Source organism: Ixodes scapularis, unplaced genomic scaffold (assembly GCF_016920785.2).
Source record: "Ixodes scapularis isolate PalLabHiFi unplaced genomic scaffold, ASM1692078v2 PGA_scaffold9__187_contigs__length_104089568, whole genome shotgun sequence".
NCBI lineage: Eukaryota > Metazoa > Arthropoda > Arachnida > Ixodida > Ixodidae > Ixodes > Ixodes scapularis.
Window position 1 is genome coordinate 76,319,189 of NW_024609884.1, and position 122,218 is coordinate 76,441,406.

Sequence of the window (122,218 nt, forward strand, 5' to 3'; positions counted from 1 at the left end):
TTTTTGGGGGCTGCAGCTGGCAACTGCAAGGGGAACTGAGACACTTGTGAAGAGGGACAACGCGTCGAAAGACACCATGGTGTCACCGTCGCTGAGTTGTATATGCGACGCGCGCCCTAGAAAGTGGCCGGTATTTTCTACATGGGTCGACGTGTTTCCAAAAAGGAGAGCCAAAGTCCGGTGAAGGTAACTGGGTAGCGGCTGAAGCGACGAGGTTCTGAAGTCACAATAGGTCGTAGATGGACGTTAGGTTTGTGAATCTAAGGAAGGCAGTAAAATCCTGCAGCGGAGCCGTTCCTGCAGATGAGCTGCAGAAGAAAAGGAAGGAGGAACAGGAGATCCTAATTGTAGACCTAAAGAAAAATGACTACTCTAGTAGCTTCATTGAACGCATCGCCCGACGCCAAGGTCTCGCCAGACAAAACCAGAAGCCACTGGAAGACAGCCCCATCGAGTCGCGCGCATCAGCGTCCCCTACGTAAAGGGGACCAGAGAAGCGCTGGCACGTATACTGTGAAAAGAAGGAATTTTGGTGGTCCACAAGGCCGCTTCCACACTGAAAAAGTTTCATGCTAAAACCCAAAGACCGTCTACCAAAAGAAAGTTCAGAAGGCGCGGTTTACACCATTCCATGCTCAGAGTGCTCCGCAACGTATACATCGGCGAGACGAAGAACTTTCCCGAGCGAATCCGCCAACACAAGAACGACGTGCGGAAGTTCGACAGTGGGCGCAGCGCTATCGCGGAACATTGCGATACCCTAGAGGAGGGGTCTCAAACACGTGGCCCGCGGCCCGTGACTCGCTGGGGCGCGGCCCGCAGGTAACCGGCTACGAGTCAAGGTTCCCATGTCTCGAGCGCAATAGAAACGCCATGCGCCATAGTGATCTCACCTCGTTGATTACTCCTCACTCGAAAAGTGGCCCTGCTCATTTCACGAATTCACGTAGTTTATACTTATCTCTGTTCATTTGCCCTTCCTTTCGCTTTATATCTTCACAGCTTTTTGTAATGTACAACAATTCCGCTACTAGCCTCCAAGCGCAAGCTATTCGTTGAAAGTTGCCTTTCGGCTGCGCGAACTCTCGATCAGCAGGAGCAACCTACAGTGGCGTCACTAAGGGCAGCGGCACCCGGGGCGGTGGCCAGCGGCTACACCCCCCCTGCAGTCGGCCTTAGATTTCTGGGTATATGAGGATTCGTGGAAGCAAAGAAAGTAAGTTTGAAACGTCTATCTTTCTGTGTCTTTTCCTTCGACTAAAAGTTCCCTGTACCGCAGTCTCGGGCACTCAAACAAAAATCAATTAATGTCCACAAGCTCTCCTGCGCTTGACTGTTACCAAGCGAGCAACCCACAAAATAAACCCTAAGATAAATAACCAAAAAGTTAACGAGGTCCTGCTCTTCGTAAAGATACTTTTTATACTTTTAGAATTTTCCTCATAGAAATAAATTAAAAATTACTCCACTGTACGAAAAAAAGGAACGCCGTTCCTTTTTCCGTTCCACAAAAAATGTAACGTGTTCCCGTTTCACTTCCACTGATTTAAAATGGAACGGCGGCGTTCCCTCGTTCCTCTTAAAAGGAACGCGTTCCAGGAACGCCGTTCCTTGGAACGCCGTTCCGTACAACACTGCCCCAGAGAACTTCTCAACCTCCCCCCCCCCCCCCCTCCCCGGGGAAAATGGAAAGTCTACGACGTTGCCCGTGGGAGTTTGCCAACTGAGTTGATCCAGAGACGTTGGGAGGAACTGCCAAAGATAAACCTACGAGCTCGGGATTCTCGCCTTCAAAAAAGATATCACCATTAAAAGACTAGTATTTGCTCGAGTGTCGTAGTAAAAATCGTCAGGAAAGCAACAACTGTCATATCAGGGAGTTTGAGAATAGCGCACGCTAAAGTTTTGTGTACACAAAGAATAGCGTCGTCCCAAATGCGCATGCGCCGAACCCTAACCACGTTTTGCGCTTTGCGTGTGCTATTTTAGCGTACGCTATTTTTTGGAAATTTCGTGCGTACGCAGAGTCTTTGCGCTCCTCCAAGGAGGATTTGTGATGAGAAGTTGGCTAAAGCCAAGACGAACACAGTTAAAAAATAGCGGCTACCAGGACCGTGGCTGCAACCGCTTTGGCGGCGTCGTGAGTGCGACGGCGGCTGCGATTTTCAATACGGGACGACACTGCACCCGGCCCGAAAAACCCAGGAAGGTGGGCAACGATCACCGGCAACTTGATTCTTGCGACGCGCGAACATTTCTCGGCGAAGGTACGATGTGCGAAGGTCAGTATACACGAGACACGTCTTGCCGAGGCGACGCAAGCGGACACGACCAAACGACCACTCGAGTCGCAATCTCATGTTCAAACAAATCTACAATGTGAACTCTGGTCTGGACCAAAAAAAAATTCTCAAGTTACAGCATTTCGTATGTGAAATAAAAATGGTGACTGTATATTGGTGGCGTAGCAAGCGTGAGATGCTTGGGCCTTTGCGTCGCGGCGGAGAAACGCTATATATTCTAATACTAGGGAGTTTTAGAATAACGTACGCAATTTTAGCGCACGCTAGCGCTAAATTTAGCGCTTGTATTAGCGCACGCGACGCAGGGGAGTTTTAGAATAGCGTTTCTCCGCCGCGACGCAAAAGCCCAAGCATCTCGCGCTTGCGACGCCACCAAGATACAGTCAAATTCTTATTTCACACACGAAATGATGTAACTTTAAAAGAAAACGAGTTTTTTGGTCCAGAGTAGCATTTTAATTTGTTTAAACATGAGAACACGACGCGAGCGGTTGACCGGTCGTGTCCGCTTGCGTCGCCTCGGCAAGGGAGGTCTCGTGTACTGACCTTCGCACATCGTTCCTTCGCCGTGAAATGTTCGCGCGTCGCAAGCATCAAGTTGCCGGTGATCACTGCCAAACCGAGTACAATGTCGTCCTGTATTGAAAATTGCAGTCGCGAGGATGCCGCCGACGTCGCACTCACGACGCCGCCAAAGCAGCCGCCGACATAATCCTGGAAGCCGCCATTTTTTTTAACTGTGCTCGTCTTGGCTTTAGCCAACTTCTCATCACGAATCCTCCTTGGAGAAGCGCAATGACTCTTTGCGTACGCACGCTATTTTCGAGAAATAGCGCGCGCTAAAATTGCGCACGCAAAGCGCAAAACCTGGTTTGCGTTCGGAGCATGCGCAGTGGCGACGACGCTATTCTTTGCGTACGCAAAGCTTTAGCGTGCGCTATTCTAAAACTCCCTACTCTCTTGGGTAGCGTGCACTAACGCAAGCGCTAAATTTAGCGCTAACGTCCGCTAAAATTCCGTACGTTATTCTAAAACTCCCTATTACCTCGTTGTTTTTAAGATACATGTTGAGCTTGGTTAATTCCTGGGTGAATTGAGCAACGAGAACGACAGTGTACTTGTTTTATTAAAAATGCCAGCACGTGGGCGGGAAGGTGTTATTTTAATTCTTAGCACATCAGGTCAGGGCCAAAAGTAGTCTTAAAAACAAATAAAATCTGAAGGTGTCACTGGCAAGACCGTGAGTCTATTAGCGGCGAGATGTTTCGGTGGCGCCCTCGTTTGGTTACCTTTCGTGACGTCATTACCTTGTGAACAACAAGTTCGATGGGGTTTGTAATGGGCATGGTGGAAGCCTGAAATCATAGCGCTCTCAAAGCAACACTGCCAACACCGTCATAATTGAAGTTCTTATATTTCTCTTATTTCCGTCGATGAGAAATCCTTTGCTGACGTCATAGGCAGCACTCGGCCAATTGTGGTGGGCCGGCCCCAGCGACGCTTTGGGTCGCTCACGTCGCCAGCAGTAGTATTTGGCTGTCACGACGCAAGCTAATATAGAGGAAACGGCTCGTCTGCTAACGCGAGTAAACAGCGGATATCTGTCCTCTATGAACCTTTTGGCGAATATGTGCTGCCACCTAGAAAAGCGACTGGGTTCGAGACTAAGTGGCTAGCAAACAACGCGCGTGCAAGGCCTCCCCCACCCGTTCCACACCCAAAACGTCACCCACATCGTGTTCGCTCGTTGAGCCGCTGTGACCTAGATACGGCTCCCCCAAACTTGCCTTTGTCCCCATCGTGGGTTATCTTCTGTCCCGAAGTCGACACAAAGAAACCATCTTCCCTCTCTGCTCGGCCAGAAGGAAGAGCGAGAGGGTACTAAAACCCTCTCGACGACTCTCGAACCGATGTTTCGAGTGGTGAGAACTTTTCACCTGCACACGAAAGATGACAGAGTATCGCGGACTCTGATGCGCCGCGTACTGCTCCCAAGTGTTTCTTATCTCCCGGTTGATCTCAGCTTCTGTACGGCAGCAAAAACCTGATATTTGCTAAGAAAGGAATGGTTGTTGATCGCTTCGAACTTAAAATTGTCGATTATATACAATTCCGGCTTGCGTCCGTGTTCCTATACTTTCGGCATTATTGAATTGCAACCGATGTACTCACCATCAACTTCGTCACACAGACTAAAGCATAAAGGTTCGAGTAAGCTTGATTTGAACGTAAATATTTTGTAACCATCTGCCGTGGACATGCTCGGTTCCATTTCACTGTAAGATATATTCGCAGGGTGTTTCTGCGAATACTTTCATAAGTCCCTACAAAAAGTGATTGAGAAAAAAAAAACTATTTTTGGGAACAGGCTGTCAGTCACGAAAAACGTCAGGGATTGCAACACGCACACACACACCAATGAGTAAAATAATTACCTAAAATATACTAATGAACTTACAAGGAGTGAAAATAAACATGGTTCCAATGATAAACTTGCTCCGCGTCATCAAAAAACCACTAAATCAGTAGATTGTAGCAACATTTGGGGCGCGTGGGATGCGTGGTGGTGCGCTGGCGGTGCGAGAAGTCGAGTGATAGAGACGGAACAACCGCGCGGGCCGCGATTTCGCACCACTTGCCTTGCGCCTGTTGCACAGCTCAAATCTTTCCAATACCCACTTATGTAGTGGTTTTCACTGACGCTGAGCAAGCTTTTGACTGGGAGCGAATGTTCATTTCCAATAATAAAAAAAATCTAGTTAATTAGCCGACTCATGCTCATTGTGACGACTATCTACGCTACTGCAGTGTGTCACAACGACAGCAGCTATACGAAAATGGTCTGTGGACGTATATGGAAAATACTATGGTGAGCTATCACCGTAGATGGCTCTCTATGGTGTGGGAACCACGGTTCCCCTCATCCCTATCTAGGCCTAGCTCAGGCAGGCCGTGGGACGTCGCCACGTGGGGGCGCGTCCCGGATGCGAGGGCGAAGCCGTATTCCCTGGTGGGCGGCTTTCCCTCGTCCTTCTCGGGTGATTTGCCTAAGGCACACCCCTCGGGATCATGACTTGGACGCGTCCGCCCCTCCGGGGAGCCACCTACATCCGACCCACCCTGGGCGCGTCCATTCCCGCAGGCTATATAAGAAGGCCCTAATCCAACGGGCGTGACTCTCGCTGGGGGAGGCTCTGCTCAACGGAGCCTTCATATCCTTATCTGATCCTCCCCCTCCGTGATACTAGGGAGTTTTCGTAGATCGCGCTGCCCCCTCCGCTAAGCGTTCCGCAACGAAGAAGTTTCTACTGCGCCTGCGCGCCGATAGCCTTGACTGTGGAGTTCCCGCTATCGTAGCGGGTTGCGGAGGGCCTTGCGCGGGACGGCGAAAACGATCTACGAAAACTCCCTACTGTCAATAGCGGCAGCGCGGACTCCGACTGGCGATCCTGTCAAAAGAGACAGCGCCGTCATCTCCACCATTGTTGGCCTTCGGGCAAGCGTGTTGGCATTGCAGTCAATAAACACGTCTTTATCCGGACCCAAGGAACCTTCTGTGTTTCTAAGTGGTACCCTCACAAAAGGGGAATCCCACAATGGTCAGCCGTAAGAAACCATAAAATACGCTATAGCCACCTACAGAATAACCTATAGAAGTCTTCAAACCTATAAATTCTCGACCATTCAGATTTCTATAGCCGGCTATAAAATGATATGTGTCTAGGATGCTGCAGACTCGCGACAATTCCATTTCCTTTGGCGAGCTATAGAAAAATGTATGTCCATAATGTTATAGATTGCTATTATTATTATTATTATTATTATTATTTATTTGCAAGAGAAAAACGTGATCCTGGGTGGCGTGCAAGGCTGTGCAGAAAGGTTAGAACCCGTATCCATGTGCGCCAGCCAGCGGTAGTTGTTGACAACCGGGTGTAACAGGAGTTGGTGTAACGCCTAATCCTGTCTCTTTTTTTTAGCGGTGCAGCGGCCGTGGTAGTACCAGTAGAACTATTCGTGTTTTGGTAGACAAGCCGGAGCATAACAAATCTCGGACATTTGAACGGTGCTTGCATGACAGTGTGGCAGAAAGACCCTCGAGGGTAGGTTCGTCCGTTTCTCAAAGTTATCGCAACGTCGACAGCGCCTCTTTGAGTACCACCGTTGGAGAACGTGACGATGCCGAAAGTATTGAAAGGGATTGGTATAAGGAACGCGATTACGAAGAGCAGCTATCGAGCACTGTCGAAGCATCCTGTGGCGGGACGGTAAGTCCAGATAGGTTCAGCGGCGACTCGCATTCTTGGCCTCCTTGTCCCGTTCGAGACTTGGATGCATGTGACAGCAGGGAGTTCACAGGCAACCTCGACTCTCCGCGTCGACGGAGGCACAAAGCTACAAGAGCAAGGGGCTTGCTCTTGTAGCTTTGGCTGCAGTAAATCTTAACTAGGGGGGGGGGGGGGGGGGGATGTCGAGCTGTGTTGGAGTTGTGAGAGGTTAGTGCACCCTCGAGGGGACAGCGCTTTTTCTTGTGTTATGCGTATCAATGGTTAATCAGGGCTACTGAATATTGTTTGGTGTCCTGCATAATATTTCATTGAGAAGGTCGGGAACCAGCAGCGCTTTAACAAACATGGCATTATGATCTCACTAATATTATCCTCTATTGCAGAAGAGGGGATGGGAGAAAATTAACGTTGGGAGCATCTATCTATATGACGCAGTCTTAGGGTCCTTGAGAAGTTGATATTGGATGAAGTGGCTCCGCAGTCCTTCAAAAAGACAAGGGGAAACTGAAGTTTGGCAGCCTTCGTGGTTGGACAATTCTGCTAGGCGTGTATCTTGTTGACTTCTAACCGATTGACTAATGGCAGTCATGACGTAACTAAAGGGCTAGCTAGTTTGGGCGCTGGTTGCAATCACGGTTTGGAAGGTAGTACTAAAGGCAAAAACCAACTGAATAGCAGGGCTGGGCGTCGATTAAAAGTTTTAACCCGATTAATCGCCCTTTTCGAAATTCAGTGCCATCTGGTGACTCACATGGCAGTTTAACTTTTACCGTACTAATGGCGGCAATGAACCTGTGGTCTGCAGTATTCTGTGGGGCACCGTCACTTTCGCAAGTCAACGGTAAACGAGAACGCGCGCTTCACTGTACAGTTCTTTTGCAATATCTTCCAGTGTCAACGGCGAAAAAGGTGTAACCAGTCAGAACGAAGCGCCTGCCCACATAGACGCCTCGATAACATCCTATGCATCAAGGGGGTTTGAAGCCGAGCGTGTGCTACTAGCAGATGGACTGGGCCCGAGTTAGAAATGAACGCTTACGCAGCTCTTGCATCCAATTCCTGCTTCACGCCGCGCTAACGTCTATCTGCTTAGGAGTATCTTCAACTTCTTCCTTTATCACTCAACTGAAGGCCGCCATTAGTATAGCACATTTGCCGTTTTTCACATGATGATAGTGATCAAAGTTGCCAGACTGAATTCCGGAAAGGGTCTATTAGTCGATTAATCAGTCATGTTTTTTTTTATGCATAATATTTTAAAAAGTCATATTAATATGTGTTTTCTGTTTTTGCATGTTCTGAATATGAGATAAAGGACGGAATTTGCAATTTTTAATATGAATCAACCTTGATGTGTGGTTAAGAACAGTTCAAAGGCACTTACACTCACATAGTATTACTTCAGCTGCATGAGGTAAAGAGGTTCGTTGATATTATCCGGCAAGAGCGGCCTCCTTTAATTGTTCAAACCATAGTCGCTGTTGCGCTGAACTACACGTGTAACCTTCTGCACTTCTCAGGAGTTACAAATCTTGCCCCTAGAGCGTACTTTAGACTATATTTTGACATAGAGTTTGCCCTTCATACAGGTGTTCTCGTCCACGCCTGCGTGGTGAAACCGTTTACTTTTTTATTTTATTTTGATTCGTGAAAACACTAATTACCGATTAACCGGTTAAAAAGATTAATCGCGATTAAAGCCTTAATCGATAAATCGGTAGGTTAATCGATCAATTGCCCAGCCCTACTGAATAGTAAATTTTTACTCTTGCTTTTAAAGCGCCTTCACACTTGCGACTCGTAGTGGTCGGACAACAGCTGGCGACTAGCAACCACCGGCATTTCCATCTGAGAGTGTGATCCAAGCGAGTCGCTACCCAAAAGCGCTCGGGAGCCGTCGTCGGTCTCGCCAGGATTCCGTCAAAAACCTCCCGTTCTCCTGCTGTCATAATTTTGCAACCGTGCAGCTACACTTTCGTCACATTCGCGGCCAAGGGAAGCTCGTTACGGCCTGAATCCTCGGAACTGTACAAGTACTATCGCAGTATTGTAAATACTGCGACACACTTAAAATCTTCACACTTACGCAATACACTCAAATCTTCACACTTACGCAATACACTCAAATCTTCTCAACGTAAGCACGGCACCGGTGCATACATTGAGAAGATTTTAAGTGTCACTTTATTTAAATGGCACTTGAAATTATTTTTTTTTCGAACATTTAATGTGATTTGCTTTTTTTTTCGTGTGCATAAGTTTTTAAGCACATTAAAAAATTAAATGATCTCTTCTCCATTGCCTGCGTGAGAGCAATGTTGTTGGTGCAATTGACTTCACGATGGAAAAAGCCGCGAAGTCGTGGCTTGTTCATGCCAAACAGACTCGAGAGAAAACAAAAAAACGTGACCAAGAGCCTTCAAGACACCCGATGCGTCACCTGCAAGATGCTTGAGCCACTGAGGCTCTAGAGACTTTCCCCTACGACAGCCAATGGTGAAAGTGTATTTTTTATGACAGTATGTCATATTACTGATGACAAGAACCAAGTCAAATTTTAGTGATTTAAATGTTTTGTAGTGCGTTTTCACGACTTTCTTTTTACCAACGGCTACAAGATGCTAGTAACATTTTATATTTACTTTATACTTTATGGTTTATATTTTGTTATGGTCTTTTCACGAATGGCCAGATTTTAGGTTTACTCAACATTTTAAAGTGTGTTAAGATGGTATTTAGGAAGGACTAGTAAGATTTTATAACTACCTAATGTGCACCCTTTCAGTATATTTTATTTAAAGTTATTAAGGCAATAATTTTAATGTTCTGAAAATAAAAAAAAGTGTTTGTTACTCATGTTTGTGTTTCCATGTTGGCCACGTCTTTACCACAAAAGTTTGATCACGCAGTTTGAACTGATTTCAGGAGCTCCTAAGGACAAGAACTGAACCTTTATTTCATACCCCATTCGCCTCCCACAAAGCCTTGGCACTTCCACCACTACCTCGGCTTCTATAAACTTGAACGCCATAGCTGATTCCCCGTGAGGGACAAACGCGACTTTTGAGATACCTGAAGTGGCTTGTGTTTGCATTGGGGATGATCTTTTATACTGAGCTTCGTACAATACAACTTTTTCCAGCTCAAGGCGTAGGTTCGTTACGCATTATGGGTAACACTTGTGGGTTTGTCAACTTTACCCCAAAGTCCTCATTGAGGTAAATACCCACCCTTTGCGCGGCTACGGCCGGGTCCGTCCATTGACTGCCTTCTTTGGGCACCGGTGGACGAGAGACAACACCAACACAGTGAGTCCGTTTTCGACGCGTTTATTGACTCAAATGCCAACACGCTTTGCTCTTAGACAGGAAAAGTCTGGGCGCTGGTCAATTACCACTACCACCCGGTCGGTTTCCTGTGCTGCCGTAATAGACAGATTCACGGAAAGTCGGAAACCCACAAAAAAAATAAAAAAAAAAGAATTTTATAGAGCCAGGGCCTGCACCGACGAGAGGCCCCGCCCTAAAAATAAAAAAATTGGTTTGCTTTGTATGTTTATACAGCCTTGATAGTGATACGCCACGACGGGTAATCGGTCTCTTATTAGCTGTAGATTTAGCCAGTGCAGAGAAATTTAGCCAGTGCAGTACAACCGCTAACCTGGGATTTTTAACGTGCATCACGCAGTAGTGATTACACGAACGCGTGCCGGTACGAAACTCATCCAGATCGAAACGGGCGGGGGCGGTGGGGAATCGAACCCAGGAGGTTTCCAGCGCAAGCTTTCGCTCCATGCTCCGAGCTGAGACGCGTTAGCCCACTCAACCACTTCCTCCCCCTTTTTTTTTTTCCAGAACAAAAACAAGTTTATTTACATCATATTTACAGGTTCACTCGCAAGAGGTCAGACCATAGTCCTATGACGTTGCATTACAAACCGTGTGGTCAGTAGAAAGACAGAGCAAAGTGACTCGTGCTAGGACGCAGTAATATAGACGATATCCCAAATGTACGGGTGATTACGTAAAATAAAAAAAGTTAGGGTTTCGGGAAGGGGAGGAGGGACGGAGGGGGGGGGGGGGGTTACATCGATATCCCTATTATGCTCAGCAGTTTCAAAAGCAGAGAAGAAGGTACAGTGCTAATCACACTTGTCTATAACGCGCGAGCGTGCGGCTTTCTCCAGGGAGCGCTAGACTGGTGGCATTCGCGGAAACTAAGCTAGTCACGTGGCGAAACATGGAATGCCCCGCTCGAGGGGTGTCCTGCCCACTCTATCAGCTGGCGGCCAACGCGGAAGGCTGCTCGCACGCTTTTTACAAACATCATTGCTCGTACAATAAACAAACTAAAGCATGAAGGCGTATCAATGATGTCGTCATCAAAAACAAAAATATATCATAAAGCACTTCACTTTTATCGCTTATCAAGCTGATAGAGTCGGCAGGACACCCCTCGAGCGGGCCGTTCCATGTTGCGCCACGTGACTAGCTTAGTTTCCGCGAATGCCAACAGTCTGGCGCTTCCCGGAGAAAGCCGCACGCTCGCGCGTTATAGACAAGTGTGATTAGCACTGTACGTACATCTCTAGACAAGATGAAGCAGAAGCCGAGACAAAAAGGAAAAAAAAAGGAAAAAAGAAAAGCGCCCCATTGAATGTATAACGCGCACAGTGAGCGCAAACATTGCAAGGCGCCTCCTCCGAGACATATGGAGAAGAGCTCTGTGGCTGACACTGACACATCGCGAGAGGAAGAAAGTACAGATCTTCCATAACGAGCCAGAAAGTGTACGACTCTCCCCCTTTTCCCTCAAACTCCCTGTGCGTCTCGCGCGCACAGTCATAAAAATGGACCCCAAAAAGCACGCGCGCGCGACCGACAGCAATGGCTATCTCCCCGTCGCATACCGCGCAGCTCAGCCCACGCCCACGCGCCTGTCGTTCACAGGCCGCCGCCAGTGCCCCGCACCCGTTGACGTACGCCGTTTTTCACAGCGGCGGCGTCCCTCCTCAAGCTGCCTTTCGACGTTCTGCCATTTTTCGGCGTCCGCTTCTTTGGAGACCACCGTAAAGACCCACTTAAGCTTTGCCAGAAAATGGCTCCAGGTTGGGCGCGCGTCCACGTGACACTCGACCATGTCTGTCCTCGACTGCCATATGGCGTGGAGGCCGAGGAGCAGCATCACGGTGGTGACCCCTGTCTCATCGTTTCGCCCGGAGTCAAGAAACCTCAGTGCGGACCATTCCACCACAAATGCGTCTCTCAGGTTGAAGGTCGTCCTCATCTCGTCCCAGAAGAGGTACGCATTGCTGCATTCCACCAGGACGTGGGAGAGGGTCTCGGTGTTGCCGCAGAGGTCGCAGTTGAGTGACCAGGGGGCGAGTATTCCTTTTTGGTAGAGCCATGTTTTCACGGGGAGCACCTCCATATGCGCGCTCACGAAGAAGTCCTTCGTATTCACAGGGACGGGGAGACGCCACACGAGCTTGAAGAGCCCGGCTGCTCCGTCTGGAATCGGTGGTTGTCCGTATAGATGAGGCGGAAAGGCCGCCGAAATTGCGTACCAGTACAGCGACGTTTTGCCGATGGTGGCCAGGTAGTTCCACGAGAAAAGGCTCTCGAAAAACCTGATAGAGTCGGCTATTTCTTTGTCAAATAGAAGTGCGGCTCCCCTGTATATGCGGCCAGTTGTGCTGACCATCCAGTTCCCCAGGTGAGAAAAGCCGAGGTAGTGCAGCGCTGCCAGGAGTGTGGGGTCCCCTGCGTCTCGAAAGAGGAGGAAGCGTTGCACTTGGAGCTCGAGGACGATGTTAACCAGGCCGAGGCCGCCGCTTTCTTGGTGCAGGAAAAAGTAGTCCCGGCGGGTCCGCTCCATGGAGGATTTCCAGAGGAAGATCGCCCAACTCCGGTGGATTCTTTTCGCCTCGGCACCTGGGCAGCAGATGGCCTGCGCTTTGTAGAGGACGGCCGGGTAACTGACGGCGTTGCAGACGTGGGCCCGACTGAAGATGGACAGGTGTCTGCTCTTCCACGGAGACAGCTTTGGCGCGATTGAGTTGGTAGCCCTCCTCCACACTGCCGTCATGCTCTCCTGAGGGTCGATCGGCACTCCGAGATAGCTCCCGAGGGAGGTGGTGCACTTGATGCCTCCAAATTTTTCCGGTGTCGTTGCCCATCCTCCTAGCCACACGCCCACCGATTTCTGTGGGTTTATTTCGGCTCCCGACGCGGCGCAGAAGCGTCCCTTGCAGAGGCGTCCCGCCACTTGCGGCTTCGAAGAGCAAACGAAACTCACGTCATCAGCGAAAGCAAGAAATCGCACATTGTCCTCGCCCAGTTGTAGTCCCGAGATGCGGCTGTCCTCATTCACTGCTCGGCATAGCAGCTCGAGCTGCAGCGCGAACAATATCGGCGACAGGGGGCAGCCCTGCCGCACCGATCTCCCGACGGGGATGGGCGCTCCTCTCTCCCCGTTGACCAGCAGACGCGTGGTGATGTCTCTGTAGCATATAGCCACCCATTCTCCGAGCTCCTCTCCCACTCCGCATCGGTCCAGCGCCGCAAGCAGGAAATCATGCGACACTCGGTCGAAAGCCTGCTTCAGGTCCAGCTGCAGCACAGCTAGGGGCTGCCGTCCCTCCGCTGTCGCCTCGCCGATGGCGCGCATCGTGTGGAGGTTGCGGGAAATTTTCCGCCCCCGAAGTCCGTAGCTCCGGTGCGGCCCAATGACTGTCTTCAAACCGATATCCAGTCTCCTGGCAAGAATTTTTGCCAGGATCTTGTAATCTGCGCAAAGCAGGCTGATTGGATGGGAGTCGCCGACCTCGGGGACGGAGCCTCCCCTCGACTTCTTGGGTATCAGGACGGTGTGGCTCTGCCTCATCGTCGGGGGAAGGAGACCTCGTTTCTTGATGTCGGCGCAGACCTGCGTCAGCATCGGGCAGAGCGCGTAGGAGAACGCCTTATAAAACTCTGCTCCGATACCGTCTGGGCTAGGGGCTTTGTTACGGGACAGGTTCCCTATGGAGTGCCGAACCTCTGACTCGCGGATCGGGCAGCTGATGACGTCGATCGCCTCCTCGGGGACGGATGGTGATCCTCGAAGGAGAGGCTCGAAAGCATCCGTGTCCAGCACGTCTTTTCGGAAAAGTCATGCGAAAGAGGCCTCGAACACGCCGGCGATGTCTAGCCCCGTCGTCGCAATTCGATTTCCGTCCCGCAGCTCCCTTAGGGTGTTCTGCGCTCTTCGTCGCTCGTGCGTGCGGAAGATCTTTGAAGGTTGGATCTCACCCTCGAGCACGTCGGTCCTACTTCGGACCTGTGCGCCCCTATATCGCTCCTCTAGGATGGTGAGGAGCTGCTCCTTGCAATATTTAATGTTGTCCCCGAAGGCACCAGGGCTGCGCTCTTCCTCTTCCAGCAGCGTCCGGAGCGTGCCCGTGAGGTGATCCCGAGCCCGTCACTCCTCGGCGGTTTTTCGGCGGCCTTGCGTGCAGGCCGACTCGCGGAGCGCGGACTTGAAGTTCCCCCAGGAGACGGCGTCTGCACCGCCCTCCGACAGCCTCTCGAGAGCACGCCTCGTCTCCTCAATAAAATCTTCGCTTTCGAGGATGCTGGACTTCATCTTCCAAGGCGTGCGGCCCGCCTTGTCCGCACACCTGCCCCGGCCCTCCTTCGGGGCCGGCTTATGTAGCCCCGGAGATATGGACGCGTCCGGGGAGGCCGGTAATAGTCGCGTGCAATATCACTCTCGAGGGTGCACCGGCGGCACATTCACCCTACGAGGACGAGGGAGAGCCGTCCCCTTCGGGGAATACAGCATCGGTTCCTCATATCCGGGTAGCCGCCGCCATTGGTGACGACAACTCCAACGACCTGCTTGAAAGCTACACCTAGATAGGGATATAGGGAACCCCATGGCTCCCACACACTCCACCAGCTAGGTTTGCAAGAGAAAACAAAACCCAACGGTTTTAAGCCCTCAGAAAGAAATTATGCATCGCAGAGTGCTCACACTCGGCCGGATTGGGACGCCAATCTTGGTGATTAAAGGGGTCATGAAACGCGTTTCCAACTTTTTCCTGTTTCGCTTTCCTCCTCAACTCATAAATCGCGCATTCCACCAAACAGTTCAAGAAGACGAAAAGAAGGGAGGCCCCTCTCGCTCGGAGCCTGGTTTGCGTACCCGGAGAGAGCCATTGTCCCCCTAGAAGATTAGCCCGTCGCTCAAAACTCAGACAAAAGTTTCTTTCCCTAGCCCGTTCACCCCTAAGCTGACACTGCTGTGGAAGCTACGTGCTCCTTGGGCTAGCCACACTTTTCCCACGTAAGCGTGGCAAATGTGGCTGCAGAGAATGAAGTCAGGTGATGAAACGGAGCTGGCTGATTGGTCCGGCAAGCGCGTAGCTTCCACCACAATGTCAGCGTAGGGGTGAAGGGACTAAATGAGGTCCGGTTTTGTGTGACGTCAGTTTGGACCCGATGACACGCTTTTGGGACGGCGGATGTATCCCAGTGAAAAGGCAGAGCGGTTACGAAGGGGAGGAGGAACGAAATAGTCCGCTGTGTTTTCAAATTTTCGCACTGATTGTCAGGCTTTTGACTTTCTACCTTTTTGCTTTTGGCCCACTGAACGATGTTCTATTAGTAAAATCCCAATCTAAAATGATTTATCCCAACCCAAAAATCGTTTCATGGGCCCTTTAAAGTTGTAAGATTGAGAACATGGCATTTCGAGAAACAAAAGTTTAAAAAAAAAATGTGTCTATGAAACGTACTTTATTTTAGCCTGATGTTTGGGAAAACAAATAAATTACATTGCGGGTTCCTGTGGCTATCATTTCAGAGGTAAAAACTTCCGAGAAAACAAAATTGCCCTTTATTTCTCGCAAGCTATTTCAGCAAAATAAATGACACAATGAGCTCGCAATGCCCTTTCTTTGCTTTTCCAATATTAGGCTGAAGTGAGTCAGTATATGAACATGTTTTTTTTTTTTTTTCTTAACTTTTGATCCAGACAACGTTATGTTCTCAACCTTATGCAATCGGTCACTACTCCTGGCGTCACACTCGCGCTGAGTTTCAGCACTGCGAAGCGTCGTTTTTTTATGCGGACCAAATAAAAAACGCCTTTGCTTTCTCTCTGGAACAGTATTGCGATCTGGTAAGTTTACCGCGTAAATAGATATATCAGATACTGACAAGAAACCATGGGATCTGCTGGGAATACCCCGGAAATGAACGCAGGAGATACTGACGACAACCCGACGGTTTCTGATGGGTATTTTGGGGTATTTCCCAGGGTGGGTATCGAAGTGGACCAAAAAGTATATTCCAGGTACATCCTAGTGAAATATCTTACACTCCTGATATCCCAGGTATGTCCAGATATCCCAGTACAATATTCTGCGGGGTTTTTCGGTATATCCATGTTCTGTCTGGGTAATTTTTGCACTCATCCCATATGCGTTCAAAAGTTTTCCTTTCTTTTCTCGACGTAAAATGTTCCACTTTAGCAAAACCCCAAAGCCCATGCCCTTTGTTACAATGTCGCAAAACGCTGTCGCCAAAAAACGCTGTTGCCGTCAATTTATAAATAAAATGTAACGCAAAAGTAACGTGCGTTCATTTTTATCGGTAACGGTAACGCGTTCCTTTCATATGGATGTAACGTAGGTCGATAACGTGTCTTTATTTTGCAAATAACGAGTAACGTATTTCGTTACTTTTTTTTCGGTAACGCCTACAACACTGCTTCCACCACACTAATAATTTTAGGTGACAGTTATATCAGTGGGGAGGGAAAAGCCGCCTTTTACTCATTTTTGCTAACAGTGTCGAGCTCTCTAAATTTATTACGCGATTGGCTGTGCAGTTTTATGTAATTAATGCAGTTAGAGAAACAATAGGTCTCAGTGAAACGACTCTGAGAGAGACACAATACATCCACCCGTTGGGACAGCTTCATATCGCATGAATTGCCTGACCTTCACAAGGTGCATTTTAATTTAGTTCTTACCCTTACACTGTAATCTTTTACTAGAAAAAAAAAGAGATAAATGTCATAGTGCATAAACTATTATTCACGTTCAATATATTTATTACGCTTCAGAACTTAACGACAACGTGAAATTCAAGTTGCAATCTCGAACGTACCCAACACGGTGGGATAGGCACCTACAAATTTCAGAAAAAGAGACACTATACTCGTAGACAACTTTCTGTAGCATTTCAGAAGTGAAGAGTGCGCGTGCACAGCTTTGATCGGCACCCATCGGCGACAAAATGTTTGGGTGGCACCACCTCGCTGGCTCTCTCCTGTGACGTAGCTGGTGTGATTCGAGTAGACGACGCGCCAAGTAATCGCACTGCGTGTTCATGTTAGTTCTTATGTATGTCGAATAAACCTGCTAATTTTTTTTTTATTTCAATGACGTTTTAAGAGTTGTTCTTTTTTATTCTCTCTACTGAATTGTGCAGCATCTCCAAGCAGTTTTTATTCAATACATACTTTAAAATGATTAAAAAATGATTAAAAACAAGCAGGGAGCTTGACATCTTGCGCAGCGGGCGTTTCAGCATCTATGATTGTTCCTCTGTTGGATCTGCGGAGGCTCCTGTAGAAAACTTTAATTTGCAGTCACCAGATTGAAGGAGGTGCTGTCATCTTGACTGGGGACCCACACTCGTCGTCTTTTTTTTTTTCTGATCCCAGACGACAACAAATTCCCTAACTGGCTAGAAGAATTAAGGTGCCATGTATCGTGTGTGATTGGACTGCTAACATTAGAGCCGCCCAACCGATTACGCGCAGGTCCATGGCGTTTCTGACACAGTGTGGATAAGAACATTCACACCACCACTTCCCGCTACTATGCCGAACCAGGTAATGAGCACCCATCCCTTTCCAGCCCACACTGATGGGCTCTACTGCTTAGAAATGCGGCGCTAGTGTTGTCACTGGTCATGTGCCATGACCAATTTCTGGAATGGCTAAACAACTGTGCAAGCATGGCGCCCACACTCGGGGTGCTTGTGTGCAAGCTGCACTCTGGGTTTACCCCCTTTTCCCGTATTTCAAAGTGCAAAATTATTTGTTTCAGCAAGAACGCACGCATTTGACGGTCTTTATAAAGCTCCATACTCGCGCCTCCCACCACACTTTATCGAATTCTGGAGATGGAATAATAATCCACTTCAACTAAAAAAAAACAAAAAAAAACATAATTGCGATGGGTCGCCAAAACGTTTCAAACATAACGCGCCGTGTTCATGCTTGCAGAGAACGATTTCTTTTTGATTCCTCGATTTGTTTTTGATCGAAACGCAGATTATTTTATTGCTCTACTTCTTATAGCAGTGTAATGACGCGCGCAAGTATAGACCTTTTCACCCTCCGCCGCATGGGCGCTGCCATCTTGGAATCACGTGATGCGGCCGCCATTAGGTTGCTTCAACTTGTTGCTCCGCTCTCCCGTCCGCGCCATGGCGGATGCGCTGAATTCGTGTTTTTCGTCGCGCTTCACCGCGTCTCTTGCCTTACTCCGTAAAGTGTCGTCCGATACTTAAACTTACCATGCAATTGCATTACATCATTGTGCGCACAACTTCTGTAGTTAATTTTGTAACACGTTTTGAATACTTTTTTTACCGTCGGCGTGCCGGATACGTGTGAAAAGGCTTTATAGGAACAGGATTCAGCATTAACACTTGCGCAGATTGACTACATATGACTTGAAAAGAGCCTCGAGTTTTCAAATACCAATAACTTACGAGAACTGAGGTTTGGTTACTAATAAGGGCGGAACATTTGCAATAGGAAGCCCAATGTTATTATATATATGAGTGCGCGTTGGTGTCAAGGGAGGACACAAAAACACTTAGCGTAATTAGCCACGTGTTGTTCTTGAAAGCATGGTGTTTTGTAGTTACAACAAATCGAAAACAGTTTTTTTTTAAATTTCACTAGGAAAGTTGTGAACAAGACGCGGGAACAAACGTTTCGTTTGAATTACTTTTATGCTATAAATAATGCTACCTTAACATTGGGCAACTTGTTTGTTCGCAATATCACACCAATATCTGTTTTACGTTCTTAATCGCGTGTGTGATATAAGCATTCGCTTTATCGGTATACTATGAATTCCACGGAATAGTATATTGTGCTTTAGTCCCATGTCCATAGTATTTCAGTTGCTTAAGTCATTTTTCAATATAACCATGCAGTTTGAATTAATTTATTTGAACACAAATATTTGGACTCCCCACGTAAGAAACTGTCACAGACAACTTGATAGTGCCTATGAGTCACAAAATGTGACGCTGAAAAGAATCTTTCTGCATAAAAATCACCTGAGTGCAGCCGGTTGTCGACGGCAAATAGGAGTTACTTTCAGTAGAAGGACGACGTCCAAATGTGCAAAGCGCATCGTTTCAAATCAGTGAACAGCTTTCTACACAGGTCCATTGGGCGGCGCCTGGCGTTCGACTTCAGCCAAACTTATCGGAGATCATTTCTTTCGCGCTCTTCAATTCATTCGGCAAATTTTATGGAAGATAAATATCAGACTTTATTTTAAGTCTGACATTCACTTCTCTCACCATTCTAATACCTTGAGAACGTCATAAGCAAACAAATAATTTATTTCATAAGGCCAATATTTTGAAATGCTATTAATGAGTACTTTAGTTAAAGAAATTTTCTAGTCAGCCTACGCTGGTCTATCAAAATATTTCTCGAGCGCTTAATTCCTTTAAATAAAACAGGCCGAGACAATATTACTTTCTTTATATTATCTACGTGATTATATGAAACTTTTCTAGTCATTATAAGACGTTTCCAGTCTCGAAGTTGGAAAAGGTTGGTGTACGGAAACCAAACATCGAGCAGTAAACTCGTTAGTTCATCTGTTTTTGGTGATTCAGCAGACTGTTAATCATGTTGTCGACCTGATTTTTCACTAAGCACTGATGCAATATAGTCTGTTGCAATATAAGATGATGAGTTCAATATCTGACTTGAGCGCGAGCTATCTACCTTCCGTGCCGCTCGGTGCACGCACAGCCAAGGCACGGCTGCAGGCAAAAAGCGCACGCTGCAGGCGGAGCTTATCCTGCTCTTTATTTTTTTTTTCTTCTGAAGATTAGTGTCCACGGGTACGGCCGTGGACAATGGTGCTCCTCCCTGTGCATCAGCGCAGACGTTTCATCGCCGAACCTGGCCGAAGTTAACGATGGACGGAATCAGACGCACATAGTGTTCGTAAAAAAAGATCGCAATTTAGGCTCGAAACCTCTTCGTGGCTTGCCGAGTGGCTCAACAATATTGTTTCATTCGCTCTGTGCTACTGGAAAGGAATTCATATCGCAAAATTAATCGAAAGGAACATGAAACAGCATCACAATCGCGTGCACGTTGAAACCGAAACCGACCAAATTGAAGCAACCTAATGGCGGCGAGTGCGCCAGCGCCCTCTACCCGCCGGTCAGGCAACTACTGAAATGAAAAGGTCTATAGACGCAGATATGCTACACTATATGCGGTATCCTTTCTCCTGTACAGAAAGAAGCTCGAGCTTGCGCGCAGTTTTAAAGAGCACGTGTCTATGTTGCCCTCTTCACCGTATCGACTTCCCTGTTTGTTAAGAGTTTAACATTTAACCGCCTCCCTATTTAACATTCCCCTCCGCAGAAGACAGCGCGTGTGCGAGGTCATCCGCTGTTCTCCGCAAAATATTTTAGATGAACGAGCTCAGCTTTTCTGCGAGCTTTCGCTTTCATTTCTCAGACAAGGAAAACGACCGAGCGCTTTAGGCAATAAAACATCTATTGATAGATCTCTGGTCGCAAGGACGAGCAGGGGCGTACCCATATAATTAAAGAACCGAGTTTCCGCCAATCCGATAATGGTGCCCGGCATGTCGAAGAAAGCCTCTCGTTGCGCACATACCATAGCGATGCTATTCACTTGTGCGCAAGTCAAAAATAATACAACCCAAACGATGTCTTCGGCACTTCTTTGCGCCCACTTTCCTGCAGGGCACTAGGAGAGCCGATCACTACAATCGGCGGAGGCAGCTCGGACAATGACGAGGCCGAAATGTGTTCAGACATAAAAATGAAAGTATGCGACGCTGAGCGCCGAGCGCCGACGACGGGGCTGACGGGGGCGCGCTACTAGGGCCGCACTACAAATCAAATAATCTCCCTCAAAACACGCGAACATTCCAAGTGAGGGAGAGCACACACGCTAGAGGTTAGTCGAAAGGAAGACCTACAATGTTTAACATTAGCAACTGTTCTGCGTCGCGAAAAGCTCCCGTCGAACGGTAGTACATGCCAAGCAGCGCCGACGACGAGGCTGACGGTGGCAATGGCGCGTTCTTAGGGCCCAGCACAGCAGCGCCACGGTGTCGTCTACGCGCAAAATCTTCACGGGGCGGCCGCGGCTCTTGCCACTAGAACTCTCTAAGAACACTGTAGCCGTATCCTTTCAGTGGTTCACGCACAATACCGTGCTCGAACGGATCAAGCTTCTGCGCGGACAGCATTAACAGTTTTCTCCAGTGTAAACCCCAGCTGCTTTGTTGCTGGTTGCCAGCTGGTTGCGGAACTTTACGCCGTCTGTAAATATCTCTACGACAACCAAGTTGCTTGAAGTCATCGCAAATAAAAACTACAGGGTGTCACAAAAGAAAATTTACACGGTCGTTTTTACCGCAAAAATAAACTAGGCATCGCCGAACGCTCATTCTCCGCCCAAAGGTCATTCGCTGCTGCCTCCGTAAGTTCCGGTGATTGGCTTTCCGAGTGTTGTGCGGGAAAGTACACGCACGGGCTTTTTTTAGAGTGTGTTAACGCGAACACGACGTCGGCGCTTTTCAGCATGAGGGATAGATATACGTGCCAAACGAACGAAGTACATTTGGAAATTTAGGGGGACGGCGAGAACTACGCAGTAACACTGGATCAGTAACTACCCGTGCATGTACGATAAAAATAAATTGAAGGCCACGTAATCTATTTCGATTTTAAATAAGTAATAAAACGCTTTATTCTTTCTGCTCTGAGCGAAGCTGCTTGTTCTACGTTCAAAATATCACCCGCACGCTCGAAATCTTTGAGAACAAGTGCCCGATAAAAGCTGCCCGGCAGAGAAAACAATAGAAAGAGGCACCTTTCATAGCCCACGGACTTTATTCTCTACGTTTTGAATGTTTTTATCTGCTCATGCACGACGGGGTCATTTTCATATAGTGACAGGACTGGCATATTATCAATATATAAGCGTCACCGGAATGCTGGCGAGCCTTGAACACACTCTATATTCCTTTCGATTGTAATTTTGCTTTGAATCGCCGCTTGTTTTTACACAACTGCTGCGGAACACAGGTTTGGGACTGAAATTTAGCAAAGTTAAACTCCGTTCACTTATGAAGAAAAATGCGCTAACTAAAGCAATTACACTCTTACAGTGTTAATCAAGGTACATACTATTCGGTGCGACCGAAATAACCAAAGTGTTCCGTGTTATTTTCCGGCGAAGAGACAAAATGCACGCGCGTTTTCCCATAGGAATGCACATGAGCACCGCAAAAGTAGACTGGTTGCTGTCTGCTTCAATTTGCGTCACGGAAGTTGCATAGACACTAGCGCCAGTTGAACCTCTAGCGTACATTATAATAACTCTCTGTGTGCCGCAAGCAATTCGAGAAGCGGGACCTGGTTTACCCGGTGTACAAGACGCTGGGTTAGACCGATACCGACGTGTTTCCGTACCTTTTATAAGCGTGCTTGTCTCTTTTACCTTTATAATTGGTTTACAAATCCCGAAAGCTATCGGCGGAGGCAATTCCGCCGACGAACCTCGGAGAAGCGGCGGCGTAAATGTTTCAGACGCTGGAGTTCTGCCCCTTGCATGTTCATGATTTAAGAGAATTTTGCATCCCGCTTTGCAGACATGTTTTATTTTTTAGACGATGCACAATTACTGGAAATTAGTTTGAATGGTAGCAGGAAAAACGGCCGAATCGTCCCCAGTTGCCTGTATGAGAATTGAACTGCCAAAAATATGCACAGCAATACTACCGTAATTTGGGGTGTTTATACTTTTTCCTTGCATTCTTTCTTTAATTCAGCCTGGTGTTTTCGGGAAATACACCGTTTAGTTTGAATTCTCATTTCCAATTAAAAGAGACACTACTGCAGGTCCCCAAAAGCTTCCTCAGCCTCCAAACTCCCTACAGCTGGACTCTCTGACAACAGAGGAAAACAGGAGGAACAGCAAGCATTCAAACGGCTGTCGAGTGGTAGATGCTGCACTAGTAGCAGAAAATGTGGAACCTGTGAAGGGTGACAGTTTGCGTAAGAAACGCTTCAGGTGTTTTAGCTTCAGTACAATTTGATTTAAATAAAATCTAAATTTTAGAACACAGGGGACTAATAACGGGCTAGACACCTCCGCTTACGTTTGTTGTAAATTACTGGAGGGATGATATAAACAAGTCCAAAGACACTACCAGTGTCCATTGAAATATTATCAGAATCCAGCAAAGGTCAAATGCAAGCAATGTATATAAATAAATGTTCATTCTTTCTTTATTTTGCTCCTGTACTTGGGCTGTCTCACTTTTGATTCTCTCTTTATAGCCCAGACTATATTTAACATGTTGCTCGAGCAGCATGCAGCTTTTCTGCTTCGGCGTTTTGTTTAAAAAGAGATTAAAAAAGAAAAGAAATAGTATACATAACTTGCCAATTCATTCACACCATCAGCAGCATTGATTGTGTAACATGTAAGTATATGGTGATGGTCCAACTATGGCCATATTTCTTCATTTTCAAATACTAGCTGCGATTCATGCGCTGCCTCCCCTGTCAACCATTCCTGAAATGTTAGTTGAAGTTTCGGCTGCAGCTACAGGCCATCTCAATAAAGCCACATAAAAAAATTTACATTTCCTACAAAAAACGCGCACAAAAAAAATTAAATAGAAACGAGCGCGCCGACAGCTAACGTCGTCACAGCCTCCACAGGGCGAACGGGGCGCGTCGGGGACAAATTCTGTCCTCGCCGTGACGTCACCCCAGTTCGCCGTAAGGGTGCGCCACGCAAACTTCTCAGGGCTAGCAGATAAAAATTGGTAGCGACTGCACTCTCGCATTCCCACTCATCACGTCGAACAAGGCGCTACTTTGGGTTTGAGGTCGGTACTCTTTCTACAACATAGATGGCGGTAACATTAGTCTTCGGCACTCAGTTCATTTGACAATTTTGTTCGGTGCGACCCATGTGAAATCTGAAGTTCAATTGATAAGGACAGTGGGGCGATCTTCGGCAGGTGGCCGGCGGAGTGCGCGTGGCATTGCGCTATGTCAGGGGGAAGAGAGACGCCACACGTGCGGAAGGCGCGCGCGTGCGGCGTTGGCTATACACTCCGTGCGACGCGACTGGCGCGCCGCCGCGCGGCCGGTACCGAAGGTAGGCAGTGAGAACCCCAGAGAAAACGAAACCGAAACCGCGCCGCGTACGTTGGTACGCATTGAAGTCGGAGCGGTGCAGTTGCTCTGGGTTCACAGCATGAAGTGCTGCCTGTGCTGCGTCATTGAGTGCTTCAATAGTTATGCGTCTTATCTCGTGGGGACAAATTTTCACAGTTTTTCACCTCTCGGATGTTTTGTGGGAGAGCGGCAACGATGGACCCGTGCCGTACGAGGCGAGAAATTTGGTCTCCCGATCATGACTCCCATTGTGTCGGCACGCCTGAGATATTCTAGACTGCCGCTTTGTGCTCTGCGTTTGTTTTCGTGCCAGTGACGCCTACATGTGTGAGCGCCGATGGGACGAACTGAAATGCCATCCCACACTCGCGGGTATGCATTGCCAATTTCGTTGGAGGAATGCCCTCCAAAAAAGTTTTGTTCCTATTGTACGTGTCGATGATATTTCTGGACAAGTATGGCACGCAATCTGTACTTCATGTAGAAAGGTTAGAACGGTAAAAAAAAGTGACAAATATAAATCTAAAGAAACAACAGTGAAGCTCGGAATCATGGAGAATCGACGTTTGAGTATTGAGGTTTATGTGGTGTGCTCTCTTTCTTGATCAGCCTCCTTTTGGATGTGGAAACGCTGACACCCCGAGTTCTGTAGACAACATTTTTTTTTTCTCTGCTTTAGAGCCACCTACCGCGAAGTGGTTCGAACTGGAAGTACTGTTCACTGGTCCCTCCCCACCTGTAAAGTGTGCAGCTCCCACGATGAGTGGTATTATCTTGATAGCCTTTGACTGTCAAAACCAGTTCCCACTTAGTTACGCCGCCAAACTAAATTTCCAACTGGTTTCGCTATGCCAACTCTTTTGGGTATAATAAGTGTTGTGTCAAGTTACGGTCATGTCAAAGTACCTGTGCGCCGAAAATCAGCACCTCAGCTGACCGCAAAGCCCTTGACGGCCAGACCGTGTGTTGGCCGGAAACTTTTTTTTCTCGGCTTCGGAACCACCTTTCGTAAATTTGTTTCAATTGGAAGTACAGTCCACTATTCCCTTCCTACCTAAAAAGTCTCCACCTCCCACGACCAGTGGTATTCTGTTGACAGCCCTTTCATGGTCAAAACCGGTTCCCATTGAGTTACGCCGCCCAAACCAAATTTCGACCTGGTTTTCCTATGCCACCTCTTTTTGGCATATTAAGTGCTGTGTCATGTTACTGTCAAGTTCAAGCACCTGTGTGCCCAAATCTTCCATTTACACAGCCCGCTATAACACAACATTTTGTGTCCAATATTGGATATCCAGTACAGCTTTCTTCGTTAGAAACATAACTTTCACACCTGCTGTCTTAATGAAACTTGGCACACCTCGTGCAGAAACTTTGTGAACATCTCACTCGCCTCCAAATATCATCGTTCCAACGGTCCTACGTTTACAGCGACGAGCGAAATAAATTTCCCACACAGAGCAATTATGGTGGCGGCCGTCTTGTTTTTCGGAAAATTGCTCCAACTCCTTTTTCGGCCGCAACTAGAAAAATTACCCCTAATAACGACTCAAACTCAATATATAAGAAGTGGAGAACAGCTAAATGCCCTTCTGCCCCAGCACTCATGCAACGTCACCCTCAACGTATCGGCTCAAAAAGCAAAAGTTTCGTCCGTGCGCGCTTCCGCCGCCACAGATTGGCATGCGAAAAGGCGCCGCAGGCTGCTGAACGCGCCTCACTGTCGAACGCCAGCTCCTCCGCTAGCGGCGCTGCGCGCGTTTTTCAAAGCGCCCCCTATAGTTCCCGCACGGAGCGTATAGTTCTTCGATATGCTCCCCCGTAAGTATAGCTACGTATATACAGGAACTCTAGCGCCGGCGTCTGCAGCATTAATTGTATGAAATTGTTGTTCAACGCTTGGTCTGACCCCAGAGACAAACTGCCAGAACCTAACCATATGCAAACTCACTGTCAAAAAATAAATAAAAAAAATTACGAGGTCATTTAAGCACTTTTGATTTGTGAATGCGAAAGCATTTTCGGCGCCGAGAGGAGCAGAAGCGGCCGTAGCACCGGCGGGGTGTGCGGCGGTGCGCCGCGTAATAGGGTGCTTACAAGTCTGCCTCAGGGTGAAGACATTCATTGTTGCCCTGAATGTGCCAGCGCGTGACGCTCTCGCGCACTCGGTGCGTGACTTGGGCGGTAAAATGGCGTCTATGCGTTAGCCAAAGCTACGCGCTCGAGCTGGGTGACACCGGATTGCGCGCACTTCAAAATGCAAAAAAGACGATTGGGCGGAAAAATGGCTGAGATGTCACCACTCGAGCAAAAGCGCACGTGTGTATGAAGGCACTCTACCGCGCAGACCGCCCCGTTGTGCATTCCGAGACATGACAACGATGGTGGATTTCGCTCACACGCTGCGCGCCACGTCTTCCTACCCCACACGGCACCCCGGCGGTGACATCACGTTCCCCGACTGCGCAGGTGCGGTGATACCCGCCGGCTTCCGTGACGAAGTATATGCGTTGCTGTTTTTTTGTTTTTTTTATTTATTTATTTCTGAGGCGCGTCCGCTTTTACCTCGAGCGGTCGCAGCGGCTTTCGTGACAAAGCATCTTATGATTGAGGCGTCCCGGTACTTACCGGGTGTCTCAAGTAGCCGCCAGGCCACAAAATCCAGTTTCTTAACCTATCGCGCTACGATTTTGTGCAATGTTGCCCACAGATGGCGTTATTTTTTTATTTTTTTTTGTAAAATTTTTAAAGAGCTAACTTCCTTGAGGAAAAAGTAAAGAAAGAAAAAGGCTTAGCTACTATGTAAATGCAGCGAAGCCACCGGTCTTCAAACAATACGGCGCTGTTTCGCACGGGAGACAAGAGATGGCGCGAGCGGTTGCGACGCCAACTGCCGCCAACGAACAAGCATACGGCCCCGAGAGCCGGCGTCTTCAGCAGATGATCTTTTCGACTCAAAAGCGACGCGAGCTTATTTCATGTCAGTTGCCAATGCATATTTTATCATCATTACTAATAAAACACATTGAATGGACACATAATCAATTAAAATATAGTTTGTCGGGTTATTTTAGCTGTTCTTTTCGTGGTAATTATGTCGTCTGCCTTGCAGTCCCTTTTTACCGCGCCTGTTTTAAGGGGCACTGACACCTCAAAAGGTGGTATTATTTTTTATTGCCTAAAACGATGCAAGTTATAATCATAAACACGCAAAAAAAAAAAAAAAAAAACATCGCGAAAAAAAATTTCTTCGCGCGCGCGCGGCTTTTTATTTTTGGCGTTTATATTTCCCGCGCTCACCTCCTTGCTTCTTTTGATCGGTGACGTCAAAAATCAGGAAATTTAGAACTTTGTAGGAGACATTTCTATAACATTTAATAACGGCAATCGGAAAACATGTTTTTTAACGTAATTGCGAACGCACTACGGCCCCTCTTTTTGAAAGACCAAAAATCAGATTTCGGTGTGATGTCGCTTCCTGGATTTGTATCCTCCCTCGGAAAACTTGGCGGCGCTCAAGCAGAGGCTCATCGGCGAGTCGGGGAAGAAACCGGTTTTTTCCCGTGCCGGCGCCCTTCTATCCCGCCTGGTCACCTCCTCCTCGCGTCGGGTCGCGGTAGCAACGGCGCTTTGCTTCACAGCGTGGTGCGGAGGTCCGAAAGAAAGTCGAGTCGCAGGAGACCGCAGCAAAATTTGACTCACTGCACTGGCGCGGATCGCGCGGAAACTTCAAATTCAGCATTTGGAATTTTTTTTTTTTTAATTCAGAAATACTGAATTCCCAAGTTTTTAATTTTGAGGGTATGTCCCGGCATCGTTTTCAATCGTTTCGGATAATAAAAATATATATATATATGATTTTTATGTGTCAGTGCCCCTTTTAGTCCCTGCGACTGTCGCCGCCTGCGGAACGCGCGCCGCTTTTGAGTCGAAATGATTGTATGCTAAAGACGCCGGCTCTCGGTGCCGTATGCTCGTTCGTTGGCAGCAGTGGGCGTGGCAACCGCTTGCGCCATCTCTTGTCTTCCGTGCGAAACGGCGCCGTATTGTTTTAAGACCGGTGGCTTCGCTGAGTTTCCATAGGAGCTAAGCCTTTTTCTTTTTTTACTTTTTCCTCAGTAAGTTCGCTCTTTGCAAATTTTACAAAAAAAAAAAAAAAGATGCATCACTTGTGGGCAACGCTGCACAAAATGGTAGCGCGATAGGTTAAGAAACCGAATTTTGCGGACGATTTAGAGCCTGGCCGCTACTTGGGACACCCGGTAGAATATAAACCCAGCGTGCTTTCTCTGGGTGAAGGCCTGGTTGCCTGCTATATCAAAAAAAGAATAAAACAAAAGTTAAAGAGGGCTAACAAAGGCTACATGCGATATCCTTTCCTGTTGGTTCCTTGCAGATAGGTTGCCAAGGTGTGGACAGGTTAGGCTCCGTTGTCCAATCTCTCTCTTCCCCACCCTGGATCATTCAGGCACTTAAAATGACCAGTTTTGATGCACCTTCACGTTTCAAAGTCTGGGTCCAACCGTCGTTGAGGACATGGCTGCCCAGTCATAAGACTGGGAAGACACGAGGAGACAGACTTCTTAGAAACACAAATACACAACTGGAAATAATAATTTTATAAAAGAAACGCGAAGCAAACGGCATTCGTTTCGAGCAAACTTCCTCTGTCAAGCATATCAAGCAGTCGCCGGCCTCCTCCAGTACCTATGTGGTTTGCTGGAGGTGACACTCGAGGTAAAGTGAGAGGTGTTAACTGACACAAGAACACAAGCACTATTCTGCATTCACCACCAACTTCATTCTCCTCAGCTACCACCGTTCAGGAGAAATGCATTTCTTCTCCCGAACGGTGGTATACAGGGACACCCTGTATCTTAACTGAAACAAAAATGATCAAGAACGCGTATTTGTACCACTCCTGCCCTGGCCTCACTCACGGCTGTGGTACCACCAAAAATAAACATATCCCAAAATGATCTTAACTGTGCATCGAGTTTGCCTGTTAAGAAATGTTTTGAAAGTCTCGACCGTGACAAACGACAAAAATTTGTACCAAATGGGAAATGAAATTGTTTACTTCAAAAGTTGATTTCAAATCGAACTCAGCAAACGTTTCCAAGGTGTCATTGCTACAATCTTCCAAGCATAGCAGCACCATGGCACCGCACTTGAAGGAGCTGAAGTACACCCGTGAGCGATATGAAGGTGAACAGCCCTCTTCTTGTTTTTGACGCTCCTGCAAGTTTTAGAACAAGCTCTGTTCCAGGAGAGGACTAGAACGGAAAGTGTAGATCCCCAAGCCACTACCATTTGAGACGTTGAGAGTTAATATAGCTTCAGGGAGCCGTAAAACAAGCAAGAAACCAGGTAAGGTGCTCACCTTCATATTGCCGGCGGGTGTACCTTACAGTGACGTGATTTGCCTAAGCCGTTTTGGAGCACCTTTAGGAGTAGCCAAAACAATGTTTTGGAGCAGCAAAAGTGGCCTTTGGAGCAGCCAAAACAATGTTTTGGAGCAACAAAAGTGGCTTTTGGAGCAGCTAAAACAGTGTTTAGGACCAGCAAAAGTGACTTTTGGAGCAGATATTCTCAGAACAATAAAAATATTAATTTCAAGTGCTGGACAAACGAAGGACACTTTGCTCGCCGCAATAATAAAATTTTAGTTAAGTTAGACCACCTGGGAGTCTTTCAACATGTAACTGAAATGCCTATGACAGGACGCATTTTGCAATTCTTCAGTTATATGATACATACAGGGATGGGCAGTATTTCAAATACAAGTATTTGAAATACGGATTTCAAATACTTTGTGTATTTTGCATTTGTATTTAATTACAAATTGGGTAATGTATGTGACGTGTGTAATTAAGTACTAAAACGTGGGTATTTCAAATACACCTGTAATTAAATACAATTTTGTGGGCGAAAATACATCCCTCAAATTTATTGTCACTGTCCAGAGCAGGAAGAAAACTACGTTCCGCACCGAATGCAGTGTCTCTCAATCAAGCACAAGCGTTTAGTGACTGTGATTACGGTGCTAGTCCAGGGCAAGAATTGTGACGAAATCGACGTTCACAGGCAGACTGGCTAAATAAGTGCCTGTGACCACTTGTGATGCTTTCCGGCCTGATTTGCATCCATATTTTTGCCTGGAACATTCTAAATGGGCGGGTCGTCCAGATTTGTGTAACTGGAGCGAGTTGCAACAATAAAAAATTCTCTAGCTAGTGCTGCGCGTCTTGGTCGTCTCGGTTCTTTGGTGTTCTATACCAAAATGTAATCGACAAAAAAAGCTGCTTGAAGCTCTGTACTTTTTTCACCTATTACGTCCAAGCTGATTGCATTTTTTGTGATTATATTTCTATTACGTTCCTAGAGCCTCGCACACTAACTCCCGAGCGTGCAATGCAAAATTAAAATGAGATACCCAGAAACCCGTAGCAGGTGCCCTCAAGTCGCTGACGCAAATTTTGAGGAATGTATTTGGAAAAGTATTTGGAGGAGACCAAATACATTTGGTTGTATTTGTATCTTTTGGAAATGTAATTAGATTTGTAATTAAATACATTTTTGACAAAGTATTTTGTATTTGTATTTCGATACCTATTTGCATGTATTTTGCCCATCCCTGGATACATATATATGTACCCGCTATACACTCTGTGCGACGCGACTGGCGCGCCGCCGCGCGGCCGGTACCGAAGGTAGGCAGCGAGAACCCCAGAGAAAACGAAACCGAAACCACGCGGTGTACGTTGGTACGCATTGAAGTCGGAGTGGTGCGGTTGCACTGGGTTTACAGCATGAAGTGCTGCCTGTGCTGCGTCATTAAGTGCTTCAATAGTTCTCTGTCGTATCTCGTGGAGACAAAGTTTCACAGTTTTTCACTTCGCCGATGTTTTGTGGGACAGCGACAACGATGGAGCCGTGCCGTACGACATGAGAAATTTGGTCTCCCGATCATGTCTGCCACTGTGTCGGCACGGCTGACATATTCTACACTGCCGCTTTGCGCTCTGCGTTTGTTTTCGTACCAGTAACGCCTACATGTGTCAGCGCCGATGGGACGAACCCACACTCGCAGGTATGCAGTGCCAATTTCGTTGGAAGAATGCCCTCCAAAGAAGTTTCGTCCCCATCGTACGTGTCGATGACATTTCCGGACAAGTATGGCACGCAATCTGTACTTCAAGAAGAAAGATTCGAAAGGTAAAGAAGTGACAAATATAAATCTAAAGAAAACAACAATGAAACTCGGAATCACCGGAGAATCGACGTTTGAGTATGGAAGTTTATCTGGTGTGCTTTCTTTCTTGACCAGCCTCCTTTTGGATGTGGAAACGCTGACACCCCGAGTTCTGTAGACAACTTTTTTTTTCTCGGCTTTAGAGCCACCCACTGATCTCTATGACAATTGCTGGATCGCGCTTCCCCGCTTGTTCGCTGCAGCGCAAGTGAAGCCACCGGACTTCACTCGCTTGGGATACGATTTGCCGTTTTTGCTAGCCTTTGCTGCGGTTTTCCAGCGTGCTGTAGACACGTTTTCTACTCTTTCGTCGTAATTCGCCGAAGAAGGTTTTTGAAGACTCTATGTATTGTTGAGACTTGCCGTTGTGAACACGTGGAAAATTTTACGAAAGTGCAGTGTCGCAGGAAAAAGGCACAACGCGTCGAAAGGAAGGCCTGGCGGCGTGTTCAAAGCTTCCTTGACACGCCGAAGTGCCGTGTCTCTGTGCCTTCGCACGCTTGGATACCGACCAAGAACCGACGCCGTGTGTATGTGTTTAGCGAGTGCAATGTGCGTGAAGCTGTTAGTGCCTCTGGATCAGCGTCTTTTCCCCTCGCGGTTTAGGAACAAGCTTAATCCAGCGTCCATTAGCGACGGAAGATGGGGGGAAGGTACGTCTTTTTTTCGTCCTTAGACGATTTACACAATACCGTGCACAACAGCTCCTCATCACTGATCAGTGCTGGCTTATTATCAACCTACTTAATTGCACTTGACGTTTGAGCGCGGCTCGCCTAATTGTATAATTGGTCAACAGATTGCACACGACCATATCGGCCGCGCTTTAAAGATTTTCATTCTCGTGGTCTTTTACTTTTGCTTTCGAAAACCCCCCTGGCTCCACAACGTTGCCCTATTCGTGCTCCCACGGAATCTATTAGAGTTAGATTTGGGACATAGCCATGGTTAATATAGTACATAAGAACACGTAGAGATCTCCCCCTTTTATTGATAGCAACTCACCGGAACAGCTGGACGATCCAGAACTCCGTGGGCGATATATATAAATGATCTAAAGGCATCTACGCGCGACACACGTTCAGAACTTTGGCGCGGCGTCAATTCTTGACCGGTATCCAAGCGTGCGAAGGCACAAAGATGCATCACTCAGCGTGCCAAGGAAGCTTTGATCACGCCGCGACTCCGGCGACACGTTTTCGACGAGTTGTACCTTTTGATACGGCTTCACGCACATTGCACTCGCTAAACACATTCACACGGCGTCGATTCTTGGTCGGTATCCAAGCGCGCGAAGGCACAGAGACACGGCACTTCGGCGTGCCAAGGAAGCTTTGAACACGCCGCCAGCCCTTCCTTTCGACGCGTTGTGCCTTTTTCCTGCGACACTGCACTTTTGTAGAATTTTCCACGTGTTCACAACGGCAAGTCTCAACAATACACAGAGTCTCAAAAAACTTCCTCGGCGAATGTCGACGAACGAGTAGAAAACGTGTCTACAGCACGCTGGAAAACCGCAGCAAAAGGCTAGCAAAACGGGAAATCGTATCCCAGCGGGGTTGCGTCCGGTGGCTTCACTTGCGGGAGCGGCAAGCGCGATCCAGCAATTGTCATTGAGATCAGTGGAGCCACCTATCGCAAAGTGGTTCGAACTGGAAGTACCGTCCACTGGTCCCTTCCTACCTGTAAAGTGTGCACCTCCCACGATGAGTGGTATTATCTGACAGCCTTTGACGGTCAAAGCCAGTTCCCATTTAGTTACGCCGCGCAAACTAAATTTCCACCTGGTTTCGCTATGCCAACTCTTTTTGTTATAATAAGTGTTGTGCCAAGTGACGGTCATGTCAAAGTACCTGTGCGCCGAAAATCAGCACCTCGCACAACAGGTTATTACACAACAGCTGACCGCACAAGCCCTTGGCGGCCAAACCGTGTGTTGGACGACAACTTTGTTTTCTCGGCTTTGGAACCACCTTTCGTAAAGTTGTTTCAATTGGAAGTACAGTCCACTAGTCCCTTCCTACCTCTAAAGTCTCCGCCTCCCCCGACCAGTGGTATTCTCTTGACAGCCTTTTCATGATCAAAACCGGTTCCCATTGAATTACGCCGCCCAAACCAAATTTTCGCCTGGTTTCCCTATGCCACCTTTTTTTTTTTTTTTGTATAATAAGTGCTCTGTAATGTTACTGTCAAGTCCAAGCACCTGTGTGCCCAAATCTGCAGTTTGCACAGCCCGCTATAACACAACATTTTGGGTCCAATATTGGATATCCCGTACAGCTTTATTTCTTTATTCGTTAGAAACATAACTTTCACACCTGCTGTCAAAGAAACTTGGCTCTCTTCGTGCACAAACTTAGTGAACCTCTCACTCGCCTCCAAATATCATCGTTCCAGCAGTCCTAGGTTTAAAGCGACGAGCGAAATAAATTTCCCACTCAGAGCAATTAAGGTGGCGGCCGTCTTGTTTTTCGGAAAATTACTCCAACTTCTTTTTCGGCCGCAAACAGAGAAATTACCCCTAATTACGACTCAAACTCAATATATAAGAAAAGGAGAACAGCTAAATGCCCTTCTGCCCCAGCACTCATGCAACGTCACCCTCAACTTATCGGCTCAAAAAGCAAAAGTTTCGTCCGTGCGCGCTTCCGCCGCCACAGCTTGGCATGCGAAAAGGCGCCGCAGGCTGCTGAACGCTCCTCACAGTCGAACGCCAGCTCCTCCGCTAGCGGCGCTGCGCGCGTATTTCAAAGCGCCCCCTATAGTTCCCGCACGGAGTGTATAGGTATATAAGAACCAAACTGCACTGCACATATTAAAATCTATTTGAAAAGGACCAGCTTAGTAATAAATAGCACAGCATTAGGTGTACTAGCTAGTTCTATAATGGAAGCAGTCTCCAATTGATGAAACACGTAACTACTGCAGTGCAGTGCGAAATTGTTGCGCGAGCGGAGATGGCTGTTTGATCTAAACCATGCGACTCCACTCCATCGCCAGCTGGTTCCCCAAATTGTATGCAAAATGTAACTGTCCAGCATGCGACAAAAAACAGTCCAGCGGCACGTGCTTGCCAGGCCGGCAGGCAAGGTACAAGCTAAACACACAGAAGAAAAAAACCTGAGCACATCGATGCAAGACATCGCGAGCCGGCGTCACAAAGTTCTTGGAGCGCTTTGTGCAACGACTGAACTCGAGACAAACAAGCGCGCTGTGCGGGTTCAGCGTGCAGACTTTGCCTTCTTTGCTTCAGCTCACTTCTCTTCACAAACTTTCTTTCACGGTAGATTTTTCACGTACTGGGGTCCCTCTTGAAAGAAAACCCACCGAGAGAAACCTAGGTGATCAACACTTCGCCATTGCAGTCTTTGAGCTAGAAGAATTTGTGTAGTAGCGTATTAAACAAGGACAGGAATGTTATGAACATACGGCGGTCTTTGCGTTTCAGTCTAGGAAGCGCCATATCTGCAGCGACGTGGGGACGGCAACACCCGACGTCGCACGACCACGGTGACTGGCAGGCATGGACCCAATATAATTTTTCCACGGCCGTTGCTTTCAGGAGCGAGTGCTTCTGCTCACAAAGTAACTCCCGCCGCGCAATAACGGGGTTTTATTTCACAGAACGTTGACATGGCTGGTACCCAGAACAGTAGCGTCGGAGCGTCCGCACACGCCCGCGTCTATCGTTGAATTTTCTTTTTTAAAGACGCGAGCCAACGAGAGCGCGAAACGAGGGACGGCGGGAAAAACCATGCAAGACCGGACGAACGATTGATGCCGGGTATTTTGTAAAAGGGCGGCCGCTTGCGCCAGCTAGCTTACGCGGTACTCAGTTTAGTTTCGGTTTTGAAAGGCGACCAAAATTGGTCCTTTGGCGCAGGCTTGGTGCAGATTATCCATATTTTGGCAAAATGTAGCAGGATGTAGCAGGGTTAGCCCCTTGGCGCAGTTTGGCGCAATTGGCGCAGCAATTACATCACTGACCTTAACAGCACCTTTTACAAGTGACAACCAACATGTACACGACATTATTCACAGTTAGCACGAGTTCCCTCAATCCACATGGGAAGGAGGTGGCAGAGTTCACTTGAAAGACATGGCGCTGCTGAGGGGGGAAGCTCATAACCAGGTCCGTGTCTGCCGTACATGCTCACGTTAAGATTCTCTCAGAATATTTTATCACTGCGATGACTGATCCTCCAACACTTGCCAGGGTCACGCATTTAAAACGAGACATACATTAAATTACACTTTCTAAATTTTCATTCCAGCATATATAAACATTCCCCAGAAACATTTAATGATGCCAGAGGTTGCAAACTGTTTTTTCACATGCAATACATCTCTATTTCCTTCCAACGAGCGGGAAACTAGAGATAAATGGCGAAGGGGCCATCTGAATAACATTTCTCAAAAAGACCCGGTTCGAAACTGGGTGGATGTCAACTCTACGTGTCATTTAACGACTGCTTTGCCCACAGAGATAAATCATGAAACGAAAATCCAGTTGAAATGAATCAACTTCATTTGCTGCTTCCATTCTGCTTCTATAGTCGGTTGCAAGCTAAGAAAAAACCGGAAATGCCTCTCAGAGGAAAATGTAATCCTACGCCGAGAAACGCCAGCCAATCGTTTCCATGACATCACGATTCCGTGGACCAATCGCGATCCTTTTGAAAAAAAAAAAAAAAAAAAAGCTCAACATGGCTGCAGGCCTTAGCAACGCGACGCTAGATTCTCGTGACTATTATTCTGCTTTTTTGCACCGTGTTTTACGTGCCCGAGGTTACGCCACGAAATCTTAATGGTATCGGCTTGCGTTTGCAGCAGTTTTTGCGCGACAACGTGAGAATCCAGCGACGCTATCGCCAACGAAAATTTCGAAGCGGGCGCGAGGCTTAGCACTGCTGAGAGGTATGTTAGACGGTATGTTAGACAGTATCTTGGACAGAAAATGAATTGGGAAGACGGTACATTGGACATGAATTTCTTTCTTTCTTTACTAAACAGCTATTTCGTTGACAAAAACGTATTCTAACTTATTTAAATGTCCTGAATGAATTAAATAAATATTGTAGTAGTTTAAGACACGTTTCCTGGAGGAAGAAAAAGCAACGTTGCTAGCGAACTACTTTCTCGACGGCGGAGGCACTTCAAATGGGCGCAATGCGCTTGTGGGTGGAGCTAAAAGATTGTTCTCAGGTTGCATCCGACTATAGTAATATAAATTGAAAGCCACTGGTGAACAGTAAAAAGCGCAGGTTAAGGAGGTTTAAGCACACTGACAGAAAGTACTGCACCAGCATCTTTGGATTTTAAGTCCAATGGAGTAACCAATTTATGAGTAGCAGACATTGTGCACAACTAGAAAAAAATAGCAGCACAGATTATCAATTGGTGTGCTGGTTTATTACAAAGGTAATACAAGATTCATCTGATATGCTAAGAAAACAGACCATAGTAAATAACTTTAGAAATAAATAGAACACAAACAAAGATGAAATGAGCCCATCAATTTTGTACGAAGGTAAAGTCAGACAGCAACCTTACAGGTATGAGGACAACTGAAAACAGTCGCAGCACGCAGAGTTTTGCTGCAGTGAAATAAGGCACACAAATCAGCTTTCACGAAATATGCGGAGAGTTCGATTCCATTCAGCTATTGCATCAGGTTCAAAGCCACCGCCGAACATATGGAAGAGGAATGCCACATGTGGGAGTACCTATCTTTGCATAGCAAGATGCAAAAACACACCACACAAGAGAAAAGGCTCGTCCACACAGTTGCATTTGGCAGCGTTGAAGGGGCACTAAAGTGCTTTTTGAGATCCTTGTTTTATGGTCATAATTCAATCTACGAGTTCTAAGCATCCCCAAAAAACCAAAATTACATTCATGCGTGGCCGATTTGCATATTAAAAAAGTGATCAAAGTTCACGACACTTACCGTCGGCGCAAAACGGCAGATGGCGCTACCTTGCTGACTATGGCCAAACTACAGACGGCGCCCATCAGCCACTGGAGAGCGATGGGTTCTCATGTGGAAGTGCGGCCAATCAGTCCCACTCGTCCACGCGGGAACCCATCGCTCTCGAGTGGCTGACAGGCGCCGTCCGTCGTTCAACCATATTCAGCAAAGTTCGGTAGCACCATCTGTCATTCTGCGCCGACGGTAAGCATCGGGAACTTTGATAACCTTTTGTAGCGTGAGCTACACTGGCCGAGGTTGAGCAGTTTCGCGTGGCTAGTATAATGAGCCGTGCTCCGTGCTGCGCAAGCGCGAGGAGCAGTGACGTCACACGGCGCACAGCTGGCGCGCCAGAGACGCCGCCACCGCCGCGCGCGCCTCGCCGGTCTGTGCATGCGCGAGGAGCAGTGACGTCACACGGCACACAGCTGGCGCGCTGGAGCCGCCGCCGCCGCCCGCTCCACCACCACCACCGTGCGCGCCTCGCCGGTCTGCACATTCCAGAGGAGCGACATCATAGCCGCGGCAGACGCACTGGTGCCGCCGCGTGCCCAGCTGTCCGCCTTCGTTGCGCAGTAGCCAAGCCCGACGCTGCACCGGAGCCGCTTGATAGCGCCTCTCATTTTGTGAGCATAAGCTCACGCTACGTATATCCTGACACAGCCGAGCTAAGCCACCGCATTTTTTTAATACGCAAATCAGCCGTGCATGAATGTAATTTTGGTTTTTTATAGGATGATTAGAGCTCGCAGATTGAAGTACGAAAATAAAACGAGTATCTCAAAAAAGCACTTTAGTGCCCCTTTAAGACTGCTTGCATCGAGCTGTTGCTATCGCAACCCTTATGATGAGCTAATAGGGAGGCTCTGTACTGCACGACGCAACACAACTGTGTGAACGAGCATTAACACTTGCACTGCAGTTGTTTTGCTTGCCAAGCCCTAAAAGGGTGGTGACTTTTGAGTGGCAGTAAAATAAATCCCAAACACACACGACAGTTCCACTTGCATTCACATGCAGACTCATCCACAGCCCTGCAGGAATCCACTGAACAACTTTCAGAAGCTGCAATAAAGTGGGATCATCTCCAGACACAAACCATGAGACCAGACTACAAAGTCATAAACTAACCATTTGTTATGCCACTCTTTATACACTCGCAACATTTGGCTCTAGGCAATACAAAAACCATAGGTTTCTATCACAGCTTATCGGAGCAAACGCCTCTTCACCGCGTGACTTTGCTCTTGTTGAGATACGCTTCAGAAGTGCCACTCTAAACCAGGTCATGGCTCGCTAGGCCTTGCAAGGGAGTTCAGAAGACACCTGCACAGCGTGCAACTTCCCAGGCTACTATGCGCAGGCCTGTCTCATTCTCCTTTGCAACACAGGAGAGAAAAATGCACAGTGCAAACGTTTAAAAGATTAACAAAGAACATGTGTTTAAAATGCAAAATCTCCTACAGACCCAACAGGCTCTTAAAAGAGAAACAGCTGTTCAAATCAGAGAATGCCAAAAAGAACATTGCAACAGATTCGAAAGAAGATGAGTAAAACAATAAAATGAGAGGTCGCTGGTGAGACAACCAAGTCTGAGCACCTCACACAAGGAAATGGACAGGCCACGCTTGGTATTCCATTCGTACATCATCTATGAGGGACTGCGGCACACCTTTAGTCATCAAACCGCACCCCCTAGCAACAGGTAAAAACTGACAACTTGACACCACCAGTAATAACAACTTGAAACCACCAGAGAGCGCCAGAGCCCACACAGTCTCACAAACAAGGGGCACCAAGGTAGCCGGCACCATAAATGAAGATAAAGCTTCAGAGAGCATGCTTAGGCATCGGACAGACCTCACATTGGTCGCCCCACCCGCCCCAAAGTGGAAATGCAAGGAAAGTCTCCTCCAGGTGAGATCTCTCGGAGCTGGGAGTGGGGTTTCTGCAGACGGCCACACCGTGTGCAAGTACCCAGAGTAGTCTCAAAGAACTTCCGCCGTACATTCGGGTCACTCTATGCCATGGGCGAAGATCATGACTAGCCCTGGCTCAAGCACCATGTCCTCATTCATGTGCTGGTTCTCGCAGGCTACAACGACCACCGCCTGCTTGCCCGGGATACGCTTGCAGACGTAGCTCTCGTAGTGGCGCCGGTTCATCTGGCGCGTCTCCAGAGTGCTCAGGCCCGGAGGCCAGCGTCGTTCGTGCGCATTCTCAATCAGTGCCTGCAGGATGTGCTGCGGGCAGCCACTGTCTGTCAGCGCACGTTTTACCATGGCCTGGAGAACCGCATCGGGTGTCGAGATCATGCCGCCCCAGCGTGTGACGCGTGCTCGCTGCAGTTTGGCTGCCCACCTGCAGTGCAATGGGAAGAATGGCTAGTTATAAAACACCACTATTTGCACACAAATTGTTACATTTATACACTCGCACTGGGTACTGTGCGTTGTGCACCAAACTTGTACGGAACATGTAAACTGTGCCTTTTCCTGCGGGAGCACTATCCTGGTGGCAGCCGAAGAATGGCTTTGCGACAAAGCAGCCAGTGCAACAGCCAGAGCAGAGGAGGTCACTCCCTCACGCTCACTCAAAGTCGAAATCGCCGCAGGATTGTAGAGACTGTAGCAGTTTTGCCGGTCGGTCGATTTATTCACCAGACTCTGGCACAAGGGTTTATATAGGCGACTGCTGAAACCATCAGTAACTAGATGGCCCAATCAATTTGCATTTCATGTTTCTACTGAATGGGCCAGCCAATAACTGACAATTTCAGCAAATACCTATGCACTGACAAGCGAAAGGGTGGCAATGAGTGTAGATCGCCCAGCCGCAAAACTGCAGTGTTCCAGGTCCAACTGCGTTTTTGACCTTGAGCGAGTGGCCACCCCTGCTGGATAGATGATTCATGCACTTTAAAAGCATGTGACAAAACTTCCTAGGAAACTTAATTGTGAAAAATATTTCCTTGCATGCAAAAGATCTGTTAAACATCTATGTGCTCCCACAATCCGGGATCCCTTGCATCGTTTCCAAGACATAGAAGGCAAGGGTTATTTTAAAAATTCAGGGATGTTGCAAGTTGCTTGTGTGTTTAAATTATTGATCACAAAATATAGTTTTTTCGACCTTTACTTTATGACCGCTGACTTCAAAATGTAAGAGCTCAGAGCACGGAAGTGTTAACGACGAGGCATCGGCTGTCTCCTGGTTTTTTCTCTTCTTACTCTCAGTATGGCGGCGCCCGGTGGCTGTGCCGAGGGCGTGGAGAGGGATGAGGTGGATTGGGAAGTCGGCTACGGCTCGGACGAGTTTTCTTGAGTGCTGGAAAACCTCTCCGATTTCAAGAGAGCAATTGTCAAGTGATCAAGAATTTTGGGCTGCCCTCGCGTCGCACGGCAAGGTCTGCAATACATCATTATCTTCCTTGCCTATTTGAAAAATGTTTAAAACCCACTAAATTGAAAACTGCTAAAAAAAGAAAATCAAATTCAAATGTGATGCATCCCCTGCAGACAGAGAAAGGACACATGCAAATGCACAGCAAAATAAGCGTGCAATTGGCTGGTTGGCAGACGTGAGCGCCCATGATTGCAATGGTCGATTGGAGGGAGAAAGGAAGTTAAATGACCCTCAAGATTTGAAGTCATCAAAAAAGGCCAGGAGTGCACAATTTCACTATCTACAACAGTGACTTGAGCAGGTGTTTGAAATCTCAAACGACGCTGTTCCCAATCTTACAATTTTTTTAGGACGACCTCTAGAGATCATTTTCAAACGCTTCCGATGCCCCAAAAAATATAGATGCCGGGGTTTAAACCAGGGGTCTTAAACCTGCGGCCCTCAAGCGTCAAGCGGCTGCAAACCCCTGTTCCCATGTCTCAAGTGCTATTTGCGTCATAAAATAATGGTGTCCCGTCTTCCTTTAAGTTTGAAATGCGGCTTTTCTTTTATACACCTTTCCAGGAATGGGCTACTTGCAAAAATATATACAAACACAAATACAAAATACTTTGACAAAAATGTATATAAATGAATATCTAATTACGCTTTTCAAGAAAGTATTTAAACACAAGATACAAATACAACGAGGGTATTTGATCATTTTCAAAGACATTTTCTTCTCGTAGTGTGACACCTTAGGTTTAAATTTAACTCCGGATACCTGTAAAAAGGCCATTTTAAAATAAAAAGTGGTTTGTATGTACCGAGAATGAAGTGCTTGGAAAGAAAGTTGCAGCTTTAAAAATAAACTTATTTGGCATAGGACAGGCAGGTACAACATCAGGAAAAACAATGTATTTAATCGAAGCAACAAAGCCTTTTCAAACATGATGTTATTAAAGCATGACATCTTTATAGGTGGTATTCACTGGACGCCACATTTGAGGTAACTGCAGACAGCGCATGCTCGGGAGGAGTTTCTCATCAGCTCTCGGGCAGTCACAAGAGAAGGAGAAACTTTCTTCTCACCGGGACTTTCCTTTGTATGCCCCAGGCTTCCCCAAACGTCGCTATTCTTCTTCTAAAAAGATTTCCTTTCACTCAAAATTCATACAAAAGCAGCTTTCCCCTATCTCTCTTCCCCGGTGGTTCGAAAGCAGCAGCGAGTTCACCTATGACCACCAGTGAATACAACCTATAGAAATGAAGACACCCAACCAAAAAGTTCATACTTCTACCCCTAACCCATCCATTCCTTATTCTCCTCTTCCTTCTCTTTTTGCTAAGTTTAGGCACGCAAAGACCAGCAAGTTTTATGGTTTTTGCTAACACACTCATTGCAAAGAGTGCCCAAAATCATATTTGATTGCAAACAATGCACAGAATTGTATTTAGGCAGCATTTGAAATACTAAACTTTTTGTAGTAGAACCTAATTAATACATTTTTCAGGGGACCGGGGAAATAAACAGTACAATCTGGGAAACCGTAAGGAACAGGAATGCTATTCGGGAGGCACTGTAGATGAGACAGATAGCAACTTTATGCAAACATTCGTAGGTGTGAACTCAAATTGGCCCAGAAAAAGCTTGTAAACATTCGTCGGTGTCAACTCAAATACAATTACAAAAAAAGTTTGTAATTTTCACCTGGAGCTTACGGTGACTGAAATGCGGGTGAATGATAGAGTCCTGGGCTTGTAGAAGGGTGTTTGCCCATGCCCTCCTTGGTTCGTCCCCGCGCAATCGTGCACAACACTTCGGTACACCAAAGCCGCAAAAAGGTCTCGCTGGATGACAGGCTATAGTGCACATGCAGGAGAGATTGCGGCGTAGCTTCTTTACACGTAACCGGAGGAGTACCAGAACCTTCAGCACATCAGCCAGGCAAAGCTCTTGCAGCTTTGCTCATGTGTGGAACCAAGAACCGCGCGACAACACAAACCAACAAATGAACAAACACGAAACATAATAATGCACCGTAAAAAAAAATCTGCGAGTGAAAAGGCACTTGGCATTTTTGGTTTGAGCTTTTTACAAATTTTTGGCGGGGATTGAGTCGAAAAAGGTTTTGTCTGACAACACACTTTTTTCTTTTCTTTTTTTTCTTTTGACGAGCAAAACAAAAATGGCACATTATTTCGTTTTGTTGCACGATTTTTGGTTCCACGTGTGAAGAAAGCTGCAGGAAGCTTCTATCAACACTCACCTAGCACACCGTGTTCTGTCCTGCTCATCCATCCAGCCTTTCAACCGGCAAAACCAAGACCCACAAGGATGGGCAAGACCTTTTTCTTCCGGTGGTATATTGAGGTGTTGTGTGTGAGTGCATGGGGGCGAGGACACCCTTCGCAAGCCCAGGACTTTGTCGCTTCTACTCCGACTCTCCTCGAGCAGGACCACACTTGTGTTAAGCTTTGGGTCAGTAAAGGCAGTGGCACTTTGCACTAACCCTCTCAAGGTGTTCTGTCTCGCGCAGCACCCAACAGAAGCAACACAATTATTTTTTGTATTAATGTGATGGTGCCGCAACTGTAGCAACAAATGTTGTATTAGCTCTTGGACGACGGTATTACTGCGCATGGTTTGGTCAAATCTCGCTGTCCCTCGTCTCCCCTTCAGTGAGAACGTGCTTGGGAGGCGGACGATCCGCGAACGTGTCGTCACGCAATGAATCCGTCCGCAAATCGGTCTGTCGTGTGAATCGGCTGGTGCCGTTGGCGCTATGTTTGTGTTTTTTTTTAGACACAAGAACCGAGAAGTTAAACGCACTAAGCAGGAAATTAAAGCTTGGCGGGACCGGCGCTTCCAAACGTAAAAGCCGGGAAAATGCAAAAACCGGGAGCGTATCAACGAGGTTCCACTGTATTTAATTATATGATCAACAAATACATTTCCTAGTATGTAATTAAATATGAAATATAATTTACTTACAGTATTTTAAATACAGATTTAAAATACTGCCCATCCTTGCACTGTTCCAATGTTTACAAAATTACAGCCCAGCGTGCAATTTCCACAGACCAGCACACATATGTTCACTACTTTGGAAAGTGGGCAAAACACACGCCATGTGCACGAACAGTGAAAATGGCAGTGGCCAGAAACCCGTTTCTGGAATGGTCTATAACTCTATTCCACTTTCTTTTGGACTATAAGTATTGTTGACTAATTCTTTTTTTTCTTTTCATCTCTTTCTCGTGTTACTTACCTGTACGACAATCCCCACTACTATATTCTAAGCACAGACTGCACAAACTCTTGCTCAGCAGGAACAACTTCCAAAAATAAAGCTATGGGCTCAGGCTTCTAGCAGTAAAAAGAACCCTTTAAAACACAAGAACTGTCTTATAATGCTTATATAAAAATTGTCCGACAAGCAAATACTGTTGTATAAAGAGTTTTCTTTTTACTCCTGAGAAACTTTGCAACGGCAGCATGCCTGCACCCTTGTTCTATTGAAAATGCCAGCACGTTGATGGTGTGGTCTTTTTAAATCTTATTATCACATCAGGAATAGGTCCAAAGTAGTCATATAAAGAAATCAAAGCTAGGGATGTCCCTTCTAAAATTGCGAGTTTACGAAAAGCAGAGAGCATGAGGTACCTTCTCTAGGGAAATCTCAAGTGTGCCGCGAAAAGACTCGACTAGGGTGACCACCTTCCTTCTAGAGAAATGCGGGACACGGCGGTGGGAGGGAAGGGGGCGGAATTTATGAACAAGCACACCATGAACCGAGGCTCTGTTAACACATTTAATATGTGTTGTTATACACCTGCAAATTGTATTGCAGCTGATAGGCTAAAGTAATTTTCACTCCCAGTGATATATATTTTTTATGCCAGACATATGATTATATGTGTCGAAGTTGAAAGCATTAAAATCAACTGCAGCATTCCTCAATGCATCAAATAAAATTAAGAAACAATACATCTTTTTCGTGGTATTGTTTCCTGTCAACGCTTACTTTTATCAACATGGCCGTACACAAATTTTTAACATCATGTTCTTTTTCGACCGTTGTGAGTTGCAGGATTTTGGCCTCGTGTAACTGTCTTCACAAAAAAAAAAATATCCACAGCAATCTTTTAGCATTGACAAAGCGACTTGAAAATAATTACAATATTTTATATTTAAACTTTTGGCGATCATTTTTTTTTACAATATTTTGCCACTAAGGGGAGAGGCACAACGGCGCATGCGCGTTGGGGCTCCTGCAAGAGCGACGGTCGCTTCCCGCAATGCTTGGATAGAAAATGGCGTACGATTGCGATTCACACGATTGCCACCGACCTCCGCGCTTCCCCGTGCCCCGTAGTTCGGCAGCACCATGAGTTGAAGAGTGAATTTTACAACAGTATGAAATGCGGGGCATTTTGAAGATCTGGGACTTTCTTGCGGGACGCGGGACATCAGCCCTCAATGCGGGACAGTCCCGCAAGTCGCGGGACGGGTGGTCACCCTAGACTAGACTGCTATGCGTAAAGAAACACTGCCGTTTTTTTTTTTTTTTTTTTTTTTTTTCTTTTTGTCCTACAACATAATTCCAGTGATGTGTTTGGCCCGAGCCATTTTGGAGCGCCTCTTGGAGCAGCAAAAAGAACTTTTGGAGCATAAGCACACACTTCATTTTCATTCTTACCACTGCAAATATTATGTTAAGATCCACGTGTTATTCTATCCAACTAAAAGACAAATCTACTTTGCCTTCCCACTTCTATGCAACTGTTATAGCATCAATTGCACGACAGGTTTGGTTCCCTCAAACACAAAACAATCTGTTTAGTTTTGTGTTTGAGGTGCTGACTGATGAAGGACAATATGAACTGCCGTGAATTATTATTTGAAGTATGGAATCCACAGCACCGGTAAATAAAATAGATTCCACTGAAATGTTACAATAAAATAATTTTAAGCCCAAAAATTTATGTTTTATTCCAGTTGTAAAGGTCGATCCACAATAAAACTATTATCCTTAATTCTGATAAAAAAACTTAGAGGACACTTAAGCTTTGCCTTTAAGAGTGGAACGTGATAATGAAATATATAAACTCTCGCTCGGTCCCAAGCCGTGAAAGTGTGCCTCGCGTGGCCAAGTCAGTAGTGCGTCTGGCTCGCAGCTGAAGGATCGTGCGTTCGAATCCCGCTTAAAATTCTTCAATTTTTCATTAAGGCAAATGAATTACTTCACAGAGTAAAATTATTTGTGACAGGCGGTGACCTTTAATTCACATTACATGTCAATTTTTAATCACTTTCATTCTACGTGTGATGTCACGTTTCACACGAGTGATGTGGGTTGTTTGAAATTCCCGTGCGAGGTCATGTGGCTATGACGTCATGACTTTATCAACCAATAAGGATTTTTGTGGCACGCCACCGATGCCGGTTTTTCTCGTCACGCGAATGACACCAGCTTTTCTCGTCACGCCACACGTAAGCTATCGCGTTATAAAACAAATCTTTTGTCATTATATTATAAAAATTAATGATATTATATATATAAAACTTTATGATAACAAAACTTGGCATGTGAACAATAAATATGCCTTCTTAGAGACAATCCAGCCGAACGTGTCGAGGCTTTTCCAAGCTTCCATCCACTGCTCCAACTATCAATCCGGGAACAAGAAACATGCCGTCATTATCTTCGACTGGCTTCGCACTCGCATGCCCGACCCTTGTGCCAAAAGATACTTCGACGGACGGAGTCTAACCTTCACCAACTTCTCATCGCACTACCTGTCGCAGCACCCCACCATGCGCATTGGCTTCCAAGTCTAATCAATCCTCCATGGTGGACAATTCCGCCACTGGAGATAGACCGAAACTCCTGGTCTTGGATCAAAATCTTCGGTGGCCCCCATGGAGGCAAAGACAATATCCCTCTCCCATTTAGAGGCACGCTACAAAGACGACATTCATTTTTACACAGACGGGTCAACATCTAACAAGGGGTCAACATCTGCTTACTCAATCCCAATGTTAGACACATTTAAATGTTTTCGATTGTCACATCATACATGCCCGGCGTCAGCGGAGTTACATGCAGTACTTTCAGCATCATCATTCACTGAAACATTCGCTACACCATCAAACTGGGTTATTCTAACGGACTCAAAATCATCCCTAGAGTTATTACAGGGCATGCACCTTTGTACCTCCCAGGCGACCATTCTATATCGGGTGCAACTCACGTTAGCACAAGCTCAACTCCATGGACATAACGTCAGACTACAAAAGATACCGAGCCACTGCCAAATCGCTGAAAATGAAGAGGCTGATCACCTGGCAGCTCAAGTTCACGATGGTGACGCAATGGAGGCGACATCCTTTACGTCTGGAGATGCAAAATTCATCCTTCGTCACTTACGCCATCTACGTTGTCGGCAGTGCTGGCTAAAGGACACTTCGACAGAGCCTCTCCAACCATATATCGACCCGGATTTTGAGCTTCCGCCGCACACCGAGATGAAAAGGAAATACGACGAATTAATCCATCGACTCAGACTTGAAGTGGCCTTTACTAACAGGCTTTTATTTCGAATTAAACGCCGAGATTCGCTAAGATGTGACTGTGGAGAACCATATCAGGATGTACAACATATCCTACTTGACTGTGAACGCTTTTGACATGAAAGGCGCCCCAGATGGAGGTTCGCCTTCAAATATTAGATGATAGACCCCTGTCTCTGACCAAGTTGTTGGGGCCCTGGCCGACACATAAAAAACAAGACAGAGCAATGAATATCATTCACGACTTTCTAAAGGACACTAGAATTGTGTATGATTATTAAGCGCGAACGTGCATCAATTTCAACGGGAATGACTATGTATGTAATTTAGCAAATCGGTGCACGACTCCCAAACGGTCGTCTTATTCGCAATTGTAATTAGATTTGTTGTTGTTTTTTTTTGTTTTTTTTACGGTTATACTTTATGTATTTTATCTTTATTATTTTCCTTTTATGTTCTTCCTTTCATTCATATATGTTTTCTCTCTCTTTCTCGTTATGGAGTAGCCGGTGTCATTTAAAGAATACCAACATCTCCATAATAAAGGACTTATCTCTCTCTAGTTTTAATTTAATCTATGTTGTCACAAACAGATGGAACCTAAACAGGGCTTTCGGCATAACCTTAGCCAAGGTATAAAATTATTTTGGCGTATATTAGGAGGATGAAACCAAAGGAATAAGTTTGTTCCACTGTTTGGAGCAAGTCAGGCTATTTTTGTATTTTGTCAACTTAAATTAATTAAGTTTAATTAATAAATTTTTGAAATACTCAATTTAGAGCAAAAATTTCGATGACAAAGTTGTAGAGCGTCCTCAGAAACATCCAATTCAGTGTTTTTTTTATAAAGAAACCTCTAACACCGCTTGTTTTTCCTACCAATTGTGTGTCCCTCACCTACCAATTGTGTGTGTCCCGTGACGTCAAGATCGCGCTAGCGCTTTCATCAGTTGCCCGTTGGACTCACAATGGGTCGGCTGCGTGCTGCTCATTCGGAGGAAGAAGAGCGGGAGCGCAAGGAGCGGCAACGTGCGCAGCAGCGCAAATGGCTGTGCAAACGCCGCGAAGTCGCAATCGCCTCGGGTTCCACTGCATCAAGTGCTTCCAAAACCCTTGCGAAAGAAGAGCAGATCGCTCGCTAGGAACGCCGCCGAGAACAAGAGCGGTGATGTGACTGGCGCCGGCGGGCCAATGCCATGGACGACAATCATGCCACGGAAGCAAAGCGCAAGCGCGAGGCTCGGCGACGGCAGGACGCCACGCCGGCTGAACAGTTTTTAGAAATACTTTAATCCCACCATAGTACAGTTTTGCTGGTCTTCATCTTCACCAGAGTGGAAAGACTGAAAGTTTTTATTCCTTTCTTTTAGATGAAGTACTTTTATTTTACCTCATTTATTTTATAGCAATTTTTCATTCCAGATTCGCAGCTCCTTAGTTTTCTTTCTCGTTTGCTTCTTTATATATCTCCCACTTACAATTTTCTTTCTCTTTTTTATTCTTGTGTAGTGAAGCGTCACTTGCTAGTCAGCGTCCCTCCTGTCCACTTCTTCAACTAGTCCTTGTCCTTAGCACTGTTTTGTGTCCACAACGATGATATATTAGCCGTGACATACAAACAAGCTTTAATTTTAAAGATCAACCAGTCTGGACTGATTGTCCTTTCTTGAAAGAAGTGCAGCTTGATATGTTGTCGTCATCGTCATCGATGAAAATTGTGATAATTGGGAAAGCGTCCATGACCTAGGAGGTGTCCACCAGAGTTTGTAGTTCTGCACAATGTTGTCTTCACAATTTGAGGAATCACAATCGTGAATGCTTTTAATTAGTTAAATTTTCTTCTTTCAAGGCAATAGAGCAAGCCATGGTTTTAATGGCGAAACTAAAATCAATGGACATCAGTGTTAGCGAGAATATTTCGTTTGCAACTCGTTTGGCGCGAAGGAAGCTGACTGAATTCGGAAAATTGAGCGGTACTACTTTCAAACTTAACTATAATAAATTATTTTTAAATCAGAAATGCCATGTATATGACCATGAGGCAGAGCAGGTCACAGAATTATTTTGACCGCATAAGGCCTCATTCACACAGCCGTTTTTTCCCCCGACCCGGCAAAAGCGCCGGCCATCCTTTCCGCCGGGGGAGAGGGTGTTGGGACCGGTTTCCGAATGAAATCGGGCCGCCGGACTCGAAGTGGGCTGAACGAGGATGTTCAACGTCCCCAGCACCGGCGGGAGACCGGGAACGCCGGCGCCCCGCCCCATCGAGGGACGGCCAATCACAAAATAGGAAACTTTCGCTGAATCTGGCGGATTCTCAAAAGTTGGGTGACCATGGGCACGGCCGCGGCAGGGGGAATTGACCGTACTGTGCCCTAACGACGAAGCCAACAAAGCTCGTTTCGGGAAGGAGGGAGGCCAGCGAGACGACGGGCGCTTTGTGATATGTTTACGGCTTTTGAACAACGGGCATACAGAGATTTGGATTTACCACTGAGCTGCTGCTCGCAATGGTAAGACCACATCCGTTCCTTTGCGATAGACGTAAATGTGATTTTAAGGAAGAACAGCCGAAGAAAGAAAATACGGTCATCGATCATCGGAGACGAAATGCGGCGTAAGGAGTGATTGATGTGAAACGTGCTCGGGGAGGGTCTTGTCGCTTTTGTTTTGAAACGTGGAGATAAATAAAATGTTTTGAAACATGCAAGATCGTTATCGGCGACCCAAACGCAAACCTTAAGGAACAAAACAGTTGTGGCTGCGCCCATCGACGCCAATAGTCCGTAACATTTGGTGGTTAACGCCGCCACAAAGCAGCCACAAATACGAGATTACAAGATTGGTAGAAGAGATCGAGGGAAGTGTGAAATTGTGCACGAAATAATAGGTTATACCGGCTATACAGTTTTACGGAATACAAACGCTCAAAGCGGAATTTGAAAGGTGCAGAAAGATTTCTAAGCTAGGTGGTGCAAGCTACCGCCCAATATAAGGGGACACAGCCGGCAGCATCCATCTATTGCTATAGCCACCGCCGCCAGCTCCGTCGCCGCTGGTTCGAACACTCCTCCGTCCCCGTATCGTCCCGTTTTCTGCACGGCGCCCACGGCACTTTCGCCGGGACGGGGCGAAACGCCGGCTGTGTGAATGAGGCCCAACTCCACCAGTATTACATGCTGCGACGCAACCTTTTCTGCCCCGGAGGGTGCTCTTGTTTCTGTTTAGCTATTGCAGAGAGGTAGTGACAGTCTTGATTCACTGTCAAACTTATCTATCCTTTTTACGAATATACACAAACTCAACTCTGTGACGTCAAGGGGCGGTGGTGGCGCATCGGTCGCACTTCCGGTCTGGAACTGGGGGCAGAAGTCCCCATGCCAGACGTGTAGTCCTGCGTTGTTTTGAAAGTAACCAGACAAAAACCTGCCTTCTCGTCAAAACGCCGCAACTGGGGCTGCACCAAAAGAGTCGGGAAAGGTTTGAAAGCCAGTTTTCACGTGCTTGGTTCGTCCGAGAATCTGATTAATCTGGATATGTGCGGTGAAAAGGGAAAAGCAGACGCCGTTGGACAACGATTGCCTGGCCGGGAAGCACTTTGGGTTGAATTCACGGATACTTGTGGTCATCAGATTTATTTGTTTTGTTCCAACATGAACGCCAGAAAACCGTCAAGTTGCGTAGACCACCTGCGAGTGTGTCTTCAAGTTCGAACGTCCGCCTGATCGTTCGAACTGTCGTCTGCTCTTTCAAACGTTTCTGCTTGTCGTTTGCTCTCTTAGACGACGCTGGCCCGTAGACCAAATGTTGGCCCGGTACTTGCAATAAGAAGTAACTGCAGGCCTCAAAAGACATAAATTTGAAGGTTGGTAAGCAGGCTCGATGTAAACAGGAGATACAAAAAGATGTTGATCATTGTTACCAGTTACCATCACCGACTTGTTATCCCTAATTCACTTGGTCCGATTCTGCTTGTGATTTTCAGTATCGATGTCGACTATCTCAGCTACGGTTCACGCTTTTGCAGCCCGAGCGGTGTCGCGACTGAAAATTGCGAGCGAAATCGCATCATGCGAATCAGGCTTTAGCGTACATACAGCTGCGTCCACGCAGAATGAATCGCCACATATCACATTATTCACGCGAAGTTTTGAGGTGGAACGAGCCTCAGTAATTTCGCTGACGCCGCTCAAGTAGTCAGACATCGCCAGGAAGACATAGAATCAACAATTCGAACGCGTAAAGGGGCAGGGGGACTGACACCGACACCGACAACATCGCGTTCCAATGGTTTGTTTATGGGCGACGGTGAGCTTCTTGCCCACACCCCCATTGCGCACAGGGGCACTCCGGTTTATTACAAAGCTTACTGAATAAACTTGAGGATTTAAGCTCTGTCATAGACACTTGCGATGCTAGCATTATATTTATTGTATTCACCAAAACATGGCTCTCGGCGAAATTTAGAGATACGGCGTTGATCCTTGGACAGAAACAATTCACTACTTATCAGCAGGACAGGGAGTTCCGAACCGGCAGAGGTGTTCTAATTGGAGTTATTAAAAGTATATAGTCATTTGTGGTAATATTAACAGTCCTATAGAGGTAATTTGGGTGTGTATGATCATTCAACATCAAAAGTTTGTATTGGGATGCTGTTACTGCACACCTTCCTTCCAATGTTACTGATTTGACAGATAAACTACATGATGCATTGAATACAATTACAACGCGTTTTCCAAATATGCCCTTCTTTTAATGGGCGATTTTAATTATCCTAACATAATTTGGGGACCGAGTGATCCCCGCTCAAACCTGTTTTCAACAGACTGTCCGAAGTTCTTAGGTGTGCTCTCTCATTTCCATTTCATTCAACTAGTTCACAGCCCAACGAGAGTAACGGCTACAATGCCAAACATTTTGGATCTGGTTTTGACAACTATGCCCAACCTAATTGGTCCAATTACTTAACTTCCTGGCCTTAGTAACCACCTGTTGTTACATTTTACCTTGTGTATTCCTTCAAGTAAGTGTCAGAAATCAAAAGAAAGTTCTGAGAGCGCTCTGTCGAAACTAACTGGAAGCTTTTCAAGGTAATGGTGATTTCGCTCACTAAAAGTATATATATATACCCCTGAAAACCATAACTGTAAATTCCACTTCACCATGGTTCAACAGAGTGCTCCTGAGGTTATCGAACCAAAAGAAATTTTTATTTAGAGCTACCAGGCTCACATCCTGCCCAGTTCGCTGGCAGAATTATTTCAGTACAGCTCAGGGTTACAAGAGCGCAGTTCAGAGAGCTAGGCTCAATTTCCTCTACAATTTACTACCAGCTATGTTAAAAAATAACCCGCGTCAATTCTGGTACGTATTGTCCCACCGGGATAGGCCCTCATGTATTTCATTGAAAACACTAGACGAAACTCTGATCGAGGAATCTTTATGTGCTACAATGTTCAAGGAAGTGATTATTAGGTCTTTTTCTAGAACACCCATCAGCGCAAACACAAGCTATCACATTAATTCCTTACCGTTAATGGATCCTATCATCATTTCTCCGATTGTGTTCTGATCATCATCAATGTTCTTAAAGGAACACTGACAACCCCCAAACTTTTTTTTTTTCATTTTTTGCCAGGCGATTTATTATGGTGTTGGAAGACTACCCAGTTAATATTTTGCAACAGAGTCACATATATTTTTAATAAAGCCAAAAAACACAACTGCTCGAAACCAAAACCAAAACCTGCGCACGGAGGTCAAAGAAGTGGCGAGGAGAGAGCGAATGGCGGAAGTCACGTGGCTACACCCGACCGTGTGCTTTTTTTTCCCCCTCCGTGCGTTCTTTTTTTTTCTTTTTGCGCAACAGACGACATGAGTGGCGGGGAACAGTTTGCCGTGCGATTCCTTTGCAGTTATGTTCGTTCCACTCGCTGTTCTGCACTTCAAGATGAGTTGTTTTGTACATTGAAGAGTTGAAAATGAGTAGCGAGTGCCCATGGTGAATTTCCGTGATCGGCTCCAAAAAGAATACCCTAAAGATGCTGCGTGAAAAGCTGCCTCACATGTCCTGCGTCCCAAAAAAGTGGCATTGTGCGGCAGAGTCTGCACATGCTTCCGAAAGATCAACGGGATCGGGACCAATGGCTGGCTGCAATTCCTGCAGATCAGTTACAGGCACCTCGGAAAGCGGACACTACCCGATTTATATGCTCCTTGCATTCTGTGGAAAGGAATTACAAGTTCGCAAGTATCAAAAAGGATATCCCATACCATTTAGTTCAACAACGTTTCATACACATTTGTTTTTTTCAGTGATAATTGTTAAAAAAAAAATGTAAACACTGCAAAATGTAAAAAAAAAAAAAAATGTATGCACACGCGGGATTGAACTTGGTTCCGTTGCGTGTGAAGCGGACGTCTTTCCACAGAGCTAATGGGGAAACTCTTTCGTTACTAATAATGCACCCGGTCAACTGTAGGTTGGAAAGTTTGCTGCCGATTTTCCTTCAGCAAAAGCACTCCCGGGTCGAAGTCGGGCAGCACAACGCATTGGCCACATTCGCACCTAGTAAAAAAATCGTATGCATGCATATTCAACTCGAAGTACGCACTTCGTGCTTGACGTTTGTGCGAGCGATGTCTTCAGCCATGAGAAGGGGGCGACGGCTCAGCGACGTCTTCGTGCAAATCGGCTTGTTTGTCGGGCGTGTCAAACGGGATGAATACCAATTTCTTTGATCGGTCCAAAATTTCTCTTTCAAAAAAAGATAGAATTCACCAGTACCGCTAACGACGGTTCTGAAGTAGAGGTTCCATGCCCGTTGTCCGCTGTCATCGCCGTCCCCGCGAAACGACGCCATGTTGAGGATTACGCAGTGAATGCACAGAATGCTTCCAATTCTCTGTGCAACTTTTTTTTTTTTCAATCAACGTATTTGCAGCTTTTTAGAAGCCACAAAAAATGGGTTTCATATTTTTTTTTATATTTTTAGTATTGAGTGTATGCCTTCAATGACCCACGACTTGGATTAAATTTAGTGGTTGTGTCTAAAGCTTAAAAAACGGGCCCGTGACCACGCAAAAGAGAGTGAGCGCGACTCAAACCGGTCAGTTCTTGATCGGTGGTTTTCAGGCGGAAAGAAACCAAATTCCGAGCCGCAAATTCCGTTCTGGATAGTTGGACTCTCATATGTCCCGTACAACTAAAAACCTCGGCAAGCATAAACACACTGTCAGTGTCCCTTTAAGCTGTCCTCAGCAACTGGAATAATGAAATTAACTCAAAATTTCTTAAAGCTACAAATCAATATTTTTCTGTAATCCTCACACTCACATCAATTATAGACTATACACTTTTCTGTACATCGACTGCCAATTTCATGTTCCCTGTTCTTTAAGTATTGTATATATAGTTCCATATTTATTATTATTACTATTGTTCCCAGTCCCCTCTGTAATACCTTGTGCCCTGAGAGTAAAATAAAAAAACAACCGCATCTCCACGTGGTGAATGATGTTGATTGGGGCGAAGCTCTTGTGGTGCTTGTCTGCGTAGACGGTGAGCCGCAGCATGCCGAGCCTTTCGTTCGTTTTCATCCATGTCACGCTGCGGTCAAATGCTCAAATGCGTATATAACCACGTTCCATACCACACATTCTCTTTCCGACACGGATGAAAACGAACGAAAGGCTCGGCATGCTGCAGCTCACCGTCTACGCAGACGAGCACAACCAGAGCTTCGCCCCAATCAACATCATTCACCACGTAAAGAAGCGGCCGTTTTTTTTTTTTTTTTTTTTTTTCCCTACACGAGAACGTGAGCTCACGAGCAGGACCACGAGCCACCTACGCCAGATATCGGACAGACATATGGACACGGCTAGCCCCTAAGGAGCTTCGCCCCTAATACGGTAAATAAATTTGTTCGTCTTTCATCTTTTCATGAACAATCACGTCTTGGTTGGGATCAATGCCGACAAATATGTTCCAAAATTGAGAGCCCCAATGTCCGCCTTCCTTTTTACTCACTAGCTGCCTTGGCAATTATACGAGTTTTCTCTTCCACGAGAAATAAAGCTTTCTTACGCAGCGGTGCCATGCTGTCATGTTTGTCAGCATTTGCTGAGGAGAATGATCTGTTCCCGTATTAAACAGCGCCAAATCACCATGAAAGATCACATGCCAACTGGTACCGAATGAAAACCATGTGCTGTCAACACGCCATGGATTTGACTTGGTTTGGCTGGGCTTGGGAAGACACCTGACGCAAACCAGCCTTCGTGGGGAGTTTGTGGAGGCTGTGGAGCTCTCAACGAATGCTCCTCTACATCGTCACCATCATCAAACCATGTTTATATTTACTGCTCAACCATTCCAAAGGGAACTGCTCACCCATTCTGAAGGGAATAGCAATCCAACGTTTCCAGCCTCCGAGCAGCAGTTTGCATGCCACCTGTGCTTTCGTTGATCATTTGGCGACATTGCCAGTCGCGATGTAAAATGAAAAAATTATTTCATCTTTCTCTTAAATTATGGCACCGAGTTTTAGTTTTTCTTCATAAAAACTTTGCTGAAGCGAAGCAACATTTAGAGATTTTAATACGCTATACCTCCAATGGATAACAAATGGGAATTGAAAATACTTTATTGTTGCATAAATTTCATTGAAGCGGCATTTGCTCTGGCTGGGTTCGACTATTACTTCCATTGATGATTAAGATAATTTTAATAAGCATTTACAGAAAGAAGCAAAATGGTGTGCTAAATGGTAGATAAAGATGAATATAAAAAATAAGAAAAAAAAAACAGCCCTCATGAGTTGAAGCACAAAAAACAAGCCTTTTAATTTTTGGCGACAATAATGGTGGCCTTTCGCTTAATAAATGTACAAAATATAAATATCTTTGAGTAGACCTGACCTAACTTGCATGATGAGCAAGCATGTAAGAAATAGGGGTGTGCGATTATTCGAAACTTTGAATACTCTGCGAATAATGCTTGCTATTCGATTCGATTCACACTTTTGCTGTTCGAAGTAATCGAGTTCTTCTAATACTTTGGAAGCTATGAATAACGCGGAACTCTCCGATTAGTGTCAACTCGTGGTCGAATTTTCTGTCTTGTTTTTGGACTGCGCAACATGGTTTCGAGCTTGGCAAACCTAAAAAGCCAACCTAAGTTCCTTTTTTTATATATATATGATGCGTTGGAAAGTTATTTATGGTGGCGCAATCTGTCCTCTGCTTGCCATGATGTCTGGATTCCGGAGTTGGCGAAGTGGTCGAGACGCAAACGATGTGATAGGTTTGATAAAGCTTGCAACGGTACGAGCATCGTCGTAGCACAAATGCGACGAACCACACCGGATTCGGATATGGATTTAAGGCTGACGTCGGCTACCGGCGATATCTGGCTTGTGTTATTTTCCGCTTGATTTTACGGTTCATCAGTTTGCCGGTATTCCTTTTGTTATTTATTTCTACCCATTTTCACTGATAAAAACGAGACTTGCTCCCTCTGAAAAAAAAAAACAAAAACAAAAAAAAACAATGTATTTTTAATTTATTGCTTTATTGTGTCGCCCTCTATTGGCAGAACGATTGCACATGGAAAGAGATGGTGCACATGGAAAGAGATGGCTGTGCGGCGCAATCGCACAATCAGCACGATCTCCAAAAAAAATTAGGTTCTGTGTATGTTCATACAGCCTAGAACTCGGCCTGCCTGCAGGGGCGACGAGCCTCCTAGCTGTAGATGCGAAATTTAGCCAGTGCAGTACAACCGCTAGCTTGGGGTCTTTAGCCTGCACCACGCCGTAGTGATACACGACCGCACGCCGGTACGATGCTCATCCAGATCGAAACGGGTAGGGGTGGGGATTGAACCCAATTTCCTGGGTTCCGCAGCGCGAGCTTTCGCTCCACGTGCTCTGAGCTGGTGTGCGCTAGCCCACTCGGCCACCCGATCCCCAACTCTGCTGTGGCCTGTAGACCCGCCTCCGCTTGTGTACTTCGGTGTACGTTCACGTGGTTGCGTTCACCCGCATAAAAAGATTTTGCACAAAGTCGGGGCAGCTGCACGACGCGGTCTTCGACTTTGTATTGTGGCTTGCCGACCCACCGCCACTTGTGTACTTTCATTTACGGTCTGTAACTTCACTCCTTGAATGGTGTTTCACTGACTGATCTTTTATTTCATCTGTTTTTTATCGGTCATATGTGTGACATTTTTCTTAGTGCAATAAAATTGACCTTTTCATAAATGATTGTGGAAAAAAATTTCTAGTTGTGTTTTGATTAAGCGTTCTTGTTTAAGAGGCAACACTGCTTTTAGAGCTTTTTTTTATATAAGTTGATTCAATGCAAATTAAATTTACATAGCTTATCTGCCATTACAATCTACGACGAATATGTACTTGGTTCTGACGTAACCTAATTAGTTTTGTTAGTATTGAAAATTTAATTTGCAAAGTTTATGGGAAGGATTAAGACAAATTGAAATACTGAAATAAGAAAAAAAAAACATATATCACTGAACTGAAAGGTATGTGGAATACAATAAGACATAAATGAAAGCCCTAGGATGATTTATGAAAGTTTTAGAACACTTTTGAACTCTCCAGTTTCAAAATGATTTATTGCAAGATGCCCAGAAGGCACCTAAAAAAGGCCTGATGCCTTATTTATTATATTTGTACCCTTTATTGCATATGTCACACATACACCTACCAGAGAAAGAAAAACAAATATGAAGGCTAGATATGTGCAAGTGGAGATATGGCTTCCATAAAATAGTAAAGGGTGTAAATAGTTCACTCAGAAATAATATTAAAAAAGCATCCACTGACCCATTTTACTTCCTTTCCAAGACAACATTTCAAGATAGAAGACTTATTTAATGAAAATTGTTCAGGACAAGACGATAAGTGGCTGCCAATCTTCAAAAACCACAATTAAAAAAAAAATGTTTTCTTGGTATATTTTTGCCCCAAAGAGAAGTGTCTCCCCTTAATTCACATCAAATAGAAAATATTTGTTTTTGAAAAATGTTCTTATTCAATACTCTTCATATTCGAAAATATTTGATTTGATTCGTAACCTTTATTATTCTATTCACTTTGAATTTTGATATTCGCACACCTCTAGTAAGAAAGCTTTTCTAAAACTCTGAATGCTAAAGTGAAGGTTGGGGCATGGGAGTCCTAAAGTAAATTACCGGCTTTTAAACCCTGGATTTTGCCAACCCTTCGTTTTGCTAGCATTGTTTGGGAGCCATTTACATGTCGAAACTTTTATAGTCTAGAAAGAACTCAAAACAACATTGTTTGCTGCATATACAACAGCTACAGGTCAACAGAGACTGTTACGAACCTCAAAGAGCAAACTTCAACAGTATCCAAACCAAGTTGGCAATAAATAGAATAGAACTTTGTTTTCATATATTTCATGGGCACTATGTGAACCATAGTGCCCGTGAAATATATGAAAACAAAGCCCTATTCTATTTATTGCCAACTTGTTCAAAATTAATTAAGGTAACTGAGCCTACGCTGCCCAGAACTAAACACAACTAGCATATTCAGCCATGCTGGTACTCAGCAGGCAATTTCAAAGAGAAATTTTTTGTCAGATGTATAGATCAATGGAATAGGCTCCCAGCAAGCATCATAAATTGCAACAATGTTATATCTTTCAAAAGTTAAACGAAAGCCTTTCTGCGCTCAAAAAATATTTTTGTTATTTACACTAAGCACATTTGTACCAACCCTGCCCTGGCCTCATGGCTGGTAGTACATATAAATAAGAATAGGTAAGCATGGACAATAATGCTCAATTATATAACAAAAACGCGGCAGCTATTCGCAACTCCAGCCCGCCGCTCACTTTCTCGCGGATGAACGAAGAATCGGAGAAGCGAGGACGGCGGCGGCGGCGCGGAGATGGTGGTAGGGACTGTCTGCTTTGGCTAGACATGATGCCTTGGTGCTGCTATTACTGCGTGGTTCTGGTTGGCGTGTTCATGCGTGAAGCAATTTTAATGAAAAAAATGAGTGTTAAAATAGGAATTCTTGTGTTCTGCGCATCGCAGCAGAGTTGCACGAAGGGCCAAGTATGTCTAATTTTATTAGACTTTTCATATAACGCATACTCTGCGGAGTTCTGGTCTTGTGGTCGCCAGCTCAACCTGTGCTCAATGTGATGGCAAAAGCTCCCGCTTGTAGTGTACAGCTCTAGCGTACGGCCTACAAAATGTTCATTTTTTGCCCCAAGTAGGAAAAAACTAGTTGCGCAAAGGTATGTTGAGCTCTAGAAATCAGGAATGCATTCGCGTTTTAAGGCCGTTACAAGGAACATGAACATTTGCTCCAAGCACTTTCAAAACACAGAATACGCATACTTTCTTTAAAGGGAAGCTGAAACACTTCTTGAAAAAAACGAGTTAGAGGTGAATTCTGGCGTATTTTTATCCCGTGAATCTGAATATCACTTTTGTTTTCCCTGAAGATGCAACTAAAAGCGAGAAAAAGCGAAAAAACATTCGACCAGTCGTGACGTCATAGTAGGATATTCGGGCCGCCAAGCGCGTGTCGCTCGTGTGTTCAGCGCGTGCAACGCAAGCTTGCCAGGTATATTTCCCCGCACTGACACCAGTCGTGACGTCTCTTTCTGACCTTTCTGAAAATAGCAAGAGTGCGCGTGCATAGCTTTGACAGGCACTGAAGATGCGCGAGAGCAGATATTCCGAAGGCTCCTAGTGTGACGTCACGCCCCGGGAAGGAGGGGCTTCGGCGGTACTTTAAAAATTAATTTCTGAAGCCTCCGTGCACCAAATTGAAAAATAATCTTGATATTCCTCATCCTGGAGGTAGAATGAAGGCCATTGAAATGTTTTTTCTCAAATAGAGAACCGCTTCAGTTTCCCTTTAAGGTAATCCCAAAGGCAAATAAAGAACTGCCCGAAGCTTTTTTCAGCGTGTCTGTGCGCACACGCTGAAAATTATGCTTCAAAGGCACAGCGCGAGCTTCCGTTGCAATGCTGCACAATACGGCAGCCTGTGGTCACGTTATGCTAAAACTTCCTATTAGTAACCATAGCGCAGTTTGATCACATGTTGCAATACACTAAAACCGCGACGGTGAGCTGCGAGTTGTGAGCCTGCGACACAAAGACATCAATACTGTGAATGCAGCTCTTCCGGAGCTTGACAGTCACCGTGCGCAGCTCACTTTTAAAAGCACTAATGGCCAGGCAAAGCGCAGACACCACAGCATCTTCATCACCCTCAAAATTATTTTGCCACAAACAGTGACGCGACCAGTGCCCAAAATGCGCTCGTCCTCCACAAAGCTTCGTAAGTTGAAGTTTCCGCAACTTTTAAATATCAACCTGCTCGTTTTCCTAACACACATCAACATCTTTGTCCCCTGTAATATGCTCCTGCCCTGACCGCTTCGCATTTGTAGACAAAAATTATTTTTAGCTCACTGAACAGTGTCAGCGAGCAGGCACACAGGAAATCCTGGAGAATCTATCCCCATCTCTTCCGCCATCTTGGAACTACCATCTCGAGTTGTGAATAATCCAAGCAAGTGCCGACCACAAGAACCCCTACGCGGGAAAAGCGGGAACAATTATTTAACCATGGGGGCAAAAAATCCTTTAGAGAAAAGATAACCTCGTAAATCAAATTTTTCAATTTTTTTTTTTTTTCAAAATAGTTAGGTTTTTGTTTATTAACTTCCAAAGAATGGTTTCAGAAACTTTAATTTATAAACATGCAGGATTTATCTCACAATAAATTATTTTCAAGATGTCGGCAGCCCTCCGAGTCAACAGGAAGCAAGTTTGTAGCGTTTTTTATTTAGCGCTGCTTCATACTCGTTTAACACAGCCAGAGAATCTCACCCACATTGGAAGCACCAATTACTCCAGATTTAGCCCGTACAAGCTTTCCAAGTTCAAAAGCATCAATGGCCAAAAGAACCCTATACATTCAAACAGAAAAAATCCTGAAAATTTGGTATGAGGAATCTTAATTCGTTGAGACCCAAAACAAGGTTTACGATTGGTCCTGCTCGCGGTGACGTGATCACCCCCTTTCACAGTATGTTCCACTTCAGATCATATTCCTGATTTGCTGCTCTTAATATGATTTGCCTCTTAGTTCTTGCCACTTTATCTGTCAAGGAATGCCTGCTACAAAAGTTAGCTTGCGTACAAACGACACAAACTGGTAGCTATTGCCAGGGGAACAAGGAAGTCTCAAAGAGGAAGGTGCTAACAATGCTCCAGGTGAATTTTGCCTACCTCGGACTCATAGAAAAGAAGGAAACCTCAAGTTGAAACTTCAAATGCATTTTTCTCAGTTTCACTTTTTGGCAGGAAATGTGGTATGAGGAAATGTATCATTTGACATTTTGAAAGTGTAAAGATTTCATTCAGTGGTGTCCTGGACTGAAATTTCCTGAGTAACAAGTTAAGGTACTCATAATCTGAAAAGGCTAAATTGTTCGTAACAAAAAGTGACTATTTTAAAACACAGAAATTCGTTAAAATCTTTTGTTCTTTTTGGGTGTTATTGCTTTTCTCTAAAATTGCATTTTCTACAATTAATTTTTATCCTAACTTGCACTATGGGTATTCTACTTCCCATTAAACCAAACATTTTGGGGATTGCAGTTAATATATTTTTAAATACATTTCCTAATAAAGAAACTTTTTTCTGGAACTTGTTAAGCACAGTATATTGTAGAATTAGCCTAAAAGACTGAAATTTTAGGTGTCATCAATCCTAAAGGGGTTCAATTCACCCTGAAAGTTTGAATCAATTTGAGAAACAGTTCAAAGTTGACCCTCCCAGGCCATGTAGCCCCTTAACTCGTCTAAAGTGAATATCATCTGTGGCACGCCACTGCAGTACTACGACAAAAAAGCTGCTCATGAATGGCACAGGAGCAAGAGCTTGGGAGAAAAAACATGCTTAAAAAGAGGCAAGTGAGAAAGAAGCCCCACCCCATCACTTCATCTTGTTCGACAAGCGAATCCAGGAGTGGAGGTGCTGGTGAGTTGGCTGCCCTCATCGCCCGGATGTAGTCCTGCAAAACAAAAACCACTTTAATGTTTTGGTATAAATTGTGCAACTTTGTGGCCAGTAAAAATCCAAAACCTCAGTGACTGTGCAGCTGACTACACTAAAGCGCAGCTAGGTTGTATCCCAAAATATACCGCTCTCAACGCGTTCCTCATACAAAAACAAGACAAGAAATTCATGCCAGAAGAGATCTTGTAATTGTGGCATCAACATATATTTTTTCTATCCGTTCGAAGTCTGCCTGCAAGGGGCCACGAAAAGATTTCGGTGCCAATTTAATAATGACATATAATCATAATACTAATAATAACATTGTCTATTTTCTATTTGTACAAATGGTGGGGAAAGAGGAAAAAAGCTTCAAAATGAAGCTTGACAAGTCCTCGGACCAGTAAGCAGCTGGTGGGCCAACAGTTTGTACAACGGATGAGCAAAAGCAAATGCGCACAAAAGTGTTAAATTATAGTGATTGAAGTAACAGTAGAAAATCACTACTGTAACCACGATAACAACAAAAAAGGTTAGATCATGGTCAAGCATGTTAACAATGTTCAAAGTCTGTTTAATTTTGTAAAAACGTACGACATATAACTTTAGTAGATATGGTACCCAGATTTACCATACGTATTTGCTCGAGTAATAGCCACACTTCTTATGATCGAAGCCTGTGGGCCTGCTTTCCCGCAGAGCACGGGGATAGCGAATCACTGCGATCGGCAGAAAAATGGCAGCGATTTATGGGACAAAGATGACGTCTTCATGTGCGATTGCTATCTGCTCAGATTGCATTTTTCCCGCCCTTGTTATTCGCTGCGTTTCTTATGCAGAATGCAATGATTTGCTATATTTGCGCTCTGCAGGAAAGTTGACTGAAGGGCTTTGTTCATAAGTGTGTTTATTACTCGAGCAAATACGGTATGTTACTGTTTCCTAGGTGATTTAAGGGGAGATGTGGGTAAAAAAACGGCAATATTTTGCAAAAATGTGTGATTTTAGGTTTTATAGTGTTTTATTATTTTTGAATCCTTAAAAATATTTAGTGCCAGTTATGATTGCAAAATTGGTCAAATACGCATTTTGAAGACCTCTAGGCAACCCAGAATGGCATGAATTTGAGCCATTTTTCTCTGCGTAGTTCTTCAAATTGTAACATAGCCCGCCATCACATTTATGTTGACAAGTAGGCCTAGCCAACTCCTCTCCATTGCAGTCTTCTGTAGCTGCAATTTCTCACGGAAATTTAGTAACAAAATATTATTTTGCACACCGCGAAAGAGTATAGCTACAAATCTATGGTAACATTCGAATGCATTTTTCTTTTTATGCAATTTTGGGGCATCTTCACAGTGTGTGCACAAGAATTTCTGTTCTTAATATTGTTTTATCACAACCAAATTTTGCATGGATATACCTTACAATATATAGAACGCAACTATCTAGGTTTGGTGGGTGACCACCCGCCCCGCAACTCGCAGGACTGTCCCGCGTTGAGGGCTCACGTCCCGCGAGAAATTCCCAGATCTTCAAAATGTCCCACACTTCACAGTGTCGTAAAATTCACTCCGCAATTCATAATGCTGCCGAAAAACGGGGCACGAGTAAGCGCGGAGGTCGCTGGCAATCATGTGAATCGAAATGGTACGCCATTTGCTATCCAAGCATTGCGGGAAGGGACCGTCGTTCTTGCAGGAGAACCAATGTGCATGCACATTGGTTCTCCTGCCTCTCCCTATGGTGGCAAAATATTGTTAAGAAAAATTGCTTGCTAAAAGTTTGAATATAAAATATTGTAAATATTTTCAAATTGCTCTCTCTGTCAATGCGAAAGGGTTGCTGTTGATTTTTTTTTTTTTTTTAGTGAAGATAGCCACATTTGCAAAAGTCGAAAAAGAACATGTTAAAAATTTGTGTAGGACCATGTTGATAAAAGTAAGTGTTGACAGGAAACAATAACCCGAAAAGATTTACTGTTTCTTATTTCCATATGATGCATTGAGTTCTGATACCCTCGATTTTTATGTTTTTACCTTCAACACATTTAATAACATATCTGGCATTAAAAAAAAATATATCACTTGGAGTGGAAATTATTTGAACTTAATTGCAGCATAAAATTAGCAGGTGTATAAACAGTACAGAATAATAAATGTGTTAAAAGAGCCTCGGTTCGTTGTGTGCCTACTAATAAATTTCCCGTACTTCCCTTCCCCTTCTTCCCTCCCCGCCCCCCGTGTCCCGCATTTCGCTAGCAGGAAGGTGGCCACCCTAAGGTTTGGTTAGAAGGTTTTTTTCAATTATTGTTATGAAAAATTTAAGAAACATTTGTTAGCCCCTTGAAATAGCATTCTTGCTATTTTTAATTATTTTAAAATAAAAAAAAAGTGACACACACTATTTTTGCTGTTCATTGCACTCAGTGGTTTAAAAAAAGAAAATTAGTATATTTACTTAGGCTTTTTTAAGTTTGTTGCCATGCCTCACATGTGCACAAGAACATGGTACAAGCTATATCAAATCTAACACCACATTTATAAAGAGAAGATTAAGCACCATAAACCGTAAAAATTTAATTGCAATATTGAAAATAATAATAAAAAAAATTTCTTCTGGTGCATGTACCATTAAAAGCCAAAAGACTAAATTTAAAAGGATTTGTTGCCCATAGTTAGATCTTCCTGTGAGAATCATCCAATATTATTTGTGGCAGGTAAGGCGAAAGGGATTATCCTGTTCTAAAGCTGCTAATTTAGTTAAAATGACAGTTCCTTTTCATTTGTTCTTTTTTACAGCGGAGCTGTTAAGGGCTAGGTTCCCGAGGATCGTGTCCGGTACAAAACACTTATCGACAAAAACGACTCTGGACAGCTACCGCCATCTATAAGCGACGGCGGCAAGCACGCAACCAGTATGGTTGTCGCCGTCGCTGGTAGATGGCGCCAACCTTTCCAGCTATCATAGAAGAATGGATAGTTGGGCGGCGCATCGGTGGGAATTTATTGTAGGAAACAGCACGAAAAACAGACGACGACAAAGAAGAAGCACAAGTAACGAGCGCAGCGCTCGTCACGTGTGTTTTTTCGTCCTCGTCTGTTTTGCGTGTTGTTTCCTACGCTCTTATCAGTTTCGGTTCGAACTCAGGATGGGTCAGCCGCATGCCCTTTCGGGGAAAGAAGACTGGCTGCAGAAGGAGCGGCGACGTGTGCAGCAGTGCCAATGGGTCCATAATCACTGCAAAGCTGCTGTCGCCTCGACTTCCACTGCATCAAGCGCTTCAGATTCCCTAGCCAAAGAAGAGCACATCGCTCGCCTGGAAAGCCTCCGCCGAGAATAGAATCAGCGATGTAAAGGGCGCTGGTAGGCAAACACCACGGACGACGATCGTGCCACAAAGGCCAAGCGCAAGCGCGAGGCCTGGGACGACTGCACTCTACGCCGGCTGAACAGTTCCCGGGCGCGACGGCGATGTTCCGGAGGGAGTTTGTGGATTACCCGTTTGGCGTCACGTGCATCGCGTGCGACCGACTCTGGGTCGCCGGAGACGTATCCACGATTGATGGCGTGTCGGACGAGAAAAAGAGGAAAACGGGTGCATGTGCGTTGCGACAGTGTATCAAGCACAGCTCCACTGGTCTTCCTTCTTCACGAGAGTGGAAAGGCTGAACATTTTTGATATTGATGCATTGTCTATAATCATACAGGGTATGCATTTTAAAATTTTGAGATTATTCAACATTGTCTTGGTATGGAAATCATAAGGTGCATAACAGATCACTCTCACCATTTTTTTCTAAAGCAAGTAAATATAATCAAGATTGAATACGATGGTTATATGCCAGATGAGGTTGCAGTAACTTAGCTGAGAACAAAATAAACAATTGTAAATTAATATTTTTGTGTCATTTGGAAGGGTGGAGCTGTGGCGGTATGCCAAACAGACTACAAGTGACAATTTTGAGACAAGGTAATTTATGTGACTATACCATGACATACTTTAAAAAAATACAACACCAAGTGTTTTAAAATTATTAAAAACCTCCATTGGACTTAATTAAGTCAAATAGTATAGGTCTGTTGACAGAGACACATTTATTTTTCTAACAAAAGATGGCTCGTCTTTTATAAGTGTTTGTGCTCAATCCATTATCTTGTGCCCAAGCCCCCAACCTTAATAAAGTACCCTTAGCTGCATTAAAGAAAAGCTGAAGCGGTGGCAGAACATTGCAGTGGCAGAACGGCGACCCTGTCTCATCACCCGTCTCATCTCGGGGGAAGCTTTCCCATCGCCCGAGGAGGGGCTCTTTACCAGAGCCGGTTATACTATCCCTTCAAACAACCTCAGTGAACAATGCAGAGCCTGCACGATCACGAGTCCAGCAGCTGCCAAGGATGAAGGCCGATCACTGAAAGTTGGGTGAGTGGGTTATGTATAGTTATGAAGAGGGAAACAGTGCCAAAAGTATAGAGGAAAGAATGAGGAACACACAGGTCAGCGCTCATTCTTTGTTCTCCAGACTTTTGGCGCTGTTTCCCTCTTCGTGAAGGCCGATGTGTGGCCGATGTGTGCCCAATTTGTCCTCTGATGACCGTTTTAGGGAGATTCACGCCAATTGGGACTGACGCGTCCCGTTAACACCACTCAATTTATTGTCAACGTTTTACGTTACAATAACTAGCAGCCAGTTTGTTCCTGCACGTACGAAGCCGGCTATGTTGCGTCAGTACCCTTCAGCACAAGCGATTCCTCGTGTCTGCCCGTATTACTGCAAGGGTAATTCTTCTTTGCCAATGGCGGGAACGCATACTTTGTCACATCGAGGCTCCTCTGGACATATGGCCCTTTAGGGAGCACCGAAAGATATAGAAAAGTCAGAAGCCAAACCCGATTAACGAGAACGGAAGCCTCGGAATCCAACTACTCCCGCAAGCGATGCATCAAGCGAGAGTCGAGATGGTCCTTTCGTGACATATCACGCATGACTAGCCAATGGCGTGCCGCTGCGGCAATCGCTTCCATTTTCTTTGCTTTTGTTTTGTGTTTAGCGATTATTTTGGGTCAAACGGTCGCAATATTTGGACCCAGCAGGCACAAACACGTCAGAATCAAACATTATTTCTTTTTTTCATTCGAACAGCTCTTCTGCTTTACTCTAAAGGGGCCCTGCAAACATATTTAAACGCCTACCTTTCTTGCGGTTTCCACGTCTCATGGGGTTCGGGCAAGCCATCGGGCACAGAGAGAGTAACTAAATATCAGTGCATCATATTTTAACCGGACGAAGCGGAAACCTCCTCCACCGACAGGGGCGACCCGCGGTACCGAAAGCGCGTGATATGTGACGTCTTTGGTCCTGGGCTTCCTACTGGTCAGAGTCGCTAAAAGCTTCCTTATAGTCAAAACACAAAATATAAGTGGCGTGAAACGTTTAAATTATTTATAAAAGTAGTTTTTGTTCAGTATTTCAGATCAGAAAAGAAACAAATGTAGTTTATAAAGTACAGAAACAACAAATGACCCGTCGACATACCCGCCACCAAGCGGTGGAAAAAGCGGCGCACTAGAAAGGAATAGTGGGATCAGGCGCTGCCACGGAAAAGTCCCGGATGTACGCTGCAGCGCTGTGGTCGTATGGACTAGAGGATCCGACCGGCTCCGAGCGTTCCCAAGGCTTCGGCGAGCAGCTTTGTCGTGCGGTTTGGCCGTTTCCCGGTATGGCAGCGCGAAGTGGCTCCCTTTCTGAACTGATCTTTACCCCGTGTTTGCTGTCGTTTGTGGCCAATGAAGTGTCATGCCAAATTAGTGTTTAATCGCGCAGCAAATGCAATGAGAGCCGCTCTGGTCGCCTGCTGCATACAGCCTATCCAGAACATGCTTTAGTGGCGCCCTCTCGAGCCGTCGACACGGAGTGTGGCAGCCGTGAGCGCTCGTGGTGCTCACTACCCCTCCTCTAGTTCACGGCCACTCAAGAGACCAAGGAAGTCATGAAGGAGGTTATTTTTTGCTTGTTTTTGTAATCTTAATTTGCCTATAACTTTTAAAAGGAAGCGAAATTCGACAAAAGAAAAGTTTTATTAACTTACTACGTTCAGTGCTCTCAGGTTCGGTACAAATTAAAAATCAGTAAAAGAGCCCATGTAGGGCTCCTTTACCAAATGATACCACGGCCCTGTTCTCATGGTGTGAAGCACCCAAAAGTTTTGAAGCTGCTGCCCTGTCCCACCTTCGCAATGTGAAACGTAACTTCTGCTGACTAAAATTACAGTTCATCGATCATCTCAGGAAAATAGCATTGCTTTAGTGCAGTTAGAGTGCTAAAGCAATCAATTTCAATGCTTTAGTACATGTTAGTGAAGTCAAGGCTCATTAATGTTCCTTTGTAAGTTCGAGCTTCCCAATAATTCTAACTAATTGGCACATTCGAAAAGGGTTGCATACTAAAAATTCCAAACTAAAACCACACCTTTATGCATACATTGTAATCATTTGAATTTCAAGTCGCCATCTAACACCACGGCAAAATGCGAGCAATCACTTTTACAAGCAAATAAAAATGGCCCAGCCTCTCACAGAAATGTTCTTCACTAAATGGCACGACATACTACCCACTGGAAAGATACAGCCACACATCCATCCGCAAAAGTAGCAAATGTGGCAGCATATTTGCTCTAAAAAGACCAAAAAAACAGTCATGCCGCGAATGAAATTTTAAAATGAGTATTTGATATATTTGATAAAATTAGCCCTATATGTATTTTCAATCACTCGAAATCCACTTGCTCAGCACAGTGTCTCAAAAACACCCACCTTAAGTACGTTGATTTCCCGCCACTGCTCCCGAATCTCGAGCTGAAATTCGTTGAGCCGCTGCTGTTGGGATTGAACCAGAGCTCGGAGTTCCTTGACACAATTGTGGTCCTTTGACAAAAAGAAAGAAGAGAATGCATCTCCTTAGTCCTGATGAACAAAAAAATATAGTTAAATCCACTTCTCAGGATGTCTAACCAAACCCCGTTGTACCATGTTAACCTGGAGCTGACACAAAATTAGTTCTATAGGAGACCTCAAGTGACAACACCATTCAAAACTTATGGACAAAATATATCGTACAGCTCACGAAGAAGGCATGGTCACAGAGGTACAAAATTAAAGCAAGGATGACTATCGCTGATGCCATAGAAAGTTTTGTTACTTTCATAGGATGGCTACAAAAGTCACCTCATTTGAAGCCCGTTGCAAATACAGTAAACTTGCTCGAGTAAAACTCACTTGAGTAACAAATGTAAAATTATTTCAGCCTTTGCTAAACACCTTTGGTAACAATAAAATCCCCTTACAGTCCCAAGCAAGAGAGTCCCCACTAGGCCCAAATTCGCTAAATCAGATCAGTGAGTCCAAATCAGATCAGTGAGCCCAAGCAGTTAACCCTGATTGTCCAAGTTATGCGTTCATAAAGCAGCAGATGATGCACAAAATACTTTACTTTTACTGGCATGTAAGCTGAAGGAATACGGTTACGTTCAGAGCCACGAAGATATTTTCCAGATTCTCTCTTTATACAAGTAGTTTTTTCTGCTGTCCATGGTAGACAATAGGAAACGGTGGTGCGGGCAAACAAGGGTAAGTCCACACACTTCCCGAAATTTTCCCAGAACAATCCCCTCCCCACCCACCACTAACCACGTGCGGCATTCGCAAGAGGTGGCAAAAGTCAAAAAGAGATATTGCCTTCATTGGTGGCAATTCCATTCGATTTTCATACTACTGTGATGAAATAGCAAAGGGGATTTCTATTGTCATTGGTCCTGCTTGGGGAACAAAAATGGATGGACCAGGCTCTACCCTGAGGCCACTCTGGAAAGGAAGTGGGGTTTCTAGTGACACCCCTGTAAAAAAGGCCGAGATCATAGCGTGTCGATTGGTTGCCATGTCAGCACATTAGAAAAACCTGCTGATTTGCACTCCTCATGTTTGACAGCAACTCCATGAAATCTGCATAACTGCTTCACCAGTCAGCTTTAAGGCGGTCGTGGGGTGCAACGATAGCTGTTTAATGAAACAAGAAAAGCCTGCATTCCAATTTCATAATAAACAGAAAATAACGGGGACCTCAAGGCTGCCACTATGAGCTGCAGGTCAAAAACAGGCCAGGGCTTTGATGACATTGCTAGGGTCATCGTTACAGCACCCCAACTTCTCAGGCACAAGTATGTCCGAGGAATCTGATCTGGTATGAAGAAACAGCCAGAGGATGTTCCCACCGGCTAGTTGTGTATCGGATGGCCGGAGAAGCGACCGTTAGCTTTAAGCCCTGGGGAATGGCAAAGTACATAGACTTCTATGAGAATGAGTGCAATGGCGCATCATAAGGGGCTTGGGACAGGACAGGAGGACACACCAGCTGTCAGCTCCATTAGGAAATTCAATTCGATCATCTGTAAATAGTGCACACTAGCTTCAAGTTAGTAAATCGCATTCAATCTAACTCAGTTTCTCAGAATCTGTTCGTGCACAGGAGATCAAACCGGATGAGTTCTTTAGACTGAACCATCATCCAGCACTACACCTCTAAATGTACTAGAAGGCAAGTAACCCTTGCATTAGACAGCCCGTCACAAGCGGTGAGCTGCCGCAGCTGGTCTAAAACAAGTTCTCTGATGAACTCAAAACTTTTTTCCGAGTGCCTTCGCAAAAACCACCGTCGCTCCTAAAAGTTGTCTGAAATGCCGATTAAGTGCATTAATCACATAATACATTCAAACAAAATCTCTGGCGGATTTAGGAAAGGTTTCTCTGCCAAACTTGCCTTGTTAAAACAAAAGGAATTAATTTTAAACAATATTGAAAAAAGGTTATTAACGCTCAGTGTATTCATAGATTTTTCAAAGGTGTTTGACCGGATCAATCATGACAGAATACTCCAAAAGCTGCATATTTATGGTATTCGTGGCGTTGCGCCAGATATGATTAGAAAAAATCAAATTTGGGGGTTTTACGTGCCAAACACGACGGGCATCTGGCACGCCCCAGCGGAGGACTGAGGATTAATTTGGACCACCTGGGGATCTTTTGACGTGCAACCGAAAGCTTGGTTACATGGTGCCTCCTCTGCAATAAGCATCCGTCAGATTGCGGGCACCTTGGCCGGGATTCGAACCCACCACATGGGGATCCGTAGGCCAGCGCTCTCGCCTCGGAGCCACCGAGGCGGCTTTAGATATGATTAGAAGTTATCTTCGTTATCAATACCAGTGCGTTGAAATAAATAAAAAAAGCAATCAGATCTAAGGCAACAGACTGTTGGCATACCACAAAGGAGCATGCTGGGACCACTTCTTTTCAATCTATACATCAATAACATTGTAAATATTGATAACAATGTATGTCAGTATTTATGCTGATGATACCAATATATTCTTTTCAGGTGATGATACTGATCAGATTCTAAGTAAAGCAAATAATTTTTTGAAAAAGTTAAATGCCTGGACAAATTCAAATTCCTAAAAATAAGTGGCAATAAAACAAAAGCCGTAATATTTAGATCACGAAATACAAACTGTTTCTAAACGTCCAGTGAAAAGACGGTGAGAGTGCAGGCGAGCTGGTGGTAGCTAATCATGTCGTATTACACCTGAGACTGCGGTGGAAGAAATCGGAAGAACTTTCAGTAGAAGGAACAGACACAGAGAACGTCTCAAAAACGTCCCTTCTTTCTAAACGTCCATTCTTTCTCTAGGAACACACTGTATAGATATAGTTGAAAGCGTAAAAGTTCTGGGAATTACATTTAATCAATACATGTCATGGGACGAGACTGTACAACAGAGATGTAAAAAAACTATCAAGAGCTGTAGGTATTATGTACAAATATCGCCACATCGTCCCAATTTCGGTTATGCTTCTTATATATAATTCCCTCTTTTACTCAATATGTAATTATTGCTTCTTAGTATGGGGGAATATGACCGCTACAAACATAAAACTGATAAATACTCTACAAAAAAAAAAAAAAAGAAGCTGTTTGCGTTATATGTAATACTGCGTATAAGAGTCATACTAGTCCATTATTTAGTAGATTGAATATTGTACAGATTCCTAATCAGTATTATTATAAACTTTTTCATGCATTGAAAAGATTCTTTTGCCAGAAAGAAAATGTATTCATGTCAATTTCCAACCCTAGGATGAGAGAGGTTGCCTATGAAACTCGATCTGTAGAAACGTAGTTAGTTCCGCACTCCAGAACATACTATGGTAATCAGATGTTGAAATATACAGTCCCTCTTTTTTTAAATCGCCTGACTGAATTGAATGCAGAAGTTTTGAGTGAAACCCTAAAAAATGTATGTTCCAGGTTTGTGAGAGAGTGCCCCTGGAATTTGTAAACTTGGGTAAATCAATTACTTTTCTCCCCCCTCCCCCACCTAATGTTGTTTATTTGTGTTATAAGTATGCTTGTGAAAAACATGTATATGTACATGTCCTCTTTTCGCTGCTGTGGGGAGGCACAGGCTCGTCAAGCAACAACTGAGCTACTTCTTTCTCAGTCTCCCCTCTCCAAATGGAGAGAAATAAAGGGTTTGAGTTTACCTTCAACTCGTCCTTGGGAATGACGAGGCCGCAGCCTTGCTCGCAAGGCATGGGCCTCCTGGGGTTGTGCTCACAGGCCTCCCGGTGCGATGCCAGGCAGTCCAGTTTCACGATGGCCTCGCAGCCGAACTGGGCGTTGTCGCAGGACATCTGCAGCCGTGCCAGGAGGTTACGCAGGATGCGGGGGACGGGCTTCAGCTGGGCTGCCGTGATCGACTGCCGGTCCACTGGGCATGTCTGCTGTCGTGACAGCCACTGGCGGATGCAGCCCTGGCAGAAAGCGTGCTCGCACTGCGGAGCCTGCGAAAGAGCCGCCGAGACGTTAGGGATGACAAAGTGCGGCCTCGTGTCTCGTAAGCCCCAGGATTGAAGGGGCCGGTGGGCCGGTGCATTGCGCTTCATCAGGTGCAATTTAATACGCCCCTGCTACGCAAGACTACTATAGTCCATCTCACCTTACGATGAACTGCAGCGGACACTACGAGCCATCCCAGCCAATACAGTGCTGCGAACATGTCATGTGACCGCACCCCACACGTCGCTGCGCCCCTCCCGTGGGTCAGATGACACTCGTGCAACATAGGATTGGCTCCAATGGCTCGTAATATCCGCTGCGGCCCATCGCAGGGTGTAACAAAGTATAGCACTGCTAAGAGAGCCACTCATTGGGCCTGTCCCAACAGTCACATGTTAAAGGGGCGGTGCAATGATTTTAACACTGAACGAATGTGCAGCTTTTATTTTTTATATTGTTTACTTCGGCATAAGTAAGAGAAAAAGTGCCACCATATCCCAAAATACTTCTATTTCGCTGCGTAATCGCAAAATAAAGAACGCTTTTTTTCCCAACCTGCGGCCACATGGTGGCCGCAAATGGAACCTGTGGTGTGACGTCATTCGGAGTGGTTTTTGTAAGTGATAGTGTTAGGCAATTGTAAGCTTGATTTAAGGTTAAGTTTAAAAAATCTTGTTGTTTAGGCATGCAGAAACGCTTCAGAAGCCTAATATTGCCGCTAAAAGGGTATGAATTATTTGTGGCGCCATCTACCGCAAGTCAACAAAACCTGCCGTTGCCGTCGTCCGTCGACGCCCGAGGCGCCTACGGCGGCTACACGAGCAACCCGGACGTTTTGTCTGTTTTGTCTTTCCCTCGCTCGACGGAGTGCGTTGGTCGTGGTTCGTAGTATCGTTATTGTTCCTGGTGTCTCGACCTCGACTTCGACTTCGATTGCTCGCCGCGTCGACTGCCGACGTCGCTCAGGCCGTCCGCCCAAGCCGCCATGTTGGTCGGGAATCGGCGGGAGAGCGGGAGAGCGGCGAGCCCGGCGAGCCGGCGAGCGCTGGGGAAACGGAAGCCAGAAGAACCCAACCGGAAACCAACGCCACTCCGAATGACGTCACAGCGAAGCTGGTGCCGCTTCAATGTTGAGTTGAGGGGTGCCAGAGATGTCAATTTCTTTCATTTTTTTAAATGAAAACTAGGGCAAGCAGGAAAGAAAAGTTTTCGGCCCTTCGTTTTATATGTGGCCGGGATCAATTCCCGCAATTAATTAGCCAAAGTCCGCAAATTGTTGCACCGCCCCTTTAAGGGTGCTGGCCCTGACTGGCAAGTCGTACATCAGTCGTACATCACCCCACACGTCGCATAAGCCAACTGTGCAGCCTCGAATATCCCATTCTCCAGCACTCTGTGGGAGTGGTAACTTTTACAGAAATGAATCCAAGACAGAAAAGCTTTTGCACTTGAATACATCACCCATGATGAAGATCGGTGCTAGGTAGAGTTGACATGACCCACCGGCGACCCACGACGCATCTTAAGAAAACAAAAGGCACCCAAGGATGCACGAGTTAAGGGTGACCCATGCTGGTACCAAATAGAAGCCCATGATTGTTATTGAACCTCTAGCAGTCATTCTAGGGACCATAATATGGGTAGCCTTGTTTCGGATAACTTTAAAGTTTAGAGCAATTTTAGTGCTTTGTTCTTACCAAAGTGTTTTGAAGGTGATTTCACTAAAATGTGTTGTAAATGGACATTAGTGATATTCAGGCATTCACTGTACTAACTCGTATATTTTCTAGCACAAAAATAAAATAAAAGCTTTCATATATCAAAGAATACATCATAGCCTTTGTCTCTGTTTGTATGGTTGGCACCCAGTGCAAGGCGGCCCCGAGATAGCTGAGCAAGTTTTCAAAAGCCCGCACAAAGCACCAACAACGAGGCTCCTCACGCCATCTCTTAGCGGCACGAGAAAGCAGTCATAGTGGGTGAATCATTGATGGGTCACAGCGCACCTAAAGATAATGCCCAATGACCCACCGGTTGCCCAATGACCCACCGGTGGGTCACGACGCATATGGATTGAGACTCCAGAAAGAGCTTCTGCAGTGAACGTGTTAAAGGGAAGATGGGGCACTTCTACATTTGAGAAAAAATGCTTGAAGTGCGTTCATTTGGCCTTTAGAATAACAGATATCAAAATTATATTTCAATGCGACGCGCCGGAGAGCCACAAGAGCAATTTCAAAATAGGGCTGAAGCCCCGCCTCCCTAGCCTTGGGCAGCCAAAAGAGCCGTCGATGACGTCACGGACAGCGACTGTCTTTCGCGTTTTTCTCGCGTTTAACAATACTTAGGCAGCAAATGGTTTCGGTATTCGGGTTCATGGGGTAAAAATACACTAGAATTCACTTCTAACTCATTTTTTTCAAGAAGCTCCGTAGCTTCCCTTTAATAAAGCTCTTGTTCACTTGATAAAGCTTATGTTTCCCCAATGTAAACGTGGCACTCCAAGACAAAGTCTACGAACACTGGCCCTTTGACAAGCGGCAAGCCAGTAGTATTACAATATGCTCGATCACGCCGTTATGTTGTGCACAATGAACTCCGAATTGAAAGCCTCTAAACAATCCAAAATGGGGCAGCCCAGTTCCTCCTGAATCGGTATGGGTGCGATAGTGGGTCTATTCAAACAAAAGCCGGGAATCGCCTCCACCTCATCAGAGAACATTAGGACTTAAGTTTTTGTTAGAATATCCTACTCGTAATTAATAAAGATGCTTATTTGAAGCCCGGAATGAGCACACTTCTAAAATAAGAGAAGAATGTGCCAGAACGATCATCTATCACATTTTCTTTGTAAAAACATTCGTACAGTGGAATCAGCTGTTGCTAGTGTCTTGCAAATAAATTTGTGGGAAAAACATTGCACAACCACACATTAGGAAACATCCCACATAGTTTTGGGAAGCTGACTCGCATTTACAAAGCATCATTTGCACTGAGCTGTCATAATAGTTGAAAAACGAGTAATCAGCATCAACAAGAGTTCCTTCCGAGTTTACCAAAAAGAAAAAAATGCACCACCAAAAATTTTGTAAAAAAAAGTATGTCCTATACACCGGAAAATACGGTACTCACATAGAGCATGAGTTTTCTATGAACAAACTTGCGTGAGGAAAGAGCTTTTCGAGCATGTAGGGATATCTACGGTATTCAAGATCTGAAAGCTCTTTAACTCTTTATTGACGAGCAATACAAAAATTGCTATCTTTTAAGTTATTAATGTTTAACAAGATCAAATAAAAAAACAAAACTAAAATTAAAAAAAAAAAAATTGTAGGGTAAATTGTCAAGTTATAGCTTTGTTGCCTGTGGGCAACACCAGGCAAGTCTGAAGTTGGCTCCCTTGCATAACCTCTATGGATCACTATAAAATGTCAATAATATCTGTGCTTATGATAGCCTCAAGTAAAACGGTCACCTGTCAAAAAATATCAGTGACAAGAGAAACACTTATCCATATTTTTCGTCTTTCTACCATACTCGGTCGCAGCGCATTTGCGCACCAAACTTCTTTTTTCTCGTCAACTATGTGCATATCTTTTCACTAGATAGCGGTGTAGTTTCAATCTTCCAAGACTGTTGCCAGACTACTAGACTAAAAAAAGATATATAACTAACTGTCAAACAAACAAAAATCTGGTTTGTTGCCTGTAGGCAACACTTGTCAACAAAGGGTTAAAAGGGAGCTCCGGCATCAACTTGAATGTTTTCAACTAAAACATTTTCTGAAAGAGCACGAGAAACTGAGCCTAGAGTAGCAAGTGAATTTCCCCCAAAATTTTTAATAGTAGAAATACAATATAACCACAACCGAAACTAACCTACAACTTTACTCGTTCGTCATCTTAAGCGCTGTTCACACATTTGCAACCGAGTACGACGGAGAGAGACAAAACCGGTTTTCAAGCCTCTTGCGAAAACTTAGGACCGGATGTACTCCTGCAGAGCTGGTCCCAAAACGTCGCAAGAGGCTTAAAAACCGGTCTCGTCTCTCTACGTACTTACTCGGTCGCAGGTGTGTGAACGGCGCTTTATTGCAACGTCAGGAGTTCTCTAAACATCAGCACAAGGGCAGCGTCAGCCTGTTTCGCCTGGCGTCAGAAACAGTCAGAAGGCCGTCGTGATTGTCTGTGAGAAATAATGGACTATGACTAGGGTTCCGCATTTTCGGTTTTTATTTTTTCGAAGTTCGGCATACTTTTTTCGGTGTTTATTTTAAAATTCAATTTTCGGTGTTTATTTTAAAATTCAATTTTTGGTTTTTTTTGGTGTATATTTATGCCCACAAACGTTTACCGTCATTTTTCGGTGAATATGAAATAAACACCAAAGAAACCCGGATCAGATGATCATTGTAGCTCTGATCTTTGTGATCGCTCAAGGAATAAAAGCAAATACATTGAAAAAGAAATGGACACTTCTGAAAATGTGTGCAACTGTAAAAAAAAAAACAAGAAAAAAAAAAAAAAAAAAAACAAGTACAGACAAGTCAGATATGAAGCCTATGCCCAAAAAACATAAAACTTCACCTTCTGTACATCAGGATTATGTGGTCTTATTATAATAAACACATATGTACAGTCGGGAGCAAAAGTTTGCGGGGCACAGGAGCGCCAGCCAAAACGACTGGCTGCGCCTTCTCTTGGCGCGTTGCCGCTCTCAAGACTCCCGCTTTGTGCATGCGTTTCCCTCCGTGTTCGCAGTCATATTTTTGCCGCTCACTACAATTCGACGTCCACGAGATAACAGAGACTGGCGCAAGGTGCCGCGAAATGTCATCTCTAGCATGCAAGCTCCGTCGCTCATCACGGTGGCTGAGGCAGACGCGCGGCGTGACGCCTGGTAAAGCGGCACCTTGTGCCGGTCCCTGTTATCTTGCGACTGCGAACACGAAAGGAAGTGTATTCTCAAAGAGTGATCTTGAGAGCAGCCGCGCGCCGTCAGAGGGCACAATCAGTCATTTCTGCTGGCGCCCCTGCGCCCCGCAAACTTTTGCTGCCGACTGTACCTTCCGAGGTTCTTGTTGATCCGCCCTCTTTCTTTTTTGTTAATATGACCGTGAGCTTTGAGAATAACACTGGACACTAGCAGGCTGAGGAGGTGAAGCGCTGCCCGAGCCAAAATCGGCCAATCAACCAAATCTGACCGCCAAAAGAGACACGGTGCGACGTTTTGAAGCTCAACATATTTCCTGTACTCATTAAACTCTGGCTGCAGAGCTTGCATCAAGTCAGTCTCCCTTGCAACAAATTTGAAAACAGGCTCGTACATGGCGAAGTCATGGGGCATTTCAGACTTCACGTTCCGAACGATGATGCGCACATTACATCATAACCCTGTGATGGCATCCGTTTCGATAGACACTGTCGTTACACTTTTTCGCCACAGCTCTACGGTACGACTGGAAGGTCAAAGTGTCCTTTTTTGTTTAACACTAAATTTTAGAAAATGGATCCCGACATACTTTTATCGCTTTCTATCGTTTAAACCGAAAACCCCAAACTTATACCTTTTTCGGTTCAAACCGAATTTCCGAAAATGAATTCGGCATACTTTTATCGGTTTTTATTGATTTAAACCGAAAACTCCGAACTCTATTTTTTGGATTGGAAAACCTTTATCCAACTATGATTCATCAAGCTTGTTTTACTCAACCACCCGCGGCCACCAGGCTTTGCGGGTGGCCGCGCCCCGGGAATACGAAACCGCGCAACCACCAGATTTCCGAGATTTCGACAGAAGGGAAGTTAATGCAGCGTAATGAGTATGCTGCTTTTTATAAGCATTAGAATAGCTCCGAATTTAGTTTACAACGTTAAATTATCACTGTTTATATTGCCGCACGCAGCGTCACGGACTTCTAGAGCTTTCTCGTTTATTCTTGCTCCGGACATAACTTCTGTCGTTTATCCCTGCTTATGTTGTTCTAGAAGGTGCGTGTTCATTCTCGCCCCGAGCGCGCTACGCTCGAACCTTCTCCGCCGAATCTTCGAGATAGTGACTCACTCTAGATAAGACGCCACTCGCGACCTTGTCGAGTCAGTTTCGCCCCAGCGTTCGACTCTGCTGCTACGCCGACTTCGACGCCCGCGACGCTCTGTTATTATCTTTTGTACCCTTTTATTTTTGGCACAAGTTCGCCACATTAAACGTTCATTTATTCCTGTTTATTTCTTGTTTATTAGTCACTACCCGTGACAATATTGCTGAGAGTTTTCAGTCTTCGCGATTACCACTGCGACTGTCGTCCTTCAGCTGGCAACATTGGTTTCTTTCTCTCGTGTTCTGTTGCTCTCTTTCGCGATCCTTCACTCGGGACCCAGAATGCCGGCGCGCGGGATTTGCCACTCCTCCTCACCCACATTTACCCCCCTGCTCTGCTACCGCGAACAGCCGCCAGAAGCCAAAGGGGGAGGGGGACAGGGCCGGACGGGTATGGCCGGACCCGGATGAGACTTTCCTCCTTTCACCATATTGTTCGCGCGGCACCCGCCAGCATGTGGTCACGCGGTCACGAGCGGATGAGTTCTCGCTGCTCACTGATGGCTCTAAAGAGAGAACTTTTCCGGAACCCCGCGCCTACCCCATCAACGTCACTGCGCACGTGACCCGGAGGATGATGTACGAGTTGAGAGGCAACAAAAACCTGGATCGTTTTCATTTTTTTTTTAAGAAAATCTAGGGTATCCAGGCAAAATCTACTTTCTGTAGTTCACTTCAGAAGTGTCAGGCATCAACTTCCACAATAATTTAAGCAAAGCCCTGAAATTGTTGCACAGCTCCTTTAAGAACAAAAGATCAATCAGAAATGGACGCAAAAATGCCGTAGTCCAATGCGCAAGTGACAAATGATGCGGTACATTCGGGATAACCCGATTTTCATTTGATCTTTCCAGTGATGCAGCGAGGTAGTTGCAAAATTGACTGACAAGTACTTTAAAGCACTCCTGGCCATTGTAGCAATCTAAGAACACAGTGTTACTGACTTTTTTTCAATAACACACACTTGCAGGTTTGCGCTGATGAGGCCTCAAAACCGAAACTCGCGCAACGTGATTGCGCTGACTGCCTGCACAGTGATTTTAAAATTATTAGTAAACATACAAAAATGACACGGATACTATAATCCTGACAAATATCACCTTATTTAGTAATAACTGCGTCAATATGCATTTTAAAAAACCCTAGACGCTTCTTTCGCACGATAAAACAATGTATAAACTTTTAGGTCTGGTAACAATGTATTTTTGCCGAATCCTTAGAAAAAATCGGCTTTGCCGAATCCTTAGATTCGGCGCCGAATTTTTCGATTCGGCAAACGTTCGGCCCATCACTAGTTTAAACAAATGTAAAATATTACTATGGACCCCCCCCCCCCCCCAAAAAAAAAAACTTGTTTTTTTCTCAAGTTACAGTATTTAGTGTCTGAAATAAAAATTGACTGTATCTAGGTGGCGTTCCAAGCGCAAGATGCTTGGGCTTTTGCGTCTCGGCGGAGAAACGCTTTTCTAAGACTCTCTCGTGCAGCGTGCGCTAACACAAGTGCTAAATTTAGCGCTATACTCGGCGACAACTTTTCTTGGCAATGCAGTGGAAGGTACGTCCTGCGTCCCCTCTCCCATTTTCAGTGAACACAGGCTCTCCTCCTCCACCATTTCCAGGGAGAGGAGGAGAGCCTGCGTACGCTCAAAATGGGAGAGGGGACGCGGGACGTACCTTCCACTGCATTGCCAAGAAAAGTTGTCGCCGAGTATAGCGAGCGGTAAAATTGCGTACGTTATTCTAAAACTCCCTAACAGTCATAAAACATTGCGTTTCATAAACTGTGTTACTTTTATTTGTAAATATGTGCCTTATATGTCCTAGAACTTCAGAAATATTGTGTGCACTATGTTGTCACTGCATGGGACCATTGAAAAGAAAGTAAGAGCACCCCCGAACACTTTATCGTCGACTTACTGTTTTGGGGCCAAAAAAGCCTGCTCACAAGCCAAAACTGTATTGTCTAGGTAGTTGGTCTCACTATATTGTATCTTTGCTAATATTAGTTTTATTATTATTTTGTATGTTTTTTTTTCAGTTCTGAAATAATGCATTCCTCCACTTTTCATCACGCAAAGGGTCATGAAGCCCCTCTCCTGTGCGCTGGACGTCCTTCAGCAACAGCAGCACGCATTCATTGGTTATCTGCTTTTGACCCTGGTCATCCTTGAAAAACGAACGAAGTATGAGGCCATCAAAGAACTCGCATATTCCGGTCGCTTCGCAAATTTGGTTCTTGCCGGCATTGAGTATACATACCTGCCAAGTTCGGATAAACCAAATCAGGGAGATTTTCAAAGCCGGGGGGGGGGGGGGGGTCAGCATTTTTTTAAAGCAATAATGACAATGAATTTACATAAAGAAAACATCATTACATTTTTATTGCACTTATTGCGGACTGCGATAAGTGGACGTGCTTCTGCAGAAGCACGTCCGATCGCAGAAGCACGACGTGCTTCTGCGATCGGACGTGGGCGACACCATCGTTCTTGCCACTATGGGAAACGCTTATGTCGCAACTACAAACGAAGCAGAATGCGTGAAGTTTGCTCTTCCGTGACTCCACAATGCAACCGAATTCGGTTGTATAGCTCTTTAAAAAATACTTGCAGATACTTTTTGCGTTCGCGCTCTTTGCTTAAAGCCATGACTGGCAGAGGCCAAGGAAACGTCACACGCCGAGGGACGCTGTAGCACGGCACTAGTGACAACAAAGAAAAGAGAATCCAAGCCAACTAGCTTGGATTGGATAAAGAACATTCAAGTGCTTGGATAGGATAGGATTGGATTGGATTTTATGCCAATGTGGCCAAACAAAGAGCAGGACTCGGAGAGAAACAGGGGCCAAGTGCGTTTTACGGGAGATTTTCCTGTCAATCGTACAACCGTACGAAATTGTCAAAGTCCGAGAGTCTCCTGGGTAATCCGGGAGACTTGGCAGGTATGGAGTATGGGTAAGCGATATAGAATGTCTTTAAAAATGTTGCCTGTCTAATTTATTGTCCGGAATTACAGGTTTAAACACCTGAAAGGAAAGAGAGCTGATGATCTCCAGTTGCCTAATTACAAGGCTCAAGCTTTCATGAATTGAAGATGGTTCTATGCGTGACCAGGCGTCCAAGTACCTCAAGACAGAGCTAGCTTCGGTGACCCCAGCAGCTATGACAGATGTTGCCATCTCCTCAACACCAGATGACCTTTTCTCAGTAGGGCAACAGACTCTTCAGCCCGAAGCACAGGACGAACTGTTGCAGTACCTGCTGGTGCTAGTCGACCACCCGCTGTCGCAGATGAAGAGCTTCGAGGGATGGCACCGCCTTTCCCTCAAGTACAACATGGCAGTACCTTCAACTGCTTCGGTGGAAAAGCTATTTAGCGCTGCCAACGAAGTGCTGACAAAAAAACGGGTTCTTCATGCAGACAGCAACATCGAGAAGCAACTCTGGTTAAGTTTGAACAAGGGACTTTGTTAGATTGAAACGTGTAAGGTTGTAAAATGCTCGTGCAATGTGGGGTAACACTTTAATAAAGAATAATAAAATTGACCCCGCTCCTCCTTCCCGGCTCACAGTACATTCGGCTCTTCTGAATCACCCACCACAAACATGGATATGGTAGAACGCCGAGATTTTTAAAGGTGAATATATCAACAAATGGAACCTTGCTCCCGCTTGTTTTTGTTTCCAGGTGTCCTTCCATCACAGCATTCAAATTTGTATGTTGCCATTTGATGAGATAGATAAAAAAGCTTTGTTTGATCCAACTATGGTAAATAGCAAAATGCAAATGTAACATATAAGTAATGATGCGTTACATTTTTTAAATTGTAACGGGAACAAGTTCTTTTCTCTTAGATGGAACTTGTAACGGGAACGCGTTCCGAAAAATCTGAAGGAACGAGGAACGACTTTTCACTCCTTTCTTTGAGGAATGTGTACAACACTGGTGGCTACCCAATGCCCGCACACATACACCGCGTGGTTGGTTTGCCGATCATGAATCTTAATGGTTTTTTAGAGCTTATGCACAAACAACAGAAGTCAGTATACTTGCACAGCTATTTCATACTGACAACTAAAGCGAAACTCTCTATGACCATAATAAAAGCTTAACATTTTTCGCACTGTGCTGCAACTTTTTTGTGCTGTCACGCGTAAGAGGCCATACCCATATCTGGACAACTTCGAGCTATGGTAAAATGGACCTTTTTCCAATAACGAGCACTGTCTGCGGAGTTGTCTTCGAACTACAAATGAAGAGAAACCCAACTTGTCTTTGCCCGGAAAAATTCATTGGCATCATGCTGTTGTATTGATCTTCATTGCCTTTTATGCCCCATACTAGAGCATCGGCCTCGAGATCAACTTACAGGTGGCACTACTGTTGCACTATCATCATTATCAGTAGGGATAGAAGCACGGCATAGTATCAATGGGAAAACAATTTTAGCGGAAAATAGTGCGATACTATTCTGTGCTTTAGTGAAGGTTGAATTGTGTTACAAGCGTACGGCCTAAATTTAAATAACCGCTCACGTGGATGCGTCATCTGCTCTAGGCAGACGTTGGGAAGCATGGATCACCATGACGAATGCCCGTCTCCGGGTGAGCTGCACTATTTATGTTAATATGCTTCTTTTAAAATAGATGTATCAGTTCATCAGCGTGGGAATTCAGCAAAACATTGAATTCAAACCCAGATAACATAATACTGGTACTGCAAGCTGTGAAATTGCAGGTTCCATGCATTTTTTTATCTTTTAGCTTTTGCAGTAATATAAATACTTTGCATGAAGAGATATTAGTGATATATTGGAAATTTACCGTGCTATTAAGTTCCGCTGCAGCCAATGTTTCCCTTTACTGTGTCATGGTGTGGGTAAGTTTTTTGGAGTCGGGAACAATTCTACTATGTTGTAATGAGGAGAGTGCCTCTTCTAATTATGGTTCGGAAAGTGTTTGCTGGCAGGACAACTGAAACAAAATATTCTAATATACCTGCCGTGAGTGGAACAAACGACTGGAACCGAGCAGCGCAGTAGCATGCGTGTTATTAGATGCTCTTCTCGGTAGTGTGGGTTTACTTCAATTTTCTCCTGTGAGGGTCGCAGATGTCAGGAAGCTAATATTATAAATTTATGGCTAAATAATCTTGTATTCAAATACAGTAGACTCTGCAGCTCAAACAAACAACCCACACCACGACACAGACAGCATCGGTCGCAACGACTCTCACGAGACGTTCCGATCACCTTCTGCCCTCACCTAACGCATATTGGGACTGGGCGGTTCATCGATTGACCTTCAGATTATTCGAGTGATGCTTTAATTGCAATATTTCTTTTTGCCGTTTAATTGGAATCTTGTGTTGGAGAAAGTCAGAAAAAAGTAAAAAATGCCTTTCATCATTAATTTCTGACGTATTTATTTCTTTCAGGACACACTTGCACAGTAAGCCACTTTAGCATGCTTGTGATTGTCATAGAGGGCAATTATACTGTTTAAATAATAACTTAAAAATTGCTTCACTTCAAAAGGTTTCCTGTATTCATATTCCTGTAGGCGTCACAACGTGAAGTTTAAAATGGGAATGCAAAATGCCATCTATGACATAGTAAAAAAATGTGTAGTTTTAAAGTCCTTCATGTATATGACTGGAGAATAATCAATTAATGAATTTAATGATTGATTAGTCTATTAAAGGGTGGCGATCAGTCAGAGTAATTTCTTAAGGAACCCCAAGCTCCAATTGAGATTCAACGCTTTATGAAAGCTATGGATTGTGCAAGATAACAAAAATATGTAGGACCAAAGCTTCTACAAACCACACCACTAAAGGCCCGTTCACACTCTTGCGACTGCTTGCGACCTCTTAAACCTGGGTTCCTTAAAACTTCTTAAACCAGAGAACACACTGGCGCCATCTATTGGGAAGCAGTGTAAACTCAGCGGTCCGGCATATTTTTTTTTATTTCTCGCGCAATATCCTTTTTTTTTTTGGCTCGAAAAACTTTTGTCAATGTTATAAACGAGCCTTTCTATGGGTATTACGCACATTTGACCTCGGAAATCCCGCAAAACCTTCGCTTTTGTGAAATGCAGTTCTAGGGTCACCGCATAGATGGCGCCACAATGTCAGTGTGTTCCCTCATTCTAGAAACATTTAAGAAGTTGTAAGAGATCTCGTCTCTCTCAGTCGTACTCGGTCGCAAGAGTGTGAACGGGCCTTTAGATTACGGAAGCATCCGACTTAATATTTACCGCTTTGCTAAATTTCCATGAGGGCGAAACAACACAACACAACCTTTGGTAACAAGAAACAACAAAAATATAAAACATTTAATAAGGGTCCAGCTCAGCCGGAAACGGGCTTGCGTCATCTAGATCCATGCTTCTAAATGTGCGACCGTAGCAGACGACACATGGCGGTATCCCCGCTTTCGCATGTTTCCGATTTCGGCCGCACGGTGGCGACATGGTTGGATCTCGAGGCGAATACTCAAATAAGGATTGCTAAAAAAGACGAAATATGAGCGAAGATAGGACCTGAATATGTTGGACGACTGGAACTTTTTCCTGCAAAAATGGCGACAGTGGAGAAGCAAGGCCAGTGGAGGGGGTGTACGCGTGCACAGAAGCTTGCTGGAAAAAGGTCCATTATGGCCATATCCCCGAGTCAAATGGCAAATATAAGACAGTAGCTACAGCGGCTTATTTGTGACAGCATCAACATTTTTACAGATCCGTAGCCCAAACAAAGTTTTGAAAGCAGGTTGGTACGAGGTTCTGCTGAAAGTTGCAATTTTTTTTTATGAGTCCCCCCCCCCCCCCCCCCTACATATATCTCACAGAGGCAGGGCTGCCAACCCAAGGGAAATTTCCCAGATTAAGGTAATATTCAGGTCTATGTGGTAATCAGGGAAATCTTGCTAGTTAGAGGCAAATTTTGGGCACTGTATATATCTGGAATTTTATATGTCAATTATGATTTTTTTTTCTTTCGAGATAACATTGAATTTTAGCGGCTTTGGCGACATTTGGGTTATTTCCTCCAGCCGTGTGGCGGTTTGCTGTGCGACCATCTGGAAACACTGAGGAGCGCTAAAACAACTTTTTTTCAGCAAAATCAGTTTTCATCGCCCCCGTGGAAACTATGGAGGAAGGAAACAGCCACGTCGAAGCTTCTGACAGCGCCGCTGCACCTTCTCAAAAAAAAAAAAGAAAAAGCTTGAATGCAAGAAGAAATACTGCAATGTCTGGAGATACAGGCTTACCATGACTAATAATATTTCTTTAAGTGTTGTGCACGAAATGGTACTTAATGTGCGTCGCGTTCCGTGTGTTCGAGTTCGGGAACTCTCGCTTGTGTTACACTTTTTGATTTGGACTGACTATTATAAAAAGCGCTAATGAAGTTATTAAAGCAGTACCATGTTCTGATGTCGTGCATAACATCTAGAGCTTAAATGGAGTTTCATTCATCAGTCTGAATCTCCCGCGGTCTTTCCCCTCACCAGATTTAGTGTGGCTACAGTTTTGGACCGATAGACTCATTTTTGCGAAAGGTACGCGAGGCGTAAAGGCTATGAATATATCATTGTAAAAATGGAAGTTATGCACAAAACAACGGATATTTAGTATTATATCCTGTTTATAACTTCTTTCCAATGGACCCGCTTGTTTTTGATTATGACGGGATTGTTAAACAAATCGATGATCTTAAAGTGGCCTCGTCGAGTGGTGTTGATAACATGAGCTCTAAATTTCTTAAAGGGGCAGTGCAACGGTTTTAATGTTGAAAGAATTGCTAGTTTGCATTTTTTATATTGTTAATACAAGCCCAAGTGACCAAACACGCGTCACCTTTCCCCCAAAAACGGCTATTCTGCTGCGTAATCGCAAGGCAAAAAACGAATTATTTGCCGATCTGCAGCCGCCGGTGGCGGCTACGGGAACTAAAATGACGGCATCTCTGGGGGATACGCGGAAGTCAACAAAACTGACAAAACCTGTCCCCCTCCGCTGCTACACTCGCCGTCAGCCCCGTGGCGAAACGTCCTTTCTGTCCATCACTCGCCGCGACTTCGACGAGGCTAATCCTTTGAAAGTCGACGATCGCGGAGGAAGCGGCTGGGGTCTCTGAAGAGAGGGCCCAAGAGGAAACCACGTGAACCCCCAGAGACGTCACTCGAAAGTTGGCGTCGAGAGTTGAGAGGCACTTCGACATTCGATTTGTTTCATTTTTTTTTAATAAGCACTAGCGCTCGCAAGAAAATGCGGCTTTCGGTCCATAGGTGACGCAGATTAATTTCCGCAGTTAATTGGCCAAAGTCTTCCAATTGTTGCACAGCCCCTTTAAATCTACAAAATGTTACATTTAAGTTTTCCTTCTAAAAATTTTCGAACAATCACTTGACCTTGGCATTTTGCCGGAAGATTGGAAAATAGGAAAGGTGGTTCCACTTCAGGAATCGGGTAACAAACATAGTCCTCTTAATTATCGACCCATTTCCTTAACTAGCACGCCCTGTAAAATTTTAGAACACATCAGTTACTCTAATCTAGTTAGTTTCTTAGATTCCAATTCTTTTTTTTCACCCTCGCAACATGGTTCCCGGAAATCCCTGTCATGTGAAACACAACTTCTAACTTTCACTAATGATCTCTTTTCCATCCTTGAACGTGGATCTCGAGTTGACTGCGTCTTTCTCGACTTTTGCAAAGCCTTTGATAAAGTATCTCACCAACTACTGTTCCTTAAGCTTGGCAAACTTAATATTGATCCTAAAGCCTTGTCCTGGATTAAATGTTTCCTAACTAATCAATCACAGTTTGTTACTACCAATGAGGCAAATTCTTGCCTCAGTGCCGTCACTCCTGGTGTTCCCCAGGGGTCCGTTCTGGGACCCCTTCTGTTTCTTATTTATATTAAAAACTTACCAATGTGTGTATCATCCCATATTAGCTTATTCGCAGATGATTGTGTAATATACCGTGAAATTACTAACGAATCCGACGCGGCACTTCTTCGAGCAGAGTTATGCGCGGTATCGGAATGGTGCAACTTATGGCAAATGACTCTGAACACTAACAAATGTAAAACTATGAAGGTGTCTGGTCGTAACACATCACCATAACCCTACTCAATATGTAATATTCAGCTGGCATCCGTAACCTCTTTCAAGTATCTCGGTGTTCACGTCACTTCTAACCTATCGTGGAAAACTCATTCTGATCATATAATCGCTAACGCAAATTCAATGCTTGGATATTTAAAAAGAAACTTTTCCTTAACCCCTATGTCCCTAAAACTTCTCTTGTATAAGACTTTTAGCATCTTCGATCAACTCGCACCGGAATCGCCCTGAAACCAGCACAGTGCACAGCGCTCCTCGGTCGTGCAGCGTAGTGCAGCGCGATGTCGGTGCAACATCGAGGACAAACTGCGCCGCGCCGGTGCACCGCGGCGAGCTCTACCTTACGTCACTTCGCGTTTTGTTCGTTTATTTTGCGTAGGTCAGCGCACGGTGCCCGTCTGCTGTCAATTTCTTCTATTTTTTTACTCGCGGATCTGACGGTCCCACAGAAATAAACATCGTGGACGTGATTGTCGATGGGGTCACGAAGCGGGTGACAATTCCACATGTATATGTTGGCCATCATTATTAGTTCCAAGAAAACGAAACACCAGATAATAGCCATACCTCGCTGTCATCGAAACGCCTCGCGCCGCTTTCCACGAAGTTCGTGCTTTTCGGGCGCTCCTTGCCACCTCAGCAATCGCCAGTAATCGTGGCGATGGTGAGAAGCTCGTCGTCTCGCTGTCAGAAGACCCGAGGAAATCATCTAGTGCAGCTGCGAGGCGTGTTCGTTTTTGCAAGATCGCCATCTCGATAGTCTGCGCGTCTGCTACTCCCGCCATCTTCTCGATTCCCGCTCCTGGCCGCAATGCCTGATGGGACTGCCCCCCGGCGCACCGCCGATTTTCTTGGTGCGCGTTGGGGCAACAAAAAGCCGCACCGGGAGGGTGCGCTTCGTTGATCGAGGACGTATGGTGCGCACCGGTGCACTTGATCGAAGATGAAGGGGCGCACCTCAGTGTCCCGGTGCGCACCGGTGCGGATGATCGAGGATACTATTTAATACGTTCAAAGTTGGAATATGCCACAGCAATCTGGGATCCAGGTCACTCAACGCTGAACTCAACAAACATCGAAGCCCTGCAAAATCGTGCCGCAAGATTCATAGTCTGCAACTATCATTGCACCGCAAGTGTCTCATCTATGAAAACCACCCTAGCCCTGCGTCTTCTTTCCTCACGTCGGAAAATATCTCGTCTATGCCTCTTCCATAAAATCTATCATTCCAACGCTTCATTGAAAAACAAACTATTCATTAGCCCACCCTTCATTTCTCCCCACATTGATCACAAACTTAAAGTTGGCATACCTCATAGCAAAACTTCTGCTTACATAAACTCTTTCATCCCTATAACGTCATCTGAATGGAACCACCTTCCGCATCATTAGTAACTATTCCATCAATAGATTTATTTAGAAAAGCTCTAGCTACTCACTTTTGCTAGGATTATGCCATACTAACATTTATAACCAAGTTGCCTTGTTGTTTGAATTTTATGCAGAGCCAATATTTTATGTCCACCCCCTCTGTAATGCCCCTGGGCCCTGAGGGTATTGAAATAAATAAATAAATATAATTATTTAGGCAAGTGAGGGAAATGTCAGCAGAAATAGGGAAATTAAAGGCATCTGCTAGGGAAATCTTGACTTTCCGTGTTGGCAGCATTGCACAAAGATACAATTTAACTTTATTGTCTTTATTATACAAGGTGTTTTCTTTAGACATCACAAATGTTTTAAAAAAGCTGACAGTTACACTAATGCAGATGAGTTACATGGCCCAAGGGACATAATATAGGGAACTAATCATCACAATAAGTTTGATTATAAATCCTTACTTCTTTATTAACTTTTTAATTAGTAAAAATAGGCATAAAATTCCAATTAGAATTTTGCTGAGCATCATCAAAAACCACTAAATCAGTAAATTTGAGAATGAGTGAGTCGGAAGTGCGGTAGTGTACCTGTGCAACAAGCGCAAGGCTCGTGATGCGAAAATGTGGATGACAAGAAACAAGAAAACCATGTGGGTGCATTTTTGCAAACACCACCCTTGTGTGTGCTGCACGAGTGACGACTTTAGCATACTATCACACCTCTCACACGCTCAGTCTGCCTAAAATTGTCCGATTTAGTGGTTTCCGATGACATTCAGCAAATTTCTAATTGGAACTATGTTTACTCTGAATAATTAGAAAGTAACAAATGTGTGTTAGTTAAATGACATATCATGACGATTAACCCGCTATATTATGTCCCCTGGCCATATAACCCACCTGCATAGACCACATTAGTGTACCTTTTACGGCTTTTTTAAAACAAACCTGTAAAAACTAAAATATTAAAAAAAAACTGTATGTCAATCAGTTTTGTTTGTCAGTACATAAAGGCATTTAATAAAATAGAATGTTTAATCTTTTTTAGTATTTGGTAAGTTGTAGAGACTGCAACATCCTCATCATGCAATACCATTGTTAAAGGGGTTATGACACGAAAATTAAACGGATAGATTATTCTTGAAATGGAATGCTCATAGGCTACTTAGTATATACACCAAGTTACGCAATTTTTAGAGCTCTGATAATTGCAATATTCAATTTACAAATTTTTATAATTTTCATCTGGCGACCAGGCAACACTACTCAAGTTAGTCACACCATGGTGTCCATAAACCACGTGACCATGAACACTCTCTCATTCTAGGCGCCCCATGATCGCCCAAGCTCTTTTCGTAGCGGTATGAACAAAACCGCCCAAACAGCTCGGTAAACTGAAAGCTATTCTCGCTCTCGCCCCCTGGCCGGTTGACCTTCCACCCTGCATGCGCCTGCGAGATATTCCCGGACGACGGTGACCACGGCGAACTCGTCGTCGCTGGAGCTCGTCGCCAGCGGGTCGCAGTCAAAATGAACAGCTTCCAACATCTCTGGATAGCAATCACTCTCATCGCTGCTGCGATCAATGTCGAACACTTCGACAAGGCGATCGATGCCGTAGACGTAATCGTCACAGACCGAATGCTGGAAACGTGGAAGGTAAACGAGGAAGCTGAGAGTTGATATGCCAAGAAGAGCCGAGTCTGTGAGTGCGTGCAAGTAGACACCACGCTGGAGGCTGGCTACGTCATCAGCCTCCAGGTCCGCCTGGATCTGCCCCTCCGAGGGGCCCGCATATAAATCGATTTATCCACGAAATTATCGCGCCTTTTTTAAAACAAATTTAGCAGGATTATAGGAGCATAGAATGGATCCTAGCTGAATAGTTATGTAATATTTTATTTTTGGCGTGTCATAACCCCTTTAAGTAACTTCATTTGTAATTGTAACTTCCTTATAGGTCAAAACTGCTGTTAAGGCCATGGCACAGCAGGAAAATGGGTCAGGTTCTAAGATACTGAAGGCTGCAGAGATCAGCAGATCTACAGAGTAGTAATGGTAGACTGCATAGAAATCACTGTGCTTGTGAAACAAAGTTGTGATGACGCATCCATTGGCACAACAGCTGCATGACATTGCATGTGCTAAAGGCTGATCAAGTTGGCATTTAAAGGGCTATGGAAAGGAAACTCTAGCACCTATTTTAATGTTTAAAATGTTGACTATATTGTGGTAACACCACAGAGACACCACTTTTTTGTTGTCCCATAAGAGCAGCACCAATTCGCAAAAATATGAAGCCAAGCTATGTGCGTGCGCTGTCCATCAGAAGGAGGAAACTCTCCCTCAGTTTATTCTTTCCATTTGAGAAAGAGGGAGACCCTCCTCCTTCCTGCGGGGAGGAGCTCAGAGACCTGCTCTTGTGGGGAGAGGAGGAGAAAAGAGTGTGAGAGAGAATAGAGAGGAGGAAACTGGGAACCGTTTTTTTGCCCGGCAGAAGACTATTCTGTAGGCGGGCCTTTAACAGAACTTCTCTTCCCTCCCGCACCGATACAACTACTCCGGCTGGGTAATAGAAAGGAAAACAGCGAGTGAGTGAGACTGAGAGGAAAGGGTCTGTTCAGTTTTGGGAGGCGGGCGAGTCACTTCACCTTCGCTCGTTTCACCCAAACATTACTCGGGCATTGACGTCAACGGGCGTCGAAACTCGTAACCACGCCAGTCTCGCACACCCTCTCCCCTGGCCTTGCTTCCCGCCGTCACCTTTTTCCAGTAATCTTCTGTGCATACGCACACCCTCTCCCCTGGCCTTGCTTCCCGCCGTCTCCATTTTCACAGGGCACCATCTTGCACGACGAACACTGTCAGCGCCTATCTTTCCGCGTATTTCGTCTTTTTCGACGCTTCTTTTTCTGAGTATCGGAAGCATGAGGCATTAAAAGCAATGAAACCGATACAATGGCACAATGTCAATGTGTTTTGACGAGTGAAGTCCTGTTGAGCTGCCCTTCATTTGTAGTTCGAGGACAAACCGCCACAGTCGCTCATTAATCGAACAAGGCCCACTGACGTCATGAATGCGCCAGATCTGTGCTGAATCTCCTGAACTCGTTGCGCTCTCCGATGTTTGCTTTTCAAACGCTTGCCAGAATCAGCCATTTAGAACAAAAAATATAGCCGTCCGTTCAACATATAAGTGTGTGACTGTAATTAGCAGATATTGTTGATCATATTTAACTTAGTTCTGAAAGTGAGAGGTATTTTCAAATTTTTATTTCAGTAGCCCTTTGAAACCTGTTTCCTAGTCTTTTATCTTTTTGTTCACGTCAACAGCAGCACAAATAATCATATCTAAGTAATGGCTTGCATTTTATGATCAAACATTCTGTTCAATTAAAAAAAAAAAGTACTCGGCTGAACCCCTTACGAATCTGTAAAGGCCTGTTCATCCTCTTGCAACTGAGTACGACCGAGAGACGAGACCTTTTGAAACCTCTTAAAATCTCTTAGGGCGAGGGAACACACTGGCACCCTGGCGCCATCTATGAGGTGGCCCTCGAACTGCATTTCACAAGAGCGAAAGTTTTGCAGGATTTCCAAGGTCAAATGTGCGTAATACCTATAAGAAAGGCTCGTTTATTACGGTGAGAAAAGTTTTTCGAGCCAAGAAAGAAAAGATAATGCGCGAGAGAAAGAGAAAGTATGCCGGACTGCCAAGTTTACACTGCTACCCAACAGATGGCGCCAGTGTGTCCTCTCGTAAGAAACATTAAAAGGTTCCAAGGCACCGGGTTCTAAGAGGTCGCAAGAGTGTGAACAGGCCTTAACTGTTACATTTTTTTCTGGTTTACTTCCAAGATGGCGGCGACAATTTCGATTCAGTTCGACACTGCATGCAGTACCACCGGTCTTCCATTAGGCAACAACTGGATTGAATGATCTCTGCATGCAGATATAGCCATACCTGAAGGGGTTCCTCCAAAACACCAGAGCATACGGGGCAGATGAGCTCCTCATCAACATCGCCTTGAAAACGACACAGATCATAACCCATGGTCGTGGTTCTCAGCGAGACCTGAGGAAAGTCAATTGGAGCATTTGTAGAATGAATCAGACCCTACTGCTGTTTCTGGACATGGGGTGTCATCAACCTGACACATGCCCGTTACTGGGCTTTATCCTCTATAAAGATTGCCATACGACAAACATGGCATAGGTGAACAGAACCAATAGGATATGTATCATTTTGCAGGTCCAAGATACTGGAAGAGGAAAAACAGAATACTACAAAACTTAGCAAGCAAACCGGAAGTCAAGAGAAAAAGGTGCAGGGTCAGAAAACTCCTCGAGCTTGTTCGGTACATAGAATAAAAAGAAACTCGCAACACGCGACACTGATACATATATTCAACTGCTCATCTGGCCCAACAAGGCGAGAAACGCATATTGTTTTTTCTGCGACGACTGACGGGCGCATCACCGACGAACAGGACGTCGATGCTCGAGATGCACACAGCAGGGGGAAGGCAGTCAACAGTGACAGCCAAGTCTGCTTCAACCTATCGTGCATTACGCGTAACAAGTAGTTTGTCGGTTAGTGGGCAGCGCGAGTTGACTCAAATGCGCCGGATCAATCAATCAGTGGCGCGATTTGAGTCGCTCACAGCGCTGCACTTGAAAACAGAACAGACCCGGCTGACCTAGGCTGACCTACCACCTGAGTAGAGCAGGCCTCTAGGCTTATCCCAAATTCCGTGAGCCCAGACTCACCCGAGCTAAAAAGGTCACGGCACTCGTCCACGACGCAGTCCGTGGTCCCGGTTAGCCGCACACTGGACGAACAATCCAGCACCGAAGGAATAAAACGTCGAGCATAGAGCTGCGAAACATACTTATTCCATCTCCGACCCAAACAATGAATTCCTCGAAGAAACACCCTTGCGGGCCTTCGCCTTCGCGCGAAGAAACCACCATGATACAATGTTGCTAGCATTTGCGCTTGTGCACAGAAGGTCAAGTGGATCCAATCATCCAATAACTCTAAAGTGGACGTCTTACAAATATTATAAATTAAATACTTCATTTGTATTACTGAATTGTTTAAATAAATTAAACGTTTAATAGTAGTAACGGTGCAACTGAGACCGATCGAACTAGGAAGCTTCGGCTTGTGCCAGTGATAGTTCCTGTCTGGCTCTATGGCTAGGTCTAGGTCGCTAGGTGCTGGCTCCTCTTGGTTTCTGGGGGCCTTGATGACAGTTGTGCAGTGTCGGCAGTGTCGGCATAACGTGAAACGGTTTTCTCGAGTAATTGCTTGATATATGGTCATGCTTGATTCAATGAGGTTTGATGTTTCTCCTATGGAGGTTGCGGAGCAACCGAAGTTTTGCGGTTCAACTTTCTAGAGCTCGTTGCCTCAAGTGCTCCCACGACAGTTTAGCAGCCTGATAAGCCCAAAACAACAATTGTAAGTTTTCTTTTCTCCAGTCACACTTATCTGTTGATTCATAAAAGCAGATGCAGCGGAAATAACTGGTATGCGTGATCGTGCATTCTTACCTCATAGGCTGGAGTATTAATTCTAGGGTGCTGCGTTGTCACAAGCAACAAATACCCAGTTTGGGCAGAGGAAAAAAAAAAAAAAAAAAACATTTTGCAGCATAGAAGCATTGCGGTTACGCGGTTCTTGTTTGTTTTTAACTTTAGTGAAATATCATTTATAGTTGCGGGCTATGTTTATACGACTGTTCAATCATTGCCTAGGTTTATGTCTCTTGAAGTGGAATGTCGTCCAATCTCGTACTGGGGGCTGCAGCGAGTGACAACTCCCAGGACGCCAGCGAGGTTTCGCAGGCATCTGGTGAGTCATTCTTGTTGATTGTTGGTTCGTTAATTTAACTCGGTACGCCTAGCGTGTATTCAACTCGGCACGACCATACGGCGGAGAAAAAGAGAAGTAAAAAATACGAAGGCTGCCCCAGCGGGGGGAGGGGGGGGGGGTTGAAGGGAAGGGAAGGGAGGTGGGAGGAGGAAGAAGAAGAAGAGTCCAGAGTTCCGCAGGAGTCGCACGCCCAAGTTCGTCTGCATCTTTTACAGGAGTTGCTGTGATGTCAGAATGCGGAGCTCTGATTGAGTGTTTCTCTCTGCGTGTGTTGTAACCAGTGATGTGATTGCTGCGCCAATTGCGTCAAGGGCGCAGGCTTGGCGCAGTGATCTGCGCCAAGCCTGCGCCAAAGGACCAATTTCGGTCGCATTTCAAAACCGAAACTAAACTGAGTGCTGTAGTTGAGCATGCGTGTGCTAGGTGGCGCAAGTGGCCGCCCGACAGAAAGTACTCTGCATCAATCGTCCATCCGGTCTTACATGGTTTTTCCCGCCGTCTCTCGTTTCGTGTTCTCATCGTCTCGTGGGTCAAGTCGTCTCGCTGGCTTTTTAAAATTTTTTCAACTGTAGACGCGGGCTTAGTTTCACCTTCTCTGATATTGGGCGCGTTAAGTCGGCGCTCCTGTACTCCTACACCGACGCTCTGAGTTTCATACTCCGAGCGCAGCAACTAAACGACGCATATCGTACAGGAGCGCGTTACACCGAAGCTGCGTTCCAAACCTACTCGAATGGATCAGAGTTACCCTGGCGGATTATGTCATGTGACAACAAAAATAGAGAAATGCTGGACGTGGGTAGGTCTTTGATAACCACCTTTACCCTAGAGTTAGATCGAGTAAGTTTTGGAACACGGCCAGAAACTATCGACGGGCCACGGCCTACACGAGCTCCTTCCCGTGCTCCTTCCAACCGTGGATACGGGTGACAGAAGACGAAAATATTTCGAAGATAAATTAATTAGGCCCGTGTGGAGCGACAGTCTAAAGCAAAAGAGAGGGCGACGTTATGAAGTTTCTACAAACGTTTTAATATTCCTGAAAGGTTTGAGGACTCGCTTCGTGCACAAATTTGGAAGGTTACCTTGGCCGTATTTATTGACCATGCATGCTGTTCCGATTTAAATTAAAGACAACATTCTTGAACCCGCTCGTCGACGCAGGAAAACCCTCAAATTTGTCAGAGATTCCCTGGTTCCGTCGGTTCCGTCTCGCAGCAAGACGGAAGCTACGCCAATACCGGCACACTGTCGTTCGATTGCACGTTTTTAGGCGGTATGCATGAAGAAACCTTTCCCACAACGCTAAGTGGTATTTTGACTTTCCAATCTAAGTATCTTTATTCGCTGCGGCTGGACTAAGCATTCTAAGCAGGGCAGCGGTCTGACTGTCTTTTCATCACAATATTTCTGTTGCCGAGCTATCGGCACGCTCGTTCGATAGGTCATTTCGTTTTCAGCCAAGACGCTCGAACAAAACTTTTCCTCAATGCTCTCTGATGTTTCGGCTTTCAAATTGAAGTATTTTTATTCGCTGGGCTAAGGATTAAAAAAGGGACAGAGCGGTCCGAATGTCTCATCTCTACAAATTTTCTGTCGCTGTGCTGCTATCGGCTCACTACCGTTTGATAGATGAATTTATTTTTCAGGCGAGATTCGCGAACAAACCTTTTTTGGAATGCTCATTGACGTCTTGGCTTTCAAATCGTTTTTACCTGCTGAATTATGCACAAATCAACTGAAAAGGGGCAGCGGTCCGGCTACGCCTTTCGTCTCGACGGTCTCAGCAGCAGCGCAGCCATCTTGTTTGTTTACGTGATGTCACGGAGCGCGAAGACGTCACTCGCGCTCCGAAAAATTCTTGGTGCACGAAGAGCGCGCTCGAGTGTCAGTCTCCGGTGGCACTCCTGTCCGTTTAGTGAAAGGAGAACCAAACTCTCGCGCTTCGAAGCACGGACTTAACGCGCCCATTGTGGAAGCGAGCTCCACGGGCAGGCATTCGCATGCTCGCACACCTCGAGCATCGATCAAAGCTGTGTACGGGCACTCTTCTCTTTCGAAATCCCACAGAAAGTTGACTCCAATAAGTGAAGTTTCGTCGCTCGTCACCAACATAATTTAACACAGCCGCGTAGTCCTTTTGAAAGAACCACTGAACCTGCGAAGCTATTGTGTGGTCTGCTGGCAAGGTAAAACCGGTTGTGATACTTTATTACGGGCTTTTATCATCGCTTTATGGTACTGAGACGATAGAAAAAGTCTTCATGATTAAATATCGAGAAGACACAATGCTTACAAAAAATTACTTACTTTTTTATCAGACAATTTCTAACCTCACTTCAAGCCCCCATGCATTTGTCCATAACAACGGCCCTAGCAACGGTTTGATTGGAGCACAGTGCCCTTAATTATCGTCCGACATCATTATTATGTGGATTTGCAGAGGTTTTTTGAGAAAGTAGTTCATAAGCATGTTTATTTTTACCTGAACACTGTGATATCTGATGAACAACATGGTTTTTTAAGAGGTAGGTCTGTAGGGTCCGATTTGTGTTCGTTCTTAAGTTACATCGCACCAATAGTTACTAGTAGAGGTCAAGTTGACCTCATCTACCTAACATGTCTAAAGCATTCGATTGCATTAAGCACAATTTATTGTTGCACAAGCTGGCCTCACATAGCTTCAGCCCGCATTTGTGTATACGGTTTCATAACTACTTGCGGGATCGTCGCAATTCTGTTTATGTCAATGGAATCTTGTCCGAACAATTTATTTCAACGTCTGACTTGTCGCAGGGCTCAATTCTTAGCCCGCATTTGTTCCTGTTGTTTGTAAATGACATTTCTTATTGTGTTAGCAGTGCTAACATCCTTCTGTTTGCTGACGATGTTAAGTTATTTCTAAGTGTGGAAGTCACTCTCTGACTGCTCTCTTCTCCAAGCTGATTTACATCGAGTTGGTGTATAGAAAACTGCTTGTTACTTAACCCCTTGAAATCCAAATAAATGGTGTTATCCAAGAAGCGTGATATTATTTGTTTTGCATATTACCTGGATGGCATATTAGTTCCTCCAGTCTCCTTTATCAGGGAGAAACCTTGGAGTGTATATTGATAGCTCACTTTGAACAATCATGTCTTCGCTACAGTAAATGCAGCATTGGGGAGGTTAGGAATGATTTCAAGAATTTGTCGTCAATTTTCAGCTCCCTGTTGCTTGCTACTTTTATTTAAGTCTCTAGTTCGATCGCGACTTGAATTTGTCTGAGTCATTTGGAATTCATTGATTCTGTTGCAAGAGCTAGCTATTGAAAGTGTTAAAAACAAATGGTAAGAATTTATATGACGGCTACATTGGAAGGAGATATTTTTATCACTATGAAACATTGCTTCGTAAATTTTCGCTGCATAAATTGTCCGTGAGAAGGCAGTACAGAGTGTTTCTATTCCTTCACAAAGTTGTTCATGGCAGGGTGTCGGCGACTTCATTACCAACTATTGAGTTTCATGTTCCCTCTCGCCCGAGCCGAAACATTTCAACTTTTTAGCCATCTTGCTTGTCTGCTGTGATCCTATTGTCAAGGATACAAATTGCTTAGGATTCACTAAAATTTAGCCTCGACATCTTTTCATCCACTCATGGGTTTATGTTAAACCTATGTGACTGGATGTCTGCGAACTAATCAATAATCAATTTTTTCATTATGATAACGTTGCATGACTTGTATTGATTTAACTTTGTTTTTTCCTGTATTTTTAGGTTTTACTCCATATATGTTTAGTGCACCACACTGTAAACCGAGAGGTTGTTTGTCGGCATGAAAAATAAAACAATTTATTAATAATATTATATTGTTACGGCATCCTTTCCAGGATCAATGTGAGGTTTGAATTTAAAAGTCTAGTGCTCTTTTCTAATCTAATATCTTCACAATCAATTAAATTATTGCACACAATCATCACATTGAAAGGAGGAATACAACTCTGTGGCAATGCTGTAAAGATGACATTAGATTTATTAAAAACATTTATATAAATGTTTTTTTATATGTCCATTTTTGCTTCTTACAAACTCACACACTCTGAGGACCTACCAGCATGCGGTTCTAAAATGGTGTTTAACAAAGTCCTCAAAAACAGCTCCTAAAACTTTGCTTTGCCATGGGCCTGAAGGAGAGAAAAGGGTGAGGCTTGTAAGGCCTCACTCTTGTCACTCAAATACTGTTCAACATCCTATGCAAATATGTCCAACATCCTTGTTTTTCTCTTCTTTTCCTTTATCAGGCATATGTCATCTTTATCTTCCACTTTTGAATAGATAGATGAATTCATAGCTGTTTTAGTGGATACACTTGATATCAGGGGCAGCTTGTGCCACCTAGCCTACAACCTTTACCTAAAATCTCATTTGGGTCCTGGCTGTGGGAATGGTGCGGTTAGATGCAGTCTCTGAACCTCGCAGGGCCCGAGTACCTGGGCCTGAGGCCCAGCCTTCAAGAGACTGGAGCTCTTTCTCAGCCACTAGCGCAAAGCCCTGGTTGCTGCGGGCTAGCTGTGCCAAGGCGCGAGGGCCAACGTCGTCGTCTGGAAGAACTCCAAGAGCTTGTGTTGGAGCGAGAGCTGCGTCGCATCGAGCTTGAAGAGAAGAAGCTCGTCGTGGAGACGCAAAAATTGCACATGGAAACGGAGAACCTGGAACTCGAGAAGCAGAAGCTCCAGCTGCAGATCGGAGAGCTTCAGTCAAACCTGCGCCACTCGCGTAACCCGTCCGTGCGTTGAAGGACCTGTGTTAGTTTGTACCATGGGTAGTGGGCTTGGTTGGGCAAGGTTTTGACAGTTCCGTAACTGCTCTCTAGTATTTTGTGGGCTAAGAGAGGTGTTATAAGGGGCGAGAAACCTGTTTCCTTTCCCTTCTGCATGTTCTCTCCATTGTTGACTGTGATGAGGTGGAGAGGGTCAGGGGAGAAGTGGGTACCCCCACCCTTGACCTGCATCTTGAAGTTTTAAAAAAATTGTATAATGTATGCATTGCCCCGAGCACCTCTCATAGCAATGCACTTTTATCTTGTCTGTTTGTTTCTGCTCATCAATGCGTTCAGGGAGAATTGGTGTGATCGGAATGCAACTGTTTTGTTTTATTGTCATTAAGAAAGGAGGTATCCACCTCCTGGTAATGATTGAGACTCCTGTTTTTATCTAGTGTTTGGAGTGAAAAAAATTCTCATTGGGGAGTACATGTATACTGAGCAATGGTGTATCCAGGAATTCTTTTCGGGGGGGGGGGGGGGGGGGGGGGTTGATTGTTGCGATGCCCATGACTTTGGGTTTGAAAGGTGGGAGGGGAGGGGGGGAGGGAGTTTAAAATGCATGTGTATATTATAGGGGCGACTGGATTTTAAGAGGAGGGGAACTGAAGCCGCATAAGCCCCCCCCCCCCCCCCCCCCCCCCCTGGCTACACCACTTATACCGAGGACGTGAGCAAGGTTCCAGTTGCAAAAAATTTGATGTCTCTCTTTAGTGATAAGGTCACTGCTGTTTTCGACCAAAGTACATGTTCAAATAAGTGTTGTGTAGCTTGTTTTATTGAAAGGTGGAACATTTTAATTGAGCCATGCAGATGCCTCATGAGAGTTTGGGAGCCAATTCTACAAGAATTCTGTCATGACAAGAGGTCTGTGTTTTGAGCCTCCATTTTTGTTGATGCATGTATATGAGATATCTTAATGACCTTCCTTTTTTAGGTCTATTTTTGTATGCTTTTTAAGCATTATTCATGAGCTTGATCGGCCCATGCATATTCCTGTTTTAAACAGCTGCCATTGTCAGTACCTTTAAATTTCTAGAAAGAAAAGATTGAAAGGGCATTTACTAATCTCTGTAATTTGAAATTGGAGTGCAGCTCTTGAGGTATTTAGATTTTGCGATATACCGTGTAAAGAATTTTAGGAAAAAATATCCATATGTACAAATATAGACCCTGTACTCCTGCGTACATAATATATATATAAAATAATTGTTTATTATAATATTATTTATATAAGGACAAAGGGGGGGTCCTCTGTACCCTCCCCTCCTCCTCCTTCATACCCTTCCCTCCTCCCACAGTTTCCCGCTAAATTTAGCTGGAAAATTGACGCCACGTGACCTCCACACCAATTCAGTTTTCCCGCTGAATTTAGCGGGGAAAATAACATCACCTCTGAATTGGTGTTGAGGGCATGTGACATCAGTTTAACTGCTAAATGTAGCAGGGAAACTAAATGCGCAGTGTTGCATTATGGGACGTCACAGACCTACACACCAATTCGGTTTCTTTGCTCTATTTAGCAGGGAGTTGAATTGGTGTATAGGTCTGTGACATCCCGAAATGCAACGTGCGCGGTTACGGCGACGCCGACGCCGACTCCGCGAAACACGGGAACGAGCGTCTAAGAGCTGCGCTCTAAAAGAAGCAAAGCAGGCCAGATGCAGTGCTTTTCATAAATTCATAATAGGTCATGTTTCTTGTTTTAGGCCATTTACAATGTTTGGCAATATTTTTGTTTGATATCAGAAATGCTTATTCCTTCATTCACCTGTGCTTTGTGACTTGTCTCTGGAGCATCTTTCATTGACCCTCACGTGTTGCTCCTCTTGCCTTTGTTTTATTGGCATGGATTGCTGAATATATTTTGTAGGAAATGCACACAATATATAGTGTTCTGTAACACACTATCAATGGGTCTTTTAACTCGTCAATGATCCACCTGTTTAATGGAATGTAGGCACATTACCTGCAACAAAGGTTTTCGATACGGCAGGTCAAAGGACAGTTCAGGCCTTGCTGTGGGTGAGCACAAGTACAGGTCTATTTATGTTGCCGTCCAATCCCAGAAATGAGTGGTTTACAGTTTCATGATTGCAACATCACCTCAAAGAAGGCGTTATTTACTTTTTTGTACAAACAGCAAGGATCCAGCCATTGTTAACATGTCCATTGATCCACTCTAGGGATGTGTTTCATAAGGTAAGCTGTTGATCCACTGTAAGATATCTGTTCAACGAAATTAGCTATGTCGTTTTTTCAAGCTCTCATGTGTTCCTGAATATTGCAACCTCTAGTCTTGTATCTTCTCATAAAGACACCACAATATGTATTCATACCATGCTCCACTGGGATTTTCCAGCAGTGCACATTTAATTTTTATGAAGTATACATGACCTATACAAGTGAAGTTAAAGGGGCACTGACACCCCAAAGGTCGTATTTATTTTTATTGTCTAAAACGATGCAAGTTGCAGTCATAGACACGCAAAAAAAACCGCATCGCGAAAAAAAAATTTACCGCGCGCGCGCGCGCCTTTTTATTTTTGGCGTTTGATTTTCCCGCCTCTCGCCTCCTCGCTTCTTTTGATCGGTGACGTCAAGAATCATGAAATTTAGAAGCTTTGTAGGCGACATCTCTATAACATTTAATTACGGCAATCCTAAAATATGTTTTTTAACGCAATTGCGAACGCACTACGGCCCTTCTTTTTGAAATACAAAAATCGGGAGTTCGTTGTGGTGCCGTCTCCTGGATTTGTATCCTCCAACGGAAAACAGGCGACACCGCTCAAAACCGGTCCCCCGCAACGCCGCCGCTCACTCCTTTCCTCCTCGCTTTGGGTCGCCATGGCAACAGCAGGGAGTGGTGAAAGAAAGTCGACTCTCAGGTCCCCGCAAGTTTTGACGTCAAGGCACCGGCGCCGATCGCGCGGGAACTTCGAATTCGGCATTTGGAAATTGTTTTTTTGCTTCACAAATACTGAATTCCCAAATTTCAAATTTTGAGGGTAATGTCCCGGCATCGTTTTCGATCGTTTCGGATAATAAAAAAAATGATTTTGATGTGTCAGTGCCCCTTTAAAGGAACAGGGATAAACACACTTGTTCATAACGCGGGAGTGTGCAACTTTCTGCGCTGGGCGCTCGGCTGGTGGCATTAGCGGCAACTAATTTAGTGACGTGGGGCAACATGAAATAGCCAGCTCGAGGCGCGTCCTGCCTGCTCTATCGGGGGCGCCTAACACAGGAGTCTGTTGTCATACACTTCGCAAACATCATAAAGCCCTATCAATAGAAAAAAAAAAAAAAAATTCGGGAGGACACCTAAGCACTTCTTACGAGTTGTGAATGCGAAAGCATCAGTGTCATTCTTCCGCTCCCTTATTTCGTCTGCGGCGTACTGGCATGGACGGCCACGTTTCACTACTGCCGAGGTTACGGCCGAGCGCACGCTCTCGTGAAGTGGCCGCGCCGCACTGAGCTCGGTTGTGCAGCCTTTTCGGAGTCTGCCCGGGCGGGCTCTGCTGGCGCTGCAGCCAGCCGCTCCCTTCTAGCGGCGGCCGGGCCGCTGCGCCGCCACGGAGAGGGCTTCTCTGTGGAGGGGCGTTCCTTGGAACTACGCCGCACGGGCATCCAATGGGAGCCTCGTTCCTTGAGACTATGACGTGTGCCAGCCAATGGGAGCCTTTCCATCAAATCACTGCTACAGATGACAGGCCTTGCTCCATTGGGACGGGGGAGTTTAGGTGCCACCTGGTGCAGCTTCAAAAGCTGATGACGCCGGTTCGCTGCATGGGACACTTGATGCTTTTGCATTAATAAAGCCTGGGAGTTTATTAAGCATGTCACCACCAAGAAAAAATTAGATTGAAATGCTTGCATTTAAAATTATTCACCACAAGTCCACACCTTATCAACCAGCTGACCCTACAATATACACATACACTTAGAACACCCCCGGAAAAAATTCTTGGCTGCGCCACTGCCTCCTTGAGCTGGTTGTTCCATGTTGCCCCATGTGACTAGATTAGTTGCAGCGAATGCCACCAGTCAAGCGCCTCTGCAGAAAGTCTCACTGCTCTCGCATTATGGACATGTGTGATTAGCACTGTACACTACTATTCCATGTAGGGATGTTATGCGCTACTAATCTAGTGTTCTGTCCATCACAGTTTTGTAACATTCATTTGTCGGGTATAAATTTTCAGTGGAGGTGTTTGTCAGGAATTCATTACTTTTGTGTAAACTTTTAGGAAATGCAGTTTTGGAGGACTCTGGAGAGGTCCAACAAAGTATCGATAACTGCAAGCTAATTTAAATGTGTGCTCAGTTCATTGATTTATGACCATGCTTTGTTCTAAACTAGGATATGCACCTGCACATTTATATGCCCCATGAGAGAGGAAAAAGAACTGTGGTGGACAAATACCTAATTTATTGTGGACACTTAATGCATTCCAGCTTTGAAGGTCACAAGTAATGGTAGTTGGTTTTAGAATCAATTACTTTTTAATCTACATGTCTTTGTTGCTGTTGCAAGTACACTGTGCATAACATTTGCCTTGATAGCTTTTGCTAAGCTAGTCTAGTGGTTAGTGCACTTCTATGAAAATATTGTTAGCAGTGCATTTGGCTCTTGAAGAGGTCACAATTTCACAATAAAATTGTAGATGTTTTCAGAAACATGTCTACATTTGTTGCGTTTCAGAAATATTTAGTTTTGTTGTGGTTCTTAATGCCATGGTTTTAGCCGTGAAAGACCCTCTGCCGACTCTAGTCGCATTGTCCTCGTTTGTTGAGTGTTTGAGGAGGTATTGGTGAAAATAATTCTTCACTTCTGCTGGGGCAAAAAGTGAAATTGTGTTCTATATTAGCTTAGCATGACGTACATAGAAGACTATGGGCCCGAGATCAAAGCTCTGAAGGGCATGCATGAGCTCGTGTTCTGAAAGAAGCTTTATTACTTGGGAGCACGTGGTCCATGCCGCCCATGTGTGGGAAGCCAACGCATATAATGTGTGAATTGCCTGATTGTCACCCATAGTCTTTACGAGGGCGGGTAGTGTTGTGTGGCTTGTATGTGACTTTAGTTGGCTTGATTGTTGGCATACAAGCCAGTCCATTTAATTTTTTGATGAGACTTGGAAACGGAAGATTACTGTGCTCGTGCAGGCTTTTCTGTCACATGCCGTTGTTGATCAATTTAATTCATTATCAAAAATGCAGTATTTGATGACTGGCAAATGCCATAATGTTGACTCTTCAATTCTGCTATGAATAAAATGTTTCTGTATTATTAATTTGATATATGTATGGTTATTACTGTAAAACACCGAGAAAGTGCTCATCCATAGTTTTAGAGATAATCTTTAGAACTGGGGATGGGCTCGCAAATGCACAAGGGGGCACATATTAGGGTGGGCTTCACCGCTTGGCTCCGGCGTGCTCGGAGAAGCTGCTGCCGCGGAGCGGCCAGGGTGCCCTCAGACACGGCCATAGCTTGAAAGTCTAGGGTGGGTGCTTGATATTTCATAAGTAGCGAAAGGACGCACAAACCATGATCACAGCAAATTTATCTTCAGAGTTTGCTAAGTCGACAGAATGCTTATGATGGTGCTATCGCAACTGAACAAATTGTCAACTGCCGGTTGTGGCTGACTTTGTTAGAGCAGAAGAAACATACAGCCACATACATAAAAAAACTATCATGTCAACAGCGCACGAGCGCCCGCACACGCACGCGCGCTTATTTCCACACTTTGCCTATGTTAGACACTTTATTGGTCGTTTTTATTGTAGTCTGCAGCGATCAACTTGCAAAGGATGCAGTTATGCATGTGTGAATGGTAGATTTTAAGTTTTTGATTCAAATATTGAATAGTTTTCCCAAGCCTTTCACTACTGCATCATCCTTAATTTAATTTGAAATATACCCGTCGTGTTCACAAATAGGCTGAATATGATCCACAATATCCGTAAATAACAATCGCACGTTTGTATTTGGAGCCTGATGGCTGTATTTTTCCTTATACACGAACTCAACTCTGACGTCACAGCGCAATGGTGGCGCGTCAGTCGCACTTCCGGTCTGGGACTGTGGGCAGAAGTCCCCATGCCAGACGTGTATTTCTGCGTTGTTTTGAAAGGAACCAGACAAAAACCTGCCGTCTCGTCAAAACGCCGCGGCTGAGGCCGTACCAAAAGTGTCGAGAGAGGTTTGAAGGTTAGTTTTCACGTGCTCGGTTCGTCCGAGAATCTGGATATGTGCCGTGAAAAGGGAAAAACAGACGCCGTCGGACAACGATTGCTTGGGCGGGAAGCACTTTGTGTTGAATTCACGAATACTTGTGGTCATCAGATTTATTAGTTTTGTTCCAATATGAACGCCAGAAAACCGTCAAGTTGTGCGGACTACGTTCAGTGCGTCATCAAGTTCAAACGGCCGCCTGATCGTTCGAACTGTCGTCTGCTCTTTAAAACGTTTCTTGGTGTAATACGCCAAAACAACAGGGACAAAAAACGAAGGGAGAACTATACAGGACGCGGCGTAACTTTCAACTGAATTGTTTATTTGGATGACAGAATTTAATAAATAGAAGCAGGCACACTTGGCAGAACACCAAAGATATGGTCTAAAAACACACACCCCTCAAATGTCAGCGGCATTGGTTCTTCAAATAGTAGAATTCTTTATCAGTCAAGGACAAAGAGGGAGCGCTTATACAAGTATTGTCGTGGTGGGACCTAATCAGGAAGGCTTCGTGAATTTCTCTTGCCGTTTTTGTTTTGTAATGGCCCATGACACAGGTGTCACCAAAGATGGGGCTGCACTTTTCAGAGTTGGGCCCGCAATCGCAACGGTCACAGTGGACCGCTAAGTGGCCAGGCGGGGACTGCCTGATCGCCAGCGCATGCTCTCTGACCCTATCATTAATGCACCTCCCCGTCTGGCCAACGTACGGGAACGCGACAGAACAGCACACGATAAAACAGCACGCGACAAAACAGCACGGTCAAAACAGCACGCGTCAAAACAGCACAGCGACAAAACAGCACGGCGACAAAACAGCACGCGTCAAAATAGCACGCGACAAAACAGCACAGCGACAGAAGAGCACGTACCAAAACAGCACGGCGTCAAAACAGCACAACGACGTTTACATTTGGATATTATAACAAACACTGCGAAATTGACCTCCGAATTTCGAAAAATTCAGAATGAAACAAAAATAAACTCCGATGAACTCCGAATTTTCGGCAAAAAATAAACTCAGAAAAACACCCTCCGAATTTGACGAAAACTAAACTCCGAAAACACGGAACCCTACTCATTACTAACCTTATGACCACTTCCTTTCGCAGTTTTCAGCTTGTCTGCAAGATCGGTTCAACTTTCAACAAAAGCTCCGGGGGCGCAGGGGTCTTCAGGACGAAATCTGGGTTTTTCACCTGATAGGGTTTTGTGCTGAATTCTTAGTTAAAAGAAGAGAGTTTAATCGTGAAATCAAACAACGGAAATCAAGAGCGTACGTAAATGCCGCGCATTGTTTAACACCCCTAGCTTCCGTCTACTACAGGAGGGCATAAATACGAGTGTGTTATTGTCATTCCTGCCGTCGGCGCGAATTTATCACCTCTCGCAGTCGTGAAAATGGGCGAAAACCCACCGAGTACAATGCTTGCTAATTTCTCCATTTTGATATTTGCCTCTCCAACCGAAGTGGTACTGAAGCTCATGGTTCTCGTGTGTACACATGCGAGCACACGACGATAATGTCAGATCACGATAAGGCCCCAGTGCGTCTCACAGAACAGGTCGCGTCGGCTGCCAAAGACGGCAACAAATAAGACCAGTGCCTGGTACTCAATATACATTTTACACAAACGCTTTTAATTATTGCATTTTCGTTAGTATACTGGTTTTCGTCAGTAAACCTAATATAACTGAGAAGTTTATGAGTCCACAAATATTCACCGCGATAAACCGAAAACTTTTGTTTGGAATAAAAACCAAAAAAAAAAGTGCGCGGAATTTAAAAAAAAAAAAAAAAATACAAACCGAAAACGCCGAACTTTAGCTATATTGTGAATGTCATGTTTTGACGCTGTACTGTTTTGATGCTGTGCTGTTTTGACGTCGCGCTGTTTTGACGCAGTGCTGTTTTGGCACGTGCTCTTCTGTCGCTGTGCCGTTTCGACGCTGTGCTGTTTTGTCGCGTGCTATTTTGACGTCTGCTGTTTTGTCGCCGTGCTGTTTTGACGCTGTGCTGTTTTGTCGTGTGCTGTTCTGTCATGGTGCCCAACGTACACCTTACCACATGACGGGGATTTTCTACGTGACACTAGTGCCATACTCGTGGAACTTAGTGACATGTCGTTTTTTGCACGACTCTTGTGGCACATCCGATTCCTCTCCTAATCTGCTTATCCTTTTACGCAGTGAAGATAGTTTATTCGGTGCTGAAAAAACGACTGGTATGCCAAAGCGATGGGCCACCTTCTTCGGATTGTGGGACATCTTGTGAATGTAAGGCAAGACAACAGGCCTACCTACCATCTTGGGAGCCCTTTCGCACACTGCGCTGTTGTCTTTTTTCATCTTTTTTGCTAAGGTCTCTGAAACATTTCGAAGAACATGATGGGGGTATACCTGCCTCTTCAAGTCTGCTGAGTTGAGAATGAAAACTCTTTTTCATCCGGTGGGGGAACGATTTCTTTAACGCGGCCCTTAGGCAAGATGAAGCAATGCCCCTCTCACTAACTTGGAGTGCGCCGAGCTGAATGGCAATATTCCTTTCTTGGAACGGGGCTCATACCCCCAGCAGGTATGCCCCGCACCGAAATATAACCCAAGATCCAAAAACTGCAGCCGACCACAGACCGATGTCTCGTGGGTGAATTTTAAGCCGAAAGCGCAGCTTGCGAACAGTTTTAAGAAACCGGCGATCGCTTGATCATCCGCAATTGCAGGGCGGGAAACACACACCAAATAATCGTCTACGTAACGAAACATTTTACCATGTTCCTTCTGTTGAATTTTTTCAGATATACGCTTGTCGCAATTTGCAAGAAAAATGTCACACAGTACCGGTGCTACAGCGGAACCGATTCAGATACCAAGTTTCTGCACAAACAGCTCTCCCTCGAAGGAAACGACTGTGGAGTTGAGGCAGTGGTTCAGCAGCTCCCAAAAAAAAAAAAAAAAAAAAAAACCTTCGACTGTGAGACCACACGCATTGCGAAATGGGACCTCTCCATTTTCCTCAATACTGTGGGATTTCCCTTGCTGCTACCCGTCTCGGAGAATGACACAGCACACCGGTTCAACAACACGTAAACATTTAATGACCGCTATCGCCTGCGCCGCGATCCCAACCGCCCCTGCGCATCCGCTGCGACGGCCTTTTATCAGCGGCGGAGCGCCGCTCTCGTGGCCAGTTGCCCTTGGCCCCCTCGTGGTCAAGATGACCACTTATGATTGTCGGAGGGGCAGCCTGGGCCAACCGCTTGGAATCGCCAGGTTGCCCACACATCTCCCCCCTTCCAAAAACGAAAACAGAGGACGTCTTTGATGGTCTTCGGGGGGGCCTTCCTTCTGGGTCAGCAAGGGTCTTCTCAGATGAGCGAGCACGGGTCCGACGTCAGTACTTCCGGACAGTACCGATGCAGCCGTGGGGGTGGTCTGATGATGGGAGCTGCGTCGCCGCTGTCTGGCACGAGGAACTAGAAATTAAAAACAACATGAGGCCATGGCGCGGTAGGAAAAAGTAGCCGCGCACACGAAAGATGGCTGCCCCACTGTGCACGCGGGAGCGCGGACCCTTTCTCTTCTCCCCCCAAAACACCGAAGAGGGCATGAACATAATGCACTTAGAACTCGTGCTACTCCCGGTCGTCTTCACCGCCGTCTCAAGTTGTACCGCGGTAGAGACGGTGTGGAATCTCCCGAGAGGTGGTCCGGATAGTCGTCATCTGGAACCTGCGACACATCTACCTCCTCGGGTTCATAGAAAGCTTTAAGGTCGGCGACATGAATAGACCCGCACACTTCACCAGATTCACAATGCACCAGCTCATAAGACAGGTTGGAGAGCTTGCTACTAACACGGTAGGGGCCATCCCACCTCTTTGCTAAAGAGGCCGTGAAGCCTCTAGCAGCATCACTCAGCGGATGAGTTCGCCTCAGTACCAGATCTCCTACATTGAACTGCAGATTTCGCCTCCCCTTGTTGTACTGGTTTGTCTGCTGCAGTCTCGAGACGTCGAGTCTCTCTCGAGCTTCACGCAGGTTCTCCGTGAAACGCTTCCGGAGATCTTCTGCGAACTGCGTGGTTGTGCGCTGCATGCTTGCAGGATCTGTGCAAAGGAGGCCGTTTCCCAGGGGAAACACGAGCTCTTTCCCAAAGTTAAGTTGGGCCGGAGTAAAACCCGTGGACCGGTTGATTGTTGTGCGGGTAGCGAATGCCATTTCTGCTAATTTCGCGTCCCAGTCTTTGTGTCGCTCTGTATGCGATACAAGCATCTGCTTCAGGTTACGGTTCACTCTTTCCGTGATATTCGCCTGTGGATGGTATGGCGAAGTCCGTTTGTGCCGTATGCCTAGCGCCTTACACGCATCCACGAACACCTTGCTAACAAAATAAGAAGCGTTGTCTGTAATAAGCGTTGCGGCAAAGCCAAAGCGCGCGAACGTCTCGAGAAGACAGTCCCAGATTTTCTTAGAGTCTAGTTTGCGCAAAGGAAACATTTCGACCCATTTTGTGAAATGGTCGGTCACTACTAGCAAATACTGATTGCCGCGTGGACTACGGGGAAAGGGACCGACAACGTCGCAGGCAACACACTCCCAGGGGTACTTGCTTTCGACCGACTGCATTAAACCTGGTGGTTGGCCACCTCGGGGTTTTGCCTTCTGACAAACCGGGCAGCTACGTGCGTACCTCATCACATCCTGCCACGTTGCAATTTGGGACAACTTTTCGTAAGTTTTGCTCCCACTGCTGTGGCCTGCCAAGGCGGGATCATGCATATATCTTATAAATGACTTACGCAGTTTACGTGGTATTACAGACCGGAATGGCGGGCCGCTGGACCCATCGTCCGCCTGGGGGATGTATCGCAGCAGGATGCCGTCGCTGCTGAGCAGGTATGAATCCAAGTCTCTGGGATTCCCAGCGTCGGCTGAGTTTTCTTCTGCCAGCTGGTGCATCACCTTCTGACAAAGTCCATCGGACAGCTGGGCCGCTCGGAGCTCCTCTCTGCTCACCAGGGTTCCCCACCGCGACTCTGGTGTGATGGGCGCCGCATTGGCCAGTGCCACCAAGTCGGGATCCACCTGCATTTCCTGCCCGAGAAGTGGAGCACGGGACAACGCATCTGCAACGTGGTTAGGCACTCCACGCTTGTACTCGATTGTGTATTTGTAGCGCTGGAGCGAAAGGGCCCATCGAGCGAGTCGTCCTGCAGGGTTTTGAAGCCCTTTGAGCCACGAGAGAGCCATGTGGTCAGTTTGAATGCTAAACGAAGCGCCGTCAAGGTACATGTCAAACTTCTTAAGCGCAAAAATAATTGCCAGGCACTCTTTTTCGGTTGTTGAGTAGTTTCGCTCCGCTCCGGTTAACGTATGACTGGCGAAAGCTACGGGACGAAGAACGCTGTCATGTTCCTGCAGAAGGACTGCTCCTAATCGGTAATCGCTTGCGTCGGTCTGCAAGACGAACGGACGATTCAAGTCGGGCAGGTTTAAACACGCGTTTTCAGTCACAGCCCTTGAAAGACACGCGAATGCGGTTTGCTGCTCTTGCCCCCAGCACCATTTCGTTTTTTTGCGGAGCAATCGGTTCAGAGGTTCAGTTATCTCAGCGCATTGCGGAATAAAATCTCTATAAAACGCAATCATCCCGAGATATCTCTGTAGGCTTTTGACGTCATAAGGGGGTGGGTACTCCGTTATTGCGCGCAGCTTATCTTCATTCGGCCGCAGCGTTCCGTTATCCACAACAAATCCGAGAAGGTTGATTACAGGCGATGCCAACTGGACTTTATCTGGATGAATCGTAAGGCCGGCTTGACGCATTCGTTCGAGTATGATTTGAAGGTGCACGAGATGCTCCTCGAATGTTCGTGAAAAGACCACTACGTCATCCATGTGCGCCATCGCAAACTCGTACTTCGCGTCACCGAGGACAACGTCCATTAGGCGTTGAAAGCTGGCGGGAGAGTTGGACAAACCAAAGGGAAGGCGAGTGAATTCGAACAACCCCCTGTGGCAAATGAATGCGGTCTTCTTTACATCAGCCGGATGAACTTCGATTTGAAGAAATCCGCGGCTGCAATCGAGGGTTGTGAAAACAGTCGCGTTTCCAAGGGCATACATTACTGAGGAAATACTAGGAAACGGGTAACTGTCTCTGACTGACACTTCATTTAGGCGCCTGTAATCAACACAAAGCCTTGCTGTGCCGTCCTTCTTTGGAGCAAGGACCACCGGGGAAGCCCACGGGCTTTTTGACTGACGTGCTGCGCCTGTGTCGATCATTTCCAATAGCGCCGCATCAAGAAGTTCGCGCTTGTGAGCACTTATGGGTCTCGGATTGCACCTCCGGGGAGGTGCATCCTTGGTTTCGATGCGGTGCTGTAGGAGATCGGTTTTCCCAGGTCTTTCCGTGAACATCGGCGAGAAGGGTTCCAGCAGTTGCTGGAGCTGCTTCTGTTTGTCTTCACCGGAACACTTTTGCACGGCTTTGAGCACGCTGTCTGGAAGTAAAGGCATCTGCCCGGCAAAGTTTAACGGGAACGCTTGGCCGCGAATACAATCCTGCCGTCTGGTAAATGGCGTTAATTTCGTTCCGCCACCCAACCAATATCCAGCTTGAGCGAAGTCGAGCAAAACCCGCTCCGCTGCAATAAAATCTCTACCCAGGATCATGGGCATCAGCAGTTCCGGGAGGTGTATACGAACCGTTGTCTTCGTTTTCTACCATGAAAGGAAATTCGTAACCTGACTGCGCCAGCAGCAGGCAGTACGGACCCCGATGCTACTTGCAATTTCACGTTTGCTGACCGAAGATGTATCTTTCTCTTGTTGCATTCCGCAAATACAGCATCCCCAATAAGCGATATGTTTGCTCCAGTATCTAAAAGAGCGGCTACTGGTATACCTAGTACATTCACAGTCATACGAGGTTCAAGAGACTTGGGTGTAGATTAGATTCTACTCACAGCTGGGATGAGCACTGTCGGTTCCTCGTTTAGCGAGGTTGTTCCTATACCCCCGTCGGCTGGTGCGAGTCCATTAGTGGCCGGCCATCCAGAGCGACCATCCTTGGTGTTGAGAACTTCAAAGTGGCTCTGACGCTGGGGATCGGGCCGGCCTTTGGCTGAAAGGGAATCGCATTAGGGTCCAACTCAAATGCAGTTGCTTCGGGTAGCGTAGGGCCGGGAACAGTGGAAGCTGTTCGCCCGGGGATCAGTGTAAAGGCAGACGGGCCGGGAGTCTCATGACCGAGAATGTTGTTACCTGGCCGCCCGGGTGTCACTGCAACAGCAGGCACGCCGGGAGTCTCAAGACCGCGAACGGTGTGAGCTGGGCGCCCGGGTGTCGGTGTGAAAGCCGACACGACGTGAGTCTCACGACGAAGAGTGTTATGAGCTAGCCGCCCGGGTGTCTGTGTGAAAGCAGACACGCCGGGAGTCTCAAGACCGCGAACGGTGTGAGCTGGGCGCCCGGGTGTCGGTGTGAAAGCCGACACGCCGGGAGTCTCACGACGAAGAGTGTTATGAGCTAGCCGCCCGGGTGTCTGTGCGAAAGCAGACACGCCGGGAGTCTCACGACGAAGAGTGTTATGAGCTAGCCGCCCGGGTGTCTGTGCGAAAGCAGACACGCCGGGAGTCTCAAGACCGCGAACGGTGTGAGCTGGGCGCCCGGGTGTCGGTGTGAAAGCCGACACGCCGGGAGTCTCACGACGAAGAGTGTTATGAGCTAGCCGCCCGGGTGTCTGTGCGAAAGCAGACACGCCGGGAGTCTCAAGACCGCGAACGGTGTGAGCTGGGCGCCCGGGTGTCGGTGTGAAAGCCGACACGCCGGGAGTCTCACGACGAAGAGTGCATGTTATGAGCTAGCCGCCCGGGTGTCTGTGCGAAAGCCGACACGCCGGGAGTCTCAAGACCGCGAACGGTGTGAGCTGGGCGCCCGGGTGTCGGTGTGAAAGCCGACACGCCGGGAGTCTCACGACGAAGAGTGTTATGAGCTAGCCGCCCGGGTGTCTGTGCGAAAGCAGACACGCCGGGAGTCTCAAGACCGCGAACGGTGTGAGCTGGGCGCCCGGGTGTCGGTGTGAAAGCCGACACGCCGGGAGTCTCACGACGAAGAGTGTTATGAGCTAGCCGCCCGGGTGTCTGTGCGAAAGCAGACACGCCGGGAGTCTCAAAACCGCGAACGGTGTGAGCTGGGCGCCCGGGTGTCAGTGTGAAAGCCGACACGCCGGGAGTCTCACGACGAAAAGTGTTATGAGCTAGCCGCCCGGGTGTCTGTGCGAAAGCAGACACGCCGGGAGTCTCAAGACCGCGAACGGTGTGAGCTGGGCGCCCGGGTGTCGGTGTGAAAGCCGACACGCCGGGAGTCTCACGACGAAGAGTGTTATGAGCTAGCCGCCCGGGTGTCTGTGCGAAAGCAGACACGCCGGGAGTCTCAAGACCGCGAACGGTGTGAGCTGGGCGCCCGGGTGTCGGTGTGAAAGCCGACACGCCGGGAGTCTCATGACGGATAGTGTTGCGAGCTGGCCGCCCGGGTGTCACTGCAACAGCAGGCACGCCGGGAGTCTCAAGACCGCGAACGGTGTGAGCTGGGCGCCCGGGTGTCGGTGTGAAAGCCGACACGCCGGGAGTCTCACGACGAAGAGTGTTATGAGCTAGCCGCCCGGGTGTCTGTGCGAAAGCAGACACGCCGGGAGTCTCAAGACCGCGAACGGTGTGAGCTGGGCGCCCGGGTGTCGGTGTGAAAGCCGACACGCCGGAAGTCTCATGACGGATAGTATTGCGAGCTGGCCGCCCGGGTGTCACTGCAACAGCAGGCACGCCGGGAGTCTCAAGACCGCGAACGGTGTGAGCTGGGCGCCCGGGTGTCGGTGTGAAAGCCGACACGCCGGGAGTCTCACGACGAAGAGTTATGAGCTAGCCGCCCGGGTGTCTGTGCGAAAGCAGACACGCCGGGAGTCTCAAGACCGCGAACGGTGTGAGCTGGGCGCCCGGGTGTCGGTGTGAAAGCCGACACGCCGGGAGTCTCACGAGGAAGAGTGAAAGTGTTATGAGCTGGCCGCCCGGTTGTCAATGCGAGAGCAGACGCGCCGGGAGTCTCAAGACCGCGAACGGTGTGAGCTGGGCGCCCGGGTGTCGACGCGGAAGGTGACACGCCGGGAGTCTCATGACGGAAAGGGTTGTGAGCTGGCCGCCCGGTTGTCGATGCGAGAGCAGACACGCCGGGAGTGTCAAGACCGCGAACGGTGTGAGCTGGGCGCCCGGGTGTCCATGCAAAATCTGACACGCCGGGAGTCTCACAACGAGGAGTGAAAGTGTTATGAGCTGGCCGGTGGGTTGTCGATGCGAGTGCAGACACGCCGGGAGTCTCAAGACCGCGAACGGTGTGAGCTGGGCGCCCGGGTGTCAAAGCGAACGCCGACACGCCGGGAGTCTCATGACGGAAAGGGTTGCGAGCTGGCCGCCCGGTTGTCGATGCGATAGCAGACACGCCGGGAGTCTCAACACCGCGAACAATGTGAGCTGGGCGCCCGGGTGTCCATGCAAAATCGGACACACCGGGAGTCTCACAACGGAGAGTGTTATCAGGAAGAAAAAGTGGTGGAGGGCCACCGAGGGTCGATAGAAAAGAGTCTGTCCCCGGAGCCCGTGCGAGCCTCCGGGGGGCCCGAAGGCGGCTGCGGCGGCTCGATCTCGTGGCTTGTGTTTTCGACGCGGCCGGCGGAGAGTAGAAATTTCTTACCACCGCCGGCCGTAGCCGTTTCCCTGTGTCTGAGGCGGCCGCTGCCGTTCGCTGCAGTCCCGGTGTATGTGTCCTGGCTGGTCGCATCGAAAACAACGGGGCGTGACCGCCCGTCGGCTTCGTGCGGTGTCCCGCTCTCTTTTGCCTCTCCCAAGCTCCGCGTTACCGGTCCAGAGGACAAGAACTCATCTTGACCAATGGAGGGGCTGTAGCGTTGTGAATGCGTGCCTTCGTAACCGCTGCACCTCCGTGATTCGTATGCACGAGGATCTAGGGTTCGCGATTCGTATGCACAAGGATCTGGGGTTCGGGGGACAGGCGCCTGATTGGAATCGTCTTGTTCTCTCTCGACTCTATGTGCACGTGCGTTTCCAGACCACGCGAATGATGGTTCCAGAGTCATGTTCTGCGGTGGAGGGGGTCGGTACCTTAGTTCCGCGAGGATGTCGGCCTGGATGGTGATCGCCTCCCGTGCCATCTCGTCTAAATTCGTAAAGGTACGTCCCCTGAGATGGGGATGGAAACGCGGGTGGCTTTGGCGGATGGCGCGTTGTACTTTCTCCGCGTCCGGTGCCGCGGCGTCGGCGATATCGTACAGGCCCTGGAGAGCCCTTACAAACTCAATAAGTGACTCTTCCGGGTGCTGTGTGCGCGCGCGCAGCTCGTCCTTAATCCGCACGCTGTAATCCGGAGGCAGGAACTCCGTCCTAAATCGTGCCTCAAAATCTGACATACTTGTGAATTTAGTTTGTCTTTGCCTCCACAGTGCTGCACTGTCTGTCAGTGCAACCGGCAAAAGGCGGGTGAGGATGGTTTCGTCGTCGATTCCCGACGCAGCTTGGTAGTCCCGCAGTTTCGAGACGAACATCGCGACTGACTTTCTATCTGCGTACCCCGAAAAAACCGGAACGCTAAGCGAGAGTCTTAGGAAGTCCCTGGGGGGCGTACTTCCAGCAGGAGTGGGTCTTGAGCGCATCATCTGCTCTCGTTGTATGTTAAGAAGCATGGTCATGGCCACTCTTAGTTCTGCTAGACCACATTCTAATGATGCGCCTACCGGGACTGAGACTGCAGGCTTAGCGTCTGGTTTTATGTCGCTGGCGGCGTTATCCGCGAGTGCACCGAGCGTCAAAAGGTCGTCCTCACTCACCTTCCTGTCGGCGTCCTCTGTAGACGGCATCGTGTTGTAGTGGAGACTTCCGCAGGTCGATGAACTTAGGCTTGCGAAGAAACGCCCCCACAACTTTGGGCAAACTCGGGAACGCAAAATTGACTATGTAAAACGTAAGAACGAACCCAGTTTGCTGCCATCCTCCCAGACGAGCAGCATATCACGTCTGGGCGCCAGTTTGGGATTTCCCTTGCTGCTGCCCGTCTCGGAGAATGACACAGCACACCGGTTCAACAACACGTAAACATTTAATGACCGCTATCGCCTGCGCCGCGATCCCAACCGCCCCCGCGCATCCGCTGCGACGGCCTTTTATCAGCGGCGGAGGGCCGCTCGCGTGGCCAGTTGCCCTTGGCCCCCTCGTGGTCAAGATGACCACTTATGATTCTCGGAGGGGCAGCCTGGGCCAACCGCTTGGAATCGCCAGGTTGCCCACAATACAAAGTCTGACAGCCTCAAAAAGGTGTTCATGGGGGACCGAATATAAAAGGTCTTCCACGTCAATTGAGAAACCTGTTGTCCCCTTAAGGACTCCTCCCTGCAGGAACTCTAAAATTTCTTCAGAATTCCTGACCAGGAAAGTATCCCCCAGCTCTAACGCAGACAGGTGTTTATGTAGAAACCCCCCCCCCCACACACACACACACACACACACACACACTTCCACCTGCCACGAACCCCTCTCCGTAACTATAGCCCTGAACGGACACCCACTCTTGTGGGTTTTAGCTTTGAAAGAAACTTCCAGGTTAACATTCTTTGACGATAGCACTTTCTTTCCTAAGCTGGATAGATCCAACTTCTGACATAAGGCTCTGGTTTCCGATTTTACCCTGTTCAGTGAAACATCCTTAGCAGGTTTGAAGTGTTTTGCTATGTCCTCACGTGACTTGTCCTTGAACAGCTTTTCTTCCGCTACCACAATTACCGCCCTCCTTGTCAGCTACTAGTAGACGGAGGTTATTTTTCTTGAAGTGTGAAACAACATGCCTCAAATTGAAGCCTGCTTGACCATATCCTGACGTGCGCATAATAACATCTACACCTTCAGATATGCACCTGTCCCTGTCCTGGTGTGCCGCCTTATCCGCCAGAGTTCGCACCAATCCAAGCTTGTCCACAGGCTTCATCCTGGGCGCCAGGCTGTACTTGGGGCCTTTTTCCAAGATACGGGTGACATCCGGCGGTGCAGAAGCATCTCCCAGAAAGGTGACACAGTCCGGCGAATCACATCTTCTCTTCTTTTTCGGCAGCGACGCATGGAGCCTATCCCAAAGGAATTCCGTGACCTTGGAAGCAAGTCGAAGGTGCTCTCCATACTTTCTGCAGGCCTCTCTTTCGGTGGACGCGGACCCGTGGCAGAGCAACCACAAAGCGTCCCGAAGTCTGCTTACATGCTTCCACCTCTCTCAACGGAGTATCCTGCAGATCCTTTTCCCGTGACCGGCTGAAGGTGGAACACCCCCAAGGAGACGCAGCACTTCAGGCGGGTTGAAGCCGCGGCGAATTGCGAACGAGTAAAGTCTTGCCTGGCATGTCGAGGCGGCAATTAGGTTGATATGGACGAGAAGATCCGAAGGAAAAATATTGTGAAAACATGTAGAAAGGCCCGTTGTAGAAGAAATAAATTGGATAAGGATGGCTAGTTGGGCTAGTTGGTTTTGCATCATGGTGTAATACGCCAAAACAACAGGGACAAAAAACGAAGGGAGAACTAGACAGGACGCGGCGTAACTTACAACTGAATTGTTTATTTGGATGACAGAATTAAAAAAAATAAAAGCAGGCACACTTGGCAGCCTTGGCAGCGAGTGTGCCGGCGAGCGAGTAGCCTTGACTGGCATGACTGCACTCGCTGCGATCCAAAGCAACTAGCTCGCGCTTTTAGCACTGTCGTCGACACCATTTTTTTTAGTGTTAGTCGTAAAATAGAAATGTCGTAAATATCGCCAAATGTCCCAACAAAACAAAATGTTCAAAAAAAAAAAAAAAAAAGCCTCCACTGCGGATCGAACCCACGACCGCTTGCGTATAAGGCAGACATTTTAACCGCTAAGCCACGCTACATTTTTTTTTTTCAATAAAAAGAAGTTTATTTACATATTGCAGTTACACGTAACATGAGTGGACACTTTTATATGTTTTGTAATTCTATTATGAGGACAGAGAGACAAAAAATTCAGTCCCGGTTTACAGATCATAAGATAACACTAACAGTCAGTCCCGGTTAACAGACGAGCAGCTTCGGAAACCACGTTTTGGCAATTCGTTTTATATGAGACTTTCGGACGGCGGAGTACCGTCGGTGGAGTACCGTCGGACGGCACTTAAACGCTCTGCAAAAGTGCCGTCGGACGGTACTGTAGTCACTACGAATCTTCTTTTGCGACAGGAGTGACCAACGGTACCGGGCGAACGAAATTGGAAAACACTGTTTCTGGATACGCGACGAGCACAGGCGGCACGTCGACACACACCAGCGAGTACACCGCCGAGCCGCCAAGCACCAGACCACGCGCACACACTCGCCGACCGACCGACGTTTCAAAATGCAGTAGGTGGCATCCAAATAAAATGGGTTTGCATCAAAAAACACCAAATAGAATCTGGACGTCCGTGACGTCACTGGCGTGCCCCCTGGACATCAAATCCGTCTATTCACAGCCTTTCTGATTCTTGTTTTTTCGTGTCTGTGGATGCTGCTGTGGAAAAAGGTTTTGCATTCACCAGAGTGAATGACGTGCTGTCTTAGCTGTGCACACACGCACAGTTGTGTTGCAAAGCGCCGCGCACTGGTTTTAGCTACACTGAGCTTGCCCCGATACGAACTCTTCTTTCCAAGTGTGACTCGACAATTTCTGACGAGCAAATGCTGGTGAGCAACTAATGCTTAGCTCCTCCCGCATCGAATACGGGACAGAGAAGTTTGTCACATCACGACCTCTGCTCGAAAGAAAAGCAGAAATTTTCATAAATTCGTAAATTGTCGGTCATGGCCCTGCAAATTCAGGCGATTGATTAATTTGTATTGGATTTTTTTTTAACAGTTACTGCTGCAGGAGGCTGTACGCGCAGCGCGTGGAAGTACACTCGCGCACTCTCCTTGAACTTGACTAAATTAGCAAAAAGTCTATTGTCATACAGATGATTTTAATATAGCAAAAAGCTGGAAAGCAAAAATTAAAAGAAAACAAAAAGCAAATAAAAACAGAATAGTATAAACTATGCGAATACGTTATTAGAACATAGCTAAGTTTTGAGCGGAAGTCAAACGGCGACATGAGGTCATTATGGCGGATGCCATTTCAAGCGCTCGAGTCATGCATATGGAACGGGCCCGGGCCCGAAGCCGATTACCTGCGGGCCGCATCCCAGCGAGGCGCGGGCCGCATGCGACCCGCGGGCCACGTGTTTGAAACCCCTGCCTTGAGCATCGGGTCAGCAGTATCGAGGAGAAACCATTCCAGCCTCGTTTTAAACATCAGATGATTGCAAAGGGGCTTATTGCCAGCATCCGCTTATTCAGTTAATAAATGTTGCTGTATTTCTCATTTATAAAACAAGCTAATCTAAGCCTGCTCTTTTTACAAGCTACTGCTCAAGTTTCCAGCTTCTTAAACACATGAGCAGTGGCGTAGCCAGGAATGTTGTTCGGGGGGGGGGGGGGGGGGGGGGGAATCTGAGATGACTGGGATGCCCATGACTTTGGGGTGCGGAGAGGGGAAGGGGGGTGAGAATGCATGTGTAGGGTCGACTGGATTTCGGGGGGGGGGGGGGGGAGATGGGGGAGGCTACGCCTCTGCACATGAGGAGGGTGTTTTAGAGCGCAGCTCTTTAGGCGCCCGTTTCCGGCTTGAGTGGCGTCGCCGTCGCCGTCGGCGTAACCGCGCGGTGCATTATGGGACATGTCCCATAATGCACCGAGCGAGCCCCCCCCCCCCCGCGGTCACGTGACCTGACGTGACCCCCCCCCCCCGAGGTCACGCGACCCCCCCCCCCCAGGTCACGTAACCCCCCCCCCCCCCCAGGAGATTCAAGAATGAGGGGAGGAAGAGAATAAGGAGGTGAGGAGGGGTATACCCTCCCCTCAGTACCCTTCCCTCCTCCTCCTCAAGAGCTGCGCTCTAATTTGGCGTTACAGGGAGTTGTAAACGGCTTTCACTTTTTTATAACGGTTAAAAGGTATGAAGGAAGTCTGCATGCTGTCCAGTGACCGGTGCTCTCACGCTGGACACTGAGGTTAATAGCTCTTCCTGTGTTTAGCGGACATTGAGAGTGTTATCGGTGACTAAAACTGTGTCAGGTATGCTCGATCTTACGACAACAAGCTTTCGTTAGCATCAGCCATGTTTTTGTAAATATTGCTAAAAATTATAAAATGGCTTTCTGATCCTTTTGACGCGTATGTTAGTGGCTATTTTAACACAAAATGAGTTTTATCAGCCGATTTTCATAAAGTTGTGTAACGTTTGGCTTTAACGGCTGGCTGT

At 46.0% G+C, this 122,218-nt stretch overlaps 1 protein-coding gene and 1 long non-coding RNA gene across 2 annotated transcripts; one reads left to right on the forward strand and one right to left on the reverse strand.

Annotated features, from left to right (window-relative positions):
• Positions 1-36,716: 36,716 nt before the first annotated feature.
• LOC8038235 (E3 ubiquitin-protein ligase NRDP1) lies at positions 36,717-94,844 on the reverse strand. Its single transcript, XM_029977673.4, has 6 exons — positions 94,643-94,844; positions 93,837-93,947; positions 72,964-73,263; positions 69,181-69,291; positions 62,300-62,382; positions 36,717-39,680 (listed from the first exon to the last, which is right to left on the reverse strand). Exons 2-6 carry the CDS (start codon positions 93,924-93,926, stop codon positions 39,335-39,337), a joined length of 930 nt encoding a protein of 309 aa, XP_029833533.1. The 5' UTR covers positions 93,927-93,947; positions 94,643-94,844; the 3' UTR covers positions 36,717-39,334.
• A 242-nt stretch (positions 94,845-95,086) lies between these two features.
• LOC8038236 lies at positions 95,087-118,981 on the forward strand. Its single transcript, XR_005714728.3, has 3 exons — positions 95,087-95,339; positions 95,636-95,732; positions 118,780-118,981. It is a non-coding gene; the product is annotated as an uncharacterized LOC8038236 (long non-coding RNA).
• Positions 118,982-122,218: the final 3,237 nt, after the last annotated feature.

What these genes read in the sequence shown, in the direction of transcription:
- LOC8038235 (XM_029977673.4), bottom strand. Translation starts at nt 93,926, where the DNA reads ATGGGTTATGATCTGTGTCGTTTTCAAGGCGATGTTGATGAGGAGCTC. An exon ending in GGGAAATCAACGTACTTAAG is followed by an intron (nt 62,383 to 69,180) that starts GTGGGTGTTTTT and finishes TTTGTTTTGCAG; the next exon opens with GACTACATCCGGGCGATGAG. An exon ending in GAACAAGATGAAGTGATGGG is followed by an intron (nt 39,681 to 62,299) that starts GTGGGGCTTCTT and finishes ATTGCACTGCAG; the next exon opens with GTGGGCAGCCAAACTGCAGC.